A 144,179-nucleotide genomic window follows, 5' to 3' on the forward strand; every position below is an offset into this window, starting at 1 on the left:
AGAGTGTTATATGGATATTTCTTTTCTCGTCTCCAGTTGTCCACGATCTCTTCAAACAAGTCGACACATGAATCCCGAGACTCGCTCCACGATGTGTCCTCTCTTACAGTAACAGCGGCTCAGACTGAAACTGGTGAAGAGTTCTGATGCTGGTTCTGATGCTCGACTTCCACAGAATTACTGATAACTCAGAAAAAGGAAACAGAATGAAGCTCGGTGGAATCTTCGATATGCAATCTTTCCAAAGAACGACAAAAACAACCACGCAATCATGCTCACACTCACAGTTTCATTCTTAGGAAACCTTTTACACTGGCAAAACTCGTTTTGTGTGTGTGTGACATCACAGCTCATCTGTATTTGAATCTCTCCACCAAACTCCACTGACTCAAAAGTGAATCCTCACTAGGCCTACACACACACACACACAGAGAGAAATGCCGTCCGGAGCGTCTCACTTCGAGGAGAACCTCCTGTGCCCGGTGTGCCGGGACGTGTTCAGAGATCCGGTTCTCCTGCTGTGTTCCCACAGCTTCTGCTGGGCCTGTGTGGAGCAGTACTGGGAGCAGAGTGTGTGTCAGAGATGCCCTGTGTGTCGGGCGGACTTCTGCATGGGTCGTCCTCCGTGTAACCGCGCGCTGAAGGACCTGTGCGAGATCTTCCTGAGGGACAGGAGCCGCGCGGAGGAGGTGGTGTGCAGCGCTCACGGGGAGAAGCTCCAGCTCTTCTGTGTGGACGACCGGCGGCTGCTGTGCAGTGTGTGTGTGAGCGCTGACACACACCTCCGTCACACGTGCAGACCTGTGGATGAAGCAGCAGAGGCTCTCAAGGTACATCTCATCATCATCATCATCATCTTCATCTTCATCTATCTACCTGTGTAGATACCTGTCTATCTTTCTGTCTATCTATCTATCTATCTATCTATCTATCTGTCTGTCTGTCTGTCTGTCTGTCTGTCTGTCTGTCTGTCTGTCTGTCTGTCTGTTTGTCTGTCTCTCTATCTATCTACCCATCTACCTATCTATCCGTCTGTCCGTCCGTCCGTCTATCCGTCTTTCTGTCTGTCTGTCTGTCTGTCTACCTGTCTGTCTGTCTATCTATCTATCTATCTGTCTGTCCGTCTGTCTGTCTGTCTGTCTGTCTATCTACCTATCTATCCGTCCGTCCGTCCGTCTATCCGTCTGTCTGTGTGTCTACCTGTCTACCTGTCTGTCTATCTATCTATCTACCTATCTGTCTGTCTGTCTGTCTGTTTGTCTGTCTCTCTATCTATCTACCTATCTACCTATCTATCCGTCCGTCCGTCCGTCTATCCGTCTATCCGTCTGTCTGTCTGTCTGTCTGTCTGTCTGTCTGTCTGTCTGTCTGTCTGTGTGTCTATCTATCTATCTATCTATCTATCTATCTATCTATCTATCTATCTGTCTATCTGTCTGTCTGTCTCTCTATCTATCTACCTGTCTAGCTGTCTGTCTGTCTATCTATCTGTCTGTCTATCTGTCTGTCTGTCTGTGTGTCTATCTATCTATCTATCTATCTATCTATCTATCTATCTATCTATCTATCTATCTATCTATCTATCTGTCTATCTGTCTGTCTGTCTGTCTCTCTATCTATCTATCTATCTATCTATCTATCTATCTATCTATCTATCTGTCTGTCTGTCTGTCTGTCTGTCTGTCTGTCTGTCTGTCTGTCTGTCTGTCTGTCTGTCTGTCTGTCTGTCTGTGTGTCTATCTGTCTACCTGTCTATCTATCTATCTACCTGTCTACCTGTCTATCTATCTATCTATCTATCTATCTATCTATCTATCTATCTATCTATCTATCTATCTATCTATCTATCTATCTATCTATCTATCTATCTATCTATCTGTTGGTCGGTCGAAACAGATGTCAATCAGATGTCAGAAAAATCAGAAAAAAAGAAAACCGATGTCAATCAAATAGATAAAGTTATAGATTAAAGATAAAGATTAGATTAAGAAGCTAAATTTGAGAGACTTTGACTAAACGCCTAATGTTCTCTACAGATGAATGTACAGGGAGATCCTGCATCCACAGATAAAACACACAGATCTTTTACAGTTTTTCTCAATTGCTTTGGCACATTTTTCGAAACAGTCTTAACATTCTCTAAAGTTTAACTGTGAGTGCAAATGTCACAACTGTTTGCAGGAACTTCAAAACTTTATAGCATGTCTGCAAAATGTAGTTACTCACCCAAAACAATTAATTCATGCTTCAAAACCTAGTTATTTTGTCAAAAATTTGGCCAAGGCCCCCAAAATCTAAAGTATTTTTGTCATTGTGTGAGCCACACTGGTCAAAATGTTTAGTTGTTTTTTCACCACAACAGTCAAGCATGAAAATTAAGGGTTTACTGTAAACAAATCTCATATTTGTTGAGAAAAGTCAATAGTATGTAGAAAAAAAAATATTCTATGAACATTTGTATTTTTACAGTGTTTATTTTTGTACTTCATGTGTACACAATATAAGTTTATTTACTGTACATGTAAAGTAACTGACAAGAGTAACACAATTTCACTTTACATTTCATATTTGTGTATTACCACAAATACACAAACAACAAATAACATTCATGAAAAAAAAAAAAAAAAATTATTCTTGGTGGACATCTTGTCGCTCACGTTGGTCAGGCCAAAGATTTTCATCAACATCACATCTGATGTTACCATTGCCACACACCGTGGAAAAAAACTAAATGCCGCACCCATCCCCTGCAATGGTCAGATTTATGACATGATCCACAAGTGTGGCTCTGATTTCATCAGAGACTCTGACTCTTCTATTTCCACCTCTTCCTCGATTATTTCTTCCTCTACCACCACCACGTATTCTTACATGCCTTCCAATTGCTCTTCCATGAGTATGTTGGTGCAGTTCAGGGTTGCGAATGTCCTCCATTCTATATATTCTCTCTATATATATATACTCTCTCTCTCTCTCTCTCTCTCTCTCTATATATATATATATATATATATATATATACTCCCAATATTGATTGGTTAAATGGTTAAATGGTTGATTCATATTAGAGGTAATTTGCAATTAGATTGCGAATGCAATTAGAAGTCATGTGCCATTTTAGCAAACATTACAAACAATGTCAATGTCAGATATATTTTAGAATATACATTCATGTATACTAATTATGCTAATTGAATAGATCGTTTTGAATGTGATGGCTTACACAATAAAAAATGTCTGAGAAGTTCTGAAGTGTTTGACAGTGTAAGTGAGAATCAAATCATCAGTTTTGATCAACAAGCCATATACAATTATTTGTTGTCCAAACTGCAGACAGTTGTATGTACTCTTTGCACACATGTGCCAAAGCAATTGCAATTTGCTCAAATCAATAAGAAATTACAATCTGATGTGAAAAAGAAGCGAATTATTTAGAGATATGAGCTTAATGTTTTGGGAAATAAAAAAAACATTTGAGAACTGAGCCAAAGCAATTGAGAAAAACTGTAAAACATTATATAATATCACTCCAATTTCAACTTTTCAGGAGCTGCTGAAAACACGACTGGGGCCTTTGCAAGAGAAGCTCAAACACTTAAAATCAGAGAAGTTCACCTGCGATCGAACAGCAAAACGCATCAAGGTAAAATCAAGTCAAAAATCCTTCATGGTATAACACTACACAACCTTACACAACTGTTCCCTGCGTTACAGAGCCAAGCCGAGCAAACCGAGGCGCTGATAAAGCAGGAGTTTGAGCATCTCCAGCAGTTTCTGCGTGATGAAGAAGCGTCTCGGATCACTGCTCTGAGAGAGGAAGAGGAGCAGAAGAGGAAGGTGTTGGAGGATCAGATGAAGAGGATCAACACTCAACTCTCATCTCTGGAGGAACGAGTGAGGATCGCGGAGGAAGAGATCGAGGCCAGCAACATCTCCTTCCTGCTGGTAAACCTCATACTCTCGACCAGAATGACTCGTTCAAATAATGAGTTTGTTTTTAGTGACAATACAAGTTTGATTAAACCATCAAAATATGAAATAAAAATAGTTTTTGGAACAAAACTTAAGGTATTTATCTAACAAAATTTGATTTGGTAAAAATGGACAAATCACAGTTACAGGTTGTTGTTTGTGAAAAGATAAATAAAAGCATAAAGAATATTTCGTTATTAATATTTCATTGGTTCTCTCTTGTTTTTTGCATGTTCATAATTTCTCTGTAGCCTGAAAAAAAAACATGTCTGCATAATTTGAATTTTTTTAAATAGTTTTTAAATATTTAAATGATTTGATCAAAAATACAGTAAAAAATTGTAATATTGTGACAATTTTTTATTTTAATATATTTTAAAGTGTAATTTACTCCAGTGATCAAAGCTGTATTTTCAGTGTCACATGATCCTTCAGAAATCATTTCTGATTATTATCAGTGTTGAAAACAGTTTCATATTTCTGAGAAAAAATATGATATTTTTTTTTTCATTTTTTCAGGATTCTTTGATGAATAGAAAGTTAAAGAACAGTATTCATTTGAAATGGGAATATTTACTGTACACTAAAAAGTTAGGATTGTAGAGTTAAAATAACTACATATTTTTAACTGATAAAATATGTTTACGAGCTCATTAATCAAAATTAATGAATTAAAAGTAAATCAATTCTTTAAACCAGAAGCTGATCTTTGTAAACTGAGCCGTTATAATAATTATGAACCTTTATTGCTTTTAATCATGAGATTTGTTTTTAATTATAATATCTGTTTGTCGTTTCCATGCAAATCCGTTTAAAGAAGTACAAAGGCTTTCCTGACAGGTGAGTGAAATATCCGTGTTTAAAAAGTGTGTGTGGTGATGGTGAGGACCAGTACTAATCCAGTCTTGGTGTTTTCCCAGTCCTCCGCACTCCAGTCCGTGTCCAGAGAAGCTTCCAGAAGTGCAGATCGACGTGGCGAAGCATCTGGGGAATCTGAAAAGTGGAGTATGGCAGAAAATGAGGACGGCCGCTCAATACAGTGAGTCTCAGGACTAACATATCATTAAAGGAGTAGTTCACTTTAAAAAAAAACTTTAGCTGATAATTTACTCGCCCCCATGTCATCCAAGATGTCCACGTCTTTCTTTCTTCAGTCGAAAAGAAATGAAGGTTTTTGATGAAAACATTCCAGGATTTTCTCCATATAATGGACTTCAATGGGGACCAAACGGTTCAAGGTCCAAATGAGAGTTTCAGTGCAGTTTTAAACGACACCAGACGATGAACAAGGGTCTAATCAAGCGAAACGATCGGCCATTTAAAAAATAAATACAAAACTTTAAGTTTTATAAGCTCAATCACGAGTCACGGTCATTATATGCTTATAATTATTGTCATCCTTATGTTTAAGTGTGGGTCAATATTGTTGTTTTTTTCATTTGTTTTTATTTTGACCCTGCATGCAATTTGGTATTTGCATAATATTATTATTGTCGTTGTGAAGTGTCGTGTTCATATTTATATTTTTGTAAATCAACGCAATCATTTATAAGATGTTTATCCAAAGTGATTGACAGTGACATCAGCCTGAGGCGACAGCAGCTCACGCCACACTCACATAAAACAAGTTCATACTATTTGCCTTTTATGTCAGATCACACACACTCACGCATAATTAATGTCAAGACTAATTTGCATATAAGTTCCTACTATTTGCATACACGCGCACACACTCTCACAAGTGGTGCTGTAATGTAAACAAACACACGTATGCGTTATGAATGCTTGGCTAAAGAGATGCATCTTTAAATGAAACTGGGAGAGTGAGTGTGAGCCCTGAACATGGTCCAGAGTTTTAGGGCCTTAAAGGTCAGTGGCAATGCTTTATAACTGATACGGAACTTAATAGGTAACAGTGTGGAGATGATCCGATTTTCTTGACCTGGTAAGAACTCTAGCAGTGGCATTTGGACTAGTTGTATCTTGTAGATTGAGGTTGAAGGACAATGCATTACAGTAACTAGAATGCATGAACTAAAAGCAGCCTTCAGCAAGACAAACACATAATATGCAAATCCACCAACACTTTTAGGAATTCAACATAGTGCCCTGGGGGACTAAACACACGGTAGACAAAGCACGAGATAGTAGGGATTTTTTCTTTTCTTCTTATATCGGAGTGTGTAACACTTCAGACGAGTTAAACCTGTGTCCTGTTTTCTGAGTAACATTAAAAATATCTCTATAGTCACAACAGCGCCGCCATAACCAATCAGACGGTGTTTATGACAGTAGCCAGACAGAAACAAACAGTGTCCGGTGTTCTGTCGATTTTTGCTGCCTTGTCGAAAAATGCTACCGTAGCGCGAATTGATCACAGAATGCCGATTAAAGTCGTATGAAATACAATTCTAATACAATTCTAAGTTATGAGTAGCTACTGTATACTGTAGACTACTGTTTTTATTTTTAAAACGGTGTGAAAAGTAAAAATTATCATAAAATATTCATCTTTGACCTGTCAAAGTACACCTTTTCTTATAGTAACTGAAACTTTCAGTTATTCCTTTTCAGCTGGCTGACCGTACAAATATTCATATGGTTGTAAGCATTTTTTAAAGGGAAATTATACATTATAACAGGAAAATGTACCTTTTGTAAAAACTGTGAGTCTGCACATGCGCAGAACCGGTAAGTAGGAAATCTCGATGGGTAGCATGAATTGTCAGAACACCGGCCCACATCTGGCACGTGTTGAGTCCATGTGTATGGACCAGATGTGGGCCGGATCCGGGCCGACACTATATGATGGGCAGCTGTATTAGACTCATTAAAACTGATATAATAATTTGAGTTTGGCTTAAGCTGGGTTTCAGAGTATGAGTAGAGTATGAGAGTAAGTAGATTGTGAGAGAATGAGTATGAGTAAAGTAGAGTATGAGTAGAGTAAGTCGAATATGAGTAGAGGATGAGTAGAGTGAGTAGAGTATGAGTAGAATAAGTAGAGTATGAGTAGAGTAAGTAGAATATGAGTAGAGTAAGTAGAGTATGAGTAGAATAAGTAGAGTATGAGTAGAGTAAGTAGAATATGAGTAGAGGATGAGTAGAATATGAGTAGAGGATGAGTAGAGTAAGTAGAGTATGAGTAGAGTATGAGTAGATTAAGTAGAATGAGTAAAGTAGAGTATAAGTAGAGTAAGTAGAATATGAGTAGAGTATGAGTAGAGTAAGTAGAGTATGAGTAGAGTAAGTAGAATATGAGTAGAGTAAGTAGAGCATGAATCGAGTATGAGTAGAGTAAGTAAAGTATGAGTAGAGTATAAGTAGAGTAAGTAGAATATGAGTAGAGTAAGTAGAGCATGAATCGAGTATGAGTAGAGTAAGTAAAGTATGAGTAGAGTATAAGTAGAGTAAGTAGAATATGAGTAGAGTATGAGTAGAGTAAGTAGAGTATAAGTAGAGTAAGTAGAATATGAGTAGAGTAAGTAGAGCATGAATCGAGTATGAGTAGAGTATGAGTAGAGTAAGTAAAGTATGAATAGAGTATAAGTAGAGTAAGTAGAATATGAGTAGAGTATAAGTAGAGTAGGTAGACTATGAGTAAAGTAGAATATGAGTAGAGTAAGTAAAGTATGAGTAGAATATAAGTATAGAGTATAAGTAGAGTAGGTGAGTTTAGTACTTTGAGTACTCATACTTTACTTACTCTACTCACCTACTCTACTTATATTCTACTCATACTTTACTTACTAAAGTATGAGTAGAGTATGAGTAAAGTAGAGTAGGTAGAGTATGGGTAAAGTAGAGTATGAGTAGAGTAAGTGAAGTATGAATAGAGTATGAGTAAAGTAGAGTATGAGTAGAGTAAGTAAAGTATGAGTAGAGTATGAGTAGAGTCAGTTTGTCAGAGAACATCAAAACTCTACTATTTGTGATCATTTTATTTACAGTGTGAGCGATCTAATGCTTATGAGTCTTAACTTTGTAAATTGTTCACTGATTTTGCGATGTTATGGTTTAATCACGATCAGATTTTTTTAGATCCTGTAGCTTGGGTTTGACTTACTAGTCGTCATCTCATAAATGATGTCAATAAACGAACATCTGTTTTCCTCCATAGTGCCTGTGGTCCTCGACCCCAACACCGCTCATCCGTGTCTCCAGCTCTCCGGCGATCTGAGCGGCGTGAGCTTCGGTCAGTGGAGTCGACCGGCTCTGGGATTCACGGAGAAAGGCGAGGGCTGTACGAGTGTCCTGGGCTCTGAAGGCTTCCGCTCGGGGACTCACTACTGGGACGTGGAGGTCGGGGACAACACCACCTGGGCTTTAGGGGTGATTTCCGAGTCTGCCATCGAGACACGAGACAATCCGCCCAGTTCTGGCCTGTGGCGCATCGGCTTCCACAACGGGACGTACGGACTAGGCCTGTCAGGGGAGTTTCTGACGCCGTTCCCTGTGAAACACAAGGTCCAGATCATCAGAGTCCAGCTGGACTGGGACGGAGGAAAACTGTCGTTCTTCGACCCCCTCAGCGACGCTCATCTCCACTCCTTCGAGCACAGCTTCAGTGAGACGGTGTTCCCGTACTTCTGTAACGCGTGTCCATCTCAAGCGCTGCGCATCTTGCCGGTGGAGATGTCCGTCCAAGGACACAAACTGTCTACACTAAACCAGTGTGATGGAGAGCAAGCAGAACTGCACAAGTGAAGCTCTTATGATGCCTTCTTTTATTAGTGTGCACATATTACACACACACACACACACATAATAATGAGTTTTTAAGCAATAATATTCTTACTTTAGGCTGTGCTCTTCTTTGAGATGCATTCGGTTCTCAAATTAAATTCAACATTACGATCAAGTGTTTTAATGTTAATATTTAATACATTAAATTGGCACATGAATTATTGAATTAGCAAAGGAAGGCAGGTAGATATAGTGTGTGAAGGAAAATGCAAAAAACATATTAGCTACAGTTGCACCATCAGCTTTTTCCAGCACCAGATTTGCATGCTTCCCCCCATTTTATCTTTAAATGTCCTTGAGGTTTTTTTTAATGTGTGTGCCTGCCTGTGTGCGAGCTGATCTGCACACTGCTCTAAGGCAATAATCTAATTGTATAATTCTTCTCATGGTTTCTGCGGTACATATTCAAATCAAGCTCACGAAGTAGCTATGCATTCAGCGTCTACACTGCAGTTAAAAATGACAACAAAGCCAGTAATTAGAGAACAACCGATGACGTCACATCGACGCATCTAAGTGATTTACTGGATGGACAAAAATAGAGTAGGCCCTAATTACTGTCTATGAGTAATTCCTGTGAACTACTGGCATTTGAAAGCATCTGTTTCCGCAAGAATTGTATGCAAATCAAGCCATGTCCGAGTCTGTCACGTGACACGGCTTTGAACGTTTCATCACCATGAAAAACAGAAACTGCAGAACAGGTATTGTTGGAATTTCAAATCACATAAAACAGAAGCAAGCGTTTAAAAAAGCATTCTTAGAACTTCTAACATTCTCAGATAATCGGTAGACTAACTATTATTCAAATAGCGGGATGTAATTGCGCCATTTTACAGATTAAAGTGAGTTAAAACAACAGCGAGGTGCACACTCGCTGTTGTTGATCTTTTTAAGAGCTATATCAATTCTATAATATTTTTATCTAATTAAAAGTGCTTCATTCAAGCCCTTTCTGCTTCTAAAACACGTAAATCCACATTAATGTTAAAGCCCTGTTTAGGAGTGTTAAGATTGAAATTTGGACACATGCTGCTGCCCGTTTCTGTGGTTCAATTGGCCTACTGCTGTCTGTCTGTGGCACGAAATATATACATTCTAATAAGTTTTGAGTGAGAAATATAAATATATCCAAACTATCTTGCTCCAAAACAACTTACACAGCTGTATTATAGCTTATCGTCAGTGTGTTGAACACCAAGCGTTCTCTATCTTTGTTAGTTCTGTCAAAATTCATGTTTTTATCAGTCATGCAAAACCCTATCTGCTATTAAACCCACAAACCAGCGACTGAACTGGCAAATTGAGACTGTAAAATTGCTAGGAAATGTTTGTTTTTCTGTATTCATCATCGTGCACGCGCACTCTTAGTTCTCTGGCTCCCTCTAGTGGTGAGAGCGGGAACAACGGAACGCTTTTTGACTTTCTCAGTTTGTGTAGCCCTACATCTACTGTATTCCCCCCCACATTAATGTCTAGTACAATTATGTAGTTTTGTTTTATTAATACAGTTTATACTTTTTTATTAATTTTCCCCCGAAAGAATGAAAGTAAAATGTGACAACATGCCCCATAGGTGGGGTACATATGTGTCACAATAGTCAGAAATAAATGCACATTTAATATGAGATGATCCATACTTTATTCAAATAACACACACACACTCATATTTGATCTTATTGGCCATTCTTTCATATTTAAACCGGTAATGATGATTAAATCACTTTGAATACGAGCATTTGCTAAATCATGAATGTAAATGAACATTCATTAGCCGGTTTTAGGCAGAACATTTTTCTCATAGTTCCCAGCGTTGGTTATGTTTCCAGCAGGCTTGTATTGACCAACGACAAAAACTGTGTTTCCATCAGTGGCCAGACCGACTCCGAGCTCAGTCGAGGATTTCCACACAACCTGGGTGAAATGTCCTGCGATATATAGACACGATTAGAAATGAATAAGCCAATAAATACTATTTATAATATTTCCTTAATGTTATGCGTTTCAGTCAAACCATGCATCCACCTGTGTTGGGTTGATGTCCTGGTTGTTCAAAGTTGTAATCTTTGATCTCACTGTACCACGAGTCTACAGCCTCCTTCCCTAATATACAGAACATTCAATATTTTATTAGTGTGAGGTGCTCTGATGATTTTTACTATCTGAGTTTGCTGAGTCCCCCTTCTCACTCATTATTATTGATGATTTGACCTGTGGGTGTTTTTTTGTCGGAGCTGAAGGCGTAGTAGACGTTCTCCCCGTCTTTCGTGTCACTGTGTTCCAGTGTGTTGACGCTCAGCATGTGTTCGGCCCACAGTTGAGCTGTCTTACACAGATCCTCATTGAACACCAGCGGCGGGGCCTGATGCTGCGCGCGGTACTGGTTATGAGTCTCCAGAAACTCCTGCTTAAAGCTGACGTCTGCGGAGAACCAGATACACACCAGACATTGATGGATGGATGGAAAGACAGACAGTCAGATAGATAGACAGATAGATTGTCTGTCCATCTATCTGTCTATCTGACTGTTTATCAGACTTTCTGTCTGTCTATCTACACTCTTAGAAGAAATGGTTCTATTTAGAACCAGAAATGGTTCCATCCCCCGCTTCATGTATGGAACTCCAAAATGGTTCTATATAGAACCTTTTTTTTTGGTAAAAGGTTCTATTGGCCAAGTATGGAACCCCAGGGTTATATAGAACCCAGAGGAACCCTTTTTTAAGACTGTATAGAACCTTTTAGGGGTTCCAAATACGTAGCACTGATAGAACCTTTTAAGGTTCTATATAGAACCTTTTCTTCTAAGAGTGAATCTGACTTACTGTCAGTCTATCTATCTATCTATCTGACCGACTCTCTGTCTGACTGTCTATCTAACTCTGTCTATCTGACTGTTTGTCGATCTATCTGTCTTGCTGACTGTATAGATAGATAGACAGATAGACAGACAGTCAGATAGATAGACATTCAGATATAGATAGGCGGACAGTCAGATAGATGGATGGACATACAGAAAGGAAAGTTGCAGAATGTGCAGTTTTGTAAAATTACATTTCTTTTTCAAAATTAAAATCGTATTTTTCAACCCAGAAGGAAGCGATGTGGAAATGCGAGACTTCATTCACTGAATCACTGCGATACTGTAAATAACTATCAGGATCTGTCAGGGATCAGAGGACAGTAAACTCCATAATTTGTACATCTTAGTTAAAATCAAAAGTTCTTTACTGGCATCGATCGATGCTTCCATGAAGAACCTTAAACATCCATGGAAGATTTACAGGTTCTTTAGCTTTAGGTTATATAAATATTCTTATATAAATTAACATATAAATAATAAATATTCTTATATAAATTCTTATATAAATTATAGGTTATATAAATTGAATTGAATATATATATATATATATATATATATATTTGACATCACTATGAAAAAAAAAAACTTTTGGAAGCTTTTTTTTTAACCAATGTGTGGATAATTATGAGAACAAATAAATAATAAGATAGCAAATGGCAGTTTGCAATATCGAGCAGCATAACCAGTTCTTGGCTGTTTTTTTGATAACTGAAGTGAACGACTGCTGAAAACATTAATCCTAAAGTTACAAGTTATAATTAATACAGAAATGCGTATGAAGAGCATTCACCAACCTGCCATGACTGCCGAAGTGTCCTAGTTGCAAAAAACAGAGATAATTGTTGTTAAAATTAATTTTTAAAGATTAAATTTTGCAAATGAAGAATTGTATAATTTATGTATGTATGTTCAAAAATGTGAACACTCCAGATGTGTGTGTGTGTCTGTGTGATATTTAGCTCATACCTTCTGTTGTCCTGGAGTTTTTTCCTCTCGCTCTGTCTTCAGCACAGGTCGATGTGTGTATATATATATATACTTCATCTCCTCCTCCTCCTCCTCCGAACACGTTCATCTCTTTATTTGAACCTGCCTATCAAACCATCTCTTTATCTTTTAACCTGAGGGGAAAACAGGCCCCCTTAAACACCAGTGTCCATTGGTTTGATTCCCTGGAACTCACTTTACGTGTGTGTGTGTGTGTGTTGGGGGGTGTATATGTGGGTGTGTGTGTTGGTGCAAGCGTGTGTGCGTGAGAAAGAGAGAGGGAGAGAGAGAAAAAAGAGACGTTGATTCCGCAGAAATGTAAAGAATCAAGCAGAGATACGTTTTAATTGATGTGGGCATGTCAGTCATAATGAAAATATCAGATTATATATAATTAAGAGATAATTGATGTTGTGCGGTAACAAGGGAGGAGACAGTGCAGTGCTAAAGTTTCATTTAAAAAAACACTTGTAGCAATAAAAACATAATATTTTTTGTGAAAGAATTTTTCATTAGTTTTTCTCCCGATATTTCTCATTAGCACAGTAAATGTTTTATGTATTTGACTGTAAATAAATGAAGTTAGCATACATTAAAGGCAATGCATTATGTTTTACATGGTTGATGTTGTGCTCAATTGTCATGAAACTAATAATACGATGCATAATAAAAATATTACATTTTCTTTCATTAAGCATATAGTGCAGGTATAATTTTATTGATCACATTGCAAACAGTTTTCGTTCAGTCATTTATTATGGATAGATTGTTTTGAATTGTTTTGTCTTGTTTTGACAGTTCAGACTGATGTGAGTGTTAGACGTGTGTCTGAAGAAACCGCTGAAAGCTCATATAGGTTTTAAAATCTCATTCCTCCACAGTAAATGCTTGTTAAAATAATAGCTGGTGAATGAAAGCAGTTCTAGTCACGCAAGTGGTTTACAAGTCGTCCAATTAACCAGTAAACCAGTAACGACAGCAGAAGCCCATCGGGTGGCAGACATCCTCTCTGCTTTAAAACACTTTTAACTTCCACTTTTAACACAGGCTTTGAACTTCACAGAAGGTTTAAATAAAAGGAAATATGTAACACAAATCAAATATACTATCTTTCCATTTTACACGTTTGATATGAGAATACGGAAAAAAAGTAAAATATCTACTATTATCTATACTGACATTTTATAATTTGTATTTTTAATTTTTGTATCATTCAAAGATCCAAGATGTCCATGTCTTTCTTTCTTCAGTCGAAAAGAAATGAAGGTTTTTGATGAAAACATTCCGATTTTCTCCATATAATGGACTTCAATGGGGTCCAAACAGTTGAGAGTTTCAGTGCAGCTTTAAACGACACCAGACGATGAATAAGGGTCTTTTTTTAACCTTTTCTCTACAAAAAGTGCTGTTTTTGTGACATTTGAAGTATATTGACAAAAGCATTTTGTTATTGCAAGAGTAACGACAGAGAATAAGCACTTTGAGTGTGTGTTCCCACGAAACTCTGAATGCAGATGTTTTAGTGTGTGTTGTGTGGTGTAAAACCTGTTCTTATATCCTAAACAACGACCTGAATGAATGCCTCATGATTACAGTGCACGCGTTCAAGGAAATGTTTGAGCACTGTCAAATAACAGCCTTTTTATCAACACTATCTCCCAAAACAAGCCAAACAAACCATGTGCCGCTTCTTTGGAAATCCACATAGTTTTGTTTGAGGACCACTTGTGTTCAGAGCATGTAATGATAAGGTGTCTTTGCACGCTCGGAGGGCTTTAAAGTCATTAGCCTACATCCTGACGAAGAAGAGCGGCACGTTTTCTCATGTTTTCCTCAGAGACTTGCACCGTTTCACATTCTCAGACAAAAATGATCTCACTTAACCCTTATGCTGCATTAGGGACGTTTTTGGTCTTTTGCAGTTTAATTTCTTTAACCATTTTGGCTTTTTTAATGCAAATGGTATGAAATTTGGCAAAATTGTGACTTTTTGGATACATGTAAAAATGTGATCCCATTTTGCAAAATATGTATAACACACACTGTGTAGATCAGCACCATAAAGACCAAAAATGGCCCATTGAAACCCATTAAAACGTTGTTTACATCTGAGGCTGTCATTAATACATGCTGTTTTAATGCAAATGGTATGAAATTGGTATGAAATATCATATATGTAAATATCAATATGGTATGAAAAATAATGCATGAAACATGATTTTTGCTCAAACATCCTTTCATTTTGAAGCAAAAGCATTATATTTGAATTATATAGTGTATTCCACCAGATGACGTCACTACATATTTATTCCCTATGGGTGGAAATGCACCTTATTTTCCTGGTTTCCACTAGGGGCAGTATGGTGTGCGTTATGAAGCATTTTAATGGCTCAATGATCTAAAATTATGTTTCTGAGTATGTGTGGATATCTGAGAGCAATGTGTGTCTGTGTTGGCGAAAGTGTGTGTGGCTGCATCGCATTCTCACCCCAAGGCGTCACCTTTGACCATGCTTCAATATTTGACGTTTTAGGCGCCCTTTAGCGTCACTTACATGACGCGATCCTACGGCGTCATCTACTGATGCTAAAGGAAAGCGTCAATTAGAGGAAGCGGTTAGGTGTGGGGTGGGGGTAGGGTACACGCGATCCTAGGGCGTCATCTGACTGACGCTAAAGGGCGCCTAAAGCGTCAGATATTGAAGCATGTCCAAATGCTTCCCAAGGCGTCAGTTAAGTGACGCCTTGGGGGTGAGAATGGGCTGGTGTGTGTGTGTATGTGTGTGTGTGTGTGTGTGTGTGTGTGTGTGAGTGCGGCTGTGCGCATATAGCTAGAGAAAGCGCTTCTCACTGCATTGTTTTCTTTCGGTTTGATTCATGCGATGGTTTCGCCAACAACAACAAAATAATTAAAGGGTTAAAATCCTGAAATTGAATACATTTTTGGTAGTTATGATGAACTGATGCTGGTTAAAAGATTTAACTTGGTAAAAGTGGAAAATAATAATAATATATAATATTTTAGGCAATGTTTAATATGTGGCCATTTTTGGTCCTTAATGCACTCAACGGTGTTAAAAATCTAATGCAGCACAAGGGTTAAATTGCTTCCTTTGCTATAACATGTCTTGACGTGTTTATATATATACATAAACTTTAAAAAATAGAATATCGTAAGTTCAGTAATTCAACTTAAAAGGTGAAACTAATATATTATATAGACTCATGCAAAGTGAGATATTTCAAGCCTTGTTATAATTTTGATGAATATGGATTACAGCTTATTCACAATCTTTGGGGTTTTCATAAGCCGTAAACATTTCCTTGTTTGTTTGTTTTTTTCAGATGTCTGTGTGTAATGTTACACCGTGCTTTGTGTCTTATCTCAGTTACAACAAAGATATGTAAACAAAAATGAGAAATTCTACCGAAGCGATCAAGGAACTGTTCAGTTTCTCACGATTCACTCGAGGTCCATGTGATCGTTTCTTGAGATTATGTGGTAACACTTTTATTTTAAAGTGTGTTTCTTGCATATCTTATAGTAGCCTAATAACTGGAAATTATGCATAATTAGCCTACATGCAATCTTAAAACAAACCAAACCCTAATCCTACCCCTGTAGTAAGTACATGTAGTTGCTTAATATCACTTAAATGTATAATTTCAGTGTAACAAAGACATTGTAGAATAAAGTGTAACCGATTATTGGAAACAGGTCTTGAGTGGTACCGAGAGTGGCCACTGTGTGTCAGCAGCACATCAGCATCAGTCATCCTATCCCAATTAAAGGGTTAGTTCACCCAAAAATAAAAGTTATGTCAAAATGACTCTCCCTCATGTCGTCCCAAGCCCGTCAGACCTCGTTCATCATCAGGACACAGTTTAAGATATTTTAGATTTAGTCCGAGAGCTTTCTTGTTCAGAAAGGAAATAAAGACGTCATCAAAGTAGTCCATGTGACATACAGTGTTTTGAAGCATCGAAAAAAAACATTTTGGTCCAAAAATAACAAAAACTGCGACTTTATTCAGCATTGTATTGTCTTCCGGTTCTGTTTTTTTTCTTCCGTTATTTAAACGTTCTGTTTACAGAGTAAACAACCTAATAATAACACAACAACATAATAGCACAAAACAGAAGTTAGACAATGATAAACAGGAACAGGAAAAAAAATACAAGGAGGGCAATACTTAAATGAAAATAAATCTAAACATTTAATAAAGTAAAAAGTTTGTAGGACTTACAAATTTTAGATGTTCTGAGTGGGTTAAGAGAGGAAGAAATTGTAGTGAAGTAATGTTTTATCTCATGTAAGAATACCAGAAAAATTGGTTTACAATTTGGAAACTTACATTTGTGAATATAAAATCTACACAGGAAAATAAGTAGATTTATAATAAAGCAGGCATTTGAATCGGCTTAAAAAAAAAACCAAAAATAAATTCAAGTTCTGTTTTTTTTTTAACGCTATATATAACAAAACATACAATAATTAAATAGAAATCAATAATAATCCAAAAAATTAATACAACAAAATATACATATAAAAAACTTTACACATAGGGGTATTGAAATCAACTCCAAACTCCATTTCTTTAATTACAAAATATACAAAGGCACTTAAAAAGGATAACATTTCAAGGCTTTACAACAGTCTATAGTCTTTTTTTGCCTTGGTGTTCCTACACCCTCCAATGTTTTAAGGTACTGACAAATCTCAAATTTAAATAGTATAAAACAAGGTTCCGGTTCTGTTGTGGATCCGCGTTCAGTGACGCTGCTGACGTAAGACGCTGCCGACGTGTGTCTGGTGCGTCCTGTAAACAACAGAACCGGAACACAACACAATGCTGAATAAAGTCGGAGTTTGTGTTATTTTTGGACCGAAATTTATTTTCGATGCTTCAAAACATTGTAACAAACCCACTGATGTCACATGGACTACTTTGATGAAGTCTTTATTTCCTTTCTGGACAAGGATTATACCGTACATTTCCAATGGAGGGACAGAAAGCTCTCGAACTAAATCTAAAATATCTTAAACTGTGTTGTGGAGATGAACGGGCTTGGGACGACATGAGGGTGAGTCATTAATTACATAATTTTAATTTTTGGGTGAACTAACCCTTTCAACCCCGGTCACATAATAAGTTTCTATTTCAAATAAACGCTTGAACTTTCTATTCATCATTGTAGTATTGGTTGTGACATCATGTCCTGATGTTCAGCTTTATTATATTAGAAGTTGGTAACGTTAACATTTTCTCTCAGAAAAAAAGTTCTAAAGTGAAATATTGCGATGCTTCAGTCTGTTTAAGATTATAATGATGTTGCTTTGTTAATTACTTCTCTCGATATGAGAACACGTAAGCGTAATAAATAAGAAAATGAGCTGAAACTAATGTTAAATAAACGAATTCAGGTGCAGGTTGGATCAGCTCAGCTCAGATTGAAGAATAATGTTTAATGGTCGCTGTGGCCTGAAGGAGGAGCCGTAACGTTAGTGTTACACAATCTCAAGGAGAACCAGAAAAGCACAGCAGAATTGGAAAAGCAATTCAATAGTAATCCTCGCTGTGCAAAGCCATTATAATACTGTTTACCTCAGCAGAAATAGATAACACGCTATTTTACTCGCTTTTCTTTCATGTCTGCATAAAAAATTCAACCTTGTGTGTTGTTCTCAGGCCATTTCCTTGGGCTTTCTCTCTGTCTTTAGCTGATTAAACATGTGTGCTTTCTCTGTGGTGAACATATTCCTGCTGTGCTGCAAAGATATGAAACCAACTAACTAACCGTCCTATGGCCACTGAGTGATTACAAAATTGTATGAACTTAAATATAGTCTAAACACTTGACAAAAATGCTGGAGGATTTTTTGTCTTATTTGCTCCTTCCCTTGTCATTCAGTCCCTTGACTTTCAACATTGAAACAGGCCAGTGCAACTGGAAATCGGCTTATATCATTCATTTGATAAATCGTTAAATTTGCAATTACAAAGCCTTTAAAAGCGCATTTATTTAGCTTTTCCCCAATTGTATTGGTAGACAAATCAAGTCATCAAGTTAAGTCATTATTTATAGCACTTCATAGCTTATAGATTGTTTCAAAGCAGCTTCACAATAACAAACAATCAATGATGCAAACAAATATGAGGCTAATTCAAATTTCACACAATGTTGTAATGCAGCTCAAGTCAGTTTAGTGCCGATCCAGTTCGGTATTATGAAATTAGTTCAACTCTACGGGAGACAATAGTGTCTTTATTCAGCTCGAATCGGTTCAATGTTGATTCATTCAACATGACTCAATTCAATTCAATGGATTTCTTTCGGATGAAAAGCTGCATTTTAATTATGAAATGCAACTGGTGATCTGAACCACAGATTTTACCTCAACTTCACTTCAAGTTAATGGATTCATCCTGCTATCCAAACAAATGTTTCTTTATTAAGCTTTGCTTAAGGCTACAGTAAACCCGGACCGGTTGCGGTTGACCATAGACATATACTCACCTTGGGGTTCTAAGCATGCGTCAAAACCGCCGCCATCTTGGAACAGGGGTCTTGTCATAGGAAGTAGCTAGGTAAGGCTGCTATCTCTGCCTTTACTTCGAATTCATTGATGGTGGCGGACTTTTGTGCAGCGTATGATGTTCACGGATGAAATCTGAACTAAGAAGAATGTTTAAAAAAAAAAATATATATATATATTTTTGGAATCAATGATAAATACATGTCTGACCGTTGGAACAAACCAAAAAAAACAAGAAAAATCGCATTCATGATGATTTATGGTGATTTTATTTCCGTTAGACCTGTGTCTACATTGACGGTGATGCATTAAAGAGGAGGGGCTCCCCTGTTTCAAGATGGCGGCTCTATTGACGCATTCGTTCCAATGAACTGCCGTAGCCAAGGTGACGTCTAGTGTATGTCTATGGCGGTTGACAAATAAAATTTCACGTGATTTGCGGAGGAACATTGTTTGGTCATTTGGTGAGCTGTGCTTCGGCTCCGCTGTTCTGCGCGGATGAATCTGATGTGATCTCTTATCGTGAATTATCACTAAAAACATCAACATATTAATATAGCTGGCAACACTGGCATTAGACATGCTAGTTATATCGTGGAAACTATAACTTGGCATGGTAAGTGGTCAGACTGGGATTGTTAGTTAGCCACATAAACTTTGTTTTGTGTGTACCGAGTAGTGTGATAATATTGTTGATATTGTGGTAGTGTGATATGTTGATTCGTGTTTTACTGTCGAGTTTTAATAGCTTGCTCTTCTTGCATTTCGAATATGGATGTAAAAAAAATCTTAGCTTAGTTTGTAGTTAAATATTTGTTTACTAAATGTGATGTATGGAAGAACAAACCAAGAAAAATAACCATATATTCAATTAGTGAGTGAGTGTATATATATAAACATATATACACTATATATACTATAGAGTATAGATAGATAGAAGAGATATACTATACTATATAGAGAATATATACTATTCAAAAGTGTTTAACTGAAGACAGTGGGTTTATATATTATGGAATACATATACTGTATACAGATAGTGAATTGGATGTTGTATTCAGCCATAACACATGCATTAATTGCTATGACAATTGATTGACATCTGGTTGTCTGAGCTTCCTTTTTAAGCCACAGAGAATGACAGTGAGCAAACAGAGAGGAAGAGTCACTGAGATATAGAGATATAGAGGCTTTCTTTTAGACGCTTGTTCCCGTTCACAGAGTCAGAGTCAGATCTGGTTCAGACGACGAGGTGAAGAGATCTCTCTCTTTTCTGTCTAATTCCTTGAAGACAAACGCAGTGGGGTTTAGATGTCCCTTTTCTTGCTGGATGGATGATTCAGAATGAGTCAGATGTAAATATCTCTCTGTTAGCATGTCTAACACTGACTGAGAGTTCGCCTCATTTCACCCGCCTGTTACTTTCTTCAGTGATTAATGGGGAAATATTCTTAATCAGCGTTATTTTAGGACAGAATTGAGTATAATCAGCCATGGAGATGCTTTAGATCGCTCAATGAAACTAAAGAACGTTCATTAAAGTCCTCCCATGGTTTTGCAAAAGTAATTCAATTCACTCATCCATAAAAGGAGTATTTCACTTTTGAAAAAAAATAAAAATTGCTGATAATTTACTCACCCCCGCCCCATGTCATCCAAGATGTCCATGTCTTTCTTTCTTCAGTCGAAAAGAAATTTAGGTTTTTGATGAAAACATTCCAGCATTTTTCTCCATATAATGGACTTCATTGGGGACCAAACGGGATGAGAGTTTGAGTGCAAACTGTTCAAAGGGCTTTAAACAATTTCAGATGACGATTTTTGAAATGAGCGATCGTTTCACTTGATAAGACCCTTATTCATCGTCTGGTGTCGTTTAAAGCCCTTTGAAGCTGCACTGAAACTCTCATTTGGACCTTGAACCGTTTGGTCCCCATTGAAGTCCATTATATGGAGAAAATACTGGAATGTTTTCATCAAAAAACCTTCATTTCTTTTCGACTGAAGAAAGCAAGACATGGACATCTTGGATGACATGGGGGCGAGTAAATTATCAGCAACTGAACGACTCCTTTAAGTCAATATGAAGAGTTCAGATGCAAAAGCCTCTAAATGCCATTTGAAATTTTCTTCTTTAATGATGATTTTTATCAAACTTGTATATTTAAGTTCAGTGATTTCACTTACATGGCAATGATAATTACCTATTAATTGTTATTTAAGTGAAATTACTGAACTTAAATATACAAGTTTGATAAAAATCATCATTAAAGATGAAAATTTCAAATGGCATTTAGAGGCTTTTGCATCTGAACTCTTCATATAGTCCAGTGTCTTTGTTGAGAAGTTGTTGGATTAGTCGAATCCCATATGTTTCCGAATGTACCAAAAATTGGGAAAAACTTGCTATAATATGTATGTAAAACACATCTCAGGCCTCATGCTGTCTAACATCTCCCATCCTCTTGATTTAATTCCCACTCGCCTTCAATGCCAACTTTCATTTCTCATCCTCCTATGTTTGTATAACTTAATAAGCATTCATTTTCATTAGGCACCTGTCTGCACTCGACAAGGGACAATATCTTGTGAGTAGGAAGACCAGCCCTTCGTTCTTCTCCGCTCTAATTTAGTTTTCCGAATGGGATATTCTTGCTGCCAGTGCTTTGTCAACACTTCCCTCAGAACAATCGCTCTTCCCTCGATATATCTCAGCCTTGTTGTTTTGCTGTGTATATCAACACCAAAGTGCCTTGTAAATAACTGGCCAGGATATGCGATTGATATTTTGTGTTGAAATAATGGGGAAAGAAAGGGCAACCTCGCAATATCTGTCACATAAAACAATTTTCAGTTCATATCTCACGCTGTGAATTGTGGGATTGACCCTTCATCGCCCACCGCCTCTTGTTTGCGGTCTGACACTTGTCCTGCAGTTCAACAGCTTCTTCAGATGAAGAGAGGACACATGACCTGCTATTAATACAACACTGCAAAGTTTGACTCAGCCATTACTTTCTGTCTCTATCACATAAATACGCCTTCATCATGTCAAGTTGTAAAAGTAATCACATGTATTGATTCCTGAGCTCATTAAACGCTGTTGAATAATGATTCGAACATCGATTCGGAGTTCATTATAGACATGCATGTGCTGTAAAGTTTATTGGCCTTGTTTTACATCCTGCAGAGCCCGATCTCATGAAAGTTCATATCTAGAGCACGAATGTCATTTCTCTTGGCATTTATACGGCAAAAACAGTTTTTCGTTTTTCACGTGCATATGATACGCACTTTTTGGCGTATATTACGCACAAACTCCCTCCCCCCCCTAAACCTACCCCAGGGTTTTTTTAGCAAAAAACATAAATGCCATGAGAAATGACATTCGTGGTATAGATGCGCATCTTCATGAGACTGTGTTGGTATTTAATGCCTTTAGCGCCAGTGTTGAACAACTGTAAAGTGTGGATGTAATTTTAGCAGTGTTGTAGTACTCGAGACTCGGACTCGTCTCGGACTCATTCTCGAGACCATATTTTAATGGTCTTGGTCTTGTCATGGACTCGTGTCCATTTGGACTCGGAATTGACTCGTACTCGAACATTTTTTTTTTAGGACTCGGACTTATTCCCGAGTCCACTCGAGTTCAATTCAAAATATTTTTCATGATTATTAATGTATGTTAATAAAATATTTCTTTAAATTGATTGAATTATTAGATGCACTGATGTCTGTAAACAACGTTAAACTCTCAGGCCACAAATGTCAGTTTACAAAAGTTGAGTATGCATTAAAAGAAGTATTTACAGTATCTAAATTTAAGATTTATGTAGCCTATTTCAATTGCATATTAATGTTCAATCAATTTGGATTTAAATAGGATTACAAATGTCAGTCAAGTGAAACTTCTGCACACAGAAATCATGGCATAGTTTATAATTATTAACTATTTGCATTTTTCATATTTTCAATTTCATGTTCATTCATTAAGACGAATCCGCATTATATCTTAATTGTGAAAACAACTATCATTTACTCCCTGGATCCCTGCCTATCTTCTGATCCCCCCTTTTTTTCTACATGTTTGTACAACTTTGTTGTGGAATGTTTGGAATTTTGAAGTGGAATGTTTGGAATTTTGTTATGGAATGTTTCGAATTTTGTTGTGGAATGTTTGGAATTTTGTGGAATGTTTGGAATTTTGAAGTGGAATGTTTGGAATTTTGTTTTGGAATGTTTGGAATTTTGTTGTGGAATGTTTGGAATTTTGAAGTGGAATGTTTGGAATTTTGTTATGGAATGTTTGGAATTTTGTTTTGGAATGTTTGGAATTTTGTTGTGGAATGTTTGGAATTTGGTAGTGGAATGTTGGGAATTTTGTAATATGTGGAGAAACCTATAAATAAAGTGAGAAAAAAAAAGGAAAAAAAAAGTATGTGTTATCAGGTCACCAAAGGCAAGTTTGCGTGCGAACCCATGTGCAGTTCATTCATAAAACAAGCACAAAATAAAAAAAAGACTTAGCAAAAGCTTGACTTACAATCACATCAACGTAAACTCACCAACAGCGGTTACAGGGAGCAAAGAAACGCCTGTGAACAATCAGACAATGAACCAATGAGAAAACAGAACTGATGAAACAAGAGCCAAACAGAACATTACACATAAGTCTGGGAAGCACATGACGGACACAAACAGGAACTATGAAAACTACAAAATAAAAGACATGAAAACATAAATATGAACCAAAATCTCAAACCAAACGTGGTTCAAATATGTCTGTGGAACAAGCAAATCAAATCGATTATAGGCTTATAGTGCATTTAAAACATATTCAGTTTATCAGCAAAAATCATACCTTTCGTTTACATTTATAATTTATGACTAACAAATATGCATTACATTAAGTGTATTTTAAACTGTGTAATCCAACTGGATATTGTAAGTGCAATTCAAATAAAAACATTTTTACATCTAAATGTTTTTTGTATGATTTCAAATGGATGAACATTTGCATTCAAGCGATCACACGGTCGATTGATCGTCCCCATGAGGTGATAAACTTGATCCTCTGCCAAAAATTCGTTTTTAATACACTTAGGTGGTATGATGCTGGAAAGCAATGAAATAAAAGTGACACCGAGGGAGAAAGAGAGAGAATAAATATATCCTCAGATAGATTTGCTCATTAAGGACACGTCCCTGAGGCAGACAGTCATTAAGAGACAGATAACTCATCATTAATCTGCTGAATCGCATGTGATGAATGAACATACACAGATGAATTGGACATGATGTGGGAAAAACTATGATTCCCTCATATGTGCTTTTGTACTTTATGATGGTTCTCAACTGGGATTTAGACCTTCAACCCGATGCAGATTAATCAAACACTCAAGCAATTACAATAAAAGCGACACTTACCAGAGAGCTGCATCACCTCATTTAGGTAAAAGGTCAATTCATCACAAATATTAACATTCTGTCACCATTTTCTCACCCTTTCATGATTCATTCATTATGAACGTGTCTGATAATAAGGAGGGTTAGCAAGTAGTACTCTGGTCATGTGATCTCCTGAACATGAAATAAACATAGTATTACGGTTTTCGTCACGTGTGCACATTATTTGACAATGTCTATTTTAAAGTTAAACTAAATTTGATCGGATATTGTTTAATGCATGATAAAGTCCTGCACTGCTTGCGCGCTTTAAACTCGGGTGGATTCTGATTGGCTGTCGATGCTTTCATCGTTCATCATGTTGAAAAAAAATCGTTCTAAAAGTGATTACAATTATATCGTTCCTCTGAGTCAACTGTATTTTAATTGTTAATGAAGATCCTGTCTTTTAGCTTTATTAAACCATGTTTTGGCCAAGTAGGCTAGTTCCAGGGTTGGATGAACATTTGGTATTCAATAAAACTCACTCTAGTCATAGGAAAGTTGAAATTGTAAATAAATTAACCATTCTTGCAACTGTTTAAGATATGCAAATACATTTTAGTAGCCTTATTGCAAATAAGTGACTTCTGATCTATTAAAAAGGTCACTAAAAATGACAAATAATTTGAAATAACTATTTTTTTCTATCTTTAATGGACCTCTTCCCATCTCTCCCACATGCTGAAACACGACACCCATCGATGCTCAAATACAGTGGTGTGAATAAGTTTTGGCCCCCATGCTAAAGTTGCCTAAAAAGAGGAATAAAAAATCATCTTTTGGATATTGATCTTAATGCCTTAATTAGAAAAATGAGGAAAACTCCAACCTTTAAGGACACCAATTTTCTTTGTGAATGAATAATGTATCATAAATAAATAAATGTTTTTCCTTAAAATACAGGGTGCATAAGTCAGGGCACCCCTATGTTAAATTCCCATAGAGTCAGGCAGATTTTTATTTTTAAAAGCCAGTTATTTAGTAGCCTTATTGCAAATAAGTGACTTCTGATCTATTAAAAAGGTCACTAAAAATGACAAATTGTTTGAAATAACAATTTTTTCTATCTCTAATGGACCTCTTCCCATCTCTCCCACATGCTGAAACACGACACCCATCGATGCTCAAATATATTCAGCAATATGCCGACTAGGGATGGGAATCGAAAACCGGTTCTAAATTTTACGATGCATCGATATTGTATGCCTCCAGACTGATGTGGACATGCACGTGTGTGTGTGTGTGTGAAGATCAGACGGGTCTCAGTGCTTCTCTTCTACACGGACAGCTTTGATTTTCAGACAGATGTAAAACCAGCCCGGGTTGAAACTCTCTGAGCGAGTCGGACCGCGAAGCTAGCGTTTGTTTGAGGGGAACAAATGAGTCCCAGAAGGCAGCTACAGATGGGCAGGAGCTGTTACAGAAAACATATCAAGTCTTGACAGTTTCCGAAAGTGCAGAAGCGACAGCTGACAACAGTAATGAGAGAAGAAAACACAGGCCTCACTCTTCACGACTCACACCTTATTTTGCAATGCACAAGTAAGCTATTTTCACACACACGATTAATTCAAATAATTGCTATAATCCATTAATTCAATAATCTTGTCTGATTTAAAGCGGGCAGAATGGTTCGGGTGTTTAATTTATTTATTAATCGCTAGCTGGATTATCCCTCATACCTGAAATATTTAACACACACACTGTAAAAAATATTTTCAAGATTTGTTATCACAACATATTTTCTTTTGTCAAATCAACTTTATAATAATTTATTTAGTTGAGATAACTTATTATTTTGAGTTTCTGATGATGAAATTAATTTCCTTCATTGTATTAACTCACTTTTTCCAGTTCAATCAACTTAAAATTTTAAGGCAACCAGGTTACTTACTTTTTTAAGTTAAACCAACAATATTTTTTTACAGTGTAGTAATCACAACATATTTTCTTTTGTCAAATCAACTTTATAATAATTTATTTAGTTCAGATAACATATAATTTTGAGTTTCTGATGGTTAAATTAATCTCCTTCATTGTATTAACTCACTTTTTCCAGTTCAATCAACTTAAAATTTTAAGGCAACCCAGGTTACTTACTTTTTTAAGTTAAACCATCAATATTTTTTTACAGTGTAAACACTCCTAAAAATAAAGGTGCTTCATTGACATCGATGGTCTTATGGAATGTTCCTTTTCATACAAAGAAACAAGATGAATTTCTAGTTTCAACATTATTTGTTCCTCAGACATTTCTCTTTAAAAGGAAAAACTATGTTAATGCAAAGTGAACCACGTTTGATTTTTGACCAATCAAGTTATTCTTGGAGTCATATAGAGATCCCAATATCTCTGGAATTAAATCACATATGGCCTTCAAAAGTATAACACCAAAAGACAAGTCTGCTAAGAATCTAAATCTAAAAGGATATAAAGATATATTTAATACTTCTTGAGTTACAGGGATGCATTTTTTTTTTGTTAATTATGCATAATAGGAAGTAACTAACTCTAAACCAAACCCTAACCGTAACTCTATAGTAAGCACATTAATTAACTCAGTACTTATTTCAGTAAGCAAGTACAATGTAAACTTAAAGGGATACTCTACTTTTTTTTTGGAAATAGGCTCGTTTTACAACTCCCTCAGAGTTAAACAATTGGGTTTTACCGTTTTCGAATCCATTCAGCCGATTTTCTGATATTTAGAAGAATATCAGTAAACAGATAATTTCTGGTCTCATTAACTTCCATAGTAGGAAAAAAAAATGCTATATGGAAGTCAATGAGACCAGAAACTGTCTGGTTACTGATATTCTACTGAATCCATTCAGAAAATCGGCTGAATGGATTCGAAAACGGTAAAACCGAACTGTTTAACTCTGAGGGAGTTATAAAATGAGCCTATTTCCAAAAAAGTGGAGTATCCATTTAAAATAAAGTGTAACCAAAATCGAATTAGTTGGGTTTGTCCATATTTGACCCAAAACAACCCAGCATTTTTTAGAGTGCATTTGCAGAGAATAATAAAGTTATGTAATTTATTCCCCAAAGCGACCAAAATATAACTCTGAAGCGGAGAACACCTGGACAGTGACATCTTCAGTTCATAGATCAGCCATATCTTTGAAAACCGTGTGTGTTCCTCATTTGATTGGTTTACACGAGGACTGATGACACACACCTGACCCTGGCACTGCAGGACGACTATATGTGATTGAAAGCATCATAAGTCAGCTAAATAACAACTATATCGATTCATTTCATGCACTGAACATCTTCCTACAGCAAGGCCAGTGTAAGACTTATGAATAATGGATATTATAGCCTTCGTCTTGCACTGGCCTTGCTGAAGATTAAATCTGCTTTTATTCTTTTGCCAGTGAGGATTTTCAGTGTGTCGGGAATGAATCGATGGTTGTTATTTAAAGTTACCGTACACTCTTAGAAGAAATAGTTCTATTTAGAACCAGAAATGGTTCCATCCCCCGCTTTATATATGGAACTCCAAAATGGTTCTATATAGAACCATTTTTTTTTTGGTAAAAGGTTCTATTGGCCAAGTACGGAACCCCAGGGTTCTATATAGAACCCAGAGGAACCCTTTTTTTAAGAGTGTATAGAACCTTTTAGGGGTTCCAAATATGTAGCGCTGATAGAACCTTTTAAAGTTCTATATGGAACCTTTTCTTCTAAGAGTGAATGGTTTCAGAAGTCTTGTGGCACTTTGGTGTTTATTTGGTCATTTGAGAGCCAGTCGCATTCATTATATAGGAAAAAGTGGCCATGATATTCATTGATTCTCCAGATTTGGAAGAGCATACGTGTAAATGAGGGACAATGAGCATCAAAATGTGTATGAAGCAATCCATGTTTGTTGGATGTCAAATGATGAGCTGAATTAGTGATTTGACAAGGTCTTTAAGTGGAACCGATCAATAATTAGACTTGAATTAAAGGGCATGAGAATCAGTTTGTTCCTGATTGGTAATGATGCACAATTGGAATGTTTTTATATGATTTATTCAAGTGAGATGGTGTGATACAAAACCATATTTGTGGAGTAAGATTCATATTTGCGAGATCAAACGAGCCTTCTTCCGACATATTGTCCTAGTGTCGTTTACTGTACTGTTCAGAAATTTGGGGTCAGTGAGATTAAAAAAAAAAAAAAGGTTTTGTTAGAAGTCTCTTCTGTTCATCATTTATTTGATCAAAAACACAGTAAATATTGTCAAATATTATTACAATTTAAAATAGTCATTTTCTATGTGAATATATAGCCTAATATAGGCCTAAATGGAATTTTTCATGCAGCTTCATTATGTTATAACAGCATTACAGTCAATTTTGATCAATTTAATGCAGCCTTGATGAATAAAAGTATTAATTTCTTTGGGGAAAAAAACGTTCTGATCCCAAACTTTTGAACGGTGTGTATAATAAAGTATGACTTCCAAATTGAAACATTGTATTTGTATTTGGAACATTGTTTATTAACATTATATTTCCTTGAGGTGCGAGTGCACAATGTCCTGTGAAAATGGTGTGCTCAGTGATTAAAAAAAGTTTCCACATATGATAAACATGATTAATGTTTGAAGGGACTGGTCTACACAGAACATGATCTATAAAGGCGATTATAATAGGTGACAGCATGAAATATTGATGAGAGACAGACAAGTGACAGCTGTCATTAATTTTTCATACAACATTCAGGATTACAACTAAACTACAGTCACTTCCAGAGAAGCTGAGATCTACATTAGCATATTGATTATACAGTGGCGTGAATAAGTTTTGGCACCCATGCTAATAAGTTGCCTAAAAAGAGGAATAAAAAATCATCTTTTGGATATTGATCTTAATGCCTTAATTAGAAAAATGAGGAAAACTCCAACCTTTAAGGACACAAATTTTCTTTGTGAATGAATAATGTATCATAAATAAATAAATGTTTTTCCTTTAAATACAGGGTGCATAAGTCAGGGCACCCCTGTGTTAAATTCCCATAGAGTCAGGCAGATTTTTATTTTTAAAAGCCAGTTATTTCATGGATCCAGGATAATATGCATCCTGATAAAGTTCCCTTGGCCTTTGGGATTAAAATATCCCCACATCATCACACACCATTCACCACACCTAGAGATTGGCATGGGTTTACTTCAGTTAGCCTAATAGCTGGTTTGATTTGCATTGAAAGATTATCTTATGGAAATACCCCATGCCAATCTCTAGGTGTGGTGGAAGGTGTGTGATGATGTGGGGATATTTTAATCCCAAAGGCCAAGGGAACTTTATCAGGATGCATATTATCCTGGATCCATGAAATAACCGGCTTTTAAAAATAAAAATCTGCCTGACTCTATGGGAATTTAACATAGGGGTGCCATGGCTTACGCACCCTGTATTTTAAGGAAAAACATTTATTTATTTATGATACATCATTCATTCACAAAGAAAATTGGTGTCCTTAAAGGTTGGAGTTTTCCTAATTTTTCTAATTAAGGCATTAAGATCAACATCCAAAAGATGATTTTTTATTCCTCTTTTTAGGCAACTTTAGCATGGGGGCCAAAACTTATTCACACCACTGTACATCCCAGAATCGCCTAACTATAAAGTCCCTTTCCTCTTGGTTTAACTCTGATATACGACACAATTGCAACTTTCGTTTCATCCCGACTTTAAAGCAAACTGATGTGAATTTTCGGTAAGAGGCATCTCATTTGACCCAAAAAGTAAGAAAAAAGCAGCAAGAGTTTGTTTTCTGCCGCGAGTGTTTTAATCTTGAAAAGGTGAATCTCTGTGTTCTGGTCTTGCTGAAGGTTCGTGTCTCTTTAGTTTTCCGCTGGACATCGAGACTAGACGCGGACACACACACACTGCGCTTCATATCGACGGATTGTCTGTTCAATTGTGCTGAAGTGTGTCTGGCTTCTGCGTCTCCTGCTCAATACCTGCCCTCCAGCTCTCTGAGGACACTTTGATCGTGAGAATCAAACGCTGTCCTCGTTATTAGAGGGAAGAGATTCATTTCTGTGTGGATCCAACAAATGAAGAGATGTGAAAAGGTCATCTTGAGAAAAACATTTTACTCGTGTGACACCGTGTCCTAACTACACGCGACGCGATAAAAATCCAGCGACAGCAAATGTCTGTCCAGTGTCCACACAAGACGCGACGCGACTGTGAGATGGCACACATTCAGAACAGCGTGTGAGCCTATATGGTGTGAGCGGAGTCTCTCTGTGAAAGTGCACTGTTGGCCCGCACTCGCATTGGAAATGGGTAAGGACATAATCAAATCAAGAAATAACATTATTAAAAATCAAAACATTAACAAAATATACTCATTGACTAATTTTGTTATGAAGTACAGTTGTATGTTTGCATAGAAATCATTTTGAACGCTCTATTATCTGCTTTCAAAATCTGAGGTAAATTATCCGTTATCGCTTGTGGCACAGTGACCTATTTTTATTTAAAAAATAAACAATGTGTACTCATAACCAGTGTAATTTCTTCATTCTGTCAGCCGCGACGTCGCGGAAATAGGAACCGTTTCTAATTTAGAAACTTCGCGTGTCGCCATCGCGTCTGGTTAGGACAAAAACTCTGAATAACATGGAAAAGATACTTTTTATCGCGTGTCGCGGCGTCGCGTCGCGTGTAGTTAGGACACGGTGTGAGTGAGCAGAGATCATTACTAGAGCCCGACCGATAAAGGATTTTGAAGGCCGATACCGATACAAATATTTTTGGGTTTTAAAATCCGATATTCCGATATAGCCTATCGGCCGATATTTTATTTATTTATTTATTTAAACTGGACATGACAGTCACAAATTTTGTCCTGCTTATTTGAGTTCAGAGAACTGATGGGGATGATCTTTTAATTGTTATTCAAGCAATGTATGTCTCGTGACCAACTCAACGAGTGTTGCCGACAGGAACGGTGTAGAGCGCCCTCTGGTGGACAAACTATACAACTCCAACACTCATGACATGGTTCAAGCGCGTTTCGTCCGTTTTTATTTTATTTTTGAAATATTCATTTATCGGCCATTATAACTGCCGATACCGATAGTTTGGAAAATGCCTAATAATATCGGTCTGCCGATATATCGGTCTGGCTCTAATCATTACTAGATTAAAGTAGCCTACTCTAAAGTCTTGAGAGTTTTATTTTGAGTTTAAAACACACACACACACACACACACTCTCTCTCTCGAGTCGATAGTTTTATTTAGAGTATAACATGTATTGTGAGTAAATGAGGTCGATCTGTTCTGACAGATGCTGAGTTTGATATGATAAGCTTTATCCACCATAATTATGATTATCTATGATTCCCAAACCTAATTTAGTTCAGTTAAGAATAAGATGGCACGCATCGAGAGAGAAATCTCAAATGGTTTTCTCAAGACGTATTGTTTTCAAAGACAGAAGCGTAGCTCCTCGTTCACCTGCAGCGTCACTGACACTGACACACACACTGCTATTGATGAGAGCGACCTTTGTTTTCTTTTGTTAATCAAATGCATGAAGAGGTGTGTGTCAGGCCACATCCAACCAAACGTTTCTGCGGTGATTGTGTGTGAGCGCTGGTATTGATCAAGATCTCCTCGGGCCTTTTCTTGAGGAATCAATCTCTTCGTGTCTCATTCATTCTCTCAAAGAATCAAAGTCTGGATAACTGATATTCATAAACAAACCCTGAAAAAGTGTTTTTATTTTATTTTTTTACTAATGCATTTGCTATAAACAGTAGACACACAATCTCTCACTCACACACACACACACACACACACACACTCAAAGATACGCACTCACACACACACACAATTAATTGGATGATGTATTAGAATTAGGGCTGTGTAAAAATTAATTGTGATTAATCGCATCCAAAATAAAAGTCTTTGTTTACATAATATATTTGTGTGTGCTGTATATAATTATGTTGTATATATAAATACACACGCATGCATGTATATATTTAATAAAATGTGTTATTCATATATAAAATATTTATAGAATATAGATTATGTATTTTTATATATATATATATACAGAATTTAAGCGCAAATAATTCTTAAATATGTACATGCATGCATAGGTATTTTTATATACAAAATAATTATATACAGCACACACAAATATATTATGTAAACACAGACTTTTATTTTGGATGCGATTAATCGCAATTAATTTTTGCACAGCCCTAATTAGAATTCAAAGATTAATATTTTATAATGATAAACTCTGTTATTAGTTATATTTTTTATTTAGTGTTTATTTTATATAAAGTATAGTAAATAAATTGGAGCATATATAGGCTATATATATATATGATGTAAACTATATATAAAACTAAAATAAAGAATATGTATAGGCTACATATCAAGCATTTATTTGATCTAAAAGTAGCCTATAACTTAAATTTTAAGTAATATTTTAAATAATAATGTATATTTTAAGACAGATTTATCTAAAGTCCTCGATTTTTTTTTTTTTTTCATTCAAATAGTGAACTCAAGCACTCACACAAAAGGCTAATTGATTTCGCTCACAGTGCCATGATTACCCTTTGACCTCTACTTATTGAATAATGTGGGCGGGGCTGATTCTGTTCTTCTCATCTCACTCACAGGCGCGCGCACGCGCACGCACGCACTCACTCGCGCGCGCGCTCACTGCTGATACAGGAGTCAGTCACTCAGCGAAAAAGAGCATCTCTTGCAGTCAGTGTTCAACACTGGAGTCCCGGAGCTCCTCTCACTGTCTGCATGTCCATGAAAGCCAGAGGATCCAAATACCAGAAAAGAGTGTCGTTTTCCGAGGATGAAGATGAGCAGTGCTGGAAAGAGGAGAACGGCGGAGTGGACGCACATCACCTGACGACCAGAGACTCATCCTCGAGATATTACCGACACAACATGTGAGTGTGTGTTCACACAACTCCACAAACTCACTCTCTCAGCGGACTGCATGACGCATAGCAAGTGAAAAGGGGAGAATAAGTCATTTTAATAATAGGAAAAGTCGAATGAATACGATTAAATAGGCTGTATTTCTTTGAATAAAATATTAACGCATGTATCATAGCATTGCATAGATATATGCACAAATATTGATGTTATCAAAACAACTTACATTGCCTTTACCAATGCATGACCAGCTCATGTTTGTAAAATAAAATGCAATTCAGATATGTCCAAGGTTGAACATTAAAATATTTGTAAAATGAATTAAACTAATATTTTGACAGGAGCTCAAACCTTCTTATATTTTCTCATAAGCATGTTTAATTGGGATTTTTTTCCCCACTCATTTTAAAGTTTTCTTGATAATATTGCACAATATTTGAGGTCCTGCTCATGTCTGTGGAACAAAGTTGCAATGATGTAGTGATATATTTGACCACTAACACTCTAAAAATGCTGGGTTGTTTTAACCCAACTTTGGGTCAAATATGGACAAACCCAAACAGTGGGTTAAAAGTGTAATTAAAACATTTAACCCAATGGCTGGGTTTGTCCATATTTGACCCAAAGTTGGGTTAAAACAACCCAGCATTTTTTAGAGTGTATAGAAGTGTGACGGCTGTCTTGATTTATAACCTGTGTTGACATTTGCTTTTTCATGCGTGTTTACCTCTCACTTTTGCACGTGATTAACAACGAGCTGCATAATTTACATCAATCGATCCATTTTTCACGAGAGGGCGTTTTAATGAAAGGAATAGAAATAGCTTCAGCTCGCTTTTCTCTCTTTCTCCATGAATGTGATTCAACTGAGAATTTCTGATTTCTTTGCTTTTAGATGATATGAAACTGCAACAAAATATCCTCAGAACTGATCATCTATGTCTAATGTCTATATAAATATTTATTTACAGCAACATCATCATCCTTAATATTAGGACAGCATTTGTATTATGCAATCGCAACAAAAACCCTCTATAAAAAGTAATCAAATTTGAAAAATTAGAATATGTGCAAAAGTTCAGTAATTCAACGTAAAAGGTGAAACTAATATATTATATAGACTCATTACATGCAGAGTGAGATATTTCAAGCCTTTATTTGTTATAATTTGATGATTATGGATTACAGCTTATGGAAACCTTTTCAAATGAGGGGGGGGGGGGGGGGTTCATATCTGTAATCCATAATCATCAAAAATATAACAAATAAAGGTTTGAAATGTCTCACTTTGCATGTAATATATCAGTTTGACCTTTTAAGTTGAATTACTGAACTTTTGCACATATTAAAATTTTTCGAGTTTCATCTATAATTCCCATACATGCTGTTTAATAGTTTTGATGACGTTCAAACTTCACTCCAGAGCAGATAAAGTCATTTTCGGTTGTTTGCTAGAGTCGTCACGGTAGAAGATTTCCAGCCGAACGCTTCCTCTCCTCTCTGGCCTCTGGTGACGTGTCCTGAGCTGTGTGAAATCAGTTTCTCTGCTCAAATAAATCCTGAAGACCGGCTTTAAATTAAACAAACTCATGCTAAGGGCTGTACGATATATTTATATCGCTGTAGCATCCACGATAGTCACATCGAATGATCTGTGATGTCAATTATAGTTGATTAATTGGAAAGTTTAATCATTTGCACATGTTTTAGGTCTGGTCAGTTTTAACATTAAAGTGATTTTAAACCATTTTAGTGGAAGAAGATCCACAAATTCTGTGCTCTTTCTGTGCTTTAAGCACACATACAATCAAAATGCCGGAAAGTGGCTCTACTGAGAAAGAAAGCGCATGTGTGTTATTAGATCCGGTGCATTTGCTCTTAAAGTGACCGCAGCCTAATAAATCTGCCATTAATGCTAATCAAACAACAAAATACTAAGCGAAAATCACTTTTCTAGCTTTTTATTTATATTTACATACTTTTATTTTACATTTGATTATTTAATTTCGTTCAATTCAAATCATTTTGTCTTTGTTCTATTGTATTAATCTACGCTTGTAATCGTATTAATGTTTTCTATTAGAGCCCGACCGATAAAGTATTTTGAAGGCCGATACCGATACAAATATTTTTGGGTTTTAAAATCCGATATTCCGATATATCGGCCGATATTTTATTTATTTATTTATTTTTTTAAACTGGAGATGATTAGTCACAAATTTTGTCCTGCTTATTTGAGTTAAGAGAACTGATTGGGATGTTCTTTTAATTGTTATTCAAGCCATGTATGTCTCGTGACCAACTCAACGAGTGTTGCCAACAGGAACGGTGTAGAGCGCCCTCTGGTGGACAAACTATACAACTCCAACACTCATGACATGGTTCAAGCGTGTTTCATCCGTTTTCATTTTATTTTTGAAATATTCATTTATCGGCCATTATAACTGCCGTTACCGATAGTTTGGAAAATGCCTAATATCGGCCGATAATATCGGTCTGGCTCTGTTTTCTATACAGACTCAAAATCATTCTAGAATGAATCATTCTTCGTATTTTAATCTATATAGCAGAAAAATGAAATATCCCAATGTCAGTTTTGTCCAATATTGGACTCACCAGGAAAAGCATGGATAAACTTGTGCTCGTTTGATGTCTTGAATGTTTTTTTTTAATTATTATTATTTATAAGAGAACACAGTGACATAATCAATGCGGTTTCTTTTGGCTTTTCATTTCTGATTCTTTTTGAGAGATTTGTGTGCTTTTTTCTGAAGGATTACACTGTGCTGAAGCAGAGTAGTTTGTTTGTGGCGTAATAATAATAATACATTTTATTTAAAGGCGCCTCAAGGACACCGTACAAGAACACATAAGAAATTTAAAAGCGCCAGAGATACACAAACAACATTAAGAAAAAAAAGTGCAATGTGTTTTATTTGTTTATTACAGCATGATTGTGGCTCAGTGAATTCTCTGAGATTTTCATAGGGAGTTTAAAAGCACAGAATTACTGGCGAAAGTCATGGAAATTCATTGATCAAAAGGTGTGGAAACCCTTTCAGAATAAACATTTGTAATTTTTGGAGAGTTCTTGTGTCAAATTCCCAACTCCCAACCTATTCCCCAAATTTTTAGGATGTTTTTTTTTAGACTTTGTATTATACAGACTGTAGAGAGGAAAGTATAGGATTCAAAACTGCAGCTTTCACCATGATGTATGTCTCAAGATGTCAGGAGTTTATAGTCCAATAACTTTTAAAGTCCCCCTGTAGTCAATCATTTTATCCCTTAAAACTCATATTTGATCACCAGAATGACATATTAAAGTGTTTGTGCCTTGAATTTTTCTTCTCATGTCTTAAAATATCTTGAATGTAACTCGACACCCTTGCCTCATTTAGTATGCGCGGTACTATGAATATGCAAATAAGCCCCGCCTCCCATCACTCACTCACTCATAGATCCACTGGTTGGCGATCACACGTTGATCTGATTGGTTTCAAGGTCGTTTGTGACGTCAGAAACACCAGCGATTTCAAACCGTGTTTAGGGCCCTATGATTTCCGCGATCACGGAATCGCGGAATTGGCCAATTAACGCGGAATCTAGTGGAAGTGGAATTTTACATATTTGGTTCGAAATTCTGTTTTTATGTGGGAGAAGAACATATGTCTGATGAAAATGCAGACCGGGAGAAGCAAATCTGGGCGACACAACCCCCCACCCCGTCATTTCAGCTACAATGACGAAATCAAAACGATGAAAGCATGGCGAAGCGGCACACCGCGTCTGTCTATGAGGCACCGGACTGGACAAAAGCGAAGCAAACTCCGCGAACGACACTGGGCGAGAGAGAGTGTGACTTTATTTAAACTTATATAAACTAATATAATTTATATTACTGGACAGTTTAAAGTCCCCGTGAACCGGAAGTTGCAAACGACTTTTCTCCAGTGTTGTGACGTGTTTCCGAGAGAAACAGAATACTAAATGAGGCAAAATAGTGGGCGTGGCTTTTTTTTCCAACTAGCACCTGATTAGATCTAGAAAAATGGGTGTTTCATTCTGAAATGGAAGATGATGCAAGTTTACACACGCTGTCAATCAATGCTCGCTCGGCGCTCGCGAACACACAGCAGCTGTCAGTTGGAGGGGCGTGGTCATGGATGTTAAGGAGACACCCAAACCGTAAAGCCTACGTCATCGGGCAAGGTCCTCCAATGCAGAGGGGAGGGGCATTTTAAAAATTAAAAAAAAATTTTGTGTGGATTGTAGGGCTGGGTAATAAATATCGATTTCTCGATATTAATCGATTCTCATTTTTACGAACCGATATCGATTCTTAAATCTCAAGAATCGATTAGTCATCCTGTTTCATTTGAATGAATGGGACATTGTATCGCGGCTGCGCGAATCCAAAAAATCGCAATAATCTTTGTCCTTTATTACCATTGATATGAAACAAAGTCTCAATTTTCTAATTACGTCCATTTTCTTTAGAAATTCAAAAACATAAATAGCGTTTTGGCGCTGTGGCGTGAGATCGCTCTGGAGAAGCAGCAGCGCTGATCTCTCTTCCGGCTTAATAATACCAGTCACAGCGCCAAATAAACATGAATGAGCATCTGAAAGTGTGTTAAAGATAGAGTACAACTTATCGAAATCCGTATCATGTCACATTGATTCGCTCAATCAGCGTTTCAACCGTGGAAAGACGTCAGTTAAACAGCTTGTAATCAATGTATCGTCAAATTTACCTCAGAAAACCCACATAAACTCGTTAGTCAGCTAGAAAAAATAACTCTAGAGAGGAGCATTTTGCTAAATATATACACCATATTACATATGCATTATAATCTTAATGTTCTTCAATATTTAATGCATATTTGAATAAATCTGGCAAGTTTTTATGACAGCCACCATTTAAATGTTTGTATTTCATATTATCTTCTTATTATAAAAATAAATAAAAGTGTAATTTAGGTCTTTGTATAGCTACAAAACAGTTCATTATTACTTTCATATTAAGCTAATGAAGCCTATAGGCTACAACTAGACTCCCATAGTTTACAGCATTAGTTAAGAGATTTGATCTCCTTGAGAAAATTTTCCATTTATTGTAACTAATATCCAAAATAATCAATATTGAATTGAATCGAATCGGAATCGAAATCGAATCGATTTGCAAGCTTGTGAATCGAAATCGAATCGAATTGTGAAATTTGTCTTAATACCCAGCCCTAATGGATTGACTTGCATGTATGAATTGTTCACCACAAAACGATCAATTTAGGCAAACAAAGTAAGTATGGTCAATTTTGATTTCATGGGGACTTTAAAGCTCATAACCATATTTTGTTGTTACTTAAAGAGTGCAGTAATTTTAAGGTTGCATTAAAAAGGGAGGGCTAAGAAAATACACTCAGCTGAAAATTGCATTTTTAAGTTCACTTATTTGTTCTAAAAACTGTGATGACGTCACACAATAGCAGAATGCTAGCGTGTTTCTGCCAACAACGGCCTAACCTGTAAGAAATCAAAAGGACATAAGTACTCGTTCATTCGACTTTCGGCCTATAATCTATATTGAACTTGCGGAATCAACAACAAAATCTATGTTAATTTAACGACAAGCAGGTGAAAGAGACACATTTAGCCGTTTAGCCCCATAGACTCCCATTCATTCTGCTCTCGCTCATGATCACCTCCAGTGGAATTCTAATGAAACTGCAACCAAGGTGATACACAGGAAGTGCCAAGGCTCTCTGTTAGACAGGCTCTGGTGTGACTTTATTTAAACTTATATAAACTAATATAATTTATATTACTGGACAGTTTAATGCTCATAACCATATTTTGTTGTTACTTGAAGAGTGCAGTGTTATGTTGCTGCATCGTGCAGTATTTGTCCTGAAAAGGCTACCAAGTAAATGTCTGTATTACCTCAATAAATTTAAGGTTATTCCTATTTTATTTTTTATTTTTTAATACATTTTAATCATTAACTTTAAAAGCACACTCTTTTTGCGACTAAAATAACAGTCAATTCCCAAAAATTAAAACGGAAAAAATGGAATTTGGGAAAAAAATAAAACGGATTTCACAGTGCCCTACGTGTTTTTGAGACAATTGTGTATTTGAGAAAATACTCAGCAATGCTGTCGACTTATGAATTTACACACGGTTTCTCTAAAAGCACAACATTAACAGCTGGATTTTGACCTTTAACACTGTAATAAGTGTTCACTGTTCACCTGGACTAAATGTGAGTCAGCTGGATTTTAGCACAGACGTCACTCCACCGGTTGTCTGAATGTAGCATCTGTTGCGTTTCATTAAAAAGCTATTAAAAGCCCGAGGGCGATCTCGCCTCCAGCAGGACCGTCTCCATCCCTGTGGGATCACGTCTCTGTCGATACACCACTTCTCATCTCTCTCGACTGATTTGGATGAGCTTGACGTATAGGGTCTGATTGTCAACCATATATAACTGGAGAACATTCTGGATCCAATCTGACTTCTGACCTGCAAAGCTGGCTGGATCATAATCACGGTTCAGCGACTGGTTTCTCCCAAGGTTTTTTTTTCCTCCATTCTGTCACTGATGAAGTTTTGGTTCCTTGCAACGGTCGCCATTGGCTTTAGGCTTGCTTAATATTCAATATTATTGATCTGCCTTGATTGCAATGCACACAAGGTAAAAAAAATACTTGTTTTTCACTCTGCAGGAAATCCTCGGATGCTTTCCCCCATCGCAGGATGACCCTAACGCGGGAAAAGGGTCGACGCCAAGCAATTCGTGGACCGGCGTTCATGTTTAACGCTCGGGGAAGCAGCCTCACAGCCGAAGAGGAGCGCTTTCTAGACGCCGCGGAGTACGGGAACATCCCAGTGGTCCGAAAGATGCTCGAAGAGTCATCCACGCTCAACGTGAACTGCGTCGACTACATGGGACAGAACGGACTGCAGTTAGCCGTGGGTAACGAACACCTCGAGGTCACCGAGCTCCTCCTGCGACGAGACAACCTGGCCCGTGTGGGGGATGCCCTCCTGCTGGCCATTTCCAAAGGTTACATACGAATCGTGGAGGCCATCCTGGGACATCCGTCATTCGCGAGCAGCGAGCGATTGACCCGAAGCCCCTGCGAGCTGCAAGACGACGACTTTTACTCGTACGACGAGGACGGCACGCGGTTCTCGCCCGATATCACTCCTATCATCCTAGCCGCGCACTGCCAGAAATACGAAGTGGTGCACATGCTGCTAATGAAAGGCGCCAGGATCGAGCAACCGCACGACTACTTCTGCAAGTGTGCCGAGTGCACGGAGAAGCAGAGGAAAGACGCGTTCAGCCACTCGCGGTCGAGGATAAACGCGTATCGTGGACTCGCTAGCCCGGCGTATCTCTCGCTATCCAGCGAGGACCCCGTACTGACCGCGCTGGAGCTGAGCAATGAGCTCGCCAAACTCGCCAACATCGAAAAGGAGTTTAAGGTAGGAGGACTGGACCAACATGGTGATGTTTTTAAACGTGGACCATGTTATTTTTTGCGTTTTGATATTTATTTTTCCTTAAGGATTTTGCATAATTGTTTTATTGGCCACGTACACACAGCAACGGTTCGGGTAGTCGCAGCCACTTTTTAATTAAAAGAGCGAATCTATTAAATTTTTGATGTCACTATTATGTTTTCGTCCAACGTAACTCGCAATTTATAATAGAAAAGTCCGAATTTCGAGATATAAACTATATAGGTTGTGAGGTAAACTTGTTTATATCTCACAATTCTGAGTCTGATTTACTGTAATAACTTGCAATTTGCGAGATAAAAATTTGCATGAAGTCACGCTTATGTTTGCATCCAAAATTGCGAATTTAACTTATGCTCAGTGTTGGGTATAACTAATTACTAAAGTAATTAGTTACTGTAATTTAATTACTTTTCCCTTGAAAATGTAAAGTAAGGGATTACTCTTCATTTATCTGTAATTTAATTACAGTTACTTCTGATGTAATTGAGGTAAATACTGTGTAAAGATCAATCTGATCTCACAGCGATTCGTACGCATTTTATATGTCTAAATATTACGACCGCACTCGTACAAATTCATATGAATTATTGTAAAATATTTATGAAAAAAGTGTGAAATGTCATGAGATCAGACATAAAACAATAGTGGGTTTAACATCAAAATGTATCTGATGTTAAAGTATGTTTTTATAATGTAACCTTCTCCACCTTGGTCAGTTTCAGGATAATTCATGCAATTTTATGGTATTTATTTGAAAGAATTAAAACAGATTCATGTCTATCCTTGTATTATTCAGCTGGTTGAGATTGATATGGGATTTTGAAAGTAATTAGTAATTAAAAGTAATTAAATACTTTTTAGAGAGAGTAATTAGTACAGTAATCTAATTACACTGTTGAAGAAGTAATTAGTAACTAGTAATTAATTACTTTTTTAGAGTAACTTACCCAACACTGCTTATGCTTAACTTTTGGGATTATCGCATGAAAATAAAAGAATAAAGCAACGTTTCCATCGAGTGATGCGAAGAAAACAAAATCGTCACTTCCTAGTAAACTGACGCTAAATATCACTCGCGTTTTTTTATGCGCATCGAGGAATTGATTCGGTAAATGTGATTTCATCATACTTTATGCACATGTTTTCTTATTGGATGAAGTTTATGCCACTCAATTGAGCGCATATGTTTTTTTATGTGCTTTTTTAGATTTTATGTTTCCATCCATGTTTTTTTTATGCGATAAAAATACGTTGATGGAAACATAGCTATTGACAGTCGTGAAAACATTGTGTAGCAATTTGATATACTATAATAGTCTTTGTTAATATTTTTATTTATATATATTAATTTTATTTTTACAAAATTTTTGGTTGTGTTTGTCTTTTTTTCAGAGTTATTTCAACTCGATCTCTCGGGGAAAAAACAATTATTTTACGAGGTGGCGATTTCATGAAGCTAATTGCAACTTTTTATCTCGCAATTTTTACTTTTTTCCCCCTCAGAATTGCATGATCTAAACTTGTAATTGCAAGTTATAGTTTTGTTTTTTAAATAGAAAAAAAAGTAGAAAAAGTAAATAGAAAAAAAAAGTAGAATTGCGTGTTGTAATGTCAGAAATGTGAGATATAAACTCAAAGAAAAATGTATAACTCTTATAACTCGCAATTTATAATAGAAAAGTCTGAATTTTGAGATTTGTAAGAAAAAAAGTGAGAATTGCAAGTTGAAAATTGTGAGGTAAACTTGCAATTGCGATATATTGTTTACATCTCACAATTTTGACTTAATAAATCAGCCACAAATTCGCCAACGTGTCATTGCCATGAGATTGTGCTGCCTATTTTTTTTATCCAATTCCCACATATAAATGACACTTCTGACCTTCAACTTTTTGCATTTATCGCAGCAGCCAAAGTGTTTTTTCCTTTACTGTCGCATAAAACCGAAATCGGTTGAGAATATCTAACCCTGCGCCTGTAAAACGTTTATTTTTTGTTGCACAACAGACGAATAAAACACTAAATACATTGGAGTAACATTTTTATTTTATTTTTAGATATTAATGTTTTACCGTGATGTCCGATTCATAAACATATGACTCTTTTGAGTTGGTTTTGATGAATCAAACAGATCGCGAATCAGTGAATCGTTCAGAGATGACAAATGACTCGTGCCGTGTGAACGTGGCCACTCTTTCTCCAGCAGCATTTTGTTGTGTTCATTTCCTTCTCCATCCCAAACTCTCTCAGAATCATTCATCTTATATTTGCATCTTTAATCTTGACATTTATCTCCATTTTAACAACATTTTTTAACTTCTGTTGCGTGTGTGTTGCCGCCGTCGACAGGATAAAAAGAACCGTAATAAAGAGACATCGCAGCACAATGGCTTCACTCTGGTAAATATGTTTTCCTACATTCACTAACAGTAAATGTCATGCTTGCTGATTCAGCTTAAGTGAAGGTTAGACTGTCTGTCGGCGTATCTGCTTGTCTGTCTGGACAACTGAATCGCTGTCCATTTGGATCAGTGCGAGTCAGAGATTCACTTCAGATAAACTGAGCTCTCTCTTCAGCTCTGTACAACAGCTTCTATTTCAGACTGAATTATGAATTATGTCATATTTTATTCTGCTGCAGATCTCATGTGTGTATTCAAAGTTCACTGATTCACTGAAAACACTGATAGATAGATAGATAGATAGATAGATAGATAGATAGATAGATAGATAGATAGATAGATAGATAGATAGATAGATAGATTTGTGATTTGTTATTTGTTCGTGATATTTGCATATGAAGAGTTCAGATGCAAAAGCCTCTAAGTGCCATTTGAATTTTTCTTCTAAAATGACCATTTTTATCAAGCTTGTATATTTAAGTTCAGTAATTTCACTTAAATGACAATTAATAGGTAATTTTTATTGCCATTTAAGTGAAATTACTGAACTTAAATATACAAGCTTGATAAAAATCATCATTTTAGAAGAAAATTTCAAATGGCACTTAGAGGCTTTTGCATCTGAACTCTTCATATTTAAATCGTCACAAAGGCGGTACAACATTATGCAGATTTAAATGTATAAGAATCAAACATCTGAATGCATTACAGTAAGGAGAATTTCGAAATATTTTATGATTATAATATTTTAAATATAATATTATGTGCATTTATTTCTTTTGATTGGGTGACTTTGGATGTGTTCTTTTGTGAGATCCACCATAATATTGCTTTAGTTCTTGGTGTGCTGTGCACTCTGATAACGTCATGATGTCTGGGTTCAACATATGGTCAGTGATATTGCTTTCATCACGCTGATAAGGGGTCTGTTGTCGTCCTGGTGGTGTGAGGAGGTGTAATGAATCCCACAGAGAACAATAAAACACACAGCGTGTCATGTTTTAAACAGAACCTCAGCAGCAGTGCATGCTGGGAGATCACACAGATATGGAGGACTACAAACTGTTTGATTATGCTTGACAATTATGGTTTTTAAACAAAGCAAAGACACATTTGGTCTCGTGGGTTCAGTGTGAGGTATTGGCTTTTCTGCTTGGTAAAAGATTTATTCTGTGTAATTCGGTCAGAGAATCACCCAGGATGATTCACATGAACACAAGTGAATCAATCTAGAGTTCTAGAAAACACTTCATTGCTATTGGAAATAATTCAGTTAAGACTCCATCACTTAATTAATTTCACATCACTTAATTCATTTCAGAGATTTATTAATTTCAGTATATTTGATTTTTTTTTTGTTTCAAATAATACGCACAAGTGATTCATTTACATTAAGCCCAGTAATACATATCATAAATTGTGTGATGTGTATTTGAACTGATTTCTGTTGTTTTATGGTGTGATTTTAATGATTGTGTAACTCTTTTCTGTGCCAAAGTCTTTTCTAACCATGTAAAAAATATTAACTGGACCCAAAAATGATTTATGTACTTTACTTAACATATGAATATCAGTAGATTTAAAACCTTTTTTTCTAAAATTGTAGAACATGAAGGGGTTTGTTCCATCATGGGGTAATTTTATATTTAGTTTTAATTAATTAAGTTAAATTTTATGAATTACGCAGCTTGTAAAAATAGTTTGTTACTAGAAAATATTGAAATAAGCCGTTAATCCTGAATGTATCATACATTCATTCAAGGAATTCTAAAATTAAGCATTGTGTTAGTTTGTTACACTCTTAGAAGAAAAGGTTCTATATAGAACTATAAAAGGTTCTATCAGCGCTACGTATTTGGAACCCCTAAATTTGGTTCTATACACTCTTAAAAAAGGGTTCCTCTGGGTTCTATATAGAACCCTGGGGTTCTGTACTTGGCCAATAGAACCTTTTACCAAAAAAATGGTTCTATATAGAACCATTTTGGAGTTCCATATATGAAGCGGGGGATGGAACCATTTCTGGTTCTAATTAGAACCATTTCTTCTAAAAGTGTAGACTTCAAACATAATAAATCTGTATAAATGTCCAAATACTTTTGGTGGTCAAATCAGGTTTTGAATGAACATGTGAAAAATGGTCTAGACTTTCGTTAATGTTTTGGTATCAAGAATGATTTACTATTCCAATTTTCTTAACCTCTTAAGCGGTGGGCCCAAATCCATTACATTTTAAAATCAGTAGGATCATACTAAACCTAAACTAATCTTGACAAACTATATATCATTTGAAAGCTTACAATGGTGATTGATTTTCAAAAGAAATTACAGAGGAGTCGTAATGTATCAATTTGCAACAATAATATTTTCATACTCCTGAGGCGTGTTTAGACCTTTATTTTGAAATAGTGATCAAATCGTGAAAGAAGGGTAGAAACCTCAGTTTGTTTTAATGCCAAGAGTTCAAAACAACATCCATTCAATTATTTTAGGAAAAAAAGGTCTGAAATGTTTTAAATATAAAGAAAAAAATTATAGTTTCCCCATTTGTGATGTGGCAGGAAGCTGTAACACACATACTTGTTCTTTTTATGTGTTTATTGGAGGTTGAATTCATATCAAAATCTGCCAAATTCTCATATTACTTCTGAATAGGATTTCTACTTCATAAATTGTATAAAAATTGTGGAAATTATGGTTCATATCACTCAAAACACATATGGAAATGGAGGCGCCCTTATATGGGCAGTCTAGTTGTGCCCTAGTGGAAGTGTTCGGTACTGCGCCCAACACACTCTCACTGAAAGCTCATTTTTTGAGATATCAACCTAAAATTTAGATTTTTGGCTTTGATTTTTTTTGCAGTTTTAGAGTTTTGAAATATATATATTTTATATAAAATATGAATAATTCAATTCGAATTCTTAATTTATTTCACTTCTACAAAAATCTGCCAAATGTCTTCTTTAAACAGGATATATTCCAACGCATTCTTAAATTGCAACCATTTAAGTTCGAAATATGCATTTTCATGTATATTCAAAAAAAGTGGGGTGACAAAACATTGATTTAGCCACAACCAACGATAACTGTAGTGTGATCACAATCACAAACTGAGCCGTGTTCCCTTTGGGAAGAATTGTGTTAATCAGAAAATGTCTTTCTTTTTCCAAGAGAAATAAAACAGCTGTTTTTGCACCGTGAGTGAACTTTGATGGATTCTGACATGTATGTGCTGTTGAGTCAGATGTTGTAGTGGTTGTTTGAGTCTGACAACCTTTCCAACCGAAAGGCCCCTGTGGATGGCTTTTTTTCTCATGTTCATCTCTCTGCAGTGTGTAATGTTGGTGTGTGTTCAGTTCTTCTCTATATGAGTGTCAGTGTTCCTGAACTCCTGAAACGCCTCCATTGTAGTCTGGAGTTTCTCCCGGGAACGATCACGTCACAATATTCCTCATTATAATAATTCATGCGCAGAATAAAGGGGCGGGGCCTGGTTGAGTTAGTTAGTAGTGTGTTAAACTGGCGGTTATGAGAAGGGGCGGGACTTTCCCAAACACACTCAAAGCGCTCGACCAATCACAGCACACTGATCCAGCCGACCAATCAGAGCACAGTGTGCTTTCAGAAGGAGGAGACAGGAAGTAAACAGAGCGTTACTGACAGACTGGGAAGAGAGGAGCCGCAACAATGGAGAATATGAGGAGAATAATCTAGTAGAGCCTGAAACACATCAAGAGTGTAAAAGGGCGTAATATGCCTCTTCAAACATCTCATCTGCTCTTTCTCTGCTTCTCCACAGAATGACTACAGAAAGCTGTCTATGCAGTGTAAAGACTTTGTGGTCGGCGTTCTGGATCTGTGCCGAGACACCGAGGAGGTCGAGGCCATCCTGAACGGGGATATATCGGCCGAGCTGGAGGAAGGCCAGCATCATCGCTCACTGCTCAGTCGAGTCAAACTGGCCATTAAATACGAGGTTAAGAAGGCAAGTGTCCGTTTAATGATGCAAAATGATGGCATATTACAACAATATTATAAAGTAAAATAGTTAGGTGTCTTTTACATAATATTAATAAAGAAAAATAAAAAATTAACAATAATATAATAGATAAAAAAAACAGGCACAAGTCAATTCAGTCACTTAAACAATTAACAAGAGTTGGAAATAGTCATGTATATAAGAGAAGCAAATTATGGTATAAAATTATGATGGTTTAACGGGAAGAAAATGTGAGTGAAAATGTTGGGAATCAAGCTATTTTATATCCTTTATAGCTCAGAGTTTGAAATAAAGGATATACTAAAAGTATTCACAAAAACAGTTTACACTTTTAAGGATGTTTAGATAGTTTTACTGAAACATATATATATATATATATATATATATATATATATTATGTAAACACACATATATTATGTAAAAACAACTTTTATTTTGGATTAATCTTTGCACAGCCTTAATTTTGTATTAAGAAAGAGCACATTAAATTGATCAAAACAAGTGATATTAAATAGATTTATAATGTTATAAAAGATGCTATTCTTTAATTTTCCATTCATTAAACAATTCTGAAAAAATATATGTTTTCCACAAAAATATGAAGCGGCAAAACTGTTTCTAACATTGGTAGTAATAAGTACCATTATCAATGATTAAGTACTGATAATAATTGATCATCAGATTATCATATTAGTGATTTCTGAAGGATCATGTGACACTGAAGACTGGCGTAATGATGTTTGATCACAGAAATAAATGACACTTTACAATATATTCACATAGAAAACAGTTTTTTTAAGTTTTAATAATATTTCACTATATTTTTACTATATTTTTTTAAATCAAATGCCGTGTTGGTGAGCAGAAGAGTTAAAAACATCCAAAAATTGTATGTATTTATGTATTTTTTGCTGCCGTATGTACTTTCAGTCATTGAATGCATATATGGCAGCAAAAAAAATAAAGAAAGACGAATTTGAATTTCAATGTTAATCATTGCACAAATATAGTTTGTGCAACTATAATGATGCACAGATTACACTTCACTTTTAATGATGTTTTAACAGGAAAACAAAACTTATTGTCAAAAAAATGATTTATTAATATGTATTTAGTTTGCTCCAGAACCCTTTTGTGTATTCAAAGATCATCAATGCACAAAAAAAAAAAATGCTCAAAGCGAATATAATGTTGCATAATTGGGTAAATCTCATGCTCACACGTCTCGTACTAACCACAGTATGCATCGCTGAAGATTGCATGTGTAAAATAACCTTGTGATAAGTGTTTTTGAAAACATTATTTAGGCTGCTGTGATTTATAGTCTAGTTTCTTCCGAGGACATGATTTACCTTCCCTGAAATCCTGTGTGGAGGACGTCTGAAACACACTGAGAATATAATGACGAGAAGTAGATAAAGAGGGACACAATTAATCACGTGTGTTTTATTGTGGAAGTGTGACTAATCCTCTTTGTTTAATCACGGGACACACGCGTCGTCCACTCCTCCAAACAGGCTAACACACGCTCGGATGAAGTGTTAATCAGGCTAACAGCGCCCAGCCACCCTGACATAAAGTGTCATTTAAAGATGAGATTTCTAGAGCCCTGAACGCTCCCGTGAGGGCGAGGAGTGTGTGAGGCTCCGGCTCGCGTTAGGAAATGAGTTGGGAGTCAGCCGTCCGCATTACGATGATTACTTCAGTGGTCGCTTCATGCCTGAGAAGTGTTAAATTAAAAGTCATGAAGCGATTGCTTACTTTCTATGAGATTAACTCTGCTGGCTGGTTGTATTGTCTGTTCAAAAAAGAAATATTTAAATGGGTGAATCGTACTGCGATCATTAAGCTCTTCGGTGATCCGTATTGAGACTGATGCAGAATTTTAAAAAGCATGCTGCTAAATTATTATCTTTGATGATATTTTATAGGATTTGGCCCACTTAAGGGACGTTTAAAGTTATTAATGAAATCTGCCATCAAATCTAACACAGAGAGCAAAGCACAGTTATTCCGAATGTGATTATTTGCAATAACTACGATATTTTTAAGATTTTATTCTTATTTAAATTCGTGTGCTGGGGTATAAAAAGAAGAGTGTAAGAGTAATATTTTGATAATTATTACATTTGTTTACAAAGCTCTTAAAGGAAGTCATGCAATTTATTTGTTGAAATCAGTTTTGATAAAGTTACTATTGGTGTTTTATTGGCATGATTGAATGTCACAATAACAAATAAGAATAAAATAGAATTTAAATTAGGGGATTTATAGTTTCATATGTTAGGGCTGTCAAACGATTAATCGCGATTAATCGTATCCAAAATAAAAGTTTGTATTTACATAATAAATGTGTGTGCTCTGTGTATAATTATTTAATATAAATAAACGCACACATGCTTGTATATATTTAATAAATATTTTCATGTATATACTATAATTTATATTTTATATAAATATAAATATTCTATATATAAATAATATTTTTTTCTTAAATATACAAGCATGTGTGTGTATTTATTTATATATATATATATATATATATATATATATATATACAAAATAATTATACACAGTGCACCCACATTTATTATGTAAACACAAACTTTTTGGATGCGATTAATTGCGATTAATCGTTTGACAGCCCTAACATATATATATATGTTAGTACTGTCAAACGATTAAAATTTTTTAATCGCGATTAATCGCATTATTGTCATAGTTAACTTGCGATTAATCACAATTAATCGCGCATTTTGATCTATTCTAAATGTCTCCTGATTTATTTTTGTCCCATTATTTTTTTCTCTCATTTTAATGCTCTTATCAACATGGAAAAGTGGATCGGCTTGCTTTGTGCAATTGTTTTTTTATTGAAAACAACATTGGCAATACTGTGATACTCAGTTATTATAGTGATTATAGTATAGTCTCATTTTTGGCATTGTGAGGTTTCCAGGGTTGTGCAGCTGAAAAATCTGTTATTGTCTAAATAAGTGGAAAAATAAAGTGTATAATGTGCCTCTCTGGTGCAGCAACCTGTGTGCCCTTATTTACAGCCAATCAGATCAGCTCTTTGCCAGGCTGTTGAGAGAGCCATTTTTATGTGAGTGTAACATGAGAGGAAGACGAATCCTCGGGATGCTTTTCAATGGTCTGGGTCACCATTGTTTGGATTCGCTCCGAGAAGCATTTACCCATCAGCAGAAACACCGAACCTCGACGGCTGCTTTTGACAAGACCAATGCATCTCAATTCCTCTCGCACACACACTCCGGGAGACAGAGAACCATCTGCCAACATCTTCATGACCTTGCTGTGATGTTATTCAGAAAAAGTGTTGGAGGTAAACTTTTCAGAAAATAAGCTGATTTTTGAAAACAAAAATGGGAATCTGTCCTCTTAGCACGAAACTTTTCACTTGCACCAGCTCTGTTAACGATCTAAGCACAAGGTCTCAAGAGAACGGCGTAAAAGCACTTAGAGCGTGTACTAGGGCATGTCCGAATCCACGTTTTTGGCGGGAAAAATGTTTATCGTGCAATTTATACGCGAAAAGTAGTTTTTACGTTCATAGGAAACGCACTTTGTGTAATATACGTTTGGTTAGGATTATGGCAAGCCAAGAGGTTCAGAATAACTTCATAAATTAATCGCGTTTACTGCCAAACAGTTATTAACATATAGTAAGGATGAGCACGATGTTTAGCTAATTGCAAGCTTGTTTCAGAAATGGTGACAATTTTTTTCCATCATTATTGAACATCATTATAGGAGTATTAAGTTGAATGAGTTAGAATTAAATGTTTAATTAATCATTAGAAAATAGACATTAAGAGAATAAATCGTTATGCAAGTACTTTTACTTTTAATACTTAAAGTACATTTAAAATCAGGTACTTTTTACTTAATGGTTGTCATTGTGTTACTTGTAATTTTACTAAAGTAAATATTTATCTGGATATTTGTACTTTTACTTAAGTACAAATAAGTGTACTTAAGTGTGTGTGTGATAGTGCCTATAGACTTTAACAACCATCAGCCGTCTTTAATGCTGTAGAGAGATGCTTGTGGGTGGAAGGAGATGTTGTGACAGTGATGGTTGTGTTGTAATAAACCGGTTTGTCCCCTCAGGCCACACTCGCTCAGATGGGAAAGTCTGGTTCTCGCTGTAGCTCGAGGGCATCTTTTTACAAATGACTGAGTGAAAGAAGTGCCACAGGTGACGTCTCCACGCTCGTTTAGTGAATTACACTAATGTCTGGTGATTCTTCTCATGGGATTTAAAGTATTTTGTCTCCGTTATTTAGGGCGGGTGCCGGCGTTTAGTGTGATGCTGTTTGACTGAATGGTAAAACAATATACTGGAACAAATTATTGTGAGCATAATAAACCAAATATAAGATTTATATCATATGATGTAATTAAGCTGTATCACACACGAGTGCAGTTATTCCCCCCGAATGGCACGAGTGCAAATGTGACGCTGATTTCAATAAATAAGTTAATATTGCATTATATTTTAGACACAATATTGTCTTTTTTTTTGTTGCCTATAAAGCCGTAGCAGAACGACTGTGTTCTCCGTGCTACACAATGGAGCTTCTGAATGAATTCGCGTTTTGAACGAATCGGGTGAACCAATGATTCATAGATCCATTCATTAAGAGAGGCATTTACTTAATTCCTTAATGAATCTGCGGTTCGAGTAAATCAATCGGGTGAATTGATTCAAATATTGGCTCATTAAGAGAGGCATTTACTTAATTACTTAATGAATCTGCAGTTCGAGTAAATCAATCGGGTGAATCGATTCAATGATTCATTCATTAAGAGAGCCATTTACTTAATTCCTTAATGAATCTACGGTTCGAGTGAATCAATGATTCATTCATTAAGAGAGTCATTTACTTAATTCCTTAATGAATCTGTGGTTTGAGTGAATCAATCGGGTGAATCGATTCAATGATTCATTCATTAAGAGAGCCATTTACTTAATTCCTTAATGAATCTACGGTTCGAGTGAATCAATGATTCATTCATTAAGAGAGTCATTTACTTAATTCCTTAATGAATCTGTGGTTTGAGTGAATCAATCGGGTGAATCGATTCAATGATTCATTCATTAAGAGAGTCATTGACTTAATCTTTAATAAATCTGTGGTTCGAGTGAATCAATCAGGTGAATTGATGATTCATGATTCATTTATTAAGAGAGCCATTTACTTCATTCCTGAATGAATCAGCCGTTTCAATTAATCGAATGAATGAATGATTCAATGACTTCCTCGTTCAGACATTTACCGCCAGTCTTATTTAGAGTAGGCCTATCATTTAATTAAAAAACAAATAACCCATATTAATAAAAAAAACTTAAAGGTATAGTTCACCCAAAAACTCATAATCTACTACATAACAGTTTATGTGTAAAAAAATCTGTGTTGAATCAAATAAAACATTTTAGTTACTTTTGAAGTACTTTTAAAGTCTATTTAATGCTTTTCTCATTTAACACAATAATGACTTTAAATAATAATTTGAGGGTAATTTAATCTGTGATTAATTTGTGAATAATTCGATTAATTCATTGCCACATTGAGTAATTAAATAGCCTTAAAATCATATTTTTTTAATCGTTTGACAGCCCTATATACACTTGCACAACCGTTAAATATTTTCACATTTATTTTGTAATGTTTTTTGAAAGAAGTATCTTATGCTCACCAATTCATTTATTTCATCAAAAGGATTAATAATGTGAAATATAATTTATATTGCAGTTTAGATGCTACATGGTACTTCCAATAAACGTTATAATTTACATTTTGTTTTTTACAGCAAACTAGTCATAAATGTGCAGATAATGCATGAATAGTTATGAATATGCTAAATACTGTTTAAATGAATCAGAATGCATTGAAAACTGATAGTCCCCTTTTTTTCAGTCATATAATTGTGGCCTGTTATTCATAGGCGTTCTTTCGTCCTGAGTTCATTCTTTCATTTAATTATGTGGATGTATTTTCAAGTCATTTATTCTGAGCCTCGTAATTTATGGCAGGAAGGGGTTTATAGGACAGCCGTGAAATTAACACCTGTTTTTCTCTGGGGATTGAAATTAATTAACCTACTACCTTAATACAGACCGTCCGTCACACGGGAAGTGGCGGTGTGTGTGTGTGTGTGTGTGTATGTGGCCCAGAAAACACATGTTGGATTGGACACCTGGGGTGGAATAGAGATAGTTTTATTAACTTTGTTTGAAACAACTAAAATAAACTTCTCATAACAGGCATCTTTAAAAAATCGGTGAATGATTTCAGCCATTTTACTAACTAAGTATTGACATACATATATATATATATATATATATATATATATATAGAATAAGTTAACACACCCATACTAAAGCTGACTAAAAAGATGAATAAAAAAAACATCTTTTGGAAATTGATCTTAATGTCTTATTTTAAAAAAAAATGAGGGGAAATCCAGCTTTTAAAGACACCAATTTTCTTTTTGAATGAACAATGTATTATACATTTTTGGTTTGATTTGCTTTGAGAGATAATCTTATGGAAATACCCCACGTCGATCTCCAAAATAAAAGTTTGTGTTTACATAATGTATGTGTATAGTTATTGTGTATATATAAATACACACACATGCATGTATAAATGTAACAAAATTGTGTTATTTATATATAAAATATTTATATCTATATATAATATAAATTATGTATAAATACATGCAAATATTCCTATTAGGGCTGTCAAACAATTAATCGCGATTAATCGCATCCAAAATAAAAGTTTGTGTTTAGATAATATATGTGGGTGCGCTGTGTATCATTATTTTATATATATAAATATACACACATGCATTTATATTTATATATAAAATAAATTGTGCATAAATCTATATACAGTATATACATGAAAATATTTCTTAAATATATACAAACATGTGTGTGTATTTATGTATATAAAATAATGATACACAGCGCACCCACATATATTATGTAAACACAAACTTTTATTTTGGATGCGATTAATCGCGATTAATCGTTTGACAGCCCTAATTTCTATATACATGCATGTGCAATTAATCGTTAAATCAAAAATTTTATTAATCAAAAATAAAATTTTGTGGTTACATAATATGTGTGTGTACTGTGTATAATTATCTTATATACATAAATACACATACATGCAAGTATGCAAGTATATATTTAAGAAATGTTTACATGTATATACTGTATGTATATTTATTCATAATTTGTATTATATTTAAATATAAATATTTTCTTAATATTTGTTATAATATTCTGTGTGTTTATGCATACAAGATAATTATACACAGTACACACACATATATTATGTAAACACAAACTTTTATTTTGGATGCGATTAATCGAGATTAATCGTTGACAAGCACTAATATATATATATATTAGGGCTGTGCAAAAGTTAATTGCGATTAATCGCATCCAAAATAAAAGTCTGTGTTTACATAATATATTTGTGTGTGCTGTATATAATTATTTTGTATATATAAATACCTATGCATGCATGTATATATTTAAGAATTATTTGCGCTTAAATTGTGTATATATTTATAAATACATAATCTATATAATATAAATATAAATATTTTTAATATGAATAACACATTTTCTTAAATATATACATGCATGTGTGTGTATTTATATATACAAAATAATTATATACAGCACACACAAATATATTATGTAAACACAGACTTTTATTTTGGATGCGATTAATCGCAATTAATTTTTGCACAGCCCTAATATATATATATATATATATATATATATATATATATATATATACAGCTACTTTAGCATGAATAAGATCTTTTGAGATCAGCACTGGCCACTGTCCTTCTGTTCTGGACATGAGTAATGCATGTTGTCTCTAAGTGAATCTTTCAGTGATTCCACATAACATAATAATGAGCAGAACCCTTTCGCGCGCCGTCCGCTCCGGATGAGTTATGTCTGCTGTGGCGTCTCCATGGTGTGTTGCTATGGTGACGTCTTGAGCAAACTTCGCAAGATACCATCGTCGCATCGTCTCATATTTCAGTGTTTATAGCCGAGACAGAATTTTTTGTGGTGTTAAACAGCTAATTTTAACAAGTTTGCATTTTTTTATGTGGCTGCAACCAGTGTTTGGTGTAACTAATTACTGTAATTTAATTACTTTTCCCTTGAAAATGTAAAGTAATGGATTACTCTTCATTTATCTGTAATTTAATTACAGTTACTTCTGATGTAATTGAGGTAAATAATGTGTACAGATCAATCCAATCTCACAGCGATTCGTATGCATTTTATGAGGTGTCTAAATATTATGACCGCACTCGTACAAATTCGAATGAATTATTGTAAAATATGCATGAAAAAAGTGTGAAATGTCATGAGATCAGACATAAAACAGTAGTGGGTTTAACATCAAAATGTATTGTCTGATGCTAAAAAGTATGTTTTTATAATGTTGGTCAGTTTAAGGATAATTGATGCAATTTTATAGTATTTATTTGAAAGAATTAAAACAGATTCATGTCTATCCTTGTATTATTCAGCTGGGTGAGATTGATATGGGATTTTGAAAATAATTAGTAATTAAATACTTTTTAGAGAGAGTAATCAGTACAATAATCTAAGTACATTGTTGAAGAGGTAATTAGTAACTAGTAATTAATTACTTTTTTAGAGTAACTTACCCAACACTGGCTGCAGCAAAGTTTCTTCTGCTCACCAAGGCTGCATTTATTTGATCAAAAATACAGAAAAAATGTGAAATATGAGTTGTTTTCTATGTGAATATACAGTGAAGTTTCAGCATCATTACTCCAGTCTTCAGTGTCACATGATCCTGCAGAAATCACTGGAATATGAGGATCATATAGTTGTGCTGCTTTGTTTTTGTGGAAACTGTAATGCTTTTTTTCAGGATTCATTGATGAATAGAAAGTTTAAAAGTACAACATTCATTTTAAATATAAATCTTTTGTAACATCATAAATGTGTCACGTTTGATCAATGTAATGCGTCTTTGCTAAATAATAAAAAAAGTGAAGAGTGGTGTAACTTTAACTGTCTGTTTCTTCAGTTTGTGGCGCATCCGAACTGTCAGCAGCAGTTGTTGACGATCTGGTACGAGAATCTGTCCGGTCTTCGGGAGCAAACCATTCCCGTCAAGTTTCTGGTGGTTTTGGTGGTGGGACTGGGACTCCCCCTGCTGGCTGTGGGGTATTGGTTCGCCCCGTGCAGTAGGGTAAGACGCTAGAATACTTGATTCTAATTGGTCTGATCCCAATTAACATTCACTGAAAACATAAACACACTCATCCGGGTTACAGAAGTCAGTACGCTTGCTAGTGAGCCAATAAAATATAAAAAAATCAGTGGAATCAGTATTTTGTGTGCAATTATTTAATTATGCCGTCCATAATAAATAGCCACGTTTAAAGAAAGGGAATTTTTCCCAGAATTGCATGATATAAACTCATAATTGCAAGTTATATGTCACAGTCACATTTGCGTGTAGAAATATCCATGTCAGATTTGTGAGATAAAAAGACTTTAATTTTTTTTAAACAAGCTTCCATATGCTCCTGAGTGCTTTTAGAGGAAAAAGCTGTTTATAAATGCTGGTCTAGGACCAGTTTTCTCTGTAATAAAAGATTATTGGCGAAACTCTTTTTAATGATAATAAATAAGTGTTGTTACACTGTAAAAAAATATTTTCAAGAACATATTTTCTCTTGTCATATCAACTTTATGATAATTTATTTAGTTGAGATAACTTATTATTTTGAGTTTCTGATGATTAAATTAATCTCCTTCATTGTATTAGTTCAATCAACTTAAAATTTTAAGGTAACCCAGGTTACTCACTTTTTTAAGTTAAACCAACAATATTTTTTTTACAGTGTAGTAATCACATTTTTTCTTTTGTCAAATCAACTTAAATAATTTATTTAGTTCAGATAACATATAATCTTGAGTTTCTGATGATTAAATCATTCTCATTCATTGTATTAACTCACTTTTTCCTGTTCAATGAACTTACAATTTTAAGGCAACCAGGTTACTTACTTTTTTAAATTAAACCAACAATATTTGTAAAGTGCATATCCTCATGGTGTTGGTTCACCCTCCGCCTATGATCAGAAACTTCATATTTGGTGTTGTTTTAATGTAGATTTTGGTCTATTTCTGTGTGATGTCATTGTTTTGGTGACTGTCTGTTGTGTAGATCATAAAATAAGTGTGCAAAATGTGAAATCCCCCCCATTCTATACGGTGAATATACAGGGCTGTGTATTCCCTAGTGGCTGGAAAACATTATTTCAGACATAATTACTTTTTTGCATTTGGATATACATTTAGACAAAGTTAAAAAAAGCTTAAAAAATTCACGTTTATTTCATCATTACTTGCTGTTGTGTTTCAAAAAGTAAATCCTTCCCTTTTAATCACCGTAGTGAGTGTGTGTTTGTTATTAGACGTATTTGTTAATCTGCTCTTCCGTGTTTTCTCAGCTTGGTAAAATACTACGCAGTCCTTTTATGAAGTTTGTTGCTCACGCGGCCTCCTTCATCATCTTCCTGTGTCTGCTGGTGTTCAATGCGTCCGATCGGTTTGAGGGAATCACGACCCTTCCCAACGTCACCGTGACGGACTACCCGCTCCAGATCTTTAGAGTCAAGACCACACAGTTCTCCTGGACGGAGATACTGATCATGGTCTGGGTTGCAGGTAATGCACGACATCAGCATATGCAATTTTTAATTACACTACATGAAGATTTAGACATTTGATGAGAAATTCATCTCATTACTGACTTGGAAAAGCAATTGAGATATTGACGAGATCTCATTTGTGATTTTTTTTTTCATGCATAAAATAGTCAGTTTTAGTAGCCTAGGACATTTAATTAAGAGACTGATCTATCATGTGTCAGAAATAGAGTTCCTCACTCCAGGAACGATCAGGACGGTCAATGAACCTCTCGATTGTTTCGTCCTGTTGAGACTGACAGAGAGAGAGAGAGTTTGAGTGCATTAGAGCCGGTGATCTCTGAAGTGAATGAAAATGATGTGTTTTCTTAAACACTTGTCTAAAAAATAGTGTCGCTTCCGACATTGCGACAGTTTTCAGTAGCATGACCGAACATTGCTCATCCGTTTCCAAAACCGTGAAGCTTTTTCTAATCTGCTTTCCTACAGCAAGAACTGTGAATCATTTTAGTGAATCAGTTCATTGGGAAAGTAACCATTTGAATCAGAAGTTCAAAATGTTCAGTTTTGTCCTTTCATGGCTTTAGTTTTAACATATTTCGTTTAATCACTAGATTATGAATTGAGTTTTTTTTTTCATTATTTACTGTGATATGTTCAAGATTAATTTGTTATTTTTGCACTGATAAATATTGTAGAATAAACAGGTGAAATTTGAAAAATTTGAATATGATGCAAAAGTTTATTTATTTCAGTAATTCAACTTAAAAGGTGAAACTAATATATTATATAGACTCATTACATGCGAAGTGAGAAATTTCAAGCCTTTATTTGTTATAATTTTGATGATTATGGATTACAGATATGAAAACCCCTGCAATATGAAAGTAAAAATTAGAGTATTGTGAAAAGGTTTTCATATCTGTAATCCATAATCATCACAATTATAAGAAATAAAGGCTTGAAATATCTCACTTTGCATCTAATGAGTCTATATAATATATTAGTTTCACCTTTTAAGTTAAATTACTGAAATAAATAAACTTTGGCATCATATTGTAATTTTTTGACTTTCACCTCCAATTTTCTTATGTTTTTGAAAGAAATCTCTTCTCTAAGGCTGTGTTTATTAATCAAAAATTCTATAAAAACAAAGAAATATTATAATTGTATATTTTCTATGTGAATATATAGTAAAGTGTAATTTACTCCTGTGATCAAAGCTAAATTTTCAGCATCATTACTCCAGTCTTTTTAATGAATAGAATGTTTAAAACAACGTTTATTTGAAATAGAACTTTTTGTAACACTCACTGTCACTTTTGATCAATTTAATCACGTGTCCTTTCAGAATAAAAGTATCAATAGTATTAAAAGTATTATTTTTAACACTAAATTATTAATTAGTGTAAATCTGTACCATGTGTTATCAGTTATATATTAAAATGCATCAAACAGCCTTTATGAGTTTAAAGTATTTTTAAGTAACATGTAGTGTGGCTTACTACTTTACTTTTTAAAGGGCATCTTGACTGTAGTTAATCTAGTTAGTATCGTTTAGGAAGGCAGTTCCACTTGAAGAAACAAAAAAGCACGTGATATTTCTAGCCGTTTACAACGAGGCGTGTTCATTCATCATTGTCATATTGTGAAATAGATTTAGTAATGCGAGGCTTTCGCAGGCAATGCATCATTGAGAGCTCAGATTGGACTGAGTTTAGAACCTTTTCCCATTTGTGTTGTGGTTCAGAGAGTCCATTACATGTGATGTAAGACAATGTTTTACTGTTTCAATGCTGGACAAGAAGAGCAAGTCCTCATCTGAGACATTTATGTGCATCTGTTATTCGTTAAGAGGAAAGCAATGAGTTTAGAGATTTTTTGGGACTATTTTGATCTTCCAGGTTTGAGGATGTGACTCATTCCTGCACTTTTGCTGCAGTGCCTGTTATGTGACGTGTTCTCTTGCATGGTGCAAAAATCCCAAAGTGTTGTTTGGTTTCCACCTTGAAAGTGACAGGCTTTCAGTAAATGACGACACATTTGAGATGTTGGAGTGGAAAAGCCATCTTCGCTGTGTTAACTGATCGAACCTGCTTGGATTGTGAAAGTGAAAAGTGCATTAGTGGTGTTATTTTTCACTCTATAAGCCAGAAGAGTGTCGCCCTGTGAACACTCGAAGTGCATGAAGTGGAAGTGATGTATATCCGAGTGAAACTGGAACAAGAACATTGTGGGCGGGGCTTGATTTTGATTTTGTCTGTGGGGATTTGATTGGATGGTTGTGGTTTTGTTATTGGCTGATCTCATGTGAGTGACAGGTTGCTCCGCCCACATCATCAGAGAAGAGGAAGATATTCTGATTCAAGATTATTAAAACAATAATGATGTGCACCGATAAATCGTTTAGAGTAAAAACTGCAATATTCCATTAAAATAAGAATCATAGATATTTATGCCATCCATGAAACACAGATTAATCCTTTTTAATGTCCCTCAGTCAAGAGCAATGAGTGATTCTTCTTTGTCTTTTTTTGTTTGATTAACATTAAATAGTAAAACCACACTCGGCCTGTTTAGGCTGCCGTCACTTTAAGAGCGAATCGCACATGTTTTATTCCTAAACTGTTTACATTCACTTAAGACATTACTGACTATGTTTAAAAGGATACTTGCCAAGACAGACTTGTTGACAGTTTTGTTTAGTTTTGTCTGAGACAGCGAATCGAGTTCCCTTTTGATTCTTCTTGTGATTGAATATTTAAATAGGTGCTGCTTAAATTTTCGTGATGATACATTTTTATTCATGTTTGGTCACATTCTCGCAATTCTGTTTTGTTGGAATTCATAAAAACATTACTGGCCAACTGACGATTGACACCAATCGCCAACACCGATTTTTACTTAATTTTAGGCCCTGTTTGTACATTCAGTTTAGAATGTTCATTTAAAGTGTGTGTTTAGAATGTTCTCTAAAGATGTGTTCGGAATGTTCATTTAAGGGTGTTTAGAATGTTCGTTTAAAGTGTAAGATTTTAATGTTCATTTAAAATGTAAGTTTAGAATGTTCATTAAAGATGTGTTCGGAATGTTCATTTAACAGCCAGAATTCAAAAACTACTAGAAGGGCCACAAACAAGATTCAAAACAGTGTTGACGAATAATTTTTGTAATTATTTTCGTAAACCACATTTTTTCAAAGACGAAAACGAGACGATAACTAAATAAAAACTAGGTTTGAATGACAAAAACTATGACGAAAATGTTAGATAGTGACGATTTGCGAAGCGGTCAATAGGCTAATAAAAATAATAGGACTAGCAGAACTAGTGAACAGCCCATGCAGCAGGATAGGGCAGCAGAGCTCACCAGGATCATCCGTCTGGATCCGCCGTGTCTGATGATAGCAGCCGTCTCTTTTTGCTTGATGTGGACTCTGACTCTGAATCACTCTCTGATGAGGAGGAAATGATAACTTGCACCCAGGAAGCGTCGCTGTCACTTTCCACCTCCGATTGTTCCCCTGCATCCCAATCATCACTCGTCAAGTTCTGAAGCATCTCCAGGGCCATGGTTCGAGTCATGTTCCTCTTCATTCGCTCATTCATTTTAGACATTTTAGCCTTGCAATATATATATATATAGCCTATAGATAACGTAAGTAGGTTATAGATAACTGTAGTCCGGTTTTATTTGCTTATTTCTGATCAACAACTAATGTAGAAATTATTATAGCAAACACCGCTACAGAGGTGACCGGACGGACCTTTCTGTTGACAGTTGAGAGAGAACACGATCAACCGCGGGATATTTAACGAAAAAATACCGCAAAATTCTATGGCCGAAATAGGTAAATATGTTCATTTTTTTTGTTTTGCCTTACGTTTACGTAACTTAATTTATATGAAAAGCATTTTAAATGAAAATACAGACAATTTTAGGAAAAGTCAGGTACCAGCAGGATTTTATTATTTTTTTCAACAAAGTTATTGTAGATATAAAATTCAAAACGGTCAAAATGACCGTTGTGGCCGTTCTAGTGTTAAAGGTGTTTAGAATGTTCATTTAAAGTGTGTGTTTAGAATGTTCATTAAAGATGTGTTCGGAATGTTCATTTAAAGGTGTTTGGAATGTTCTCATTTAACCCTTATGCTGCATTAGGGACATTTTTGGTCTTTTGCAGTTTAATTTCTTTGACCATTTTGGCTGTTTTAATGCAAATGGTATGAAATTTGGCAAAATTGTGACTTTTTGGATACATGTAAAAAATGTGATCCCATTTTGCAAAATATGTATAACACACACTGTGTAGATCAAATAGTAACACTCAGCACCATAAAGACCAAAAATGGCCCATTGAAACCCATTAAAACGTTGTTTAAATCTGAGGCTGTCAGTAATACATGAAACATGATTTTTGCACAAACATCCTTTCATTTTGAAGCAAAAGCATTATATTTGCATTATATAGTGTATTCCACCAGATGACGTCACTACATATTTATTCCCTATGGGTGGAAATGCACCTTATTTTAGGCAATAGGCAATGTTTAATAGGTGGCCATTTTTGGTCTCTAACGCGCTAAGTGGGATTTTTTGCAAAGTGGGACTGTGATAATCCAAATCTAAAGTTTTCTCTTTGCATTTAGTTTATTGAAAATAATTGAATTTTTGTGTTTTTTCCTCTTATACAAATCGATGGTTTCGCAAACAAAACTGGTAATTAAAGGGTTAAAATCCTGAAATTGAATACATTTTTGGTAGTTATGATGAGGACTGATGCTGATTAAAAGATTTAACTTGGTAAAAGTGGAACATAATAATAATATATAATATTTTAGGCAATGTTTAATATGTGGCCATTTTTGGTCCTTAATGCACTCAACGGTGTTAAATCTAATGCAGCACAAGGGTTAAATTGTGAGTTTGGAATGTTCATTTAAAGTGTAAGATTAGAATGTGCTTCTAGTGCTCATGCGAGTGTAACAGTGGTAAAGTGTGTGTGTGTGTGAAGGTTGATTAAAGTGGTGATGGTTGAGGTCTCCGCTTGACCCCTGACCTTCTCGCTTCAGCACCAGCTCCTGTTCTCACTGATTCCTCTGGCTTCTCTCATGGGAGTTTGGTGGAAGTGATGGATTTATACTTTTGGAGATTAAATCACCATCCTATCCCAGCATGCTTTCCGAGGCTGATTAAACTGAGCGACGTATTACTTGGATTTCCTTCGGCATTCTTCTAACTTAGATTTCAAATTAAAGTACAATGCATTTGTAGGTCATTGTTTTTACAGAATTTGCTGAGGCTTCATACAGAAAATGTTCTCCTCCAGCTCTTTGATTGTCTAATTAATTCAATCTCTCTCTCATCTCTTATATCCTCATATCTTAATATGAAAACCGGTGCACAGTGCTTCTTCTGCACTTTAATTGTCTTGTCTGATCAAGTGGGGAAATTTTACAGTTCAGTTTAAGTTCTATTTTCATAATGAAAATGTGTTGTTTCAATGTGTTTTCTGCAGGAATGATGTGGTCGGAGTGTAAAGAGCTGTGGACGGAGGGGCCGAGGGAGTACATCATGCAGCTCTGGAATGTTCTGGATTTCGGCATGCTCTCCATCTTCATCGCGGCGTTCACCGCACGGTTTTTCGCCTTCATGCAGGCCATGAAAGCCCAGGAGTATGTGGATGAGAATATCCAGGCCGCTGACCTCTCGCTGGTCACACTGCCACCAGACATCAGATACTTCACATACGGTGAGGAGAGCGCTGCTTCTTAAAGGTGTCATTTATACAACATCTAGTGGTGAGGATGCGAACTGCAACCGACAGAAGTTACGGTTGCCGGCGGGAAGTGATGTCGTCGTCTGAGACCGCGGAAAGCATAGATATCCATAATAAAGGCTAGATGTCTCGTCCGCGCTGCTGGCCAATGGAGTGTCGACGTCCGCACTGGCGGCCATCTTGCCACAGTCAGCTCGCTCACTCGTAACAGTGTGTTTTAATGGTGCATGCACTTTTTAAATAACCATAACTTGGTCGATTTTCAAACGTTTTATTTTTATTATTTTTTTATAAACGTCAGAGATGTAGTTATGACACTGCATACATATGAATAAGAAGTGTGTCAATAAATAATCATCCAGAATTATAGCCATGTTAATAACCTTTGTAAGTAACCAAACCGTTTGTAAATCCGTCAAGATTTCAACGATATAAGAGTATTTGTGTTTGTGCGGAAAACTTGCCTGTGACAAGATGGCCGCCGGTGATGACGATTAGAGACGTATGACATCTAACCTTTATTATGGATATCTATGGCAGAGAGTGGCCAGTTAATCAATGTGGTTTCTTTACATACAGGTGAAACTCCAATAATGTCATGCAAAAGTTCATTTATTTCAGTAATTCAGCTTAAAAGGTGAAACTAATATATTATATAGACTCATTACATGCAAAGTGAGATATTTCAAGCCTTTATTTGTTATAAATGCACTTTGCATGTAATGAGTCTATATAATGTATTAGTGAAATAAATGAACTTTTGCACGCACAATTTCCCCTGTAGATAAATGAAGAAATGATATATGTTATTGCGAATGCTCACATTGAAAGGAAGCAGTGTTGACTCTTTCAGCGAGAGATAAGTGGCTCCCGTCGGACCCGCAGCTGATCTCCGAGGGCCTGTACGCCATCGCTGTGGTCCTCAGCTTCTCTCGCATCGCTTACATCCTCCCGGCCAACGAGAGCTTCGGGCCGCTCCAGATCTCCCTGGGCCGGACCGTCAAGGACATCTTCAAGTTCATGGTGCTCTTCATCATGGTCTTCCTCGCGTTCATGATCGGCATGTTCATCCTCTACTCCTACTATCTGGGGGCAAAGGTCAATCCCGCCTTCACCACGTGAGTGACATGCACTATTATTGATTAGTCTTTTAAAGACATTTTTTTAATGAAAAAGACCTACATATTTACCTACATAGCTACAGCGCACTATTTGAGATAAAAAGGTGTAAATAGTTTAATAGGTCCACGTTCTTGTACTAGTCGACCACACTTCACACATATTTCTAAGTGCTTGAAGGCAATACATTTTTTTTAAAATATATTTTTATAATATTATTTTTTTATTTAAAAATTAAGGTTGTTTAAAAAAATGAAAATAAAAAAATATTTTGTATTTATTTTGTAACTATTTTATAACAGATTTTTTTAATATTCAATTTTTTTATTTTTATTTAAATTAAAAATTTCAAAATAAAAATAAATAAAAATTAAAAATATAATTTATTTTATCTTTTTTAGATTTAAGATTATTTGTATTTATTTTGTTATGGTTTTTAACCATTTTACTGTTGAATTTGTATTTTTTTTTTTTTTTAATTAAGATTATAAATAGCTTAATTCAAGTGAACTCCTTTTTTTCACAGTGAATTTTCCTTTTTTTTTTACTTTGAGTATGTTACTCATCCTGCCACAGTAAATGTGACTGTACGTGTGTGTGTGTGAGACGGTCGACTGCATGAGAACGTGTGCGGTCTATCAAGCGGAGACACCGTGAAAGTGTCAGTCCTGTGAAATGAACTCGGTTTTCCCACATCAGAAGTGCAGGAGCTCATTTCACAGCAGAGTGACTCCAACAGGACGAGGCTTGTTTCACAGCGAGAGAGAAGTCATGAAACAAGTCAGCTACTGTATCTACTCAAACAATACACACATTAATCTGAGTGGAGGATGTTCATTTCCACAGCTGAACGCAAATACGTTTGTGTTGCTGTCATCCTCCTCCCGGCGGATTCTCCTTAAAAGTGTTGAAATGTTGCGCCGGTGTCTGTTTTACTTTCTAGTACTTACAGTAATTGAGTGCTTGCTTTCCCAAGGCAAAATTAGTGAACCTTACGTTTTTTTTTTACTCGGATCAACCACTAAGCAAGTTCATATTTAAAGTCAACATTAAACAGCGTTGAAATGGTTAGCTAAATCTAAATCTATTTTTTAAAAAGTCATTTTAATTACTGAAAAAGAGTTTATATATATACTAATTTTATTTCAGTTATTTGTCAAGGCAACATTTCAAATTTTTCAAGTTCAAGTGCTAAAGTTACTAAAACTGAAATAAAATTAATTTAAGCTGTAAAGAAATGAATCACTAAATCACTAGTCCACTGTTGCAGTTATTACTCGCATATTTCATAACTCATAAAATAAATAAATAAAAATGTAAAATAAATAAAAATTTTAATCAATTAAATTTGAATGATTTTTCCATTTATTTTCTAATTTTCTATTGATTTTGTTTTACTTTTAAGTTGAATAAAAAAAATGTGATTATACCTTTTAAAAAAGCTAATAAAAGTTAATTCAAAATATGAATAAAAACTATAATAGTATATAAGAACACCAGCATTAAATCAAAATTCATCTGTGCACGAAAACACAAAAAAAGCTTGTTTTATAAATATTTTATGTCTTGCTGTTGCTCTGAAATGATTTTAATTTTCTCCTGAAGCTACAATGTGCTTTAATGTTTTATAGAGTCACAATCGAACTAATTCCTGGAGATAAAATACAGCTTATTTTTTGCTATGTTATTATATATGAAAATGTTATTTTTTGTGCATCTCAGATTATTAACAGGCCTTTTCACTGGTGAACTAAAAATGGTTTTGTATTTTTGCGTGCACATCTTTTCTTTCACATTACGGATGTAAAAAGTGTTCGTGTTGACCGTAAACGCTCTCGTCCCTCTCATCTGTGTTCGCAGGGTTGAGGAGAGTTTTAAAACGCTCTTCTGGTCCATATTCGGGCTGTCTGAAGTGTCCTCTGTGGTTCTGAAATATGATCATAAATTTATCGAGAACATCGGCTACGTGCTTTATGGGATCTACAACGTGACCATGGTGGTGGTTCTGCTCAACATGCTTATTGCCATGATAAACAGCTCGTACCAGGAAATAGAGGCGAGTTATTTCCACACAAACTATTTTCACTTGAATTAACCCTCTGATGGTCCTCGGTCACTTCTGACCGAATAATTTTCTGTTTTGAATTATTAAAAACCACAGCTTCATCGGAAGGTTATGATACTTGGTGACTTTTTTGGCATTTGGTATGTGAATACAAAAAAAAATTGAGGTCATGATCCGAGCATGCTAAGTGGTCGTAAAAAAATAGTCACACTCGTGGTCTTCGGTCAGAAATGACCGACCCATAGGAAATGAATGGGAAATTTACAAAAGTACAATCTACAAATTTAGTACAATCTACAAATCGGCCACGATTCTTAAAAGAAGTATACCACAGTAAAGGGGTGACGCTCTACAACATCAAGAGTGCAAAAAATGTACACCCACCCACACACACACACATACAAACACACTTTTATACACATACACACCAATAAATTCAGACTACAAAAAATCCGTTTTGAATTTTTAAAAATCACAGCTTTATCTGAATGTTACAAAACTTGGTGACAATTCTGGCATTAGGTATGTGAACACATAAAAAAATTGAGTTCATGATCCGAGCATGCTAAGTGGTCTTAAAAAAATTAGTTACGATTTTGGTCTTTGGTCAAAAATGACCCCCATAGGAAGTGAATGGGAAATTGACAAACACAAAAATTCACAATTTTTTTTTTTTTTTAACAAATTTTTTAATAAGAAATAGTTTTTGAGATTGTTTCAATTATGTATTCAAATCCACCAAAAAAAAAAATTTGTTCATAAACATCTGGGGAATTCACATGCCTCTCCATAGAGAGCTGTACATGTCATCCAGTGGTTACACCATCATTCTACGCTTTTTCTCTATACTGTAACCTGATGGTGCCTAGACTCTAGACTCTATATTAAACAAAAATACTGCATTAATATTTTACAAAAAAAAAAAAAAATATATATATATATATATATATATATATATCCATTGAAAAAATAGACCATAAATATTGCATAAATATTAATAAATTCAATCAAATTATCTCAAAATACTAAATTAAAAAGAATAAATATTATAGAACAAAAATAAATTGCATTGGTTTTACTGGGATTGAAGAAGTTTCATTTTTAGGCCTCCGGTCACTTCTGACCGGGAAGGCCCAGGACGTGGGTTAAGAGATCATAAAGTTCATCATAATCAAAATTTAAAGTCCCCCTGTGGTGAAAATCCAGCTTTTAATGTTGTTTATGTGTGTATGTGGTGTTTTAATACACTGTGTGTGCGTTGATAAGTGGACGGCATTGCCGAGTATTTCCTCCTGAAAACTGCAGTGAACCAAAGACGCGCTTTGAAACGGCTGGTGTTTCTGACGTAGCAAAGCAGATCTGAAGAGTGCAGAGCTGGTCAAACTGATGCTGTGTGTTTCTCGCAGGACGATGCCGACGTGGAGTGGAAGTTCGCTCGCTCTAAACTCTGGCTCTCGTATTTTGATAACGGCAAGACTCTCCCGCCTCCGTTCAGCATCGTCCCGAGCCCCAAGTCCTTCTATCTGTGTGTGAAGAGACTCCTGAACCTGCTCCGCTGCCGCAGACGCATGAAGAAAGATGTGGAGCTGGGCATGGACAACTCCAAATCCAGAGTGAGTGTGTGTGTGTGTGTGACTCTCTCCTCTGTCCTGACTCGGCTCTTCCCGTTCGCTCAGAGTTTACAGGATAAAGCGTCTCTCCTCACGTCCCTCTCTCTCTCTCGATTCATTCCCATCAGTCTGCCTCCGTTCTCTATATAAGACTGTTCGTTCTGTCAGGGAGAATAACTCGATAAGAGCACAGAATGCCTCCCAGTGTCATTCACTTATTGACCCGCTTCTGTGGTGTTTCCGTGATTTGTGCGCTTGTTTGGCCTGCGGTGTGAATCGATGCGCGAGGAAGAGAGGGGGAGGAAGTCTCTAGCCATGTTTCCATCGACACGTTTTTATCCGAATTAAGTGATATCGAATGCAAAAAGCCTTATGGAAACGGTAAAACTCGATGAAATTTCATGAAAATCGACTCAAATGAAATACGTTCGGTCTCATCGGATTTCGTTATACGGCTAATGCGATAAAAGCTGATGGAAACGTTTTTTGCCGAATAAATAATGAATTGCGATTAAGTTTTAGGCCCTTTTATGGTTGCAACACGTCAGAAGACGAGTTCGTTTCCGGCCAGTCTGTTTGCGCACGCATGGCGGATGTCAACAAAGACAGATGTAAGTGGTCGTCGGGCATAAACGGGCATCATCATAGCAATGTTTATAGCGTCTTTGTTTTCTTAGGTTAGTTTTGCTTGTTTTTACGCGGCTTGGTTGAGTTCTAATGTATAATGCATTCTGTTATTTCTAGTTAACAGAGTGCGGCGTTGCTATAACGCACCGTTGCCATGGTTGCCATAGTTCAGAGACGGAACAGACTATTTTCTTTAGCAGAAGCAATACTCGTTTTTAAATCAATAAACTCGTTTTTAAGTCAATATTTTGTGTCAAATTATTGATTTATTTGGTTGATTTATATGTAATAAGCAGGATAATATATACCCAGACAGCAAACTGACATTGAATCAACGTGGAAACGACGTCTCTCATGACATTTTGCTCATCGAATTAACGTTGAACCAACGTCAGACGCGGCATTCTTCAAAGCTAAATGAAAATCGAAAATTGGTTTGCTTTCATAACGTTGAAACAACGCGTTCATTTCAAGTTGATTTTCCGTTAGTTTTGAAAGAATGACGCGCCTGACGTTGGTTCAACGTTAATTCGATGAGCAAAACAATGTCAGATCAACGTTGTTTCTATGTCATGTTTCCACGTTGATTCAATGTCAGTTTGCTATCTGGGTAGCGAGGCGGTTGTTATAGCGAATACAACCAACAACCGCCTCGCATACATTATCCCATTCATATGTCGCAATCAGCTGGCACATAAGCATTTATTAGCCTTCAACTTGTGAAATATTGATCATTTGTTGGTAGATGCGCGATCCGTTTTGTCTAACAAAACTTTGTTCGCAAAAGTTTGCTTGAATGTTGTTCGATTCAGTGCGAAAATAAATGGAAACACCTTAAAATGTCTCAAATCAATTCGATATACCAATTTGATCGCAAAACAGCATGTGACGTCATTACGTACAGGTTTTTATTCGCTTTGAAGCCGTTGGATGGAAACACACTTTCACCAGCTTTATCCGCGTGAGTTTTTTAACCGAATTTCAGATAATTCGATTGACAAGTGGATAGAAACATGGCTTCCGATGAAGAGCGAGAACATTAATGTGACTCATCGGTGTCCTTCGTCTCGTTTCCTCTGGTTTCAGAGGTCAAGCGTGGAATCGGTCTGGGAACATTCATTTATTTGGCTCTCGCCTTCTGTTATAGACCTTATGTAGCCCCGCCCCTTTTCAGCATTGCGCTCGTTGTCTTTTGTCTTCCGGGATGTGTTTTCACAGTGATCTTGCTTATTTATGAATGAACGGCTCGTTTTAAAATCTTCCCGGTCTACTGACATTTGTTAAGACATCTGCTTTAAACATTACAATCCTCATGATGACTTTTGTCAACTTTACATTAAGTAAATCCACTTCAAAAGCTAATTACTCCTGGACAGAAATGCCATAGAAATATACAGAGCGACCGAAAAAACGGAAGTTCAAAGACAATATTCTAAAGATGGCGACGCCCACGTTTCTCTGGCGCATAAGGTCTATAGAGAGCCTAAGTCCCGCCCCTCAGCTTCCGGCTCATGGAACCTTATTTCGGAAAAAATATGAATGGTAGTCAATGGCGAGAGACAACTTATCTTTTTATTCCGTCTGAACTGTGCCCTCAATTACACATATGATGTTTGTCAATTTAAAAGATAATTCTGAAAGTCAAAAACGTCGCAGTTTGTCATAAAACAGAAGAGTAACATTTAGTTTTATGTGAAAATCGCTCTATGAACTACATCTCCCAGAAGCGAAACAGAGCGAGATCGGCTGCTCGTGTGTGTGCAGTCTGGTGCAAAACACTCGTAACGTTACGATTATAACGTAAGACTGTAGAAACAATGACAGACATTAGCCTCAGTAAAGTTAGCTTCATTCATTGAGGGAAAATGTGCGCCTTTGGGGTTTGTAGTCTTTGTAATTACGTATTTTCACAGTCTTATACCTCAACGGTTTTACATCAAACTGCGACTTTCTTTACTTTAAAATGTATCTTTTAAATTGACAAACATCATATGTGTAATTCAAACCAGATCAAAATATTTGTTGTCTCTCGCCATTGACTGCCATTCAATATTTTTCCGAAATAAGGTCCCATGGTGGTCGACCGGAAGGGGAGGGACTTAGGCTCTCTATACTGAGTTCTCTTCGTAGGAAGTTTGATTGACAGGCGATCTGACCAATCAGAATCCGCCATTTCTGTCCGACAAAGCAGTCAGGAGAGTTATTATAGAGATAGTGTAGTGTATACTTTATTTTATTAACCAACATTAACAAATATTAACTAATATAATAACGCATGTATTGCTCGTTGCTGGTTATTACGTTAACTGATGTTATTGAATAAATTGATTAATAGCATATTAGTATTTGTTGTGGTTTCGAGATTGTTATCGAGAGTTGTGAAATTTTGCTGGTTTTGATATGAACTAACGATTGAAAAGTTGGTAAGCTGTAGAAACCCCAATATGAGGTAAATACTGTGTATTGATGATCAATATTCCTCATTGCTTGCAGCTGAACCTCTTCACCCAGGCCAGCATGAGGATGCCCGACTCACACAGTTTCAGCAGCATCTTAAACCAGCCCACACGCTATCATGTAAGAACACCATGATCTCTCTCGCCCTCGCTCTCTCTCTCTCTCACTCTTACTCTATCTCTCTCGCCCTCGCTCTCTCTCACTCTTACTCTATCTCTCTCGCCCTCACTCTATCTCTCTCTCTCTCACTTGCTCTATCTCTCTCACCCTTGCTCGCTCTCTCTCCCTCTATCTCTCTCACCCTCGCGCTCTCTCGCCTTCGCTCTCTCTCTCTCTCGCCCTCGCTCTCTCTCTCTCACTCAATTCAATTCAATTGAGCTTTATTGGCATGACTGTGTAAAATAGCACAATATTGCCAAAGCAATAGTAATATACAAACATATATATACATAAATAAATAAAAGTGAGAAAAAAAAACAACAACAAAAAACATTTCCATATTATGCATAAATATATCACAATAAATTAAAAAGTAATTAATCACTCTATCTCTCTCTCATCCTCACTCTCTCTTGGCCTCGCTCTCTCTCTCACTCTATCTCTCTCTCACCCTCACTCTCTCTCTCGCCCTCGCTCTCTCTCTCTCTCACTCTATCTCTCTCGCCCTCACTCTCTCTCTCACTCAATCTCTCTCGCTCTCTAGCTCTCCCTCTTTCTCTCTCGCCCTCACTCTCTCTCGCCCTCGCTCTCTCTCACTCTCTCTTTCTCACCCCCTCTCCCCCTCACTCTCTCTCCCCCTATCTCCCCCTCTCTCTCCCTCCTCCCCCTCTCTCTCTCTCGCTCATATGATGAATCATCACTGCAGATTTGACCCGTATCTCTTTCTCTGATCTCTGCTTCCCCGCGCACAGCAAATAATGAAGCGTCTCATCAAACGCTACGTCCTGAAAGCACAAGTGGACAAAGAGAACGATGAAGTGAATGAAGGTGACGTGTGATTTACACTGACATTCTGGGGTTTCTCCAACTGATGAAAACAGAATAAATGGGAACGTTTGCCACTAAAACCAACCCACTGAATTCAAATGAAAAAAAAAATGAAATAAACACTTGTTTGCAGTCAAAAAATGACCACCATAGGAAATGATTAAGATACAGTTTGTTATCAATTAGTAGTGAAAAGTAATTATGTCCGAAAACACTAGGGAATGCATAACCCTGTGTATATATTCATATATAGGACTATACTGACATCTAGTGGCCACTCAATGCTATTACAGATGGTATTATTTATTTGTTCCCCCCGTTTGCACTAATTAATTAACTAATAAATTAAAATATAAAAATATAAAATGTTATTTTATATAGAAATAAATGGTCCAAAATTAAAATATAGTTCAATAACACAGAATCCCCAAATATTAAAGTAAAAAACATTATTGAAATGAAAAATAGTGGATTAACATGGTCTGTTTTGACCATGAACAGCACAAGTGTGACTCCCACATGATGTCTGGTGTGTGTGTGTTCTGATATGTGTGTGTGATCTGTAGGCGAGCTGAAGGAGATCAAGCAGGATATATCCAGCCTGCGATACGAACTGCTGGAGGAGAAGTCTCAGGCCACGGAGGAGCTTTCAATCCTCATTCAGAAACTCAGTGACAAACTCAACCCACGTCCAGTCCATCCGCACTGACCCCTGATGACCCCTGCTGACCATTTATCCCTCTTTAATATGCAGAGATCATAAATAAGCCATTTACACACTGCAGAAGAAGGCGCTTCTCCTTTAAGGTCCTGTTAATAGAGCGTCTAGCATTAGCTCCACCCTTTAATGCTGATTGGCCTGGTGTGTTTTGATTGACAGCTCCATGTAGGCTCCACCTATTTAACAATAACTGGAAGTGCAATATGTCTTAAATGATGCTTGTACATTTAGAGACTGTATAAGCAAAGTTTCTGAATTATATCTGTTATTATTGTATATTCATGTTCTGGAGTACATCGAAAACCATACGTTTTATATACATACAACGGAAGTCATTGTGAATATTTCAGTAAGCGTAATGTACAGTTTTTCTCGAGCAAATTTAGCCAGGGATATTTAGCCTGCTTTATACATTTATTCCTTGGGAACCTGCATATGTGTAACTGAAGCTACAACGTAGATTAAATATTAGTCCGGTGTCCCCAAAACCCATTATGATTTTTCATAAATTCCCTTTCATGCAGAGTGTGATAGAGCTGTTTGTGGATGAATTTAACGTGCAGATAAATGGAGTTATTTGCTGCGTCCCAATTCGCTTACTTATACTACGCCCTAAAAGTACTCTTTTTGTGAGGAAAAAGTACATACTTTTGAGTGTGTAGCAAAAGAGTAGGCAAGCTTTGGGACATACTATCACGTCATCTTTAACGGACAGCTCTGTCGCGTGCTGCGTGCATAAACTGCCCTGTCAATCATCTTGTCACAGTTAAAATCCTCCATTCTATCTAATTTTATTTCCTACCGTTTCGGAGAGGGCATTCATCTGCCAGTTGTGGGTCTTTCATGCTCTCCTCGTGTGTTTGCAATTTGAATATAATGATGCATTTAAAACGTAATGGCTAAACGTGTCTTTACAAAAGTTCACAATGCTGCTGCAAATGCAATATAATGTGGACAACATTGAATAAATTCATTTTCGTCAGGTTAGTTACTGATAATTAATCACTCGAAGCTCTTTATCTAAACCTCTCTACACAACCGCGGGGACTCGCGCGTCCTCCGTATCGAGTACGTGTCTGTAGTTTTTTAACACTTTTTACTCGTGTTTGTAGTTCTAACCGAATCCTCGTCCAACGCGCAATGGTTTGTGGGCAATATCAGCCGTTAGAGTGTGCATCGATCTACACTTCGGATTCTGACCGGAAAAAGTCGACCATCCGGGTATCTTTGAAACACTCATTTCAACATACTACGATTTGGGACGTACTAATTCTATTTTCGAATACTATTTAGGACGGATAGTATGCGAATTGGGACGCAGGCATTGTCTCCTAAAACGAGTCACTAATTCACTTCCTATATAGGTGTGAACCTCATTTGCATAATGCCCGCCTCTGGTCGTGATTGGCTGAAGCGTCTCTTAGCCCCGCCCTCAAACACTAGTGTATCTGAGAGTGTAGAGTTTCGTGTCGAGATGATGCTGTTTTCTGAGATTGATACGGTGAAACCCACGCCATCGTTACTGTTCGCATTCTGTGATCAAGAGCTGACATTCACATATGATAATGAGCGTTTGCTTTCTGACCAATCACAGCAGAGCAGCTCTCAGAGAGGCGGGGCTTAGAGAGACACTGAGAGAAAACAAAACAATGTTAAAACCATTAGTGTTGCACGTATCTGCCGTTTGTGATCCTCACACGACTCTTGGACTGTATGTGAGAAGTTTCATGTGTGTGTGTGTGTTATTCCTTTAAGATGTTTGTTTGTTCTTCACCGGTTGTGTGATCTCCGAGCAGAAATGCTGTAAAGATCATGATCTCTCACTCATCTGTAGCCTAAACTCAGACCAGAGCTGCATAAACATGTTGAGAATCGCAGTAGTAAAGCTCGGTTTGGTCAATAGAGGGCGCCAGTTCACTTCACTGAGAGCAAGTCTGCGTCGTGTGTCAAGATCAAGGCCCTCATGATTAATTACGTGTGTAGTAATGTCCATATAAACCAGTCGGTGGTTTATTTCATGATAGACAGCCGTTTATATGTAGGATCAGAGATTCGCCTCAAACAAAATATCACGTGTGTGAAAATATGTGCAATTTAGATGTTTTTGCTTGTTTGTGTATATAGACATTTAAGCTATGCATTTTCATATCCTTATCAATGAAATGATTTTAGAGCGAAACCTAAGAAATGTAACTATGGCTGTAATACTCTAGCACTGAGACGTTTGTAATGTTTTCTATATAAAATCTATTCAAGAAAACAAATGTGTTGTGTTTCATTTGTCCTGAGCACATCACACACGTCTACAAGTGAAAATGTCTCACCATTCGAACCCGTTCTGTGTGTTTCTGAGGCGGAGATCTGGAAAACTGTCCCGTGAAGAAGGTCCTTCACCAGTTCCAGATCTGAAACAAACTCGACATGACCGTAGAAAGAGTAAGTGCATTTATCAAAGCTTTGCATCATGCTTTAAATAACTGAAATGCAGATTTAAAGGGATAGTTCACCCATAAATGTAAACTCTGTCAGTAATGACTCCCCCTCATGTTGTTCAACCCCGTCAGACTTTTTTCGTTCATCTTCGGGACACAAATGAAGATATTTCAGATTAAATCTGAGAGCTGGATCACTCCTCCATAGGCTTCTGAGGGATTGAAACTTACAGAACTTACAATACTGACAGAGTTTCATTTTGGGCCGAACTATCCCTTTACTTGGTGTTCTTATGACTGCTTTGATGTCTACACTCCTAAAAAGGTACAAAAGCTGTCATTGGGGCTGTACCTTTTCAAATGGTAATTTTGGTAATTTCTTACCTTAGTAGTACATATTAGCACCTAAAATGTACATATTAACAAGTAAAATGTGCATATTAGTACCTAAAACGTACATATTAACACCTAAAATGTACATATTAACACCTAAAATGTACATATTAGTACCTAAAATGTACATATTTACAACTAAAATGTACATATTAACACCTAAAATGTACATATTTACACCTAAAATGTACATATTAGTACCTAAAATGTACATTAACACCTAAAATGTACATATTATCACCTAAAATGTACATATTAACACCTAAAATTCACATATTAGTACCTAAAATGTACATATTAGTACCTAAAATTTACATATTTACAACTTAAATGTACATATTAACACCTAAAATGTACATATTAGCACCTAAAATGTACATATTAGTACCTAAAATTTACATATTAACACCTAAAATATACATATTAGCACCTAAAATGTACATATTAGCTCTAAAAATGTACATATTAACACCTAAAATGTACATATTAACACCTAAAATTCACATATTAGTACCTAAAATGTACATGTTAACACCTAAAACGTACAAAAGTTTACATTTTGAAAAGGTACAGCCCCAGTGACAGCTTTTGTACCTTTTTTATGAGAGTGTACACAACATAAAACTGAATACAGTAGCTTTATTTATCTTTAAATGAACCCTGAGGTGGAAGATGACCTCCTCCCCTGATATTTCTTTCTTTTGATATTAATGTTTTCCCATTTTTTGGCACCATACAGTCTTCCTCTAAAACGTTTGTATACTGTCTGTTTCTTTGAACGCGTCACATGATCATGTTGTGACCCTCAGGAGTTACAGATGATCGTTCTGGAGATGTTATTCATGATGTCCCATGGTTCAGTTGTGATATTAAATATTATGCAATGGGTCTGCAGACAATACAAGTCTAAGTTTCCACATGCAGTGATGACTAAAGAGCCGTGCAATTTGATTTCAACACAACAATCTCAAGCTATGAAATGTAATTTTGGCATAATCAGATCCTGAAATGAAGCATGCATGATACTATTATTTAAAAACATTTTATTTTTTTTTGTCAATAATAGACTAACTTGCAACTGGACCAATCAATCCCCAGAAAACAAAATTCATTGTGTAATATGGTGTCACCTTTCTCATGGTTGATAAATCACATTTATCAACCATGAACCTCAGCACACAAACAATGTGTCATAAAGTAGCTCATTTACTTTAGTGTTTTGATTATGTAGGCAATTAAAAGTTAAACACACCCCGCCTTTATACTCACTGATGACGAAATCACCCCCTATGCAGTTCACTTGAAGGAGTGAATGAAAAGGTGCAGTGACGTCCACTATGGTTTCGGACTTCACTACATGTCTGTCTTCTTAAATAACGCTCTATTTGAGGCTATAGGGGTGATTTCGGATGTGTTTTGAAGGAGGTGTGGCTTTGGAGACACTGATCGTATGCTTTCAAAGCTAGCTTGCTACTAGCCTGTCTGAAATTGCCTACCCTGCCTTTAACTGGCCACCAAACTGGTTTCCATTATGTTTTCATTCCAGCATTAGGCTATTCTCAACTGCAGAGACTAGCAAAACCATAGGCTGCCTCCATTTTCCCTCGACAGTCCTGGCATCTGGTGTTGTGTCACTGACTGGATCTGTCCCTGGAAATGTCCTTGTTTTACAGCATGTTCAAAACCGACCAACTTCGCATAAAGAATTAGCTTTAATCATAATCAGAAACATAGCATGAAAGCACAAACATAAACATTTTTTTTTCAACTGTAATTAATTACAGTTGAAAATTAAACCATTACAAAAATTAACTAAACATATTTGTTAAATGCCATTTTTACTTACTTGATGTTTTTTAAGTCACTATTTTTATTTTATTATTTTTTTATATAGTTTTGCTATTTGCAGTGGTTAATATTTACTATTTTTGTAGTATGATTTTTGGTGAATTGCATTAAAACATCATAATACAATTATTACAAGATCACGTAACCCACAACAATAATTTAAAAAATGTATTTTCCCCCGTTTTGAAATTAGTAGATATTTAAATTTAAAATAAGACTTCAATCATATTCTTACGGCTGTCGCCTGTTTTAATTTCGGAAATCAAAGGTGTTTTAGCAAGCCAGGTCAAATTTATGCTATCAAGCCTCATTGAAAAGTCAAATTTATGCTATTTTTATTCAAGCCAGGTGAATCAATTTTTAATTGGATTATTTTTTTAAGCGGAATTACTTTATACCATTTTATTTAAAGCATGTTAAATTAAAGCAGGACAGTTATGTTAAAGCAGGACTTTTATTATGAATTGTGTTTGATTGTGTTGTGTTGTGAACGGGAGCTCTATAACTTCCGTGTCAGGATGGCCGAGCGGTCTAAGGCGCTGCGTTCAGGTCGCAGTCTCCCCTGGAGGCGTGGGTTCGAATCCCACTTCTGACAAGAATCCTTTTTTTCATCGAAATAAATCCTGGAACATAATCCAACTATGACATCAGCAAGTCCTAAAGAGGCTGATGAAAGTGTTACCCATCCTACAGGACATCAGAACATTTGTTTATGTTGTGTTTTTGTCTCCGTTAGACACACCTAACCGTTCAATACAAGTTCCCCCTTCCGTTTTTTTCTTTTGTGGCATCACAAAGACGTCGCATAAAGCACTGAGTTCAGATTGCAAACACCATTCGATACCCAGACTCATGTTACAGCCCTTGTTTAACATCGGTTACCTTTCCGTGATGCTCATGAAATATTAATGTACAAATTGTTGGACGTTTTTAAATAAACTCACCTCAGCTGGAAGGAGAAATGTCACTGGAGTAACCCCGTGACAACTAGCCCTAGCATTCTCTCAAAACTCAGTGTTTACTGTAACGTTACTTCTATGTGACTCTGCTATCTTCTTCATGCTTGCACAGAAAGCTTTTCGTTGTGGTTTTATTGTGACAGTGAACTTTGAGCAGCTCAGACTGGGAGATTATGTTTGATTTGTGTGGGTTTGGAAGAAATCGAGTTCCCCAAAAGTTTACATTAAATACGTACCGTATTACGATAGAATAATAATGCTATTTAATGGCTAAAAAAATCATCCACTTTCATTCACGTAAATATCACGTTACGACACGATAGTCCGGGTGTTGTGTGTTTGGTCATCTGACCTAAGCATGCATGCTGTGACAGGAACAGGCGAGAAAGAAACCTTGCATGGATTAACATCTATTTTTTGCGGCATGAATGCATGTGTGAGCCGAAATCAACTTATCTATACTTGACAAGACAGTCTTTACTCGACGAGACGAGAGTGTGAATAACATTAGAGATGAGATGAGACGTCATTTCACCATTTAGATTAGAACATACTTAGACCCTGGCATTGATAAATTAATAGTTATGACTCTTGATTGTGACAATCTGAGAAACTATTAACCCTTTGATTTTTGTACTGTAGGTCAATCAAAATAACACACTATGGATTTCGTGCTAATTCTATTCTGGATTGTTTTCAGAAACCAAACTGGTTTCGGTAACTGCCATTCATCAAAATATCTTCTTTTGTGTTCACAAGATATAAAATAATATAGGATTGGAACAACATGAGGGTGAGTAAATAATGACAGAATTGTAGTTTTTGGGTGAACTGTCCCTTTAAAATAAACTGTATTTGCCTTTAGACAGAGAAAACTTCTATGCAGGCTAAAAGTCTGTCCTTTTGTCAGTGTTGTCATGTCATGATTTGTCATGTTGTCGAATCTTTCTTGAGAAAGCTGGACATGGAGACTATGGTAACTTGCATGTAGGCTACAGGAATAACTTCAATGTTGACCCAGTCATTTCAGGACAAGTCTGGCGAATGCAAACACACTTAGTTACAGTATGTTTGCCATGGCGTTTATATGGTGTGTTAGAGTGATTCTGCACTTCTAGTGACTGGAAGAACCAGTTCTTGGATAATCACTGCAATCACTGAGACGATTTACATACAGATATCATTGTTTGCATTAATCCTTCCTTTCGCTGTTGAAACATGCAAGTCACAGTGAACACAGGAAAGGGTTGAAGATGAGAAATGTATCGCAGCTTTTGCCTGGCTGACATATAGTTCTCCATAACTGCCCAGGAATGGGCCTAAGTTATGAAAATTGTGATTTCATAACCTCACAACTGAACATACTCAACATATACCTCACAACTGAAATTGTGCGCGAATTAATGATTTATTATGAATATAAATGATACTAGACCAAAATACTAAAATAACATAAGTTAGTTAATTCTCCACATTGTTGCATAACCACTGCTTTCATTGCCAAGGCATAATGACGTTATACTATTTACCTTGTCATGAAAAGCAAAAGATCATGCATGAAGACCTTGCCCCCTATTAAAACACACAGTTAATGATCAGGTGAATTTAAAAAGGTTCACGGTTAATGATTTTAAGTGCATGCGACTCACAACTCACACTTATTTCATTGCACACACTTGTTCAGATGATGTGACATTTAATGCTGTATATTTCATGAGCTGCTGTCGCTCCTCAGATGGACATGATCAACTAAAAGGCCTGCATTTATTCAGTTAATGTCACATTGAACACCGTACAGCAGTGTAAACACATTTATATTGTGTGCTTTATGCGTTATAGCCTTTAAACTAATGGTGATTCTGCACTTTTCACCTCCACAATGACTGAACAGGAGGAACCAGTTCTTCTGATTCAACTGCAAATACAAGATGAGGCCAGGCCAGACCATGTCTGTCATTTAACTGAGACACGTATCGAGTGTGAGTTGCATGACAGTCTCTTGAAGATTTAATGGATTCTTAATTCTTAAAGTTGACATGAAGCAGAACTTGTGATCATCTTTTCTTCACTATGTCGTATATCCGAGTGACGCTTCTGAAACAAGAACACATGTGGGCGGGGCTTGCTTTTGTCTGTGGGGATTGGATTGGATGTTTTGCTATTGGCTGATCTCATGTGAGTGACAGGTTATAGCTCCGCCCACATTATCAGAGGAGAGAAAGATTATTAATATAATAATAATGTGCACGAATTAATCATATATATACTGCATTATATTTCATATTTAATGGTTCATGATGCCTTTAAACATATAGGACATTGCAATTGACAAACCCGGGGTTGTTTTCATCAGGTTAGTAATAATCCCAGGTGTGACGAGTAACAAGCTCTTCTGAGATAAACCATGAATCTCTCTCTCTCTCTCTCTCTCTCTCTCTCTCTCTCTCTCTCTCTCTCTCTCTCTCTCTCTCTCTCTCTCTCTCTCTATATATATATATATATATGAAGAGTTCAGATGCAAAATTTCAAATGGCATTTAGAGGCTTTTGCATCTGAACTCTTCAAATATATAAATATATGTTTTCCTGCTTCTGTTTGGCCAGGATGATGGAGACCAGACCGATGCAATGAAAAACAGGCATGCAAACTGGGTGAAAATGTCCTTATCTGACCTGAACTGTGGCTTTCATCGATCATTTTTTTTCTTTGTTTTGGCATATACAACTATGAAAAAGACATGCATACCAAACCTTATTAAACCAGATTCAATCCCAAACTAGAGGAAAATGCAAGTAAATACAGTGATTCAGCTACAAGTCACAATGTTTGGTTGTCAGACTCTTGTCAGACATTATGATATTAAAAGCTGTTAATATAGTTTTTCATGCAAGTTAACTAGCCTATTAATTATAGCCTACTTATTAGCATTCATGTGAGTTTAGCCAGAGCAAATAAACAACAACAAAAAAAGTCTGCTGTACATTGAACATCAAATGTAGGCATATTCATTTTCATTTCACATGACCGGTGGCCTACTAAAACATGGGTGAGTGGAAATCAATCACTCATACGCTTTTATTAGTGTTGTCATAATACATGCAGATAAAACACACTTTGCGTGCAAACAGGGCGCGAGCGTGACTCAACAAAAACTGAAGGAGGGTTTATAAAGGAGCCTCGAGTCGCGCGCACTCCACTTCACTTCAGGCGCAGCGCGTGCACAGTCGAGATCTACTACTACACGAGTAAGTACGTCACATGCACTTTTTAGTCTTCTGCTTTTTGGTCGTCGAATGCATTACTTTACTTGCTAATAATTGCATGATTGACGGCGTCGTTACTGACTGTCAGCAGTGTGTCTGAAAATAATCATAGAGTTGATATTACATAATGGAGAATTACATAAATAGATCTTCTCGAGTAACAATCAATGCACGCATATCCAGACTGAGCTGCATTGCTTTCTAGTATAGAATAGGCCAATGCTAATCTTGTTTTCATGCCGGACTTTTTGCATCGTATGTTCGCAAATGTGACCACAATGAATGGAGTCAAATGTTACGTAATGCTCAAAACAACGGCGTTGCTAGTATGCATTTCAGTAAACAATAGTAGTAACCCCACCAATGTGATTGTGCAAGTCTAATACAATCACTGCTATACATTCCATGCATATTCTTTAACTGTTTAACTCTCTTTTTTTGTTTTGCAGTGGCTCCCTACACACTCACATACTTCGCGGTCAAAGGTTAGTATGAAAGCTGTTTCTCAATCTTGTCACATGATGCGTGTCTCGAGCAAAAGTGCAACTTTCAAACTTTACATCTAGCTCTCATATTTTAGTAGATGACTGAATGTGCATGCAACTTTAAAATGCACGTTATAAATAATATAGCTTGTTATTTGACTAGACGGAAATGCACTCTGCTCCTTTCATAATCTTGCGGCCAGCTCTTATTGTCACTCAGACATTGTGTGTGAAGCCGTTTGCCCTAGATTAGGAATGAAGAATGAATGTGAACTTCAGCCTACTGTACACGCCCACTCATAAATTGGCAAATTGCAACACAGCTCCTCATTAATGATTGAATGTGCATTTGTTATCTGTAACCAGTCTAAAGTAGTGTTTGTAGTATCATTGATTGATTGCACGTACTATAGTAACACACCCGTGTCGTGTGTGTTTGCAGGCAGATGTGGAGCCTTGAAGATGATGCTGGCCGACTACGGGCAGGAACTGAAGGAGAACCTGGTGACCTTTGACGAGTGGGGGAAGGGGGAAATAAAAGCCAGCTGTGTGAGTGTCTTTAGTTTATATAGGATTGCTATTTTAATTGTATAAATGTAAATAACCCATGTAGCTTGAGCTGAATTGCCTTGTCTGCATATTGATCATTTCTTGCTTGATTGGTTTTAGCTGTTTGGACAGTTGCCTAAACTCCAGGATGGAGACCTGGTCCTGTTTCAATCCAATGCAATGCTGAGGCATGTGGGTCGCAAACATGGTAAAAAGAGAAAAATGTTTAGTTGTTTACCCAGAAATGTAAATTCTGTCATTATTTTCTCTCTCTAAATCTGTTGATAAATATAAAGGATGATATTTTAAAGAATGTTGGTTAATGCACCCCATTATTAATTTCTATTTGGGCTGTCAAACGATTAATCGCATCCAAAATAAAAGTTTGTGTTTACGTAATATATATGGGTGCACTGTGTATCATTATTTTATATATATAAATACACACACACACGTGCTTGTATATATTTTCATGCATGTACTGTATATAGATTTATATATAATTTATATTATATTTAAATATAAATATTTTATATATAATTATTTTTTTTTCTTAAATATATACATGCATGTGTGTATTTATATATATATATATATATATATATATATATATATAAAAAATACTTATACACAGTGCACCCACATATATTATGTAAACACAAACTTTTATTTTGGATGCGATTAATCGTTTGACAGCCCTAGTGTGTACAGAACTGTCTTCATGTATGCTGTCACACATTCAGGTGCATATGGGAAAAACGACTGCGAGGCTTCTCTCATCGACATGATGAACGACAGCGTTGAGGATCTGCGCCTAAAATATATCAAGCTGATCTACCAGGAATACGTGAGTACTGGAAATCTCACAGGTGTTCAGACACTGGAAATAAAAAAAGAGCAATTTTTTAGAGCAAATGCATGATAAATATGAATGTTTTGTCAGCAATATGACCCTAGACGTGTTTATTATTTGGTGTAGGACACTGGTAAAGAAGCGTTCATCAAAGATCTGGCCAATCATCTCAAACCGTTTGATGCCATTCTGGCCAAAAACAAATCTGGCTTCCTGGTCGGCGATAAGGTGAGGCTTCTAGTAGAGATACTAACTCATTTTAGTACTGGTAAAATTTAAAGCATCACTAATGTTTCTATTCCTCACAGATCTCGTTTGCGGACTTCAACCTGTTTGACCTTCTGCTGAATCTGAAACTCCTCTCCCCCACCTGTCTGGACTCCTTCCCGGCGCTCAAGAGCTTTGTGGAGAAGACTTCAGCCCGGCCCAAAGTCAAAGCCCTGCTGGAGAATGACGACTTCAAGAAATTGCCCATCAATGGCAATGGCAAACAGTGATTCCTCTGCTCTACACATTCTCAAACAATGGCACTTTGTGTTAAAAGGCCTTAACTGGTGCTCTGTGATTTAGTTAAATATCTCGCGTCTTTGTAGGAATATGCATTTTGTATCTTTAACTGTTTTTGATGGCGTTTACTAACAGAAACTAGTATGTCAATTATTCTGAATAAAAAAAATTAAACATCCAAAATGGTTTAGTTGCTGTTTTTTTTTTTTTTTTTTTTAATATATGTTGTTGCAGAACAACCCTACACCTATTTGTGAAATTAAAATATAACCACTTTATTTGAGTTATTTTTTAAACACCCTCACGAGCTCTACTGAATATGCATGTTTGTTTATAAATAGAAATGATGTAGATAAAATGGAACAGTATGATGATATCAAAATATTTTATATGAACATTTGTATACCATTTTCATGTTATATATTAATATAGTTATATTAGATATTTATTATATTATTTAAAAAAAGTTTTCTATTAAATAAAAATATTAGAAAAATGTATAATATTGGTATGTTAATTATATATATATATATATATTATTATTTATATAAAGTCATATCTATAAGATAAAAAGTCGTAGTTGTTAGAGTCTGGATTTTGTCAGGTTAAGTCATAAATGTGACATTTAAAAGTCAAATTTAGGACATAAAAAGGTGAAATTATTACATTTGAAGTCGTAATTTTTACTGTCATTATAAATATGACTTGATGACTTTTTAATGACATTTATTATTTACAAAAGCATGTTTTTTTAATTTCCTATGTGACGGAAATGGGCCAGACTTTAATTTTGATAGCGTCTTTATCAATCTTTTATTTTGAAAGCGTTCTCACTCAGCCTTTTATTTTGAAAGCATTCTCACTGGGGCTTTTCTTTTGAAAGCGTTTTAGATCAGACTTTTATTTTGAAAGCGTCTCGATCTCGCGTGTCTCTGCCTTCACGCTTCTATCATCTCCCCTAGCCCTCAGTCTGACAGTTAGCATTAGCAAGGTGCAGTTTTCTGCAATGTCTTCTGTTGAAGAAATGCCCAACTCCGTGGCGGAGAGTTTGGAGGAGGACGGAGTGGAAGAGGAGAACATTGTGGACGAGGCAGAGATGGAGTACGAGGAGCCCGTTAAAGGAGGTTACATCTTCTACAGGTGAGCTTAGCAGGCTAGCAGCTAGCTTAGCATGATAACTCTGAACGAGAGTGTGCGGCGCCGGGCTAATCACTTCAATTACAGATGTTTAATTGACTCATTCTCCTCTATATTGTGGTGGACGTCAGTCACACAGTTCTTTACATGCAATCAATGCACATTAGTGTACAAAAAGCTGTATTAGTCAACGTTAAATGTGTTTTTCATCTGAATCATTCAGGGCGCTTTAAATAGATCAAATCTCGTGAACAAGTTTTAGATAATCGTTAACAGTTTGCAACCACTAAAATAACTCATTATTTTTACTTTTCTGAGTGATTCACATGATCGGAATAGTTGTAATCCTTGGCCGAATGAGTCTGTTTAATCCAGATCAGGACTATTAGCTTGAGTCTGTTAATCCTGATTTACAGTAACTTAGATGTTTTCTGTGGTTAGTTTGATTGATTCTGAGTGAGTCACAAACTATTATGAGCCTAAAGAAGTTTGTTCGATGCTGAATCTTGTTTGATGTGTTCTTGTCACTTCACCCATTTTCTGAGGGATTCAAATGAACCGAATGCAGGTTTGTGAGAATGAAGAGATTCGAATGAACCGTTTTCTTGATTGATTGATTCATTCTATTGACATCTACTGACCCCTCTAGCTGTTTTACTGATGTTCTCTGTCACTTCTCCTTATTTCTGCCTGATTCTGGATACAACGTGCTGAAGAGGATAATGAACTGAATCAAAATAAAAAGGCAGGACTATAAAAAGTCAACACGAAACAGAAATTGCGCTAGTTTGTGTCGTATCTCCGAGTGAAACGCTTCTGGAACAATAACAAATGTGGGCGGGGCTTGATTTTGTCTGAGGGGATTTTATTGGATGGTTGTGGTTTGCTATTGGCTGATCTCAGGTGAGTGACAGGCTGCTCTGCCCACATCATCAGTGAAGAGAAGAGATGCTGCGAGGTAATAATGAATAAATAAAGAATGATAATGTTAATTTGTCGATTTTTATTATATGGCGACTTTAATCTACACGAGAACATTGATCCTATTATTTAATTTATATTATTATTGATGTCTGCTGATTCAAAATGTCACAGAGTCATATCACGTTCAAGGTGCTAACCGAATCGCATCTTTGGCTTTATTCATTCAAAATAGAGTCCATTGAGTCTTGATGAAGTGAAATGACTGGGCTCTTTTACTAGAATGTGTGTGAACTCATTTAATGTGCTTGTTTTGTTTGTTTAGGGACAGAAAAGAGTGGGCCGATCTGGAACCGGTTCCTCAGGATGACGGGCCAAACCCTGTGGTGAAGATTGCTTATTCAGAGAAATGTAAGTGCCTTTTATTCAATGACATTTGCTCTCTTTGTTATTTAGCATCACACATTATTACTTTCTTTAATGTCTCTCGTATCACTCCGCACTGGTTTTCTTCTCACATTATTATTGAATAATCCCAAATGTTCTTTTTCATTTCCATTTACTTATTTAAGTATTCATGCAATTAATGTGGTAACGTAAGCCGTAACGTTCAGTCCAAATTAAAGTCCCGATCATGATTAGCTCACTGTATGCTGTTAGTTGTTGGTTTAGTAAAAGTCCCCCTAGTCGATCATTTTATCCCTTAAAACTCATCTTTGATCAACAAAATTACATTTAAACGTTTTTTCATTCATGCCTTAAAACATCTTGAATGTAACTCGACACCCTTGCCTCATTTATTATGCGACGTGTGGTTCTATGAATATGCAAATGAGCCCCACCTCCACTCACTCACTCACTGGTTGACGATCGCACGTTGATCTGATTGGTTACAAGGTGGTTTGTGACGTCAGAAACACCAGCGATTTCAAAGCGTGTTTTTGAGACTGTCACTGGTTCACTGAAGATACTCAGCAATTCTGTCGACTTATTAATTTACACACGGTTTGCATATTAAAAACACCACACACACATAATAAACAACATTTAAAAGCTGTATATTCACCACAGGGGAACTTTAAGGCACATGAAATGTTAAAGGTTTGTCTTGTCATCTGCAGTCACAGACGTGTTTGACATGTTCAGAGCGCTCCTGAAGAACGACGAGAAAAGTGACCGAGCGTTTGCACTGACGGCTGAAGCCATCGAGCTCAACGCCGCCAATTACACCGTGTGGTGAGACCTCGGATATTTAAATTGACATATAAATGTGAAATATGTTGCAACCTGATACAATACCGTTTAAAAATGTCTCTTCTGCTCAACAAAACTGCATTTATTTGATCAAAAATACAGTAAAAATTCTTAAATATTATTATAATTTAATGTGAATATATAGTAAAGTGTAATTTATTCCTGTAAATTTTCAGCATCATTACTCCAGTCTTCAGTGTCACATGATCCTTCAGAAATCACTCTAATATGATGATCTGATGAACAAGAAACATTTATGATTATTATCACTGTTGAAAAAAATCATAATTGTGCATGCATTTAATTTTTCAGGATTCTTTGAATAGAAAGTAAAAAAAAAACAGCATTTATTTGTAGTAAAATCTTTAGCAATAATGTAAATGTTTGAATCAGTTTAATCCTTGCTCAATAAAAGTGTTTATTTTTGTATATATATATAAGGGCTGTCAAACAATCGCATCCAAAATAAAAGTTTGTGTTTACATAATATATGTGGGTGCACTGTGTATAATTATTATATATATATAAATACACACACATGCTTGTATATATTTAAGAAATATTTTAATGTATATAGATTTATATATAATCTATATTATATATAAATATCAATATTTTATACATAAATTATATTTTTTTCTTAAATATACATGCATATATATAAAATAATGATACACAGTGCACCCACATATATTATGTAATCACAAACTTTTATTTTGGATGCGATTAATCGCGAATAATCGTTTGACAGCCCTATATATATATATAAACACATACACTATTTCCTATAACACATTTCCCAGTCTGCTCTGTGTTGCTGATTTAAACCTCAGCAAGTCCCCTGTTTTCAAGACTTTTGAGTTGTGTGTTAAGTTGTTTGTGTTGATGTGTGTAGGCACTACAGAAGAGTTTTACTGCAGGCTCTAGGTAAAGACCTGAGAGAAGAGATGAGGTATATCACGGCCATCATTGAAGATCAGCCCAAGAACTACCAGGTTTGGTAAGTCCACCTCAGCCACTGCGTTCACATGCACATGCTCAGCCAACACCACTAATACCGATAATTAAAGCATAACTAATGGTACATTTTTACTGTTTTTGCATTGGTTTTGCATTTTGCATAAACTGTCATACGCACAACCGGCACATCCGTGAACTTAACTGTCAATTTTGTCCCCGCCCTCTTTTGGGGGAAACAAACTAGACTTCAATACAAAATAACGGCAAAAACCAACGTCCGTACACAGTAAATAACTTAAGAAATCACTTATATAAAACATGTCAAGTAATTATATGTCCACCTTGCCTGCCATAGAGCGTGAAAGATACATTTTTTTATGCCCGTAATCAACTTGCCCAGGCCTGCCATCATCATCATAAATTCATAATATATACATTAAGGTTTTTTACTTTAAAAAACGAAATAAAATCATTCAGGCGCTTACCTGGTGACTCGATGAGGTACAATTAAATGTCCGGATAAGACACCTCTGGCCACTGGGTGGGGTTGTTACACCAATTTGACGCTAAATTGGCCAAATTAAGTTTTTGTATGTATCTTTCACACTCTTTGGCAGGCAGGGTGGACATATAATTACTTGACATGTTTTATATAAGTGATTTACGCCTGTTGGCTGTGTACGGACGTTGGTTTTTGCTGTTATTTTGTATTGAAGTCTATGGGGAGTCTAGTTTGTTTCCCCCAAAAGTGGGCGTGAACCTACTCAGAGACATTCTGTGACGCAGCGCCGGTTGTGCGTATACATGCTAGCACACTCTTTTTTTACGATGTTCGTCTGTCTTCAGTGTGTAATGTTGCAGTTTGAGCAGTGTTTCTGAACTCCTGAAACGCCTCCATTGTAGTCTGGAGTTTCTCCCGGGAACGAACACGTCACAATATTCCTCATTATAATAATTCATGTGCAGAATAAAGGGGCGGGGCCTGTTTGAGTTAGTTAGTAGTGAGTTAAACTGGCGGTTTTGGGAAGGGGCGGGACTTTTCCCCAAACACACTCGAAGCGCTCGACCAATCACAACGCACTGATCCAACCGACCAATCAGAGCACAGTGTGCTTTCAGAAGGAGGAGACAGGAAGTAAACAGAGCGTTACTGACAGACTGGGAAGAGAGGAGCCGCAACAGAGTGAAATAATTATTATTGTTAAACAATTTGTGCAGGCACCACAGGCGGATGGTGGTGGAGTGGCTGAACGACACATCGGATGAGCTGCAGTTTGTAGCAGAAATCCTCAGTCAAGATGCGAAGAATTACCACGCGTGGCAACACAGACAGTGGGTCATCCAGGTACAGATTCGCAAACGGTTCGCTGATCTGCATGCATTTAGAAAATGCAATAAACTCCAGGAATATAGTCATTTTATGCAAACCGTAGACGTTTATCTACAAATAAAGTATAATATTGGCAACATTGATCTTGAAGAGTGTCGCCTATCAGCGGATCGGTTCTGCTTGTGCAAAAGCTCCTGTTTTGTTTTTTCAAACACTCTGTTTGCTCTCATACCGTTGTGTTGATCATTGTAGCCAATCACAGACATATCCGATGAGCTCGTGAACACAGTGGCCAATCAGAGGCGTTTATGATTCCGCTCGGCCACGTTTTTCAAATTTCAGAATCGACTTGGTACCGAAGTCAGACCTTTTCACATGTTGATGTTGTGAGTGTGTGTGTCACAGGAGTATAAGCTGTGGGATGGAGAGCTGGAGTATGTGGAGGAACTGTTAGAGGAGGACGTGAGGAATAACTCGGCCTGGAATCAGAGACACTTCGTCATCAGTCACACCAGCGGATACTCCGACCCCGCCGTCCTCGACAGAGAAGTGCAGTGAGTCTTATTCACTGACAAATCCAAACCTTTTTTTTTTTGCTTAAATATAAAAATTCCAATGATCACAATTAGGTGTGCACGATATATCGGCCACCATATCGGTATCGGCCGACATTTGCTCATTTTTATGTTATCGTTATCGGCCCGATAATAAAATTTGGCTGATATATTAAAGCTGATAAATAATTAATTATTTACTTTAACACTTGAGACCCGAGACACTTAAGATGCACATTGTTCAATATGATTGATCTTAATTGCTTGAAATATGATTGGAATCAAAAAGTGCAAAATCTCCTGTCATATCGGCTACATGAAATTATAATGAGAACATTGCAATTGTGTTAGGGGACGGATTTTAATTGTGAGACTTTTGTTTTTGCAATTAGGCTTTCAAAAATTATATAAAAATTGGATTTAGATTCATCGGCCGATATATCAGTTATCGGCTTTCAAATATTAAGAATTATCGGTTATCGGTATCGGCCAAAATGTTAATATCGGTGCATCCCTAATCACAATTAATTTTTTGTTTTCGGTTCTCAGGCTTTCAAAGTTTTGAGAGATTAATTATCAACTTGTGATGCATCCAAATTAAATTTTGTCCTCCATTCAAAGGGAAATCAGTATATTTCCTCACTATATACTAGGGCTGGGTTAACAATATTGATTTCTCTATTTTAATTTAATAACCAATATTGATTCTTAAGTATATGAATGAACAATTTTGTTGCACTTCTATCCAATAAATCACAATCAGCTTGTTTTAAAGCTTTAAAATGTGCTTTGTTACTTCTTAGCTCAGCTGTTTAACAAAAATCAAACCATAAATAGCATTTTGTGGCTCTTTAATGTGCCTCAGATCGAGCGAAGCGGCACGTGAACCATCATCTCTTCCGCTTTACTACTAGTTACAGCACAAAATAAACATGAGTGAACATCAGAAGGTATGTTGGAAGATATTTAATGTGTGTTTGAATAAATCAATCATTTTTTATAACAACCACCATTCAAATGTTTAAAACAAACAAACAAGTAGAAACATTGTCATTAAATATGTATTATAACGTTGTTATTGAGTTTTTCTAACCCTAATAAATGTATGTCACGTTTTGGGTCAAAATTCCATTAATTTAATTATTAAAACAATAAATGAAGCAATAGAATAAATTAAATCAGTATCAATAAGCCATCTTTGCAGGGCAGTGGCACAAGCTGCATTTAAATGTATTTACACACAGTTTAATGCTGTTCACATCAGGTGGCATAAATAATGTTTTTAATAAAAAATGTTCAATAGAGAAATATTAAATGATGAAGCTTTTAAATATTAAACTAAACACAACTGTATGTGGCGGGCGGCAAGTCAGTGTCGTAATGAGTGAGTCATCGAGTCGTTCAGAAACGAATCAAGTGGCTGACTGTATTTATGAACGAGTCATTGAATCACTGACTCCTGATTCGTTCACAGCCGTAGATTCTTTCACTTAACGTATTGAGATGTACAAGTTCTGCTGTGGCTTTCATTGGACCGCAGAAGATGAGGGAATTTGATTGGATGTCGTGTTTGCAGCACTAACATTTTCCTGTTTTTACATGAAACGGATCAGATTCGTTGCGCCACTCGCATGAATCCCTTAAAGCTGATGATAACGTATGATAACTTAAAAAAATTGTGTAAAACTACCAAACTAATTTTAGTTTTAATTTTTGATTCACGTTTTTCTTAGACTTTCAGAGCTTTGCTTTAAGCAGAGTGATTATTCAATAACTTGATGCATCTAAAAAATTACAATAATTAGAAGTTCACACTTATTTTGTCTTTATTTCAATAGGAAATGTCTTGCTATATATCGTTGGTAACACTTTATGCATTATGAATAACTTAAAGCTGCTTGTCTGAAGAACACAGGTGTGGTTCCTCTCCAAACAAAGACTGCAACATATGAATGTTTATTTGATTTCACCTGCTTTTAAAATTCAAAAATAGATTAAAGAAATCATTATTGGAAAAATACAGAAATTAAAAGACCTACACTTAGGAATGGAATTGTAATTTAAAGATATTGTTGTAAGTTATTGTAAGACCTGAAAGATTATATGCGGTAATTGCATATCGATTTAATATATATATATATATTTTACATTTTGATTGTGTTGTATTTTGTGGTTTTAAAATTGTTTTGCTGATTGTTAGAGAAATGAAATTTTTTTTTTTTTTTTTTTTTAGAATTTATATTTAAAGACTATTGTTACTGGCAAGTAAATATGACCAATTACCAATGCTATGCTGCCCTCTCTCTCAAATTTGATAAAATTTGAAAATGTATGGAATTATAAAGAAATGTGCTTTGATAAGGATGATGAATGAATTTTTGCTAAATGTCTTGAGTAAAGTGTATATTTATTGTTTTTAAATGATTTAATAGTGTTAAAGTGTCTCTCTCTCTTTAGGTACACGCTGAAACAAATCAAGAAAGCTCCTCACAACGAGAGCGCGTGGAACTATTTAAAAGGGTGAGAGCTGCAAGCAGACATAAACATCTGATTAAGATCTGATTTCTCTTACACACAGTACATTTCAAACATATTCCAGCAGATGGCAGATGCTCACCACTAACAGAAGAAGATACACAGATTGCAAAGTGTTTATAAGAATATGTGGACAAAAACATACACTCTTAGAAAAAAGGGTTCTATATATGTAGCATAGGGTTCTTTACTCGACTCCAAAGGACATTTTATGCTAAAAAAGGTTCAATAATGACAAGAAAGAACACTTTTGGCACAAAGGTTATTTATAGGCTATTATTCGTTCATATATTACACTATTCTGCAATATTTTGTAGTTGTAATTCAATTATTGTTTATTAAACTGTTGTAGTAACTTAATATCACATTTTAATCATGCTCTTTGTGTGATATTGATTAATTAAATTTTTTAACCCCCATATCTTGAATTTTGTGATCATTCATATGCATTGCATTTTATATAGAAGCTTTTCTTCTAAGAGTGTAACATGGATCATTAATAGATCCAGTGTTTGCCATCACTATTCTTGTTGCTCGTACTTTGAAATCAATAAATACCAGTTTTAAAAATGTCTTATTTATTTAGATGTGTACAGTGTTTATCTCTTGAGCTTTATTAGCATGACTGTGTATCACAATGTTGTCAAAGCATTAACATATACACTGCTTGTCTGGATTCCAGTCCAAATATCAAACATTTCTTAAATAAAGATGCATAGTAAAGTGCCATAATATATTAGGTCTTGTTTTCTGGGGGAATTAATCAAAATTAAGTGAGTTTTTGCTTAAAACAAGCAAAATGATCTGATGATGTAAGAAAAATAATCTTGTTTCTGTTTGAATTAGCTTTATTTTTCTTGTTTTAACTTCATTTTGAATTGTACTCTTCTAGTTAATGCTTGATTTAAGAATCTTTTCATATTTGGACTGGAAACAAGACTAAAAGACTAAGTAAGAAAAGCATTTTTTGCAGTGATATTGTATATAAATAATAAAACAGGCAAAACCTATATGTGTAGGTCATGTGATATGTGTGTGTGTGGGTTTTGTGACTCAGGATCCTACAGGATGGTGGTTTGTCCTCGTATCCTGGACTTCTGGTGCAAGTGACCGAGCTTCAGGACTCGTGCAGTTCTCCATATCTCGCCGCCTTCCTGGTCGACCTCTACGAAGACGCTCTGGAGACCAACAACTCCAGCCACGACCAGCGAGAGACACTCAACAAGGCCTTGGAGGTGAGCTGGGACTTCACACACACAGGTTTACATGAACATCATTTTACCATTCAGATCCTTATTAGTGGGTATCGTAACAAAATTTTCGATACCTTGACTTCGATACCGGTTCCTGACGATACTTTTTTCGAAATCTGTTTTTAACAATATTACATTACCTATTTTTTTTTTCAGTTTGTTGACTTTTTTTTTTACACTTTTTTAGTAAAAAAGCAACAGTGCTAAAGTTTTCTGTTTCCTAATCATTCATGCGTTCGTAGTAGGTGCTTAAATTTGACTTTTTGAAATTTAAGTCCTGGAAAACCCTTGAAAACAGCCATATTTTACCAAAAGGTACTTAAAAAGTGCTTTTAAATATATATGAAATTTCATTTTTTCTGAAAAAGCACTAAAACAATCTTTTTATGCAAAATTAACACTGCAACCCGTCTGATAAACATCAAAGCATGCCAAAATTATAATATACAGGTGAAACTCGAAAAATTTGAATATTGTGCATTCAAATTAAAAGCTGAAACTAATATATTATATAGACTCATTACATGCAAAGTGAGATATTTCAAGCCTTTATGTGTTATTATTTTGATGATTACAGATATGAAAACCCCAAAGTCAAAATTAGAATATTGTGAAAAGGTTTTCATATCTGTAATCCATAATCATCAAAATTATAACAAATAAAGGCTTGAAATATCTCACTTTGCATGTAATGAGTCTATATAATATATTAGTTTCAGCTTTTAAGTTTAATTACTAAAATAAATAAACTTTTGCATCATATTCAAATTTTTTGAGTTTCCCCTATAAAATATTTATTTAACAATAATAGACATTATAAATGTAGTATTTAATATGCATCATTAAAAACTTTGTAAGTTGTATTCTGGAAACCTTATATCTGTAAATTTGAGTTTAAAAAAATACTAAAGACATTGTTTGATAAGTGCGATCTCTGATAACCAAAAAGAAGTGCTTGATAAGTTTCTTTTTACAGTATCTGTACGAACCCTGTTATTAAAATAAGACCCAGTCTTCATAGGTTTGAATATACCAGTAGACAAATGCTGTTTTTCTCCCTGCTACTCTCTTGTATACAGTCACATGCCATCTGTGTTATTAAATACATTTACTTCACACATGCATATTCAGAATATAACCAAATGCTGATATTACTTTGCATTTAAACATGCTTTCTGTGAAGTCTACAGTCTTACAGTAAATAGCACCATATTTATGTTTTAAATGGTTGAATAATCATCAAAGCGTGTAATTGATGCAAAACTGCTGTTATGAAACTGCAAAACGATCATAATATGCCTCGTATGCAACATTACAACTCAGTTTCGGAGCGATTTATGATGTATAATAACACTATCAAATGCTGAGTTTTTCATCATAAATATTAATAACACATGCCGTGCTGCATGTAAAGCGTTTTCATAAAGAATACGTCTGTGTAGTTATTATATTTCATCTCTTGTAGCGTTCAAGTTCACAAACGGATATCTATATTTAATAGAATCTGTTGAATATTTCAGTTTCGTACAAAACAATAGACATAATCCACGTCCAGTGATCTGGGTAATTAGAGACTTTTGAAATTCTGTTTTTAGCTGAAAGCACTTGTCTTTAAATATTAACTCAACAGAACTTTAATAGATGTTAGTTAATTATTGATCTATGGTTTCATATCAAAGTAAACGCGTATAAAGTATTACATGGCCGCCTCCGCACAACAGAGAGCTTGTCTGCAAGCGTGAAGAAGGGAAAATCAAAACCGAAAGTGTTATTCGTCTCCTGAGGACCTCTCCGTGACGGGCCTTGTGTTTTCCTCCGCAAACGTGCGGATGTTGTGTGTCTGTTGAGGTTAATGAGATTTCTTTTCTGTGCGTTTCTCATCCTGAGCCACAATGATGATCATGATGGAGTTGAAACTGATTTTTCTGTTTTGAAATTGAGGCCATGTGCATGCGTGTGTGGTGTGCGTATTTAAAAAAAAAAAAAAACTCGTTCAACCTTTCAGGTTCCATCACCCTCACACGCATATGAGATGAGGAATATGAAAGCGAGGACAAATGTCCACGGATATGAAATGTGTAGTTCTGTGCTGAGACCAAAAAAAGCGTTAAGTTAATTATGTAGTTCTGGAGCTGTATACTGTTCTGAGTCCTCACGTCATTCTAGAACCAATTTTATTTTGGAACTCAAACACATTTAGTTCTAGATTGGATCTATTATAAAGTTCTCATTTGTTGTGGGTGTAGAAAGGATTTTTTTATGAAGGATTTTTATGAACTCTAACATAAAGGTTCTAAATGATTTTTTGAGAGAAAAATGAATGGTTCTAGAATGGTTCTTTTGTGGAACCCTCACATAGTTCTAGAATGTTTGTGATGTTTCTACAGTGGAAGCATCAGAACAGATCTAAAATGGATCTGAGGGGTTCTATAGTGAGACCTCACATGGTTCTAGAACATTTCTGATGGTTTCTACAGTGGAACTCTCAGAACAGTTCTAGAATGGTTCTAAAGGTTTCTACAGTGGAACTCTCAGAACAGTTCTAGAATGGTTCTGATGGGTTCTAATGTTGAAATGTCACATTGTTCCAGAATGATTATGATGGTTTCAACAGTGGAACTCTCAGAACAGTTCTAGAATGGTTCTGATGGTTTCTACAGTGGAACTCTCAGAACAGTTCTAGAATGGTTCTGATGGTTTCTACAGTGGAACTCTCAGAACAGTTCTAGAATGGTTCTAATGGGTTCTAATGTTGAAATGTCACATTGTTCCAGAATGATTATGATGGTTTCAACAGTGGAACTCTCAGAAAAGTTCTAGAATGGTTCTGATGGTTTCTACTGTGGAACTCTCAGAACATTCTAGAATGGTTCTGATGGGTTCTATAGTGGAAACTTCACAGGGTTCTATCTAGAATATTTGTGATGGTTTCTTCAGTGAAACTTTACAATAATTCTAAAATGGTTCTGATGGTTTATACCATCACAACATGGTTCTTCTGTGGAACCATCACACAGAATATTTGTGATGATTTCTGAAGTGGAATCCTCAATTATTCTAAAATGGTTCTGAGGCATTCTATAGTGAGACCTTGTATGGTTCTAGAATATTTGTGATGGTTTCTAACGTGGAACCTTCAGAATTGTTCTAGAATGGTTCTGAGGGGTTCAACAGTGGAACCCTCACACATAGTTATAAAATACTAGTGATGTTTTTATGGTGACATTTTTACGGTTCTTCTGTGGAAACCTCACATGGTTCTAGAGAGTATTTGTGATGGCATCAGAACCCCACACAACATTTCTAGAATGGTTATGAGTGGTTCCTCTGTGAAAGCCTCATCGTGTTGTAGAATATTTGTGATGGTTTCTACTGGAAAAACTAGAAAAATTTGAATATTGTGCAAAAGTTAATTTCGGAAATTCAACTTAAAATATGAAATTAATGTATTATAGACTCATTACATGCAAAGTGAGATATTTCAAGCCTTTATTTGTTATGATTTTGATGATTATGGATTACAGATATGAAAACCTTTTCACAATATTGTAATTTTGAATTTAGGTTTTTCATAAGCTGTAATCCATAATCATCAAAATTATAACAAATAAAGGCTTGAAATATCTTACTTTGCATGTAATAGTTCTGAAATGGTTCTATAGTGGAACCCTCAGATTGTTGTAGAATATTCATGATAGTTTCTATAATGGAACCCTCAGAATAGTTCTAAAATGGTTCTGAGGGGTTTTATAGTGGAACCCTCAGATTGTTATAGAATATTCGTGATAGTTTCTATAATGGAACCCTCTGAATAGTTCTAAAATGGTTCTGAGGGGTTCTATAGTGAAACCCTCAGATTGTTATAGAATATTCGTGATAGTTTCTATAATGGAACCCTCTGAATAGTTCTAAAATGGTTCTGAGGGGTTCTATAGTGGAACCCTCAGATTGTTATAGAATATTCGTGATAGTTTCTATAATGGAACCCTCTGAATAGTTCTAAAATGGTTCTGAGGGGTTCTATAGTGAAACCCTCAGATTGTTATAGAATATTCGTGATAGTTTCTATAATAGAACCCTCTGAATAGTTCTAAAATGGTTCTGAGGGGTTCTATAGTGAAACCCTCAGATTGTTATAGAATATTCGTGATAGTTTCTATAATGGAACCCTCTGAATAGTTCTAAAATGGTTCTGAGGGGTTCTATAGTGGAACCCTCAGATTGTTATAGAATATTCGTGATAGTTTCTATAATGGAACCCTCTGAATAGTTCTAAAATGGTTCTGAGGGGTTTTATAGTGGAACCCTCAGATTGTTATAGAATATTCGTGATAGTTTCTATAATGGAACCCTCTGAATAGTTCTAAAATGGTTCTGAGGGGTTCTATAGTGGAACCCTCAGATTGTTATAGAATATTCGTGATAGTTTCTATAATGGAACCCTCTGAATAGTTCTAAAATGGTTCTGAGGGGTTTTATAGTGGAACCCTCAGATTGTTATAGAATATTCGTGATAGTTTCTATAATGGAACCCTCTGAATAGTTCTAAAATGGTTCTGAGGGGTTCTATAGTGGAACCCTCAGATTGTTATAGAATATTCGTGATAGTTTCTATAATGGAACCCTCAGAATAGTTCTAACATGGTTCTGAGGGGTTCTATAGTGGAACTCTCAGATTGTTATAGAATATTTGTGATAGTTTCTATAATGGAACCCTCAGAATAGTTCTAAAATGGTTCTGAGGGGTTCTATAGTGGAACCCTCAGATTGTTGTAGAATATTCCTGATAGTTTCTATAATGGAACCCTCAGAATAGTTCTAAAATGGTTCTGAGGGGTTCTATAGTGGAACCCTCAGATTGTTATAGAATATTCGTGATAGTTTCTATAATGGAACCCTCTGAATAGTTCTAAAATGGTTCTGAGGGGTTCTATAGTGGAACCCTCAGATTGTTGTAGAATATTCGTAATAGTTTCTATAATGGAACCCTCAGAATAGTTCTAACATGGTTCTGAGGGGTTCTATAGTGAACTCTCAGATTGTTATAGAATATTCGTGATAGTTTCTATAACGGAACCCTCAGAATAGTTCTAAAATGGTTCTGAGGGGTTCTATAGTGGAACCCTCAGATTGTTGTAGAATATTCGTGATAGTTCTATAATGGAACCCTCAGAATAGTTCTAAAATGGTTCTGAGGGGTTCTATAGTGGAACCCTCAGATTGTTATAGAATATTCGTGATAGTTTCTATAATGGAACCCTCAGGATAGTTCTAAAATGGTTCTGAGGGGTTCTATAGTGGAACCCTCAGATTGTTATAGAATATTCGTGATAGTTTCTATAATGGAACCCTCAGGATAGTTCTAAAATGGTTCTGAGGCGTTCTATAGTGGAACCCTCAGATTGTTATAGAATATTCGTGATAGTTTCTATAATGGAACCCTCAGAATAGTTCTAACATGGTTCTGAGGGGTTCTATAGTGGAACTCTCAGATTGTTATAGAATATTTGTGATAGTTTCTATAATGGAACCCTCAGAATAGTTCTAAAATGGTTCTGAGGGGTTCTATAGTGGAACCCTCAGATTGTTGTAGAATATTCGTGATAGTTTCTATAATGGAACCCTCAGAATAGTTCTAAAATGGTTCTGAGGGGTTCTATAGTGGAACCCTCAGATTGTTGTAGAATATTCGTAATAGTTTCTATAATGGAACCCTCAGAATAGTTCTAACATTGTTCTGAGGGGTTCTATAGTGGAACTCTCAGATTGTTATAGAATATTCGTGATAGTTTCTATAATGGAACCCTCAGAATAGTTCTAAAATGGTTCTGAGGGGTTCTATAGTGGAACCCTCAGATTGTTGTAGAATATTCGTGATAGTTTCTATAATGGAACCCTCAGAATAGTTCTAAAATGGTTCTGAGGGGTTCTATAGTGGAACCCTCAGATTGTTATAGAATATTCGTGATAGTTTCTATAATGGAACCCTCAGGATAGTTCTAAAATGGTTCTGAGGGGTTCTATAGTGGAACCCTCAGATTGTTATAGAATATTCGTGATAGTTTCTATAATGGAACCCTCAGGATAGTTCTAAAATGGTTCTGAGGGGTTCTATAGTGGAACCCTCAGATTGTTATAGAATATTCGTGATAGTTTCTATAATGGAACCCTCAGAATAGTTCTAACATGGTTCTGAGGGGTTCTATAGTGGAACTCTCAGATTGTTATAGAATATTTGTGATAGTTTCTATAATGGAACCCTCAGAATAGTTCTAAAATGGTTCTGAGGGGTTCTATAGTGGAACCCTCAGATTGTTGTAGAATATTCGTGATAGTTTCTATAATGGAACCCTCAGAATAGTTCTAAAATGGTTCTGAGGGGTTCTATAGTGGAACCCTCAGATTGTTGTAGAATATTCGTAATAGTTTCTATAATGGAACCCTCAGAATAGTTCTAACATTGTTCTGAGGGGTTCTATAGTGGAACTCTCAGATTGTTATAGAATATTCGTGATAGTTTCTATAATGGAACCCTCAGAATAGTTCTAAAATGGTTCTGAGGGGTTCTATAGTGGAACCCTCAGATTGTTGTAGAATATTCGTGATAGTTTCTATAATGGAACCCTCAGAATAGTTCTAAAATGGTTCTGAGGGGTTCTATAGTGGAACCCTCAGATTGTTATAGAATATTCGTGATAGTTTCTATAATGGAACCCTCAGGATAGTTCTAAAATGGTTCTGAGGGGTTCTATAGTGGAACCCTCAGATTGTTATAGAATATTCGTGATAGTTTCTATAATGGAACCCTCAGGATAGTTCTAAAATGGTTCTGAGGGGTTCTATAGTGGAACCCTCAGATTGTTATAGAATATTCGTGATAGTTTCTATAATGGAACCCTCAGGATAGTTCTAAAATGGTTCTGAGGGGTTCTATAGTGGAAGCTTCACAATTCTTGAGAGGTTCTAGAAAGGATTCTGCTCCTGTTTCTAGAGAATTCCTCATCAGGTCGAGCTTGAGAACTCAGACCGCTGACCTTTCCGTGAGACTGTGAAGTGCAGAATATTGATGAGAATAACCAGCAGATTTCCTTTCATAAAGTCTGAACTGGCTTTTACTGCTGCTCAGAGGGAGCCTCGGTTCTCGCTCGTTACATGGGGAAATGTCAGAGCTGCATTTAGACTTTACTCCCCTGTTGTTTTACAGCGTTTGAAATATGTACAGTGTTCACACAATGTCTCCATTTGCTTTGAAACAATCTGTATTGTAAAAAGCGCTGTATAAACAAAGACTTAAATATTAGCCAAATTCGAATTATATTCGATTTCTACAGGCAATACTGTATTGTCTCCTATGCCCACAAGAGGCCATAATAAAAAAAATCACTGACACTATGTCAATAGCCAATGCCCTCAATCAACACTTGTTGCTGTTCTCAATCATCGGAGCTCTCCTATTCTAGCATGAGCAATATCTCAACAATTCAACATCCCTCTGATGTTCAGCAAGCAATCTCAGAAATGAAATCTTCTAATGGCGCTGGTCCTGATGGTCTGGACATGAAGCTTTTTAAACTAAGCGAGCGCAACAAGCAAATAGGAACCAAATCAAGCATCGCATGTTTTATTGAAATTGAATGACGTTCACTTTTTAAAGAGCATTAACTTTCAAAACAATTGTTCTTAAATAAAATAGGTTTTCCTTAATGTGCATGCAAGGAAAATTAGGTTACAATAGTGCATAAAACTAAGTAAAGAAAAGAAAACACGATTCGACAACGTAATGAACGTTTTTTTTTTTGATTGACAGCTCTTGTGATTTTGATTTTGTTTGTGTGTTGTAGCTTTGTAAAATCCTGGCCGAGGAGAAGGACACAATTCGAAGGGAATACTGGTATTACGTGTCCCGATCTCTCCAGAACACGTATGGCTCGGGTGACTCCGCCCCCTCCTCTTTAGCCCCGCCTCCTCTCGACGGTGAGCCCATCGCCCCCTGAGCAGAAACACGCACCTGGACACGTGCTGAGAGGACGAGGAAGAAACCCTGAGACATGATGGACTCTTTATCTGTGTATGAGAGTGTGTGTGTGTGTGTGTGTGTGCGCACAGCCAGGCTTTAACAACAGTGCTTGCAAGTCAGAACGGCGTTAAACTCTAAGTAGCCATAAGCTTAAACGCTCTGTACACTCACCTTGCAGTGAATGAAGTGAACACTGGGAGTTTGACAGCGACTCATACTCATGTTTTAGACTAGCATTCATCTTTTCAGAGGTCTATCAAAGCAGACTCGCTTCAGGTGTAGTCAGAGCTTCTCTTGCCAAAGCATCTTCTGGACTGTGTTACCAAACTCGACTGTACATGCATTTTTTATGTTGAGAAATAAGAATGATTAATGACTAGAATTATTTTTGTCGTGCATTTGTGCATTTCCTGGTTGAAATGAGGATCTGAAAGTGTCTTTGGTCAATGTTTGCCTGATTTGTTGGACAGATTTCAATATGGTCTAGCAGACGGACAACTAACATAACATTAAAATTAATTTTATACATCTCTAACCCTACACAAAAGTTTGGGGTCAGCAAGATTGTATATTGTTAATGTTAAAATATTTTTATTTCAAATAAATGCTGAACTTTTATGCAGCAAAAAATCCTGGAAAAAAAACAACAACATTATTATTATCAAAAGAAACGTGTCTAACGCTGGTTACGTTTAATTAGCCGACTACAACTTTAACCTTCATCTTAAACACTGTGATCTTATCAAGGAACGACTGAAAGGTTTTAAGTCATTTGTTTTTACTATTTGCATGACGGATTATAAAGCCTACTTATTGTGCATGAAAAACACCTGTTTATGTTTTGATATCAAGATCACACAAATCTACAAAGGCGTATTGCATTCACTTGAAGAAAAAAAATCTACTCTGTTTTTCTGAATTAACGAGTTAATTTTTCATGAGAAAAAAATGTTTTTGCTCTGTTTTTCTGAATTAACGAGTTAATTTTTCATGAGAAAAAAGTTTTTGCTCTGTTTTTTGAATTAACAAGTTAATTTTTCATGGAAATTTTTTTTTGCTCTGTTTTTCTAATTAACGAGTTAATTTTTCATGAGAAAAAAAGTTTTTGCTCTGTTTTTCTGAATTAACGAGTTAATTTTTCATGGATTATTGTTTTTTTTTGCTCTGTTTTTCTGAATTAACAAGTTAATTTTTCTGTTTTTCTGAATTAACGACTTAATTCAGAAAAACAGAGCAAAAACTTTTTTCTCATGAAAAATTAACTCATGAATTCAGAAAAACAGAGCAAAAATTTTTTTCTCATGAAAAATTAACTCGTTAATTCAGAAAAACAGAGCAAAAAAATTTTTCCATGAAAAATGATCTCATAATTCTGAGATAATTAACTTGTTAATTCAGAAAAACAGAGCAGATTTTTTTTCTTCAAGTGAATGCAACATGCCTCTGTAAAAATCCCAATCATTCCTAAAACATAATTTTTAAAAACTCAGCTTTAATGCTTTGCTGTTAAGACGCTATGACTAACTATAGCTATATTAAATATAATTAGATTAGCTAAGGTATAAGAGAGCCTGTCCTTTAATGGCCTCCAGGGCCGGGTATTTCTACTTCATGAACTGAAGCTATAATTTGAATAATGAGTGTTTTTCTATGTTACTGAGAGAGCACAGATCAGGACAGCTTCCCTAAAGCTCAACAGTGTAATGATCCTCGTTCAAGGGCACTCGTCTGATGAAGAGTCTGTTGTGGGACCCGAAGTGTTTACGGCCATGAGACGCATTAAAACATTACAGTACTGAATCAGCACAACTCCATTATGTGTTTTTGAAGTCGGCATCTCCCTGGTTCCCTCGAAAAGATCCCAATTGGATATTTCCATTGGCTTTTGAATTATTGCATTTAATTTCTGAGATCAACAAGAGTTCATCATGATAATCTTCACAAATGAACAAAACGTATGATTTAAGTTTTTATTATAGTAATTATAAAATTTCCTTACCTTTGGATGGTACCTGAAATCTTAGTAAAGACTTTCAAGAATTGGGAATATTGGCCGAAAGAAAGAAAAAACAGCAAAACAAATTTTGTGAAACAGATATTACATCCGTAATAGTATCCAAAATTGTAAGAGAAAAAAGGGACATAATGGGTATTTCTTTTATTTGTATTCCTACCATTACTTCTTTCATTCCTTGTATCATTCGTATCTCTATTTATTCAATAATGCTTAAGATTTACCTAGTTTTCTTAAAAATATTCATCATTTCTTGGTCTGGTCTTAGTGGGAGAATGTGGTCTATCCATTTTCCCCATAGCTTGACAAATTTCTCGGACTGTAGCCGAAGATTCATTGTTAACCTCTCCATGTGTAAATGTCGTACACAATTCCCAGCCGATCCAAAACGCTGGATTTTTAATAACGGACGGTTATTGTTTTCGTCACTAGGGGTCGCTAACGCGTAGGTTGATGACGCATAAGCGGAATTATGTAAGTTGTCGTCATGTCGATGGATCTAATAATGTTTTAAAATGATTGTGGAATGAAGCGTGACTGCTTATGAGAGACAGATCGCCAGTCCCGCGGATATAAAACAATGAGGACATTTCATTCTAGCGAACTAACTTACCAACAAGAGCTGGATTACTCACCCGGGGCAGTTTATGAGACGAATGAAGCTTGTGAGATAGCTAACGCAGCGCTGCTTTACTTGCTCTGCACTATCACAAACTGCATTTGATTATGTTGAAAGTTATTATGATATTATGTATATGTTGTTAGTTTCTTTATATATGATACTAGCAGTAAAAAAGATCAACATTAGAATAACATACTGATTATATTCTACATTTCGTCATGCTGAGCTATAACATTGATTAGTTTTATATACATTTGCTCACCTGTCTAATAAAGTAATTAAATTCGAGCGCAAGTCAAGAGCGGCTTCTCTGTCAAGCTCGGCATCTTGATCCTCGTTTTAGTTCTCCTTTTATCCCAAAGTGCTTGCCGTGGCCCATAATGTTTGACTTTGAACGAAACAACAACAGCGTGAGCGCGCCGCTAGAACTAACGCAGTTGTCCACGTCTGTCGCCATGGTTACTACGAGCGGAAATCAGGGATAACGCGGGTATTACGTCATCGACAGGCGACAAGTTACAAGCGACGAGCTATTATTCAAAATTGGAATTTCTCTGAAATTAAAATCTTCAGGAACTTTTATGAGATTGTAAGTATATAACGGCAGGAAAATATATCACACTGTGCAAGAGATTTTTGGATATTTTATTACAAAATTCTTACATAGGTTCTTGAAAAAACCTATTGTATCATCACCATGCTGCGTGTCCTGAAAAACATTGTTTTATCATGGTACTACTATTTGCTTAGCAATTTATGAAGGCTTAATGAACTGAACGTTTGACTGACGATCTCCTAAATATAATCGTGTGAGTGTGTAAATTTGGGGTTGGACACTTTTGAGTGCAAATCTCAATGTTAAAACTTTTAAAGGTAAGGTAGACCATTTCAGAGCGACTAGCAATAGCAAGCTAGCTTTGAAATCCCTCTTTTAGACAACTTCTTTAATTGCTATCTGGATGTGATGACATTCAACCAGTTACAATAAGTGTTTATAAAACAAATTTCCCGTCCTACCTTTAATAAACTACAGCCAATGTCCTGCATGTATGTATTTGAGTTAAATTCAGTTTAGTCTTTGGTTTAATGTGTTTTTTTTATTTTTTATTTTTTTATTATGCAGACAAATCAAGACATTAATATACAATACAATAAAAAAAAAATAATAAAAAAAGAGGGTTACATTCCATAAACTAAAACAACATTAAACAAGCTTAAATGATCGACAATAATGCAGAGTCTTACATGCAGTAGAGTTTTTAGAGTCCTTCAATGAATTTAAATACATATCAATATCTTTCTTAAAAATAAAAAAAGAAGGAGTTTTCTTTGAAAATTTACATTTGTGAATATAAAATATGAAGAAAACAACTCGTGTTTGTGCATTACTATTTCGTTGAATGCTGCATTGAATCAAGGTCACAAAAACAGATTTGCTTCCAATACTGGAAAACATTTCACTGCAAATCTCTATGAAAGGAAAAGAGCAGTCCTGTTAGCTCTTCTTTGTCAAGTGAGTGTGTAATTGAGATGCACTATAGTGTGAGAAAAGAGGATTGTGTCTCATTTCCAGATGCTGGACATCGACTGTCTGCGAGAAGAAAACAATGCCTCCCGAATCAGGCCGAGAGATCTGCAGAATACAGAGCAGGACGAGCCCGCGGCGGGAGCTTCTGGAAAGGTAACTCTACTGTGAACTTTGCTGCAAACTCACTCAGGCAAACTTGGACGAAATGAAGTTTAGACGCGGCTGGATGATTTTGGGTCTTTGACGAGATGTCAGAGGCGAGTGACGGCAGCAGCTATTAACAGCAGTGGGTTTCTGGGAGATTTGGCCTCGGGGAATTTCTACAGGTGAGGATGTTATTCTGCCCTTTTCTATTCTGTTTTCATTTCACACTCCTTTCAATTAATCGAGATTATTAGGGGTTCAAGCACAAAGTGAGGATTTGTAAAATTGATCGCGCAGACCAAACCGTAAGTGCCGGGGACTTGAAACCTGGCCTCAATTTGGGGAGAACCTATCAGAGGATGACCCTATGGCCCATAGATAGCGCTACAACAACCAAACGTACTAAATTGTAGGGATGGGTATTGACACAAATTTCACGATTCGATTTGATTTCGATTCAATATTGATTATTTTGGATATCAGTTACAATAAATGGCAAATTTTCTCAAGGGAATCAAATCTCTTAACTAATGCTGTAAACTATGGGAGTCTAGTTTTAGCCTATAGACTTCATTAGCCTAATATGAAGGTAATAATGAACTGTTTTGTAGCTATACAAACACTTAAATTACAGTTTTATTTATTTTTATAATAAGAAGATTATATGAAATATAAACATTTAAATGGTAGCTGTCATAAAAACTTGCCAGATTTATTCAAATATGCATTAAATATTGAAGAACATTAAGATTATAATGCATATGTAATATGGTGTATATATTTAGCAAAATGCTCCTCTCTAGAGTTATTTTTTCTAGCTGACGAACGAGTTTATGTGTGTTTTCTGAGGTAAATATGACGACACATCGATTACAAGCTGTTTAACTGACGTCTTTCCATGGTTGAAACGCTGATTGAGCGAATCAATGTGACATGATATGGATTTGGATAAGTTGTACTCTATCTTTAACACACTTTCAGATGCTCATTCATGTTTATTTGGCACTGTGACTGGTATTATTAGATCAGCGCTGCTGCTTCTCTTGAGCTGCGCCAGAGCGATCTCACGCCACAGCGCCAAAACGTTATTTATGAATAATATTTATTTATTATTTTCGGAAGTTTTACTTTTTACTAAACATATTTAGATATACCGAAATCGTCTTCCATTGCGGTTTCCCTTATATCTAAATATGTTTAGTGAAAGGTAAAACTTCCCAAATCTCTGTATAAACAAAGAGTGACATCGGCGCGCAAGCGATCACTTCCAGACCGAAGCGCCCGTGCCGTCAGATCATTTTGTGATTACAAGAGGTAAAACGATATAAATACTGTTGGTTTTCTCACACAAACCGCTCGTTTCGTGTCTTAGGCCATCAGTGTGTACTTACATTAACGAGTCATTTAATCATGTTTAATTTTGACTTCTCTGTGCTGCTCTTTGGTGGACCCCCTTAGCCTCCAGTGTGTGACTGATAGACAACAACGGTTTGACTGAAAAATGTCAAAATTGAAAATACTGCGGAAACAAAGACACTTACATCTTGGATGCCCTTGAGGTAAGATAAAACATACCAAAAATTAATTTCAAAGTGAACTATCCCTTTAAGACTTGGCTGAGATTTTTGGGCGAAGCAGACTTGGGTTGTTGTTATTTGGACGAGCCCTGCTTAAAAAGATACAACCCGAGTCTTTACGTTTTTCGGGTTATCGAACACTTTAGAAGAAAAAGTTCACAACAGGACCGTCAAAATAAAGTGAGACACATAACCTTTCCATCCAGCACAACAGAATTGATCTGAACGGAGAACGAGAGAAAGCGAGACGTATCTCAGCCAGCTTCCCGCGAGGAACGGCAGGAACATGATCCTAAATGAGGCAGAAACTCATCAGAGGAGGTCTGGGGGAAACGCCTTGTGCGTTTCCGTGTGTAAATAACATCCATCCATTATTTATTGCAGCCGTGCCAGAGACCCGAATCCCGCCACACACACACACAGACGCCAGAGGTCACACATCATGCCTCACACACTCCGAGGCTTCATAAATCGCCTTCTTCTCCCCATGAACTATTTGTGCTGAGCAAACCAAGCAGCTACACAGTGTTTTCTTTGTCCTCCTCACGCTAAACTTTGATACTTAATGGAGATTATGGTTGCTAAGCGACACGGGGGTAAAAGTTTCAGCTTCATCAAAAAGCCACGTCTGTGTGCGCATGAATGAGATCTCGAGCATCAAATGCAGCTGTTGGTGGGCAGGTAAACCTTTATCTGTTGTTCAGCTCAGGGAATGAATACTAATAGAATAGAAAGCCCTGCTGATGGAGATGAAAGTTAGTTTGAAATGTGAGGACGTGAGGCCACAGTGCTGGTGTGACATGAATATGTGTTTAAGGATTGAGCTGTGAGACAAACCACACCAATTCCAACAAACGTGACTATATTGCACATGCGCAATGGGAAGATCCCATGGAAACGTGTGTAAAATTCCCATGTGAAACACAAGATCACATGAGAAACATACATACAATTCTCATGTGAATCAGGATCACATTTAAAACCAATGAGATCGTGTGAAACACATGTTTTTGTGTGGGCTATACTTGCACCTTAAAATGAATATTCGTTTTTTTACTCACCCTGTTGTCTTTTCAGAGATCGCAAACCATCGCTCATTTTTTTAAAAAAAATTACGTTTTATAAGCACAAATGCTCGTCTTGCTGTGTTCTGTGATGCACGTTCGTGACTCTCCTGTTCATCAAAATGAACGAATCTTTTTCCGAGTCAATCCGTTCGTTGAATGAACCTTATGACTCATTTTGATGAACAGGAGAGTCACAGAACAAAGCAAGGCGAGCATTTGTGCTTATAAAACTTATTTTTTGAATGAGTGATGGTTTCGCTTGATAAGACCCTTATTCATCGTCTGGTGTCGTTTAAAGCCCTTTGAAGCTGCACTGAATCTCTCGTTTGGACCTTGAACCGTTTGGTCCCCATTGAAGTCCATTATATGGAGAAAATCCTGGAATGTTTTTATCAAAAACCTTCATTTCTTTTCGACTGAAGAAAGAAAGACATGGACATCTTGGATGACATGGGGGCGAGTAAATTATCAGCAAAAGTTTTTTCAAAAGTGAACTACTCCTTTAAAACATAAATAACAAAGTTTAAGTTTTATAAGCACAAATGCTCGCCTTGCTCTTATAAAACTTAAACTTTGTTACTTATTTTTGAAATGAACACTCGTTTCGCTTGATAAGACCCTTATTCATCGTCTGGTGTCGTTTAAAGCCCTTTGAAGCTGCATTGAAACTCTCGTTTGGACCTTGAACCGTTTGGACCCCATTGAAGTCCATTATATGGAGAAAATCCTGGAATGTTTTCATCAAAAACCTTCATTTCTTTTCGACTGAAGAAAGAAAGACATGGACATCTTGGATGACATGGGGGCGAGTAAATTATCAGCAAAAGTTTTTTCAAAAGTGAACTACTCCTTTAAAACATAAATAACAAAGTTTAAGTTTTATAAGCACAAATGCTCGCCTTGCTCTTATAAAACTTAAACTTTGTTACTTATTTTTGAAATGAACACTCGTTTCGCTTGATAAGACCCTTATTCATCGTCTGGTGTCGTTTAAAGCCCTTTGAAGCTGCATTGAAACTCTCGTTTGGACCTTGAACCGTTTGGACCCCATTGAAGTCCATTATATGGAGAAAATCCTGGAATGTTTTCATCAAAAACCTTCATTTCTTTTCGACTGAAGAAAGAAAGACATGGACATCTTGGATGACATGGGGGCGAGTAAATTATCAGCAAAAGTTTTTTCAAAAGTGAACTACTCCTTTAAAACATAAATAACAAAGTTTAAGTTTTATAAGCACAAATGCTCGCCTTGCTCTTATAAAACTTAAACTTTGTTACTTATTTTTGAAATGAACACTCGTTTCGCTTGATAAGACCCTTATTCATCGTCTGGTGTCGTTTAAAGCCCTTTGAAGCTGCATTGAAACTCTCGTTTGGACCTTGAACCGTTTGGACCCCATTGAAGTCCATTATATGGAGAAAATCCTGGAATGTTTTCATCAAAAACCTTCATTTCTTTTCGACTGAAGAAAGAAAGACATGGACATCTTGGATGACATGGGGGCGAGTAAATTATCAGCAAAAGTTTTTTCAAAAGTGAACTACTCCTTTAAAACATAAATAACAAAGTTTAAGTTTTATAAGCACAAATGCTCGCCTTGCTCTTATAAAACTTAAACTTTGTTACTTATTTTTGAAATGAACACTCGTTTCGCTTGATAAGACCCTTATTCATCGTCTGGTGTCGTTTAAAGCCCTTTGAAGCTACACTGAAACTCTCATTTGGACCTTGAACCGTTTGGACCCCATTGAAGTCCATTATATGAAGTCCATTTTCATCAAAAACCTTCATTTCTTGGATGACATGGGGGTGAGTAAATTATCAGCAAAAGATTTTTTTTAAAAGTGAACTACTCCTTTAATGGGCACCAATGTGCATGATGCTTTTCTGAAGAAATAGACAATAACTTGCTTAAAATGTCTCTTTTTATGACGGTATGTTAAGTCAATGGGCACAAATTATGTTCTTTTGTGCTCCGCAGAATAAAGATAGACAGGTTTGGAACAACAGAAGTGTGTGAAAACAGTCATTATTTTAGATTTTCTGTTTGTTACTGGTGGTAGCACATAACACGTACCCTGGAGTCTTGCGTTCAGAATATAATATCTTAGATTGGTGTTTAATATGGAAGTGGAGTTGTCTCTCCTCCTCCTCCTGTGTGAGTTTTGTCACGATTCACTGTAATATAATTAGTCCGAACATTTTAATCAATATAAAATACATTCTGCCTTCATTGTGGCTTGACCTTTTGGTTGACTCGTCTCTGCCAGATCCAATGAGTGTGTGTCAAGGAGGGAAGGAGTCTTTGCTGCTACTTTTGAGAGTGAATTTGTTATTAATAAACTGCGCGTAATTGCTTCTGATGAGACATGGTAAGAAACAAGATTAGGTAAAGCATTGCTGTTTTTATTGATCATCGGGTAAGTGATTCAAACAAACCCCTAACAAACAGTTTTAAACTTTGGCATGTAATTTATCCTCCATCTCCAAATTATGAGTTTGTGTAACTTGTGTACATATGACCAGCATCTACCAGCGAACGCTCTCTCAATGTTATGAACAATCATTCTTCCAGTGACGTTTGTTGTTATCTGGTCTTTGATAATGTTGTCAGAAAAGTTAGCACCAACGTTTTTTAAATGATACTACTTGTTTCAGAACATTCAGAAAACTCATGTTTGCCATTAACATTCAGAAATATATTTTTAGAACTTTTTAGAAGATTTATAACATTTTATCCGGGTTGCAACCAATCAAAATCCAAACATGCAAGTTGCAATTACAGGACTGTGAGTATTTTTGGCTCTTTATGTGATAAATTGCTTTTGATGATCCTCATTTGAAAAAAGCATCTGCTATATTATTAAATATAATGTAAAAAACACTTTGAGGATTTTTAACATCCACATCAAACATTACTGCAGACTTTTGTATTGTACCACTTGCAAATACTCTACTCATACTCTACTCATACTCTACTAATACCTCAGACTCTACTAAGACTTCTCATACTCTATTTATTCTCTACTAACACCTCATACCCTACTAATACTCTACTCATACTCTAATAATACTCTACTCATTCTCTACTAATACTCTACTAATACCCTACTAATACTCTAATAATACTCTACTCATACTCTACTCATACTCTACTAATACCTCAGACTCTACTAAGACTTCTCATACTCTATTTATTCTCTACTAACACCTCATACCCTACTAATACTCTACTCATACTCTAATAATACTCTACTCATTCTCTACTAATACTCTACTAATACCCTACTAATACTCTAATAATACTCTACTCATACCCTACTAATACTCTACTCATACTCTACTAATACCTCAGACTCTACTAAGACTTCTCATACTCTATTTATTCTCTACTAACACCTCATACCCTACTAATACTCTACTCATACTCTACTCACACCCTACTAATACTCTAATAATACTCTACTCACACCCTACTAATACTCTACTCATTCTCTACTAATACCTCATACTCTACTAATACTCTAATAATACTCTACTCACACCCTACTAATACTCTACCCATTCTCTACTAATACTCCACTCATACTCTAATAATACTCCACTCATTCTCTACTAATACCTCATACTCTACTAATACTCTAATAATACTCTACTCACACCCTACTAATACTCTACCCATTCTCTACTAATACTCCACTCATACTCTAATAATACTCCACTCATTCTCTACTAATACTCTATTAATACCTCATACTCTAATAATACTCTACTCACACCCTACTAATACTCTACCCATTCTCTACTAATACTCCACTCATACTCTAATAATACTCCACTCATTCTCTACTAATACTCTACTAATACCTCATACTCTAATAATACTCCACTCATTCTCTACTAATACCTCATACTCTACTAATACTCTAATAATACTCTACTTACACCCTACTAATACTCTACTCATTCTCTACTAATATCTCATACTCTACTAATACTCTAATAATACTCTACTCACACCCTACTAATACTCTACTCATTCTCTACTAATACCTCATACTCTACTAATACTCTACTCACACCCTACTAATACTCTACTCATTCTCTACTAATACCTCATACTCTACTAATACTCTAATAATACTCTACTCACACCCTACTAATACTCTACTCATTCTCTACTAATACCTCATACTCTACTAATACTCTAATAATACTCTACTCACACCCTACTAATACTCTACTCATACTCTACTAATACTCTACTCATACTCTACTAATACCTCAGACTCTACTAAGACTTCTCATACTCTATTTATTCTCTACTAACACCTCATACCCTACTAATACTCTACTCATACTCTACTCACACCCTACTAATACTCTAATAATACTCTACTCACACCCTACTAATACTCTACTCATTCTCTACTAATACCTCATACTCTACTAATACTCTAATAATACTCTACTCACACCCTACTAATACTCTACCCATTCTCTACTAATACTCCACTCATACTCTAATAATACTCCACTCATTCTCTACTAATACCTCATACTCTACTAATACTCTAATAATACTCTACTCACACCCTACTAATACTCTACCCATTCTCTACTAATACTCCACTCATACTCTAATAATACTCCACTCATTCTCTACTAATACTCTATTAATACCTCATACTCTAATAATACTCTACTCACACCCTACTAATACTCTACCCATTCTCTACTAATACTCCACTCATACTCTAATAATACTCCACTCATTCTCTACTAATACTCTACTAATACCTCATACTCTAATAATACTCCACTCATTCTCTACTAATACCTCATACTCTACTAATACTCTAATAATACTCTACTTACACCCTACTAATACTCTACTCATTCTCTACTAATATCTCATACTCTACTAATACTCTAATAATACTCTACTCACACCCTACTAATACTCTACTCATTCTCTACTAATACCTCATACTCTACTAATACTCTACTCACACCCTACTAATACTCTACTCATTCTCTACTAATACCTCATACTCTACTAATACTCTAATAATACTCTACTCACACCCTACTAATACTCTACTCATTCTCTACTAATACCTCATACTCTACTAATACTCTAATAATACTCTACTCACACCCTACTAATACTCTACCCATTCTCTAATAATACTCCACTCATTCTTTACTAATACTCTACTAATACCTCATACTCTACTAATATCTCATACTCTACTTGTACTCTACTCATACTCTACTAATACTCTTCTCATTCTCTACTAATCTCAACTAATTCTCATTACTTGCAACTTGTTTATATTTGAGTGCAGTATTTCATCCCCTAAATGTGTCTGAAACATCTTCTGTGCTCATGCCGCCAGACACTGTAGTCTTTTCATTTAATTCTGCTTTTAATGCATATATCCAGTTTGAGTCCTGTTCCGGTTCATCCTGATTTTGAAGAGTGCGATCGCTGTTGTTGTTTAGTTATTTGGCACTTCTGCGTCTCCGGCTTCCTGTTTGTTTCTCCTGGGGTTTCTTAGATCTGCCGGTTCTGCCATGTGCCAATGAGCGTCTGTGCCGGAGAAGAGAAGTGCACACTTCAATTGTTCTGTTCACTCTTTCCCATGCAATTATAATAAATGGGGACTGACGTGTTCCAGCTTAAAATTGACGCAAAAAGCACCATTCAGATATGATAAAAATAGATATAGTTTATATTCCAAATCTTATCAAGTTGTATAATAGCTAGGGGAAATTTTGAGGGCTGCTGTGACCGGATCATTGTATCAGTGGGTTGAACTCGAGCACTGATGTGAAAATGATGGCCGATACCGATAATTCTTAAGTTGAAAGCCGATAACCGATATTTTGGCCGATAAATCTAAATCCAATTTTTTAAATAATTTTTGAGAGCCTGATTACAAAAACAAAAGTCTCACCATGTCCCATTATACAGACATATTGCACTTTTCCTTTTTAAATCACGTTTTTAGCAATATAATCATCAGAAGTGTCTCAGCTGAAGGAAATAACACATTAATTATCGACTTTACAATATCGACCAAAATTTCTTATCGGGCCGATAACGATAACATTAAAAGTGAATATATATCGGCCGATATATATTTTAAGACATTACTAAAATTTCGGTCTGCTTTTTCAGATGACTTAGTCATGAGGATTTGATGGTGTTTTGGAGCCTGAAAGCCTCAGTGCACTTTCATTGTAATGTAGAAGAGCTGCAGTGCAAAGCAACAATACAATTCTTCAAAATTAGTCCTTTATGCTGCACAAAATTCATAGTTTGGAATGACATGAGGGCCCAGTTTCACATACAATGCTTGGATTCAGCCAAGATTAGGATTTATAGTTCAATTAGGACATTTAAGTAGCTTTTATAAACTTGCTTTAGATGTACAAAAAACAACTGATATATTTTAAGATATGCCAGGGCAAGTTGCTTTCAGTTAAAACAGCTCGTTTTAGTCTGGGACTAGTTTAAACCTAATCTGAAACTAGGGGAATGTTAATTTTTGGGTGAAAGCCCCACTTTAAGCACTGATAAACCTGAGTGAGGCTGAGAATAAATAACTACTTTTTATTAATATTAATATGAACAACCCATTCTTTCATCAGCCGTGCTGTTTGCAGTTTCATTTAGTCTTTTGAAGATGTATTGTATTTAATTGTCTCTTTCTGTTTTGTTTGGCCTTGGGTTGTATTTGTCAGACTGACAAGAGTTTGATGATGCTTGAAAACAAAAGTTAGAGCTGATAAAACTACTTTGAGCCGGTTTGTCTGTTTTTTTTTTAGGGCAAAGGGAAGAGGAAACATGTTGACAAAGTCATGGCTATACGAAACAGAAAGATATTTTTCTATATTGCTCACAAGTTGTCCAAACGCTTGAAGTGTACTCATAACCCTGTTCTTAACTTTCAGCCGTTCGAAGCTTTACTCCATCAATGATAATAAGAAGTCGCATTCGTAATCTGTCAACTCTCTGAAAGACTTTTACAAAGTCTTGATGTCTAGAACAGGTTTTCATGCTTGAATATTGTGTGTTGCACAGATGTTAAGTGGATGCTCGCCTAAAATAACTATTAAAATATCCCACAAATTGTTCAGATATTGCATGTGAAAAGGCAACTGCTAATTACTGCATGTTTCATTATGTTCAATATTAAATGAAGAGTTCAGATGCAAAAGCCTCTAAATGCCATTTGAAATTTTCTTCTTTAATGATGATTTTTATCAAGCTTGTATATTCAAGTTCAGTGATTTCACTTAAATGGCAATGATAATTACCTATTAATTGTTATTTAAGTGAAATTACTGAACTTAAATATACAAGTTTGATAAAAAATCATCATTAAAGAAGAAAATTTCAAATGGCATTTAGAGGCTTTTGCATCTGAACTCTTCAAATACTGGCTAAATATTGGAGTCAATATAAATGCCACTAGGGTTTTATTTCAAATTAAATGAAAAATAAGGGAAATGTTTTCAATGTTTGGACACACTCTTCTCCTCTTTTGAATATATATTTGCATCTCTGAGAAAATGTGCACTCTTTTTTAATGAAATAAGGTGATGAAAAAGCAGTACAAATATTCACCTAATGTTGAGCAGGAAAGATTTTTATAAAGTCTTGATGTGTTTCAGGCTCTACTAGATTATTCTCCATTGTTGCGGCTCCTCTCTTCCCAGTCTGTCAGTATCGCTCTGTTCACTTCCTGTCTCCTCCTTCTGAAAGCACACTGTGCTCTGATTGGTCGGCTGGATCAGTGTGCTGTGATTGGTCGAGTGCTTTGAGTGTGTTTGGGAAAGTCCCGCCCCTTCCCATAACCACCAGTTTAACACATACACTCAATTTCTGACGAATATTCTGCTCTAGTCAGAAAAACATCACGTTGTGTACGAAACATACACACAAAATCCAGAGCAGCTGCTATAAAAACAGTGTTTTCATGATCCCTCATAGTCCTGAATGTGGTGTTTGGTCTCGGCATGAGGTGCAGAAATCATGAGAACGCCTCTCACCCATGAACAGCATTTAATTGCGGTGATTACCAGCTTTACTGAGATAATTGTTCGGTTCTATGGTTCAGATTGGAGCTTTTGGGGATAATTTGCACTGTTTTAATGTGTGTGTATTGGCTTGATAAACTGGTTTCTCCAGGGAAGGAGAAACAGCCCTCCTCTCGGCAGGGGGCTTGAGGGAATCAGCCACTCCTGAAATTACCACTCTTCTCAACTTCACGTCACTTCGTGTGAACTTTTAGCTCCGATTATCAATGCCATATATTTCTTTAAAGAGGAGATATTGTGCTTTTTTTCCATATTTACCCTTATCTATATCTGTCAGTGTTTCTGAACTCCTGAAACGCCTCCATTGTAGTCTCGAGTTTCTCCCGGGAACGAACACGTCATAATGGGCTCTATGCACGGCGGTATTTCCGGTGAAGATGTAAGGATGCTTGATAACTTAACACCGATCGTAGAGTCCAATGCAATACCGAGAATTTATATTGAATTTTATACTCCATGGTTATACTAAAGAAACGTTAGTCACAAAAACAGATAAAACAGACACCCCTCGTTGTGTTTATGCTTCTTTTTAAAATTATATTAAATAAACATAACTATATATAAAATTGCATCTAAACGTATGTACGTTTCGTTTCAAAGACGGAAGGACAGTAAATTTTAAAGACTCCGCGTTTTCCTCCGCTTTAATCTCCACAACCGGAAATGGACGAGCATCCTTGCGTCAAATGCGGAATTTATGCGTGCATATAGCCCATATTCCTCATTATAATAATTAATGCGCAGAATAAAGGGGCGGGGCCTGGTTGAGTTAGCTAGTAGTGTGTTAAAATGGCGGTTATGGGAAGGGGCGGGACTTTCTCATACACACTCGAAGCGCTCGACCAATCACGGCACACTGATCCAGCCGACCAATCAGAGCACAGTGTGCTTTCAGAAGGAGGGGCTTCATAGAGACAGGAAGTAAACAGGAGTGCATTTCCCAATTTTGCAATTTTCATTCACGTCATATAGTTTGTCAATGAGTCAATGATTAAAACTGCACTGTAAAAAATCCAAAAAAAAATTACAGTAAAAAAAGGCTGCTGTGTTTGCCATGACTTTACCGTCAAAAATACGGTAGCAGCGTTATTGACTGTTAACTAAGTACCTACCACATTTTAGGTGGTAATATGTCCATTTCAGGTCCTAATATGTACATTTTAGGTTTGAATGTGTACATTTTAGGTGCTAATATGTACATTTTAAGTGCTAATATGTAAATTTTAAATGCTAATATGTACATTTTAGGTGGTAATATGTACATTTTAGGTGCTAATATGTCCATTTCAGGAGCTAATATGTACATTTGTGGTAATATGTACATTTTAGGTACTATGTACATTTTAAGTGTTAATATGTACATTTTAGGTGCTAATATGTACATTTTAGGTGCTAATATGTACATGTTAAGTGTTAATATGTACATTTTACGTGCTAATATGTCCATTTCAGGAGCTAATATGTACATTTTAGGTCCTAATATGTACATTTGTGGTAATATGTACATTTTAGGTGCTAATATGTACATTTTAGGTGCTAATATCTACCACTAAGGTACCAATATGCAGCCTTTGGGTACAAAAGTGTACCTTTTGAAAGCCCCAGTGACAGCTTTTGTACCTTTTTTTCTGAGAGTGTACCAAGTTGCAAAGTTCACAAACCGCTGTAAACTTTCCAGCACTGTACATGTTAATTTCACTCTTGGCTTCGTGAAGACGCCGATAGGAGTTTGTCTGCTCCATATGATGTAAAAGCATGACTCTTGAAGCAGCAGAGCTCAATGTGTTCATGCAGATTTGGTGCAACATGCTCATTTGTGAGACAAAGAGTCAATTTTCCGTCTGCGCCTCTGTCTCTGGGGTGTGTGTGTGTGCAGATGAAAACCCACTGCCATCAAACACCTTTCAACATCACTTGCTGCGACACACAAGGCTCTCCCAAAAATAGGATGCGTGTGGTTGCGCATGCGGGACACGTCTGCTCTAAAGAGCCCGTAAAAGATGAATCATCTGCACATCAGACTCTGTTTTAGAGGTGACTGACGCTGAAGACACACACAACCATCCCAAAAGGTCCTGCGCTGAAAAACACTGCATTCGTGACGACTTTTTGCTAACAGGTGCATTAGAGACGTCACTGAAACAACATGTTTTTGATATTTCACATCAAGTGCACGATTTTATAATTGGCAAACTTTTAGCGATCAGACATGCATGGTGTGCTAAAACTTCTCAAACTGGTTTAAACAGCATTTTGCTGAATATTTGATCATTTTGCATGCAGATCTAATGTTCTGAAAGACTAGATTGATATTAATTCCCCATGTTGTGAGATTCCCCATTAAAAATGAGAAAAACTTGTGACGCTGAACCATCTAAACTTCAGTATTTCTGTCTCGTTTTTAACGTTTTTAAATCAAGATACATTTACTGGAGAAGCTAAATAACTTTAGATATCGTGACTTTTCTCAACATGTGTCGATATGAAGTGAAAAAATATCTGCCAATCTCTTTCTCTTTAAATTAAGATTATTTTCCTGACCCCATTTTTCAAAGTTTTCTCTTTAAGCATAAACTGACTTAAAATATACACTTTTGATTCTGATTTGTGCATTAACTACGGTCCAAACCCCTTTTAATTTACATTATTTTTCACAACTTGAGTGAAATGTTCAATTGAAAAAGAAGAAGAATGTTCATAACTTTTCTTTATTTCAAATTTTAAATTTACTTTTGTATTATTTATGCATTTGGCAGACGCTTTTATCCAAAGTGACTTCTGTTGCATTTAAGGTACATTGAAATTGAAAGGGAAATAGATTTTCGGTCAAAACTAAATTTAATTGAGACACCTTCAACATTTGTCATAGTTTAGAAAATGATAGTAAAATATGACTATGTCCACTGTAAAAAATAAATACGCTTTATCTAATCAAAAAAATTGCGGCAACAGATTTCAAGCAATATTATTAATTGAATTTAACAAATTAAAATTGAGTAATAATTAATAAAATTAATTCCTTAAAAGTTAACCATTTAAAATGAGTAAAACTTACAACAAACAAACAAAAAAAAACATACATTTAAGTCACCATTATGGTGATCAGTGTTTGTTTTAGGATTGTTTTAAAATGATGGTTTTCTCCTTCAGTGATTCTGCTTGGTATGTTTAATGTTGCCAATAAAATATAAATAGTTCTTAATTAATCTTCAGATATTTTTGTACAATTTTTGGGTGCTACTCATTTTAAATGGTTAACTTTTAAGGAATTAATTTGATTAATTATTACTCAATTCTAATTTGTTAAATTTAATTAATAATATTGCTTGCAATCTGTTCCCACAATTGTATTGATTAGATAAAGCGTATAGAACAGGTTTTCATGCTTGAATATTGATCATTTGAAACATTGATCAAGAAATAAAAAAGTGCATTAGCAATTAAAGAAAAAACACGATCAGCTCATATTGTCATTTTTACTGGAAGTCCAGTGTATATGTCACTTTATTTTGCCATCCTCACTTCCATAAATGAACTAGTGAAATAGTCTGAATAATTTTTGGTTTGACTGTATTTCGAGCGCCTGATGATGATGATGATGACGACATGCTGTTATTGTGGTTATTTTTAATCTGAGACGGTAATTAATAAGCGTGTCAACACGAGAACACTGTACGACACATTCAGTAGTTGGTATAAGTGAGACCAGTAGGGGTCGGATCGCGTTCCCCTGATCTCAGTCTCCGGCACATGTTCAGTCTCAGTGCTGCATGAGAGAGAGAGAGGGAGAGAGAGAGAGAGAGAGGGAGGACTCTTCTCTCTCCAGCTTCAGACGCGAGGGATGCGCTTCATCTCCTTCGAGGTCTCGATGGATGGAGCGACAGGGTCATGAAGGTGACCACCACCTCTGGGTTGGATTTAGGGGGCCATTACCGCAGAAGGAGCATATCCATAATTAATAAGCGCGAGGCGGAGATCCTAGAAGCGAGGCGCAAACACCGGCGAGTCATGTCACCAACCGACAGCGCTTCCAGAGGAGCTGACGAGGAGGACAAAGGAGGATGAAGGAGGCAGAGGAGGATTATAATGAAGCTGAGTGGCAAAGGACTGTGCACTATCGTCTCCAGCTGTGTGCTTTTCGTGTGTGCCGTGAGCGCGGTGATCGTGGGGTTCAAATGCATCGCGTTGGGCTCCAGGGTGCGGGCGCACTTCCATCTGGGCACCGCGGCCGGCGCGTTTTACTCGGGCATCTTAGTGGCCGTCGGGCAGGTTCTGATGGGAGTTGCGCTGGTCTTTTGCAGGGGGAAGCCCAGATGTGCGAATTTTTTCCTCTTTGGGATTTTAGTGTTCCTCCTAGGGGTTCTCACGGCGTTTTCGGGCGCGGTGGTGGATGGCGATACGGTGTCCCTGGTGGAGAGGAAATACGCGCACTATTGCGCGGACTCTGTGGATGTGAGCCCGGCGTGCGATGGGCTCAAGGTGTACCAGCGGGGTCTGGTGGTCTCCACTGTACTTAACACTCTGGAGTGCCTACTAGGGCTGATGAACCTGATTATTATTAAGCGTTACCACGCGGCGCGGTTTCGCCGGAGACGCAGGACGCAGCGTCGGAGCGCGCGCATTATCCTCAACGAGGAGCGAGAGTTCGCGGTGACGGAGTTTCAGCCGGTGTCCTACATCAACCTGGGGGTGTTTCAGGCGTTGGACGAGGCGGACGGGGAGGTGCAGAGCAGGGGTCACCCGTGCATGGAGTTACCGGGTTTTTCGCCCACCAATCCGGAGCTTAATCACTCGTACCCGTTTTCGTACCGGCTTCACAGCGAGATGCCTCCTGCATACGATGACATATTCCCCGGAGAAGAGAGCAGCAAATAGCCGAGGAGAGCTATACTAGCCTATGGACCGTTTTGCACTGACAATCACGCTAAACTTGGAATTGGCACGTTATAATGTACTTTTTACTCAGTTGCAGGACAAACCCATGCGGAGGATAACGTGCTGTAAGGATTATGTGCAACATTTGTTTTTGACCTCTCTGACTGACTGATTGTATTCCCGATTCATCCCATGTCAAAATCCCAAAGAAAAAAATCCCCATTGGAATTTCTGTCATATAGTTTGGATCCTGGTTTTCTTACAGTATTCCAGCAGGGCACAAAACAAAAAGAAGTTATCAACTGAGCAAACAGAACATGATAGAAGTGTGCATCATGTAAGTTTTGTTTTGTCTTTGACCTTCCTGAATGATTGTATTCCCAGTTCATCTCTAGTCAAAAAGGATTGTGTACTGGAATATCAGTTGCAATTGGGAAACTGGATGACCCACAATCTTAGAAGAAAAGGTTCTATATAGAACCTTAAAAGGTTATCAGCGTTACGTATTTGGAACCCCTAAAAGGTTCTATACACTCTTAAAAAAGGGTCCCTCTGGGTTCTATATAGAACCATGGGGTTCCAAACTTGGTCAATAGAACCTTTTACCAAAAAAAAAAAAAAAGGGTATATAGAACCATTTTGGAGTTCCATGTATGAAGCGGGGGATGGAACCATTTCTGGTTCTAAATAGAACCATTTTTACAGTATTCCAGCAGAAGTGATGAATTGAACAAAAATATAATATGTGTGTAATTTTATGATAGAATTCTAACAGGTTGGACTATTACACTCTAAAAATTGCTGGGTTGTTTTAACCCAACTTTGGGTCAAATATGGACTAACCCAGCCATTGGGTTATTATTACATTTTTAACCCAACGTTTGAGTTTGTCCATATTTGACCCAAAGTTGTGTTGAAACAACCCAGCATTCTTAGAGTGTATGATTCCCAACATCAGGATAAAATGAAGTTGAAGTTTTATTCTGAAAGTTGAGACCTCTCATGATTGTTTCTGATCTCTTCATCCGGTGTTTCAGACAGAAAGCCACTTCTGTTGGCGACAGTGAAATGACAAGCGTCACCCATCAGGGATATGATTAGTGTTTCTGAATCATGATGTTCAAGAGTAATCGGAGTTGTACGGTTATCCTCCGTATCATTAGAGGTTTCCGACAACACTCACACCCAAACCGGTCATTAAATAAACACTGAAACGATTATTTAAATTCCAATTGGAACGTTGGTTGTGTCATTCTGTTACTGATGTCTGTTATTTTACATATTCCAATGGAACACAAAACAGTAATTTCCCAATAATAGGACTATTATGATGCAATACGCAATAGAAATATTATTATTATGCCAAATGAATAAAATGCTCTATCATCTAAAAAATATTGTTGGTTTAACTTAACCTGGTTGCCTTAAAATTTTAAGTTGATTGAAATGGAAAAAGTGAGTTAATACAATGAAGGGGATTGATTTAATCATCAGAAACTCAAAATTATATGTTATCTGAGCTAAATAAATTATTTAAGCTGATTTGACAAAAGAAAAAATGTGATTACTAATCATTAAAAGATTTTTTTTTTTCAGTGAAATGTTGCATTGGGAACTAGCTGAAGTTTAGGGTTGATAGGTTTGATGAGAATGTTTTTGGTAAAGCATTCATCTATTATTAGGGCATTATATCTTTTCATAAATAAGTTAAAATGCATTAAAAATGAATGGATATGTTTGTTATAACTGCAGTTATTATGCAGCGTGTTATAAGGTGCAATCTTTAGGTGAAGTGTCACCAGGCTTTTCTATGGGTTTAGTTCATTATAATAACGCTGTTGTCTAGCAGCAAGAAATCCAATGAAATCCCAGAAGCATTAGGAATCAAAACAGCGGTTTATCCGGTACGGCTGATTTAAGGATTGATTGAAATATGACTGTGAATCCTGACTTTTTTGACTAGGGATGTTTTCCCTCACACTGCTTCTGTTCCTCTTCTGAATAAAAGGTGTACTCTCTCTCTCTCTCCTGATGTTGAGTCCAGGTTGGACTCGTGACGGTGTGTGTTCTTCCTCCAGCAGGTGTTGTTGCCATGGTTCCTTGACCCTGTTTCTACCTGTGTGTAATTAGATATGTAACAAACCCGTCTTTGAAATGCAAATCTGCTTGGTTTGTCAAGTCTGATCGGGTGCACAAAGCAAAGCCGGTTGTTTAATGCAACAAACACATACGTTTCAGTTTAGCCTTTTAGAGCGATCTCTTTGAAGAGATTTCACTGGATGCCAAAGGGACATTTTACAAAGAACTGCGCTTTTCAGCATTACAAACTCGTGGAGAACATGCCTAATTATTCTGAGTGGATATTATATGCTTTGGCACGAGGACAAAACATCAGATGAGGCTTTTCTGATGACGAGACGAGCTTTTGTATGAGCGAATCTCAAACTCTGAGATCATACTGAACATGCTTCGGTTTTGCTGCTTTATTTTATTCATTAGAAGATATTGTCGGACAAAACGACATGACTTTGAGAATGTCTCAGTATTTGGTTTATGCTGTACTGAAAAAATTTCTGAAATGACTTGAATTGAGGCAAAAACATCACAATAATCTTGATTACTTGCAGAGCGCTTTCATTTTAAAAAGCTGTTTTCTATGTGAATGAAAATTATATGGTGCAAAAGTTCATTTATTTCAAGTAATTCAACCTAAAAGGTGAATCTAAAATATTATATAGACTCATTACATGCAAACTGAGATATTTCAAGCCTATTTGTTATAGTTTTGATGATTATGGATTACCACCCTTTTCAAATCTGGGGTTTTCATAAGCAATAATCATCAAAATTATAACAAATAAAGCCTTGAAATATCTTACTTTGCATGCAATGAGTCTATATAATATCTTAGTTTCACTTTTTAAGTTGAATTACTGAACTGAATGAACTTTTGCACCATATTCTGTTTTTTTTTTTAGTTTCACCTGTATATTAAAATCGAATTTATTCCTGAGATTCAGAAAGCTTTAATCATCATTACTCCAGTCTTCAGAAATCACTCTAATATGAGGATCTGATGCTCAAGAAACATTTATGATTATTATCAGTTTTGAAAATGGTTGCATATTTTATGTAAGAATATAAATGTATTTACACTCTAAAAAATGCTGGGTTGTTTTAACCCAACTTTGGGTCAAATATGGACAAACCCAAATGTTGGGTTAAAAATGCAATTTAAAAATATACAGTTGAAAGTGAAAGTTTTTAACCCAACATTTCGGTTTGCCCATATTTGACCCAAATTTGGGTTAAAACAACCCAGCGGGGTTTAGAGTGTTTAAAAATATGTTTGAAAAGTAGTGCATATTTAATAAGTCACCTACACTCTTAGAAAAAAGGGTTCTATATATGTAGCATAGGGTTCTTTACTCGACTACAAAGAACATTTTATGCTAAAAAAAAAGGTTCAATAATGACAAGAAAGAACACTTTTGGCACAAAGGTTCTTTAAAGGCTATTATTTATTCATATATTACATTATTCTGCAACATTTTGTAGTTATAATCATTGTTTATTAAACTGTTAATATCACATTTTAATCATGCAGATTTTTAGAGGAGAAAAACTGAAATGGCACTTTTTGTGTGATATTGATTAATTAAATTTTTTAACCCCCATATCTTGAATTTTGTGATCATTCACATGCATTGCATTTTAGGGGTTCCAAATACGTAGCGCTTTAGAATCTTTTAAGGTTCTATATAGACCCTTTTCTTCTAAGAGTGTAGAAACAAAACTTTGTTTTAAATGATTCTAAATGCCAACATTTAATGAATATATAGTTTTTAGACTCATGGATCTGCGATTAGAAATGTGTTTTCATGCGGTTTTGCTGTGATGATGTACAAACTGTGTTTTCCCTTTTCAAATGTCAAAGAAAAAGCCACTGCTTACGCGAGGCGTTTCCATTCAGAACATCTCAGCTTATTAGAGATATGATTAATGTTGTTCCTGAGTAATGATCCTGAAGGATTCTCAGCATATCCAGCCTGTCATTTGCTGGAGTTGTTTGTTTAGAAAGAAGCATCAGATGTGTGTGAACGCTCGCACTCAGGTATTGAAATCGTGTGCATGATTGCCTTGTAAATATTTAAAGCAAATCTTTCTGCACGATATTTTGCGTCTTCACGATCTCACCCCTCTCGAGTTTGATTAGCCGGCGAGATCTGACAGTTCCCGATTTCCCCGAGAGGATTCGCTCATCATTAATAGAACTAAAAGAGCTCTGGATGTGAATTAACAGGCTAGAAGGGAAATCGCGGCCTTTGAAAGACGGCAGTCGTGCAGAATAACAAGTGCATGATGGGAAAGAGAACAGTCATTGTGTTTCCGCTTCCGACTGTGAAAAGTGCCTTTTCAAGCAATCCTTTAAAGACGCACTGTATATTTTGATGAAAGTGTGACGATGTTAGAAAGCACAATGCTCTGGAGACGTCGCTGAAGGTCAGGGGAAGTTGAGTTTTATGGCAAATCTTCAAAAATGCTTTTATTGAGCTAATGGAGGCCGGAGACTGCTTGTTGCCTCGTTATCTCTTATTCAAATGACCAGGACAGGAAAACATAATGTTCTCCCCGTTTTAATTTATTATCATGCTTTTTTTTTTTTTTTTGCTTGTGACCTTTAATTTTGATAATGAAATATACAGTGGTTAATGCACTTGTTTGTCTGAGATGTCATGATTTCTCTTGTTATTCTCCAGATTCATAATCTAATATTAAGCTTTCTTTCTCAAATATGTTCATCTTGACTACAATTACAGCCGTTCTCCTTCAATCGGAACTGTATTTTTAAAGTTCAAGTGACTTTTCTGAGCGAAACAGAATATTCAACTAGACCCAAAACAAGCTTTTTTCTTCTTGTCTGTTATTGATCTGGCTTGCTGTTGTCAGAAAGAAAGGCTCATATTTCAATTAAAGTAATGTGTTTTTGAAAGGAAGGAGAAAATGCTTCCTGTATATCTTTTGTTGTTGACGTCTAAATATCATATTTCGGTGACTTGATAGAAGTCAAATATTGGGAAGGTTGCATGACAAACTCTAGAATTTAACTATGCAAAAGAAAGAAAAATTAAATCCATGCAATGCAATATTAAAGGAGTAGTTCACTTTGAAAAAACTTTTGCTAATAATTTACTCGCCCCCATGTCATCGTAAGATCGTAAGATGTCCATGTCTTTCTTTCCTCAGTCGAAAAGAAATGAAGGTTTTTGATGAAAATATTCCTGGATTTTCTCCATGTAATGGACTTCAATGGGGTCCAAACGGTTCAAGGTCCAAATGAGAGTTTCAGTGCAAACTGCAAACTGTTCAAAGGCCTTTAAATAAGCTTTCAAATAATAAATTTGAATAAGGGTTTTATCAAGCGAAACGATCGCTCATTTAATAAAAATAAAAAAAATTTACGTTTTATAAGCACAAATGCTTGCCTTGCTCTGTTCTGTGATGCACGTTCGTGACTCTCCTGTTCATCAAAATGAACAAATCTTTTCCAGAGTCAATTTGTTCGTTTTGTTCATTGAATGAACCAAATGACTCGGAAAAAGGTTTGTTCATTTTGATGAGCCCTTTGAACAGTTTGCAGTTTGCACTGAAACTCTCATTTGGACCTTGAACCGTTTGGTCCCCATTGAAGTCCATTATATGGAGAAAATCCTGGAATGTTTTCATCAAAAACCTTCATTTCTTTTCGACTGAAGAAAGAAAGACGTGGACATCTTGGATAACATGGGGGCGAGTAAATTATCAGCAAAAGCTTTTTCAAAAGTGAACTACTCCTTTAAATATGGGTTTAGTCGGGATAAACGTCTGCGCTGATCCATAATGTTTAGTGTGCCTTCAAAGTTTCAAGACATTAGAAACACTAACACTATAAAGACATTTAAAATGTTTGAGAAAGAGTCTCTTCTGCTCACCAAAGCTGCTTTTATTTGATCCAAAATAATAATACAGTAAAAACTGTGAAATATTATTATAATGTGAATATACTCTAATGAGGATTTAATGCTCACGAAACATTCATGACTATTATCAATGTTGAATACCGCTTCATATGTTTGTGGAAACTGTGATACATTTTATTTTCCATTTGATGAATAGAAAGTTCAAAAGAACAGCATTTATTTGAAAAGAATCTTTTGTAACATGATAAATATCCTTGTAAAATAAAAGTTATACTTGAATTATAAATGATCCCGACATTTCTGAATGGTAGTGCATTGTACTCATTCTCTGTTCAGCCGGTTCGTTTGTTTGTAATTATTGTCATATTGCTGAGCCTCTGCATGGCGGGTTGATTTTGAGGACATTTCTGTTTATTTTTGTACACAATTCTGGTCTTTTAAACGAGTTAATCTGCATTAAGCAGAAGAGCCACTGAGTCTGTGTGTTCATCTCATCTGCAGCTTTTCTCAGGAGCACTTAAAGCATTATTTTTAATTATCTTTGCAGTAATGTCACGTTGATTCTGTTTGCATCTGTTTGAGCAGCAGAATGATTTCCTGAGAAATGTGTGTGTGTGTGTGTGTGTGTGTGTGTGTGTGTGTGTGTGTGTGTTTCAGCTCTTCCTCCACTTGTTTTTATTTTGGAGTGAAATATGTAGGACATTTTGTGTTTGTGAGATTTTTATGCTTTGCAATATAATTTTGTGAAAGTTAAGCACATTGTATCCCCAAATTCTAATGATGGTCTCTTAATTCTGAGTGTTTGCTGTATCCTTTTTTTTTGTTTGTTTATTTGTTTTTTGGTTGCGTAACAGTAATGAAAACTGGGGAAAACATCATAAGGATAACATCACAATACATCTTAGTCCTAAAAAATGAGCTTACATTTATTTTGCCCAAAGATAATTTCTTATTTCTTTTGATTATGTAGTTTTTGTGAGTGAAATACAGTATGAGTTCCTAAAGTTGGGGATCCTATAGTCTCCCAGTGTTTCGAGGTCATGGAGTGATTATCCAGTTGGCATAGAAACGATACAGTGCAGTTTTTCATTAATCATGCTGTTAATCATGCGTTTAATGAGATCATTCCGCGTGGACATGGATTTATAGTTGCTGGTACTGACTCATGTGTTTTGAGTGTGTGTGTGTGTGTGTGTGTGTGTGTGTGTGTGTGTGTGTGCGCTCCCCTCAGGCGCTCGCTTTCCTGTCTATATCCTGCAATGAAGAAATATCCTGCAAAATATTTGTAATACACATAAGCATGATTTCATGAATATTCAATTACAGCAGGGGTTTTCAAACTGGAGAGTGGGGAAAAGCCAGGAGAAAAACTGTGAAGAAATACATTTATAATAAATTAAAGTTTGGTTAAAATTTATAAATAGAAATGTGATTAAAATAGCCTACAAATGTATGAATTAGTTATTAATCTATTCAATATATTAGCCTACTTTTTTTATTTAAAAAAATAATAATAATTGTAAAATTCAAAACAAATGAATACATTATTTAAGTAAAAACAAACTAACAAATAAATAAATTGCCAACTTTGAACGTAAAATCATATAAAATCATGTTATGTGTGTTATATTAATGTCAAACCTTATCAAAAGTGACTGTAAATGACATTTATAATGTTACAAAACATTATTTCAAATAAATGCTGTTCTTGTGAACTTTCTATTTATTAAATAATAAAATAATTTTCCGTTTCCACACAAATATGAAGCAACACTGATAATAGCCTAATCATAACTGTTTCTTGATCATCAGATCCTCATATTAGAGTGATTTCTGACGGGTCATGTGACACTGAAGACTGGAGTAATGATGCTGAACATTCAGCTTTGATAACTTTATAGTTTATTTAATATTTCACTGTTTTTACTGTATTTTTGATCACATAAATGCAGTCTTGGTGAGCAGAAGCGTAGTGTGTTGTCGTAGTGACATAAGTCACATGGTATAGTTAACGCTCAGCTGATTGGCTCAAGTGAGATATGCGAACTGTATGTCACAACGGAATATCAAAACATGACGATTTTTATTAATTTAGCTTGAGTTGGACCAGTCCAATTAATGATCCTTCACAGAATAACGGTTGTAACTTTTTTTCTGGCCATCAGCTTTATTCCTTTTTTATCCAATGAGAATCCAGAATGCAGAGAAAGTCCGTTAATTCCCAGCGTCAGGCTTAATGAAACATATATTTGTTTGGTTTTGGGAGCCGTTTGGCTCGGGCAGTGTGTTATGAAGACAGAATAGACCGATCCTCAGTCAAAGCAAACATAAATAAACTTCCCTCCGCTTCATTTATCCGCATCAGTGTCGCAGTAACACCGTTGGGCTCCAGCCAGCAGAAGAACAGGAGTGAGGCGAGGTGAGCAGTCATTACTGTGTGTGTGTGTGTCGTGTTTAAATGTGTGTGAGATCGGATGAACTCTGTCCTGGTGGAGAGTAAACAACAGCTGTGCTGGAAAATATAGCCGTCAGCGAGGATCTTTGAGTTCGCAAAACCCAAAAATGCCCAGGAAAGGTGCACTCGAATCAGCCCGTCTTTTCCTGGATGTTTCATACGTCCAGAAAAAAATATTTGTGAGGCAAAAAATCTTAGTAACACTTTACAATTAGTTCCCATTATTTAATATTATGCGTAAGATTGAAGCCCGTCAGGAAGTCTTTGTTGCTGATGCTGATTGTTTTCATAAAACATACAGGTCAAAATTATAGGACTGTATGCGCTTATTTTTATTTAACTCTTTCAACCACATCACTCCAAGACTGTGTGTTTGTCAAAACAGTTAAAAATAACGGTTTGAACTTTCAACTTTTGGGACTTTTTTTTGGTCATTTTTAAAGCTGGGCTCCGGAGTCAGTTCCTCCATGGGGCGCTTGAGGTTGATTCGTGCCCAGGAAAGGAACACCCTGCCTGGATGCACTTTTCAGAAAATCAGCCTGTCTTTTCCTGGATGTTTCATAGTTTCAGAGCGCCACCACGGTGGAGATTGCTGTCATCATTTACTCATCTTCCTTCCTTCCTTCTTCCTCCCTTATAGGATAGACTAAATACGTAGGCCTACATAAATTGCAAACAAACAAATATATTTAGAAATTTTATTAAACGTTAAGTGTAATTTTTTCGATGTTAAAATACTTTTTCCTGTCTCCGCTAGTCAGCTTTATATGTTAGTTTCCCCAAAAACGGGGTTTTCAAAAGGTCCCTGACGCAGCAGTTCTGTCTCAACCAATGGCGTGAGTTTCGGGGCGGGGCTTTCTATTTTCCAACCAATAACGGAGCTTTTTTTTTTTAATAAAAAAAAAACGGCAGTTCTGTTTAAGAAATTACACACCTCACCGTTAAGATCTTGGCAGCTGGTGTGGTGGACATTAAAAGTAAAAACTGCAGCTGCTTTTATGTCTCGTATTATGTCTGGCATCGGCTCTTTGTGTTTTAACAAGTCTCTGTAAAGCTGCTTTAAATCTGTTTTGTTAAAAGCGTTAAACGAAGGTGACTTGACTTCTGAGCGTGATCTCTGCCTCAGCTTCTGTAAAACTGCCACATAACATTTCACAAGGTGTTTTTACACTACAAAGTTGAAATGATTTATGTTCATTCAGGCCTGTAAATGTAAAACAAGAGCTTTGATTTTTCTTTATTAAATACACTACTACACTATTCAAAAGTCTGGAGTCTTAAGATTCAATTAATACTTTTATTCAGAGCAGGGACACATTAAAATGATCAAAAGTGACAGTAAAGACATTAATAATGTTACAAAAAGATTTCTGGCTCAAATAAATGCTGTTCTTTTGGATTTGAAATCAATTTGCAGAAAAATATGAAGCAGCACAACAGTTTTTTACATTAATAATAATGATTCTTGATCATCAGATATATATTAGAGTGGTTTGTGACGGATCATGTGACACTGAAGACTGGAGTAATGCTGTGTTGTGTGTGTGTGTAATGTTTCTGTAAGCATCTCATGCTCAGATTGTGAATTCGCTTCATGTTCGGTCTCTCTGTTATTTGTAGAGATATTCGGTTTGAAATATTTCAGTCTGTATCCGTTTGCTGGCGGTCTCTTGTGTTGAGATGACAGACAGACTCTGTTATACTCTGTCTTTCAGTGTGTAGAGTTTCCAGTGTGCTCTCAGAAGCCTAGTGTGTGTGTGTGTGTGTGTGTGTGTGAGTGTGTGAGAGATGGGACATGTAAGCCATGACACACACACACGCATGTGAGAGTGAGCGTTCAGCTCAAGTGTGTGTGGTATTTCACAATGCTAAATGTCACTCAAATTCAGGCTGTGATAAATCAACTTTATTGTCCCACTGAAACCCTTTCGAATGTTTCTGTAATTAACGAGGACAGTAAAACTCCTGACAGCTCTTCATCAGGCGGACGAGCGAGTGACATCATCAACCACTTACTGATGAGGAAACTGGTCACATGACGCTAAATGTGCCGTTTCATTTACACTGAAACAATTTCACTCAGAAATTGCTAATAAATTTCACAAATAATTAGAAATACACTACAAAACATTTTATTCTTGTTCACGAAAAATCACGATATATTTCAGCAAAACTAGATATTCAGTCTTCCAGATATTTGTTCTTGTTTTAAGTATAAAATTATAACTTTTTTAAACTCGGAATTGCAAGTTTCCAACTTTTTTCCCGATATTTTTTATTATTATTATTTTGGAGACCAACGGTAAAATTTCAATAATAAAAGTAACTTGTAAATAATTCTTATTTTATTATATATTTAATTTTTGTATATATTAAATATATACATAGTATATTTTAATTCAGAAACAATTAATACATGTACTTTTATTTTGATCAATTAAAGTCAATTGGCTGTTGGCTAACATGTCGTATCAGTCCAACGCTTATATAAAAAAATATATTAACAATAAATCAGTCACAGATTCCTTTATTCCAGGACATGCTATGAATGTTTTCATATGGATAAAGTATATTAATTATTCAGGATTTCCAGTATAGTCAAAAGTGTCATCATGAATAATCAATCATGAATATGAAGTTATGAATGGACTAAAGCCAGAGACGGGTAGAGGTCACGAGGTCAAGGCTGATTGCAAGTCAGTAAATGAGAATTGCTGCGTCGGCAAACAGAGTCTCGACCGATGAACATTAATGAGAGAGAGAGCGCGATCAATAACATCTTGATCCTGCGTGTTCATTTATATCCACACTCCATTAGGAGGACAAACAACAAACTGCTGTTCTTATAACAGGAAATAATGATCTCCTTCAGAGATCAGATTTATTGATCATAGACTATTTGTGACTATAAGTTTTAAGCATATTGGACAGAATCCGTAACATTACACCCGTTTCCCAGAATGACTAGCTGTCTACATCTTCACAAACTGGAGAATATTTGGGAAATATTGGGGAAAATCCAGCTTTTAATGTTGTTTATGTGTCTATGTGGTGTTTTTAATATGCTTTAACACACGTGTGTAAGTTGATAAGTGGACAGCATTTATTATTTTGTATAAATACCTATGCATGCATGTATTTAAGAATTATTTGCGCTTAAATTCTGTATATATATAATCTATATTATATAAATATAAATATTTTATATATGAATAACACATTTTCTTAAATATATACATGCATATGTGTGTATTTATATATACAAAATAATTATATACAGCACACACAAATATATTATGTAAACACATAACTTTTATTTTTGATGCGATTAATCGCAATTAATTTTTGCACACTCCTAGTTGTTATATACGGTAAAGATCTCATGTTACATTTAATGTAATTTTACTGTAAAAAACGTTAAATTTACAGTTTTTAAAAGTGAAAAAGAACAACTCATTGTTTACATGAAAAAATGTAAATTGACATTCCCACAATTGTCAATTGTGCACTTCACATTTTATGAATTTTTGTTGAAATAACTATGGTTCCCCATAATTTTCTTGTTTTTTTTTTGTACATTAGGGTTTTATGTTACATTTAATGTTCATTGCATTTTTTTAATTTCATGTGTGTTGTCATGTTGCCGTTTAATGTGTGAATGACACATTCAGCTTCTTTATATCAGTATTAACCTTCTTATGGAAGAGCGGCTTGAGATGAGCTTTGATTGATCATGTGACTCATCACCCGTGTGATGATTGGTGGTTGTCAGTGTATTACAGTGGTACAATACAGATATCAATACTTCAATAGGTCGGTGAATTAACATTATCAGACAATTAAATACTGTTTATTGCTGTAATTTTTAAGTTAAGTCTGTAAAACCAATAACGCTGCTACCGTATTTTTGACGGTAAAGTCATGGCAACCACAGCTGCTGTTTTTTTACCGTAAAAAAATGGGGTTTTATTTTTTACATTGATGTCATTTTGGTGATCAAAGAGGACTTTTAAGGGACAAAATGATTGACTACAGGGAGACTTTCATTTGAAATCTTGAAATCCAGACTGGTTATTAAGAAAGTTTGATGTATCAGCATTCGGCTAACTAACTGAAGCCTCAATTATATTGTCAGAAATAAATGGTTCTCTGTATCTCGATCAGCCTTTCTGGGGTTTCTGTTGAAACAGAATGAGAAAGTGTCTGACTCAGACGTCCGGTTCGCTGACCCCAGCAGAAGCTCAATGGAGGAATTCTTCATTCACAGCGTCTCTCACAGCTCTTTTGTTGAATAATTCCTGGACTGGTTGTGTGTGTGTGTGTGTGTGAGGTCACAGTTGGAGGGATGGAGACCTTCTTTGAAGAATCGGACATTTCTATTTTTTGGGAGTGAGCATTTTTATTTATTTAACACATTTGTGTTACAGGTGAAACTCAAAGTTAGAATATGGTGCAAAAGTTCAGTAATTCAACTTAAAAGGTGAAACTAATATATTATATAGACTCATTACATGCAAAGTGAAATATTTCAAGCCTTTATTTGTTATAATTGTGATAATTATGGATTACAGTTTATGAAAATCCCAAAGTCAAATTAGAATATTGTGAAAAGGTTTTCATCATATCTGTAATCCATAATCATCAAAATAACAAATAAAGGTAATGCGTCTATATAATATATTAGTTTCACCTTTTAAGTTGAATTATAAATGAACTTTTGCACCATATTCTAATTTTCACCTGTATATATCAAAGTTCTGATGATTTCTAAGTATTCCAAAGGAAAATGTTTAATTCTGAAAAGAATGTTTTAACAAGTGCTGCATTTTCAAAAGAAAACCAAATGTAATAGATATTCTTTCGAAACACAGCGATTATTGAGATGTTAAATGAGAACATTTGGTTTAATCAGCAAATGTTCAGTTGAATCAGTTCATTTCATTTGAAAGTAACATTTCAAATCTCGCTTATGAGGATAAAATACATACATAAAAGTTTGGGGTTGGCAAGACGAGTCTCTTCTGCTCACCAAAGCTGCATTTATTTGATTAAAACAATCAAATATTATTTCAATGTAAAAAGCTGTTTTCTATCTGAATATATAGTAAAGTGTAATTTATTCCTGTGATCAAAGATGTATTTTAATCATCATTACTCCAGTCTTCAGTGTCACATGATCCTTCACATGAACGTCTGCGAATATTTATGGTATTTTTATGTCAAATGGGTATGTGCCTTGAGTTTCAAGTTCATGATTTCTTCATACATTTTTGGATCCATTGTTGGAATGCGCCAGCAAGAATAAAAATTACAGGAGACACTAATGTTGTGTGGTCATCTCCCCAATTTACAACACCATTTATTAATATGGTTAATTTATTCATTTAATTAGTGCCCTCTGAAATTGAATTAATTATGATTAGAATGTTATGTTGCACCCATAGTCTATATCTTGCATGTGAAAAACAATAATAGCAACATATGGTTTTATTCAAATTTATTTAATTATTTTTATTTCACACGGGGAACAAAAGGTGTCAACTGAAAATGTGTTTCTCTTGTGACAATAATGCGAGGAACTGTGTATTTTGGTGACATCGTACTTATTGTTAATATATGTGTATATTGTTTACAAAGTTGTATATCATAAACCTGTCATCTCTGACGTTTGCAATCTTTAGAAATAATAATAAGACAATAATATGAGGCATTGAGTTTGGAAGTCAACATGGACACATAAGACAATACAAAAACTATGATCAAGTGCAAGATTAATTACATTTATTCACAGAAATATGATTGGAGTGCGAGAGCCATTTTGTGTAGCAAGACATTTAAATGTTGCGCCAACGCTTTTGGCCTTTTTCGCTTTCCGTACATCCAGCTGAGCTTCGTTGCAACTGCTATGCATGCGCTGTCAGGGGCAACGGGAATTCCGGTAGGGAACAGAGACGTCGGGGAAAACGCGGTGGTTAGCTGGTGAAACTGAGGACCCGGCTGGCGTCTTCCACCATGACTTTGCCTGAAATCCGTTTGGAATTTTTTGCTTTACCCACCCGATCGACTCTTGTTTGGGTCCAGTGGCTGGTTTGGATGCGGGGCTCCCTGCTTTCCGTGTTCAGGCTCCTCACCTCCGCTGGCGCGGGCTGAATCAGCAGAATCTCCGGCCGCTTGCTCGGCTGAAAAAGCCCCAAATCCAGTTAACGTTAGGTTTCCCCTGGTGAAATGCTAGATCGCTAGCAAACATAACTTTCATCTTGAAGGACTTCTTCGAGTCGCGTGATCTGGATTCCCTCTGTATAACAGAAACGTGGATTCCGGTGGGTGAGTCGAGTGCTTTTTGTGAACTTTTACCGTTTGACTGTTCGTACTTTAACTCCCCGAGGACGTCAGGTCGTGGAGGAGGACTGGCAACAGTCTATAAAACAAATTTTAAGTGTAAACAAACAGCTCGAACTCGCTGTATCCTTCCGAATCGCCACCTTTGAGGTGAATTTGTTTGAACTGATGTCCAGTACTGTGCGCAGTCGTGTATAGGCCACCCAAATACAACAAGGACTGACTTTTCTCATTTTTTGGCCGAGTTTGTGCCAATGTATGACTGTCTCCTTATTGTAGGGGATTTTAACATTCACGTTTGCTGTCTTGAAAAGCCAATGGCAAGAGCCTTTTTAAATGTCATTGAGTGTTTTAATCTTGTACACAGTGTGTATCTGGCCCCACGCAGGAACGTGGGCACACTCTTGACCTGGTCTTAAAGGCCATGGTGCAGGTTAAACACTACTGTCGATTAATGGGTACATAAAGCAGTTAAGATATGTATATGAAGTTAGAAATATCTCAAAAATGGTGTTAAAGTCCCGTTTTTGTAGTTTTTGTTTAGTGACGGTTATTTTTCACGCGACTCGGCGATGACGTCACATGAGGCAGACGCAGCTGCAGGCTGCAGGCAGCGGCGCGCTTCAGAATCGGTTCACAGTAAAGTCTGATGGTTCAAAGCCGAGGAGATCGATGTTCTCGTCAGGGCTGTAAAAGAAATAGAAGTGACATTGGGGATGGGACAAACCCACCCATATTAGCTTCGGTTATGCATATCAATTTGGGCAAATGTGTATGCTTTATGCCTATTTTTCCTATCGTCATCATGAACACAACAATGATTTCCCTCGTGTTTAAATAGTTTTCCTTATAATAATGCATCATTTGTAAAAAGTAAAATGCATCTGTGTAAATGAGAGAATCATCTACTATGTGTATGCGCGTTGTTCACTCTGTATCTGCAAGCATGCGGATAAAATAGCATCTGAAAGTACACGCAACGCGCCACTGACTTTAGACTTGGTTAGGGTGACCAACAGTCCTGTTTTACCAGGACATTTTCTGTTTTCCCGTCCTGTCCTGGCTGTTTTTATTTTATTTTTTTAATTATGAAAATGTCCTGGTTTTCAAAAAACTTCTGGGAAAGATCAGATGGGCAAACAAGCATGAGGAAGAAAAACAGGATAAGGAGGAAGAAAACTATACATTTTATTAGTTCGTTTTTGTAAGTTTGTGAGAGCTATTTTTGTTACATTTGGAGGTATTTATTTTAGTTATTTCTTAATTATATATTTATTTTTCTAATACAGAAGAGACATTTCATTCATTCAAACCTAAAATAATTATATATTTATTTTTCTAATACAGAAGAGACATTTCATTCATTCAAACCTGTAATAAAACAGGCTCTGAGAAGCCTATCTGAATTTGTGTCTTGTAATATAACAATTTTCTATCCATACAGAGGAGGCAGGCTACTTTAAATATACTGATACAGATGTAACGTGTACATATCCAGCATTCTGGATATGAGGCATAATGCCTGAATCCATTTGTGCTACACATAGCATACTCACACTTCATGCAAGATAATGGTCCCCTTCAAACCAGCACGCATGAGTATGTTCATGAACAACAGCTATAGGTGACAGGAGATGTGTTGCATACACAATAAACATGAATCAGAGACGTTTCCAACCTACTTACAGAGTTTAAAACTTAAGAATCTTTCCTACTTATCCCTAGGCAATACCAGTACAGTGCATACAGACAGGCTATATGCTGGGCTTATGGTGTTTTAAGCAAGAGCAGAAGAAGCCTCTCGTGTGGTTTCAACCATCAGACAACAATTCCAAAGTCGTGACCAGACCTATCAGGGCTTTCAATCGCCTCGTTTGGATGAAAATTAATTTAAAAATATAATTGCTTATTCTGTTGTCATCACCCAATTGCCCTCAAAATGTTATAAAGTACACAGAACACATGAATTTTAATAAGAATAAAACAGTTTATTGGCATTGCTTGTAATGGTTACTAAACATTTTCTGAACAAGGACAAAGATTACTGAACAAAGACACAGGTTTTAAGTAAACAACTCTATACAAAAAATCTTTAGCCTGTAATAGTGTAGTCCAGAGAGCCATAGAGAGAGAGAGTTACGACACTCCCATAGACCGCCATAGGAACTCTGGAATGAGGAACTAACGCGTGTCGTGGAGCTGGTAAATTAATGAAATTACTGTATTGTTTTACTTTTACACACATTAGCCGACCTCTCGTGAATCTAGTCAGTACATTTTATGTAGCCAGTTTTAGTTAATGCTTATTGGAAGATAATGCTATAGCTTACATGACCAACTCTTCATTAAAGTTAGCTAACTTATGGTAACCTGAAGTATATATTATTTATAATATATATAATATTATAATATATATTCGCGTATGTATGTAGGCCTATGCATATATACACATATATGCATACACACATAACCCTAACCCATTTAAATAAATGAATGAAAAAAACAAAACATGCAGAATGCAGGAAACCACCACTAAATGAGATGACAGGGACAGAAGGAAAGAAGATAACTAACAACTAAAATAAATAAATACAACTAAACCATTGGACTTGTCTGTGGAAAGAAAATAATGTGAAATTAGGTTCTTGAAGCGTGACTGCCGGGCTAGGTAGAGGCTGACGGCCTCCTCGGGAACCTGTTTGAAGGATGTGGCGATGGGGCGATGGGGACAAACTGGCGCTAACCTCTCGAAGAGCCGCAGGTGAATTGGTGTAGCTTTCCCGAAGGGCCTTCATTAATGATGTTGCATAACCTGCAGACATAATAATAATACTGTATAAAGATCATTGCCACTAATGAAAAAACATGAACTTGTCCTGCATATGAATTATAGCAAACATAAACAGTAAACAGAATGTTATGAGATTGCCAGGGAGATTACCCACTGGACCCTAATATGCACTACTAAATGTTTTAAAAAATAAATAAATAAAAAAAATGCAGACCATATTTGATGATTTGAATGTTACTATTAAATGTTATACAATACTAGTGGTAATACACGTGGTAAAGTTAGTAACATAAACTCTATGAGGTAGTGAATTACTGAGAGGTAACTTAGCTAAACTCTGAAGTGAAAAGTGGATAAACTGTTTCCGACCTAATTTCAGCAGGTAAACTGCATTTAGCCTCCACTACAGCCCTGACGACACGGTCAATGAAAAGAGAACAGTAGCAGTCTAACGTTATAACAAAACGCAAACACACGATTGCGAAAGCCGCTTGATGATCATCACCACTGATCCAAACACTAGCCACGAAGCCTTCATGACAATATGGACATTTACTTCTGGGCAATTTTGTTTTGGCTCAAATTCGTGAATCACGAAAAATGCTCTTCTAATGTCATAGTGATCGTGCTTGTAGTGGAGGCTATTATGTCAAAGGGAACACGGTAGTTATACAAAATACACACAGAGCTAGCTAACATGCAGCTTGTAAACATTAACGTTAGCATGATGCTTACCGTGGCAATTTCTCGCTTGCGGCAGACGGTGTCTCTCGACCTCGGGACAGGGCAAGCAGAGAGGTTTGCGTTCACAGACGGCAGTGCGGTTGGAAGTAATTTAGCACTCCTCTCACTCTTTAATCCAAGTGAAGTAAGACCATCTTGGCATCCCCTGAGTGGTTATCCTCCTCTTTGAAATGCGCGCTGCATATTCTCGAGTAGGCGGCGACAGAGCTAACGTTAACTTAGCTGAAAAATCTGCTCGCCTAATCTTGACAAACTGCACCCAGCTTCGGAAGATCTATCTATCTATATTTACTTATAAATCTGTCACTGTCAGTGTCACTGCTTCACTAGCTAGCTAACTTAAACTCCTCGTATCACTCTCCCTCAAAATGGTAGGCGGGCCGCGGGGCTGTCTGTCGTCCAACAGTCAGCGAGTGCCTCATGTGACGTCATGGAATGCATTGTGGGAGAAATAAGAATCCTCGCTTAGCTTTAGCTAAAAGCTAACATTTCACCCACTTTTCCGTGTTATATTTTAATTTTTGAGTACCCTACAACATCAGATACAATGGATAACTGTTTAAATGTTTATTACCAACTAGAAAATTGCCAAAAAAGAAAAAAAAAAAAACCTGCACCATGGCCTTTAACCTATGGCTTAAAGGGTTAGTTCACCCAAAAATGAAAATTCTGTCAGTATTTACTCACCCTCATGTTGTTTCAACCCCGTAAGACCTTCGTTCATCTTCGGAACACAAATTAAGATATTTAAGATATTAAGATCGCTCCTGCATACAGTCCATAGGCTTCTTGAGGGACTGGCTCTTGCTGTCCCCGAAAAGTCATTAAAGACATCGTTAAAATAGTCCAAGTGACTACAGGGGCTCAATCTTAAGTTTATCAAACGACGAGAACACTTGTGCGCAAAAAAACAACAAAAATAACGACTTTATTTCAACTATACGTTTATTTCTCCCTCTGCGCGAGTCAGGTTACTAGTTTAAAAGCGTAAGCTTCTGTTATTGTACGTCACACGCATCACACACACATGACCAGCGTCGGCCAATAGTGAGCCTACGTGTGACGTAGCTCTACGCAATCACACTACGTTAACTGACTACAGGCCCATGGAGAAGGAAGTGAATAGTTGAAATAAAGTCGTTATTTTTGTTGTTTTTTTGCACACAAAAGTGTTCTCGTCGTTTGATAAAGTTAAGATTGAGCCCCTGTAGTCACTTGGACTATTTTAACGATGTCTTTAATGACTTTTCGGGGACAGCAAGAGCCAGTACCTCAAGAAGCATTTGGACTGTATGCAGGAGCGATCTTAATATCTTAAATATCTTAATTTGTGTTCCGAAGATGAACGAAGGTCTTACGGGGTTGGAACAACATGAGGGTGAGTAAATACTGACAGAATTTTCATTTTTGGGTGAACTAACCCTTTAACTGTTTCTGATCTTGAAGTAGCCTATGTGATGCTTTTTATCTAATCATATATATAGGCTTTTTGTTGTAGGCTTTTTGAAATTTCCCTCTCTGGTGTCGTAGCTAAACCGTGTGGTCGGATAGTTAACCATTCCACTGCTGATCAGTTTTCCTCGGTTTTTAATTTAAATCATGTCTCTCGTTGTCGTAATACAACTGTTGAAGATCTGTGCGCTGGTTTCAATAGGTCACGGTAGCCCCCGTAAAAACCAGGCTGTCAAAACCAAGACCTGATCCTTGGCTGAATGATGTCACTGAAGGGCAGAAAGAATGTGGAAGAGGGATAAACTCCAAGTATCATTTCAGATACTTAGAGAGAGTTGGTGGTGTTATCAAAAAATTGATCCTAAAATTTTTGTCTAAAATGATTTCTTTAAATGGTCACAATCCTAGAGTTCTTTTTAATACCCTCAAACCGGTTTTTAATGTTCCACATATTCAGTGCTTGGAAAACCCATCAAAAATGTGTGAGGAGTTTCTTCACTTTTGTATTACTGGTCCACCTTTGAGTGATCCTGGCATTTTTCTAACCTGTTCTGCTGTTTTGAACCAGTTTGAGCCTGTTAGCTTGCCTTTTTTCGAAAAAATTATTGGTAAAATGAAGATCACTGGCTCCCCCAATGATGTGATTCCTCCTCGTCTTTTTAAAGAGGTTTTTCCTACCGTGGCGCACTGTATTCTTGATATTGTTAATGTCAGTTTAATTACTGGAGTCGTACCTCTGAGTTTTAAACATGCGGTTGTTCAACCCTTGTTAAAGAAACCTGGGCTGGACCAACTAGAGCTCTCAAACTATCGGCCTAGCCTATCTCTAAGCTCCCTTTGCTTTCCAAAATTTTGGAGAAAGTTGTTTATTTGCGGTTAAGCAGTTAAGTTTATTTTCCAGTCTGGGTTTAAGTCAGCCCACAGCACTGAGACAGCTCTGCTGAGGGTTTTTAATGACATTCTTCTGGCCTCAGACTCTGGTGATACCGTTGCTCTGCTGCTACTGGACCTTACGGCTGCGTTTGATACGGTCGACCACAGAATTTTATTGTCTCGGCTGGAGAACTACGCGGGTTGGCCTTAGCCTGGATTATGTCCTATTTGGAATAGGGATGTCCCGATCCGATCCACGGCATCGGTATCGCGCCGATACCGGCCCAGAACGCTAGATCGGAGATCGGAGGGGAGAAAAAATATGAGCGATATCCAGTTTAGCGGCGCAGCCTGTCACGTGATGATTGTTGTGTTTAAGCACACGCGCGCAGAGAATCACTCTCGCTTTTGCGCACGGATTCTAATGTAATCGGATGATTCCACAAAAGCTGCATTTCAGTCTTTTCAGAAATTCATTGGCTATCAGAAAATAGCGTCATTTCATTCTCTATTGCAACTGGACAGATAAACTGTCACTCAAAGAGAGAGCGAAACTGGCGCGCGTAAAGTTTGAAGCGAAATTTACGCGCGTGACGCGCGTCAGAATCAAAATCCGTTGGCGGTCATTGTTTTTATGTCGACCGAGCATTCATCAAGAGAGTTACCGCTCTGTATTTACTCTGGATAGCAGAACAGCGGCGTGGGGATCATCGTCGCCGTATATTTGTGTCCACCGGACCCTTCGGAGCCGAACCGTTTGGCGAGTTTCACCATTTGCTCGCTCCAGGAGCTGCGCTGGATGACGGCCGCTGTCAGCGGTAC

The 144,179-nt window shown here is 36.1% G+C and overlaps 6 protein-coding genes and 1 non-coding gene across 15 annotated transcripts in view; 6 read left to right on the forward strand and 1 right to left on the reverse strand.

Moving 5' to 3' along the window:
* The window catches only part of trim35-27 (tripartite motif containing 35-27), a 27,855-nt gene extending 17,512 nt beyond the window's left edge, over positions 1-10,343 (forward strand). For all 3 annotated transcript variants that reach the window (XM_039655044.2, XM_039655048.2, XM_039655046.2), the window contains 6 exons: positions 37-830; positions 3,545-3,640; positions 3,712-3,942; positions 4,787-4,809; positions 4,890-5,008; positions 8,090-10,343. In XM_039655044.2, the coding sequence (XP_039510978.2) occupies positions 438-830; positions 3,545-3,640; positions 3,712-3,942; positions 4,787-4,809; positions 4,890-5,008; positions 8,090-8,676 (1,449 nt within the window). In that variant the 5' untranslated portion in view covers positions 37-437 and the 3' untranslated portion in view covers positions 8,677-10,343. The remainder of the gene's footprint in view (positions 1-36; positions 831-3,544; positions 3,641-3,711; positions 3,943-4,786; positions 4,810-4,889; positions 5,009-8,089) is intronic.
* Positions 10,341-12,646, reverse strand: LOC120465346 (Golgi-associated plant pathogenesis-related protein 1). Its single transcript, XM_039655049.2, has 5 exons — positions 12,545-12,646; positions 12,373-12,394; positions 10,927-11,136; positions 10,741-10,818; positions 10,341-10,643 (listed from the first exon to the last, which is right to left on the reverse strand). Exons 1-5 carry the CDS (start codon positions 12,620-12,622, stop codon positions 10,486-10,488), a joined length of 546 nt encoding a protein of 181 aa, XP_039510983.2. The 5' UTR covers positions 12,623-12,646; the 3' UTR covers positions 10,341-10,485.
* Positions 12,647-33,228: 20,582 nt separating this feature from the next.
* On the forward strand, positions 33,229-75,835 carry trpc3 (transient receptor potential cation channel, subfamily C, member 3). Of its 6 annotated transcripts, none has more exons than XM_039655120.2 (13): positions 33,230-33,491; positions 40,209-40,974; positions 43,363-43,413; positions 47,218-47,403; positions 56,556-56,720; positions 57,991-58,207; positions 63,707-63,940; positions 64,821-65,085; positions 66,947-67,142; positions 68,558-68,764; positions 71,882-71,965; positions 72,757-72,832; positions 73,399-75,835. In XM_039655120.2, the coding sequence occupies exons 1-13, from the start codon at positions 33,340-33,342 to the stop codon at positions 73,539-73,541; spliced, it is 2,742 nt and encodes a 913-aa protein (XP_039511054.1). In that variant the 5' UTR covers positions 33,230-33,339; the 3' UTR covers positions 73,542-75,835. The 6 variants fall into 6 exon arrangements, with proteins under 6 accessions (XP_088991246.1, XP_039511054.1, XP_088991242.1 ...); XM_089135118.1 differs by lacking the exon at positions 33,230-33,491 and adding an exon at positions 39,879-40,108; XM_089135117.1 differs by lacking the exon at positions 33,230-33,491 and adding an exon at positions 39,879-40,057.
* A 2,903-nt stretch (positions 75,836-78,738) lies between these two features.
* trnal-cag (transfer RNA leucine (anticodon CAG)) lies at positions 78,739-78,821 on the forward strand. The gene has a single exon. It is a non-coding gene; the product is annotated as a tRNA-Leu (tRNA).
* Positions 78,822-82,212: 3,391 nt separating this feature from the next.
* gstp1.2 (glutathione S-transferase pi 1.2) lies at positions 82,213-85,025 on the forward strand. Of its 2 annotated transcripts, XM_039655117.2 has the most exons (8): positions 82,213-82,231; positions 82,314-82,430; positions 82,898-82,933; positions 83,376-83,482; positions 83,603-83,690; positions 84,226-84,329; positions 84,462-84,563; positions 84,644-85,025. In XM_039655117.2, exons 1-8 carry the CDS (start codon positions 82,228-82,230, stop codon positions 84,830-84,832), a joined length of 747 nt encoding a protein of 248 aa, XP_039511051.2. In that variant the 5' UTR covers positions 82,213-82,227; the 3' UTR covers positions 84,833-85,025. The 2 variants fall into 2 exon arrangements, with proteins under 2 accessions (XP_039511051.2, XP_039511052.2); XM_039655118.2 differs by lacking the exon at positions 82,213-82,231 and having other exon boundaries at positions 82,325-82,434.
* A 652-nt stretch (positions 85,026-85,677) lies between these two features.
* On the forward strand, positions 85,678-103,189 carry fnta (farnesyltransferase, CAAX box, subunit alpha). The gene is made up of 9 exons (XM_039655123.2): positions 85,678-85,982; positions 87,226-87,311; positions 88,022-88,136; positions 89,050-89,154; positions 90,333-90,459; positions 90,850-90,998; positions 93,456-93,518; positions 94,591-94,768; positions 102,628-103,189. Exons 1-9 carry the CDS (start codon positions 85,849-85,851, stop codon positions 102,778-102,780), a joined length of 1,110 nt encoding a protein of 369 aa, XP_039511057.1. The 5' UTR covers positions 85,678-85,848; the 3' UTR covers positions 102,781-103,189.
* An 18,371-nt stretch (positions 103,190-121,560) lies between these two features.
* On the forward strand, positions 121,561-124,138 carry tmem271 (transmembrane protein 271). The gene has a single exon (XM_039655074.2). The coding sequence runs from the start codon at positions 121,955-121,957 to the stop codon at positions 122,741-122,743; it is 789 nt and encodes a 262-aa protein (XP_039511008.1). The 5' UTR covers positions 121,561-121,954; the 3' UTR covers positions 122,744-124,138.
* Positions 124,139-144,179: the final 20,041 nt, after the last annotated feature.

The sequence above is a fragment of the Pimephales promelas genome, chromosome 9, assembly GCF_988280905.1.
Source record: "Pimephales promelas chromosome 9, fPimPro1.hap1.1, whole genome shotgun sequence".
NCBI classification, from domain to species: Eukaryota; Metazoa; Chordata; class Actinopteri; order Cypriniformes; family Leuciscidae; genus Pimephales; species Pimephales promelas.

What these genes read in the sequence shown, in the direction of transcription:
- LOC120465346 (XM_039655049.2), bottom strand. Translation starts at nt 12,622, where the DNA reads ATGAAGTATATATATATATACACACATCGACCTGTGCTGAAGACAGAG. An exon ending in AAACTCCAGGACAACAGAAG is followed by an intron (nt 12,395 to 12,544) that starts GTATGAGCTAAA and finishes TTTTGCAACTAG; the next exon opens with GACACTTCGGCAGTCATGGC. An exon ending in CACTTCGGCAGTCATGGCAG is followed by an intron (nt 11,137 to 12,372) that starts GTTGGTGAATGC and finishes GGTTCTCCGCAG; the next exon opens with ACGTCAGCTTTAAGCAGGAG.
- gstp1.2 (XM_039655117.2), top strand. An exon ending in CGAGATCTACTACTACACGA is followed by an intron (nt 82,431 to 82,897) that starts GTAAGTACGTCA and finishes TTTGTTTTGCAG; the next exon opens with TGGCTCCCTACACACTCACA. An exon ending in CACATACTTCGCGGTCAAAG is followed by an intron (nt 82,934 to 83,375) that starts GTTAGTATGAAA and finishes GTGTGTTTGCAG; the next exon opens with GCAGATGTGGAGCCTTGAAG.
- fnta (XM_039655123.2), top strand. Translation starts at nt 85,849, where the DNA reads ATGTCTTCTGTTGAAGAAATGCCCAACTCCGTGGCGGAGAGTTTGGAG. An exon ending in GCCGCCAATTACACCGTGTG is followed by an intron (nt 88,137 to 89,049) that starts GTGAGACCTCGG and finishes TGATGTGTGTAG; the next exon opens with GCACTACAGAAGAGTTTTAC. An exon ending in GCGTGGAACTATTTAAAAGG is followed by an intron (nt 93,519 to 94,590) that starts GTGAGAGCTGCA and finishes TTTGTGACTCAG; the next exon opens with GATCCTACAGGATGGTGGTT.
- trpc3 (XM_039655120.2), top strand. Translation starts at nt 33,340, where the DNA reads ATGTCCATGAAAGCCAGAGGATCCAAATACCAGAAAAGAGTGTCGTTT. An exon ending in ACATCGAAAAGGAGTTTAAG is followed by an intron (nt 40,975 to 43,362) that starts GTAGGAGGACTG and finishes CGCCGTCGACAG; the next exon opens with GATAAAAAGAACCGTAATAA. An exon ending in TTAAATACGAGGTTAAGAAG is followed by an intron (nt 47,404 to 56,555) that starts GCAAGTGTCCGT and finishes CTGTTTCTTCAG; the next exon opens with TTTGTGGCGCATCCGAACTG.
- tmem271 (XM_039655074.2), top strand. Translation starts at nt 121,955, where the DNA reads ATGAAGCTGAGTGGCAAAGGACTGTGCACTATCGTCTCCAGCTGTGTG.